Here is a 121,896-nt window from a genome sequence, read left to right as displayed (position 1 = left end):
GTACTAGTTTGTACAGGTTCCATGTTGGATGTTTGTCATATTCTTCTGGGCGTAATTTTGTACGTCCATATATTGCCTGCCTCCTATGATTCAGTACCTCACATTCGCATAAGATGTGTAGAGCTGTTTCTATCCCTTCGTTGCATTATCTGCAGCTGAGGTCTCCGTTGCACAGCTCCATTTTATTCAGGTATCCTCTAAGCGGACAATGACCGGTTAGTAAACCCTGTAATTATTCTGAGCCGATCCCTACTATATTGAAGTAGTTCTTCGGTTCTTTTCTCGGACGGTTCCCTAATGAAGGTTCTACTGTGTTTGTTGCCAGGTACTTTTGTCCAGTACTCTGTGTGCTTCTTATTGGTCCATGTCCTAATATGGTTTCGTACCAATGATTTTGGTACCCCCAGAACTGGTTCAGGACCTATATATGAAGTTGATGATCCGCGTCTAGCGCATTCATCAGCTTTATCATTACCTGTGATTCCTGAATGCCCTGGCACCCAGTATAAAGTTAATTTGTTCCTGTTTGCAAGTTAATTCAGTTCTTCATAACATTCCCAGACCAGTTTTGATGTCACCTTCGGGTTTGTCAGAGCCCCTAGTGCGCTCTTGCTGTCTGTAAAAATATTGATCCGCTCATTTCTTTGAGGTCTCAATTTAATAAGCCTTGCACACTGCAAGATAGCATACACTTCCGCCTGAAAGACGGATATGTATAGTCCTAGCGGATAGCTGTAGTTTAGATTTCTATCCGCTCGGTATATTCCAGCTCCCGTTCCATGTTTGGTCTTCGATCCATTTGTATACCAGGTGTTTTTTCCAAACATGTTTTCGGGATGACTGATGGTCTTCCACTCTTCACGGCTTATGATTTTGGTAGTGAAGTTTGTGTTAAAGGTGTACTTCGGTGTCATGTCCCACAGGGATCAGTGTTGGGCCCTATACCTTTTTTATTATATGTAAATAATATGGAATCCATCTCTACATATGCTCATTTTACACTATATGCAGATGACACATCACGGGTTATATCAGATAAAATAGATCAGAATCTACAAACCAAAGGTAACTTAATCCTGCAAAAATTAAACACCTGGTTCAAGGAAAATTCCCTACATTTGAATAATCAAAAAACACGTTTGATAAAATTTCATGCTAGACAAAAAGAAATAGCCAGATTCAACTTGCAAATTGAAGATGATGAAATTTCTCTGTGCTCTACGGTGAAGTTTTTAGGTGTACACTTGGATGAATTTCTCAGCTGGAAAACTCACTGTGGATCAGTTATATCAAAATTGAACTCCGTGAATTATCTTCTGAGAAACCTTCGTAATATTTTAGACCAGAAACAGCTGATTATGCTGTATCATGCTTAAGTTGAATCGCGTCTTCAGTATGGTATTACTTTCTGGGGAGCTTCCTCTTCATGCAAAAATATTTTTGTCGCCCAGAAAAAGATTATGAGATGTATAGCAGGAGTCTCAAGAAATACAAGCTGTAAAAGCATTTTTTTTAATTTTGAAATACTAACATTGCCATGCCTGTATTGTATATTCGAATTATGTGTTTTTATATATGATAACCGTAACTATTTCATAAGAAATAAAAATGTGCATTCTATCAATACCAGGTGCAAGATAGACTTTCATATGCCATATAGTGAAAATACACTGACTTACAATTCCCCCAATGTAATAGGGCTCAGATTATTTAATCTGCTACCACTTGAAATGAAAAACTCTAGTACTATCCACAGCTTCAAAATTACACTTAAGTCTTTCCTACTAGAAAAAACCTATTACTCCCTTCAGGAAATGATTGAATAATATAATGAAAATTTCAATGAATGTATTACTCTTATTAAATTGTCTTATTTTTAGTTTTACTTGTAAGCTCTTTTCTGACTAATCCTACACAATGTACCTTTTTGATTGTCTTACAGGATAATGAGAATTATTATTATTATAATATTATTATGTGGTCCGTGCACATATTCAATATGTGCTCCTCCACTTGTTCCGAAACTTCTATTCGGTCCGATCTTTTGTAGTTCGGTGAGTTTTCCAGTCTGAATTGGCCCATCCTGGCCTCCCCCATTATCACAAAATGTAAAGGAGGTAGATTCAGGAGTGTCTCCAATGAAGCTGTTGGGGTAGTTCACATAGCTCCTGTTATTCCCAAACATGCAAGTCTTTGCACCTTGCTTAGTTTGTTGATGGCGGTCGCCTGCTTCATCTTTGGCCACCAGACCAGAGATGCGTATGTTATCATGGGTTCAACCACCATCGTGTATAGCCAATATACCATGTCTGGCTTTAGCCCCCATGTGTTTCCATAAGTGCGTCTGGCGAGCATCAGTGCTACCTCCGCTTTCCTCTTTATCCTGTCCAAGTGTTGATTCCAGATCAGTTTGGAATCTAAGATTACTCCCCCGACACTTGTATTTCTTCACCTCGAAGTTTCAGAGATCCTCCGTTTTAGTCCTCTTGGTGAATGCCACTATGGTCGATTTGGATGGGCTTATGTTAAGCCCTTCTTCTTCTGTCCATTTTGTTATAATATTTAGGGCCTGCTGCATGCATCCCTTCACTACATTATTGTATTTACCCTGGACTAAGGCAGTCTATCCACCTACAGCTTGTCTTGTCGATCCCTCTTCACACCGACGCCTGGATGATTGATTCTAACGACGTATTATCAAATGCGCCCTCAATGTCCAAGAAAGCAGCTAAAAATACTTCCTTGTTTTTGTAAGTATATTCTACTTTTTCTGTTACCCGACATAGAGCCGTTTCTGTTGACATACCTCACCTGTATGCATATTAGTCTCGATGTAATGGTCTGATAGCCAGTGATACGTCCCTGATATGCCTGTCAAGTAGTTTTTTCAGCGTTTTCAACGCAAATGACATGAGACTAATTGGTCTCAAAGTCTTCGCCGAGTCCTGTCCGATTTTCCCAGGTTTCGGAATGAAAGTGGCCCTGATCAGTCTCCAAATTTTTGGTATGTGTCCCAGTGCTAGGCTAGGCACTGGGATGATTGATTTGCAGAAAATCAATGGTGTTTGCAAGTAAGGAGAATAGTTCCGTATATTGTGTATCGCTAGATGTTCGATGAACGCAACATATGCATTTGGTGACCTTCTGTGATCCTATTTTAAATCACATAACATCAAATTTTCGGGGTTCCAGCATCTTCTTGATAGGAGAGATCGCTACTGATAAAAAGAGGTATATCAAAGTTGCGCCTCAATCAGAAGTGAAAATCGTAGACGGGCTATAGAAAATTGACGGGGTTTGTTGAAACACTGACTTTGGTTTCTGTGAGTACAAGAATATGAGGACTACTTGATTGCAGATGTTGGTCCACTGAGTTTATATTTGAGTTGAGTCCTCTGATGTTGTAGAAATCGATTTTGTAGTTGCTAGTGAGCCTCTCAGCAACTGCAGTTACCATGCTATCTCCCTGTGGACTGATGTTAGTAGACCCTGCTGACTGTCAGAAATAGTGGTTTTCAAATAACTTCTGCATGATGATGCTTTTGAATTAGCTCCCACCTGGAGATCCGATTGGTGAGCTATTTTACCTCCGGAGTATTTTGACTCTAAGAGCGCCATCATGCATTTTTCCTTATATTCCCATCCTTGAAACCGGAAACAGCGGCACAGCAACGAAACGTTAGCGCGAAAGCAACATCACGCTGCCTAAGCCGTTGCGATAGTATCTCACCGGGCGATGCCGGATGGGACCAGCACATATAAGTTATTCCTCCTAAAAATTACCATTTGTTTGACCCGTAGTAGTTCATTTTTTGTTATATTTCTCTAGACACCTCTCAACTGTTCATACATTTCTTTCACATGATTGAAATATTTGAAAGATGGCGGCGTACTTGGATGGAAAGTACTTCTACTGTATGCAATATTGTCTCCAATATGGAGACATTCATAATTGAAAGAATAAAAGACTTATATTGATGGATATTACTGGAGTTTTTTCCCAACACCAAATCGTTATTTTTTCACCTCGACACGTGTTTCGATCACCAAGTGATCATCTTCAAGAGGAAGCGTGCATATCAGAGATCTCCCTTTGGATTTTCTCTGAACCAAGAGTGATATGCAGCTGTGTTATCTACATTGAAACTGTTGACGAATCTGTTTCTCAATTCCTGAATTAGTTCCTGTGTATTAGTGTTTATCGATTTGTTCAGCACATTGATATATGAGTTGATGATAAAGTCATGAACTGTTAGGGCTTGGTGAATTCTACAGCTTTTCTCCTCTTATAGTATTTCATGAGATTTTTTGTTGAGAGATTTCAAATGTGTATAGGGTACACCTGGAATCGGTGCAGTGGGTCTCATCGGGCATTCAAATGACCACGCCTGATGTTCCTCGGGACCACATCCTGTACATTTCGGTGGTGAGGTGGAGGTACAATGGTTATGTGGATGTAGACCTTGACATTTGGTACATTTTGGTTGGGTGTTGAAGGTTTCTGTCGAATGACAGAAGGACAGGCATTTGACAATGCTTTGCTTGCAAAAACTGGATAATATCGAAATTTGTAGTAAAATCCGTCTCTCAGGAGGGTTTCAAATGTATTGAGTGATCTACTGATGATTCTTATGAGAGATGTTGGTCTCATCCTGGTTTGTATGGAGGTTATTCTTCTGCAAAATTTGTTTTCAAGGTCGTTATTATTCAGATAGTTGCTGATATTTTCTTCATTTATTTCCTGTTGAATTCCATTTATAACAACAGAGTAGCTTTCTGTTTGTGAGGCTGAATTGGGGGCGAATCAGGGTTAGTTTCTTTGAAATTACTTATCTTCGTGAATAATATAAGTCTTTCAAGAGTATATGTAACTCTCTTCAAGTCCTTTCTGTGTTTTAATAATTTCATCAGTGATCTGAGGAAAAAAATTTCCCTCGTGTTACAGAATGCTATTCTGGAATACCTTTTATCTGCAGCTAGAAAGAAATTGTGCTGGTATTTTTTGTGGGTAATGTCTTTCATTAATAGTGTGGTTATTGTACCAACTGTTGGTTTTTTGAATTGGAATGATTTCTGTTATCTGTTGCTTTTGTGGAGGTTGAGGAATTGGAATTAGTACAGTTGAGGGAACCTAAAATGATTCGTTGACTTTACTTTTTTCTGGATTTGATTGACACAACAAATACCGGCACTTCTAACAAAATGGATCAACGATCTCGCGAAAAGTCCGTGTATGATTCACCTGTTATTCTTGATGGCAGAAAAAATGGGCCGAATAGGTAGTCACCAATCATTTCTACCCAAATGTTCAGCGAAAATTGTTGCTGAAAATTTCTTTCTTCAGTAACGTGGGGATTTTCGTCAGTTCAAAAATGTTCATTGTGAAAGTTCATGATAACATCTTGTGAAAAATTTGCTTCGCCCATAAATAAAATATTTGGTAAAAATAGCATCGTATGAATCAACCACCTGCAGAACATTAATCTTAGGTTAAAATCCTGAGACAGTAGAGCTTCGACCCGCTATATGTGACATGGGTAAAGGAGGTATTTTTTAGAACTTTCGAAACGATTTATGGGTCAACATTCAGCTGCAGTTGTAATATTTGAAGGATCTTCTCCTATCTCATCAAGTATAGCTTCTTCTAATTCAGGCGTTGTTACAGCTTCTGGCCTTCCTGCATTTTTATTAAAACTTCCAGTTTCACATAATCTTGCATGTAGCTTTCTAAATGTTTGAGCACATGGAATTACTCTGTTAAGAAATATGTCCTAAATTCTCCGTGTTCCATTTGCTAATCCATAAATGAAGCGCATGTCAGCCATTTCAGCGTTAGTAAAATCATTTATGATGGAATCACTGCTAACTGACAACTTTCATTTTCACTGATATGTCAGACAACACTATTACTTTCAGCTGGTCTCCAAAACAGGTGTTCATGATATGCAAATTGATTTCAATTTTTTTTCTCGAAAACGAAGCTAGATATGAAGAGAACACAAGCGGCGAAAAAGCTGTATTTTCAGTTGATTAATCTGAGACTCCACTGAGACTCCACTGGACCTGATAATTTCAATTTAGATATGGCTAAATAAGCGCCGCATTACTTCAAATAACTGTAGCAAATTTCAACCAAATCTGTGTAAGGATATTTATGATATTTCATGAATACGTCAACTCCCTGTATCTCAGAAATGAAGCAACTCCAGACATATTTTTATAAGAACTTTTTTTGAAACGACCTAGCGAATCACCCTCTGAAGTTTCGTATCGTAGCTAGGAAACACTCTGTATATAACAGATCTACCCCTGTGAATCCTAATTAAGATAAGTCAAACTAAAATGTTTTTTTTTCCTTATTAGTCAGTGAGCTATTCTTGAAGACTGGCAGTAAACAAATCTAAAGAAATGAACTTTAAACGGTCAAGCCAGTCTCGAATATACCTACACAGTAGGTTAAATGGACTGACGCCTATCAGAAAACAACTACTCCCCTGGCTAATACCACGAAGGGCGTTGGATTATATCCGACAGGCGTCAGTGTAGGACTCTTCACAGAAAATTTCCTGGATATGCAATTGGCAATACAACTGAAAGAGTCGACCTTCAATTTTGGAACGGGCACACTTGCAGACCGGTTTCGGGCTCATTAGCCACTCATTAGTGCAAGATAGTGACCATTATCGACCTAAAGTCAATGATATTCCATAATTGAAAATTCCCCCCATGCCCCCTCCCGGGTTGACTGCCTTGAAGTAAAAGCTTCGCCACAGTCAGTCTTTAAGTGCTATTCTTTCGCGCATACGCAGGAAATTTTCTGTGAAGATTCCTGTACCGACGCCTGTCGAATATAATCCAACACCCTTCGTGGTATTAGCCAGGGGAACAGTTGTTTTCTGATAGGCGTTAGTCCATTTAACCTACTGTGTAGGTATATTCGAGACTGGCTTGAACGTTTAAAGTTAATTTCTTTATAAAATGTAATTTTTGAAAAAATTATAAAAACAAATGAATAAGTAATAGACCCAAAGTAGCTGGACTGACATATGACTTTATTTTCCATTGTAACACACATGATGCAATATGCACAACTGAATCAGAATATGTTAAAGTGCCGAAAATCAGACGATTCAAGTATGAACAAATAAAATACAAACTACTTGGATAGTGAACAGAGAGGATATTATAGTCAATGCAATCATAAACAATATGATTTTCCCAGTACATACTGATTAGCAATAATTCAAACTGTGATTACTTTAGATTATGATTGAACAATATTAGGAAAATTGAGAAAGTGTCCCTCACAATTTTTCTGGAATATATGAGAAAATTTATTTCTCAATTTTTATCACTTTCACTTCTTCCATATCAATTTAAATATATCATTGACTACTTGTTTGGTTGTTAACGATCAGAAAGAGTTTTCAATTAATGAACAAAAGTAATTCAATCATAAATTAAGCCTCCCTTATTGAATTCAACGAAAGTATTTCTCGGAGGTGATTCATCCCACAGGTAAATGAAATTATTTCTGAAAAGGTATTTGCATTAGTGACCAATTTGGGTTAACATATATAGAAGACCAAACCAGATACTCGTTCAGTTGTGTTTCATTGTTATGAACGAAGTACTGGTCTATAAGCTGAATACTACTGAAATTTTGTCAGAAAAGTTGGTGTTTAAAACTAGACTTAAAAATGGCTTGCGTTAAAAAAGAAAAGACAGTTGATGAAAACTCCACATTTGTTTTTGATGAAGCTATTCTAGGAATGAATCCAGTTAAAGTTGAAAAACACGAAGTTGAGATGTTTAGTAACAGTGGAATATTTGATAATGATAGAACTACTGATTACTTCATGGATTGCAAAAATGATAGCAACAACATCCGTAAAAGCCAAGAAATAAAAATTGAAGAATTCAACATTGTCTATGATGAACTCAAAACTGGGATTGCGAAAGAAGAAAATGTGCCTGATGTTGTACGAGGTGACATGAGTCAAGATATAAAGAAGGATTGCGGAGATGATAGCAACAGCATTGGTGGAAGCGAAGAAGATAACAAAAAAATAAAAAATGAAGAAACTGATATTTTCTATGAAGAAATGAAAACTGAGAATGCAAGAAGTCATACTGGAGAAAAACTAAACCAGTGCCAGATATGTTCAAAGTATTTCACTCGAAAGTATACTTTGAAATTACACCTGAGAAGTCATGCTGGAGAAAAACCATACCAGTGTGAAATTTGTTTGAAATTTTTCACCCAAAGAAGTTCTCTCAAAATACACGAAAGAATTCATACTGGAGAAAAACCATTCCAGTGTAATATTTGTTCGAAGTCTTTCACTCAAAGTGGTACTTTAAGTGTTCACGAAAGAAGTCATACTGGAGAAAAACCGTATCAGTGTAAGATATGTCCAAAATTTTTTGTTGACCCTAGTAATTTGAAAAAACACGAAAGGAGTCATACTGGAGAAAGACCATTTCAGTGTAATATCTGTTCAAATCGTTTTACTCGAAGAGGTCATTTGAAAGTTCACGAAAGGAGTCACATTAAGGATTTATAATTTTAATAAGATACCTTTTCAATATCGACTGGCGCATACAATTTCTTGGGAAGAATCAATACGTGGAGATCTGAAATAAATGTTTCGACTAACGATTATCTTGAAATTTCAAATAATTTGATGCATATTTTACTGCAGTTTTATTTCTCACAAAAAATCTGGAGCCGTAATTGGAAATATACGGAGGTCCTAGTCTCTTTACAATATTTACTATAGAACCAAACGCAATTCATAGTCTGAACTTCGCCAATCAACAATATAATTTTTATTAACACACACCTAGATGAATCACTCCCAACCGTAGGTGGTATAAAAAACATCAGTGTGAATTGTAATTTTGCTGTTCATGAGGAACTTGTTGTTTTTCAGAAAATTTCAAGGAGTGCTAAGTGTGTTGGACCCGGTGGCGGATCTAGGGGGCTCGTGCCACCCCCCAGAGGATTAAAAGTACACTAGATATAATTTGGTGAAATTTTGGGACATAAGCCTAGGTCATTTCATTCATTACAAACTCAAATACACATAAAACATTAATTAGCTAGGTTAAACTCAGGTACTTTAAAGTTAGGTACTTCAGATAATAAAATTTGAATATAAATCATTGAATATGTAGCATGTAGTTAGTAAAGACACACCCGAACAAGTCATTTGTGAAATTGTTTAGTGAAAATCTTACTATGAAGTTTTTTTTGGTGTTTTTAGGTGTTTTATCATATTTGTACAGTTCTGTTTATTGTGAAAAAGTAAAATTTGTCTCTAGTCGGATCTTGTGGTTTGTAAAGGATATTTAAGATATTTACGAATAACTTTTTTTAATTTTTATTTTAACACCCTGTATCTTGAGAACGAAGGATTTACGGACCCATGTTTATATATGAATATTTAGTCTTAAAATTAAATAAAGAATAGTCTGTTAAATTTATGGTACATACTTAATAAACACCCTGTATGTTAATTCAAACTTTGTTGCAATGACCACTTTACCCAGTCTCACCTATAAAAAATATAGTGCTGTATATAATAGTTAATTTTAATTTCTGATAGGAACCTACCCAAAAACTTTCATCATCTTCGAAATCTTGCAAAATGAATTATATTTTTTTGTGTGAGTAGTAAAAGCAATATATAATATAATTCATAATTTGGGAAATACGTATGACAAATATCTATTGTAATGATGTAAACATTAATTAAAAACTGTCAGAGCTGTGAGTCACAGAACATACCATAACATTGTGTATCCTGTCCTAATATGAACCCATTTTAAAACTCCCGCTTCACTCTGTGTTATGATTGGTTCTTACAGTTTTCTATTTATGGAAAGAACCAATTGAAAATCTACACCTAACCTGATAAGAAATGTCAATAATTCAATATTTTGGTCATAATAAATTAGTATTGCATCAGATTCAGAGAGGAAATAACATAGGAACACCCAGCCCAGAAGATCAGTTTCATACCGTATAGTAAACAGTTCAGATCAACCTTCTATTATAAAAAAGATTAAGTGACAAGTGTTTACTAAAATACTTTTGGTCTCAAGTTTTTCAAAACAGTAATAATGACTGCTATCTCTGCGATATTGAAATACGTGGAATTGAATAATCAGAATTACCCTCTGGACCAAAATACCGAGATATCAGAGAGGCCCAAAAAGAGAAGGCTGGACCACTTAACATGGGAAGAAAAAATTCAGAGGAAGTGAGTTCAAAAACATTTGCAACTTGTGTTGCTGATGTGGCAAAATTTATATGTCTATGAATTTCAACTATTCAAGTGCCTAGAATCTAGGGTCTGCTGAGTTCAGTACCATTACTTTTTTAGTCAATTGATCCAAACACTTTTGGACTAAAGCTGAATTCATTCATCAGGCTTAGGCCTTAAGTCTCATTCATTTTTCCATTTGTTACTACTAAAAATACCTTTCCTGTTAGAAATATATTATGAGTAATTATGTGTATATAATACAATATCTATGCTTGTGAATGAGTATTGTCACTGAAAATCAATATTTCAAGTGCTAATTGCCTTATTACTCACAACTTGAGACTAGTGCACGAATCCACATTTAAGGATTCTTTTCTGACAAAATTTCAAAACCTGCACTGATTCAGCTTAAGTTGAAGGCGAAGTTCAACAGATTACTTTCAATTATATGAAAAATTTTAAATGTCATACTGTTAATTATTGCACTATTGCAATATTTCAAGCAATAAGAATAATAATATTCTTTTTTGCAATAAAATCAACAAATTAACATCGTCAAGTGGTATAAATATAAGTACAAACAAATAAACTGTATTAGAGTTATAATATATTTTGTTCAAGTATATTATGACTGAAATTTTGAACTTTTTTATGTCTTCTATATTTCTAATTTCTCTGGGAAGAGGCTGGTCCATAATAAATCCTCTTTTTAAAAAACAATGAATTATGAGGTGGTATACTACATTCGTTTCAATTTCTGGTATTTATGTGCATTTCAACAGTATATGTGTCACAGTTTTTTGTTTTGATGTTTTTTTTGCAAAGGTGAAAGAAATATAGTGGAGGAACTGTTAGTATTTCCATATATTCAAAATTTTGTTTGCACAATTCTCTGTAATGTAGTTTCGGCATAGTATGAATTATTTTCTTCTGGGTTTTTAAGATATTGTGAGCATTCACAGCTGATCCCTAGAAAATTATACCGTATTGAATTATCGACTGGATGTGGGCATAGTAATAAAATTTCAGACTATCTAAGGATACTTGATCCCATAAAGATCAAATAACTCTGCATAAGGAACAGAGATTAGAATAGAGTATTTTTATATGTTTACCCCAACTAAGAGAAGTCTCCATTGTAACCCCAAATAATTTTATTTCGTTTATTAGAGGAACATATTTATTATTAGTTTTACATGTATAGATTCTTGATAACTCTGAGATCTATTAAATGATATGATTCCAGTTTTTCTTGTATTCAATTTGAGTTAATTATCTGAACACCAGTTGGACATTTTGTTTGCAATGTCTTTTAAGCTCTCCGAAGAAAGAGTACCCACTTCAGTATCAGTTTGCTGATGTGTCATCAGCAAACTGAGAGACTAGTTCCGGTCTCAGCGCACCCAGTAGATCATTGACATAAAGTTTCGAGGTAAACCCGTGCGGTACACCTTGGGAAATTAAATTCAGAAGAAACCAGTTGATTTTTTTGTGAAATGCTTACAATTTGCGAGCGTCCTGACATTTGACCAAATGAGATCCTTACTCTTTCCTCTTATTCCACATTTTTCTATCTTACCAGATAAGACATTACAATTTACCAAATCGAAAGCCTTCAAAATATTAAAGTACAAGCTACTTGTGTTCCTATTTGAACCAATGTTCTTTGTAATTTCTGTTACAGCATGGCAAATAATAAATTTTGTTGACATTCCATGTCTAAATCAATATTGTTGTGGTGGAAAAATATTATTTTTAGCAATAAAAGCTACAAGTCACTTGTAGATAACCCTTTCGCAAATCTTCAATGGGATGTTGAGGTAGATACAAGTCTATAAATATTTATTTTTTGACTTTTTTTGTACATAGAAATCACCTGTGCTACTTTCAAGTTTTCCAGGAGGATACTTGATATCAGACTCTTATCTGTGATCTACCAGGGGGTCGCATATGTAATAAGCTACTATTATCCATAGGAATGGGTGAATTGTCAGTCCATCCCACAAGCAACTTTGGTTGTAGTTTATTATTTACTTTATTACTTATTTACTTTCCAAAAAGATATTCTCCAAATTTTAAGCTACACTAGTACCTTAATTTTTTTCGGAACATGTTTTGTCAGTGAAATGGTTGTTGAAAAGGTTAGAAATTTCCTTCTGATCAGAGACGACATTATTATTTTGTTTTTCAATTGTTATTCGAGTGTTATGACATTTTCCCATTACTGAAATTTTAAAAAATGTCCAAACATCTTTTTTAAATAAGATATTTTTTCAACATTTATGAATTTACCATAATCTGACAAAAACCCTCCATATTCTTTTGCTTGCATATACTTCGTTAGTTTGTTCACATTTTGTTTCTATATACAGTGTGTCAATTTGAAAACTTCCCACCCTCAATATCTCCCTTCCAGTACATAATATGAAAAAATGGTCAGACAGGTCAACTTTATTTGCAAGGGGGACACTCTGAATGAATATTTTCAACCCTCGGGGTTCAACCCCCTAGGAGGGGTGGATGTTACCCTCAGAATTTCAAATGGAAAGGGGGGTCAAGTGGCACATCATTTTGAAGGGCATTCAATTCTCTTGCCAATGATACCTTTTTCATTAGTTTTTGATGAGCAGTTTTTGAACAATAACGTTCCAAACGAACGGTGATTAGAAGTGAATAAGAATAAATGATTAAAACTCGCCCGCACTAGATGTTTGGTATTCAGGTTGGTATTCAAAACAAATGATTGTAATGGACTATTGGAAAAGGTGAGCATCGTACTAGGTAGCATCGTTCCAACCCTTGAGTAATATTCGAATTCGTGGATGTGAGAGGAATGTAGAACTACTTAGTTAACGAAATACGCATCGAGTGCAAACAAAAAATACTAAATTGCAAAAAACAAATTTCAACCATCTTGTTACGCTTTATCTGATAATATGTTCAAAATGTTGTCCATTCTGCTCTAAACAGTAATACAGTCTGTTTTCGAACTCCTCTCGAACATTTTGGAAAACTTCACCACTAATTGACCGGCATGCTGCTGTAATTCGTCCTTTGAGGTCATCCATATCAGTGGGCTGTGTTTTATAAACGACAGATTTGAGATATCCCCAAAGAAAAAATCTAATGGAGTCAAATCCGGTGATCTCGGTGGCCACTCAATTGATCCCCTTCTGCCAATCCATCTCTCCCGGAATCGCTCGTTCAACCATTGTCGGACGGGGCGAAAATAATGAGGTGGCGCACCGTCCTGTTGGAAATGTAACAAATCTTCCTGCAACAGTAAATTACCGTGTGCATCAATTTGAGTTTCGAGCTCGTGAGTTATAAGTGGATCGATAGGTGCTTGAAGCATATCTAGGTACAGATCACCATTCAAGTTTTCTTCAAAAAATAAAGGTCCGATAATGGCATTTCCAAGAATACCAGCCCAAACATTAACTTTTTGTGGGTGTTGTGTATGTCCTTCTCGAAAATTGTGAGGGTTTTCGTCACTCCAATAGCGACAATTTTGCCTATTAACATTGCCATTCAGGAAAAATGAACATTCATCACTGAAACAGATATTGAACAGAAGATTAGGTAAAGCATTGATTCGAAGAGTCATGATTTCACAGAATTCTATTCTTCTGTCATAATCATCCTCATGGAGCTCGTGGAGAATCTGCATTTTATATGGATGAAATTTGTGCATTTTCAGTGCTTTCCTTACAGTCTCGTGTGACATTCCCGTCTGTTCTGCTACTGATCGTAAGGAGCTAGTCGGCTCTGCAGCAAATGTTCCCAACACCTCAATTTGAGCATCCTCATTCAGTACTCTGGGGTTATTCCTTTTTTTATTCTTCACCGAACCAGTTTCGGAAAACTTTGTCACCAAATCAAGCACATACCGGTGTCTTATATTAAGATTTGGATTTCTTTCATTAAAAAGAGATGCCTCCCTTCGTGCGCACTTGCCCACCTCTCCATAAATAAAAATTATTTCAATTCGGTCTTGGATAGTGTAAACCATTCTTACAATTTATACACTTTCTAAGGTATCGCTGATCAGCTCAACAAATGAAACTGAAATGATAGTACTACCAAATGGCTTGAATGCGATGAACACCTTTTTTGCTCAAAAAACGATACTTTTTATAGCAGAAGTAACAAAAAAGGGATAAGAGTTTTAAATCCGATAATAAACCCAAATGAAAGTCACCGAAATCAGATAACTAATTAATGTAAATTTTTTGAGGCTTGTCTAATTTTACCCCTGATGGAAAGTTGAAAAGCTGACCCGTCATCACAAGTTTTACTTATAAGAGAGTCAATAAATTGTATTTCTTTGCATACTAACTTGATAACCAGGCATTTTAGTATAGGCCAATTCTAATTACTTCTATTAGTTTAGAACTACATTTTCGGATACTGCTGATCGGAAAATAATAAATGAGGGCACCGTCGGCAAGCGAATTGAATGCCCTTCAAAATGATGTGCCACTTGACCCCCCTTTCCATTTGAAATTCTGAGGGTAACATCCACCCCTCCTAGGGGGTTGAACCCCGAGGGTTGAAAATATTCATTCAGAGTGTCCCCCTTGCAAATAAAGTTGACCTGTCTGACCATTTTTTCATATTATGTACTGGAAGGGAGATATTGAGGGTGGGAAGTTTTCAAATTGACACACTGTATAGTTTATAGAGGTATCTGGTTGCTAGAGTATTGTTCCATTTCGGAATTTATCCAACTTTCTCATTGAGCTAGATAGTGGAAAATATGAATCAAAGTGATGTTTGGAAGGTGTTATATTTACTGTTGTCCCCCGTGCCCAGTTTTTTTTCGCCATTTTTTTTTCTGGTGTTCTCAGTATCTGAAATCCTTGATTCCACCTGTTTAATTATCTTCCTGTTTATAAACAAGTTGATTTCCGCCGTTGCCTCTTCCTTTTTCTTTGACAGAAGTTTGACGTGAAGAATAAGGTGATCGAGAAAAAGTGCGTTTGTTTGTGCTCATTTGAACTAACAATTCAAGCTGTTCTATGGTTCTAACCCCGATGAAGGTTTATCAGAATTGTTCAAGGTTAGGTCTTTGTTTACAACTACTGCATGAAGGGTCCTCTGTCATTTTTCTGCACGTTTTTTTTAAATCATTTGCTTTAAAAATTTGAATACGCATAGTGTTGTTTTTTTTCAATATATTATTTTTATTCTCCATCCTGGTCGTTAGTTTTTTTATGAAATGAATTTAAGATTGTTACTTGCCCAGTAGGTAATTGATTGTTTCCAGTTTTCGTGTCACAGTAGATTACCATAGATTCATTAACTTGTATGAGGTCTGTTGTCTCCCTTTCCAAGGTTCTCTCACTGCAACGTTTATGGTTCAATGAATAACAGTTTATGCACATGACTACAGTACGCTCGTAAGTTCCTTTAGGTTCTTCATTTACTTTCAGAGATATATCCGTTACCTGGATGAAACACTTCAATGACTTACTTGCCACTAAAATCTGCAGCAAATTATTTTTTTTTACTAGCTGTATTTGAAATTAGACTTTGGCATCAATTCCTACGTCTATCGAGATGAAACTTTACTGAAAGAAAGTCTATGGTGATTCTGCACTACTGTTACAAAGTAATACTCAAAGAAAACAACATATCACTTTTAATTTTGGAGATTATTTAAATTCTGAAAAATAGCTCTTGGCTTTCTCAACACTGAGATCCTGTAATAGTTCTTCATGGTGCTCTCTTCCACAAAACAAGACAGTTCCAAGAACGCACCCTATAAATACTTAAAGTCAAAGTATTTGAATTGATAATTTGATATTTTATATTACACGAAATACTTTATTGATAATCGAAAAGAGGAATTGAAAATGCCTTTAATTATGTGTATTTCCTTTAGACAAAAATTGTCACTTTAGTTAGTACACACTCAAAAACAATACACTTTGCATTACCTGTGACTAAATTTTGATACTCCTATTCGGATTTTGTAGAAAAAAGCCTTAGTTTAATATGGCATTTTTTTAACAAAAAAATGTGTGGAATAAAGCATTGCCTAAACTAGGCAGTTTCAACCATGTTACTTTGAGAATTGAATATTTTGCAATGTGGTGCAGTCCATTAAAACATGGGTAAAAAATTTAAATTATTTTATGCAGTAGAAGTTTTGCATATGTACTAAAAATTGCAAATTTACCGAAATTTTTACTACACTTATGGAATATTTTTTGATTAGTTGGTTACTTTTTATCTAGATTGAACTAGTAATTGATGCAAATGTCAAATTTTGAATAGCTATAGGTAAATGAAAAAATGCCATATGATATATGATGCAAACTTTCGAGTAAAAGTGTAGAAAGTGAGTTTGTCAATTTGTCATATTCCTTGACTAGGCGTGTGTAATTTAGGAGATTATTATTTGTCATTTTGGAGAGGAACTGAAAGGATTTTATTTGACATGCAGCTCTCAAAGTAATCATGAAAAATGTACTTTCTGAAAATTTGTAATATTCACATAAAAGTAAAGCATTTTCAATAGTCATGAAAGTGTAGCCTAATGTTTCAATTTTTTCAGTGTAATTTTCATTATAATTTTCATAGAAAAGTATGTGAAATTTTTCGAAAATACATAATTATAAGTATTAAAATATTAAATAAACATCAGTAACATCAATTTCAACTTGAATCTGATTTATTTAACTCACTTCAGTTGCATCGAAGTATAAATAATTAAAAAGGAGTTTCCTGATGAGTCTCACAAATTAGTGCTCATCATTCAAAGAATATATCCACATATGTGCACATTTATCCTATTTTCTCTTGTTCATCCCTAGTTCTGCATGCTAATGCCACCTTGTAACTTCCAATACTTATTCTATCATCAATATTGAAAGCAAAATATTAATTTTTATTAGATCAGAACAAGGTCAATATTACAGGTTCGAACTTCTGTTGTCCATAAAGTTCCTGATAGATTTGAAATTTGTGGAAGAAAATATGTATTAGAACCAGCTTCAAATCGAATCAAATATACTTTATTGTCCAAAGTATAAACTCGTTGATAAAGCTAATCATGTATAAATTAGTTTCACTATAATAACTATACATTATACATATACATTGGTTTAATGTATGTGTCATACTGAAATATGGTTACGATTTTTAGTGCACAGCTAAAACAATTATAGATAAATAAATGAATATGCATATATAAACGCACATAAATACCACACACATACATATTTATATACATCCTAATTGAACGAATCAACATAAGCAGTGCATGAACAGGGAATAATTTTATCTCAGAATTCCATCCATATCTTTATCAAAGTACTCTTGAACACTATAAAACACCTGGTCAATGAGAACTTGCTTTACAGATTTCCTGAACTGATAAGGTGATTGGATATCTTTAAGAATGGTCGGTAGATGGTTATATATTTTAGCTGCATTATAGATCAATGAGTTTTTAATCAAATTTGATGATGGAATAGGCAGTCTTAATTTGTCACTTTGGCGAGTGAAACCAATAACAATATCGTAAGATGATTTGTTCTTATGTACTAGGCACATGTAGTATGAATAAAGAAGAAAGTGTTAGTAATTGTTGCTCCTTGAACAAGGGTCTACAAGACTCTCAAGGCCCAACTTTGCACAGATATCGGATGGCACGCTTTTGGAGAATGAAGACTGTATTGAAGTGTTGTTAGTTGCAGGTGCCCCAGAATGATATGCCATATCTTAGATGCGATTCAACCACAGCGTGGTACACAATTTTTGCAGTTACAATACCCAATTCATTTGACACCGTTCGTAAAGCATAACATCCCGAAGCTATTTTTTTGCTCAGCAAATTAATATGGTTATTGAAATTGAGGTTGCTGTCCAGATTGATTCCAAGAAATTTATTTAGTTTTTTGTTTGATATAATATCATTACCCATCGGAATGCCTGACATGTTGCAATTGAATGATATCAGATTGGTTTTTTCTATATTGAAGAATAGCAGATTGGAGTTGCACCACTCTCTCACTTGTGCTATTTTGTTTTGAAGATCATTTTCATTAGTGGCATGCCACAGGATGGTTGTATCATCTGCAAAAATTGTGAACGTTCCCTCAGAATCAATATAAGCTAGATCATTAAAATAAAACAATAACAATACTGGCCCCAGTACCGAGCCTTGGGGTACTCCGTGTCTAACAGAGACAATATCTGACAGTGTGTCAGTTCTCACAACTTGGGTTCGTTGACTCGGATATGATTTCATCCAGTTAAGGCTTTGATTTCTGAAACCATAGTGTTGGAGTTTGCGTAGATCCAGATACAGGAACACCATCCTTTACAGCTTCACAAAAACCAAGCCACTAGTCGTGGATAGTGACTTCAAAATTTGCATTACCAGATACCATGTCAATGTGGCAAGTCCAATACCTATAAAATCAGGAAGTGTATAGCCCAACACTCAAGCGAGAAGAAACGAGCGAATGGGGAATGGCAGAGCATATATATACTAACCATATATTCATTTCCTTTCACCTCACTCCAACAACTTTTTGGACAATGGAAGTTTGAATTTGTAACGTTCACCAAAAAACATAGTCGACTATATTCAAACATATCAGACCAAGATGTTTATGTAAAATTTGTTTTCTGAAAGGGAAGGTCATTTCTTCACTTAAAACCTAGAGTATAGTAATTTTATATTGCCACACTGCAGAAATGAAGTTTTTTTTTTGTTTTCAGAAAATTAAAAAATCGAGTTGCAGCTCAAACATCTCGTGACCGAAAAAAGGCCAAAATGGACCAAATGGAAAATGCACTTCAACAGTTATTTTCTAAAAATGAAAGTCTCATCGCAGAATGTGAAAATCTGAAATTGGCCAACCAACGACTCTCTCAAGAGAATTTGGATCTTTACAATCGTCTGCAATCACCTTGCCCGATATGTGCAAACTCTCAGAATCGATCTGTTGAGTGTGAGGCCCTTAATGGTCCCACAGAGTCCCTCCTTCTACAGAAAGGAAGAGTCACACACTCAGCAGCAGTTCTGAAGGAGGTTCGCCAAATGTCACAGCCTGGTAAGAATAATTTTAATGAATAGAAATTTGAAAATACATAAAACTTGCAATAAAACTTCAAAATAATCAATGCTGAAATATTAATAATAAAACATGAAATGGAGATAACCACGTGACGAATAATTTTCCAGATCTTGATTAGTGGTTTTTTATTTCGTTAAAATTTCTGTTACACATTTTTATAGCAATAGGTGCATGATTATAATTTTTTTTTTATGGAAATAGGGATCAGCTCTTTATGTCCAGGACAGATGGCGATATTGGATGTTAAAGATTTAATACACGTCTTATACCATATGAGTGAGATGGCTAAAAAGGCTCAAAGTAGCTCCAATTTTTAAAAACAACTATAATGCATCTCATAAATTTCATAAACTACACCTCACGATTTGATCTCCACAAACTTTATTTTAAAAATATATCACATGATCGTATGCGTTTATATGTATATTTAGTATCAGCATTGCACCCGTGCGGAACCAGGGAGGGTCGCTAGTAAAGTTTAAGAAGAAGGAAATGAAAGTAAGGCCCAAACTTGATGTTCACATGGACAATTCATACTGACACATGTGTAATAAAGCAGATGATAAAAGTGTGATTCGACTTCAACTAATATTTTTTTGAAGAGATTGATTCATTTGTTACTTTTAATTTCACTGGGAAGTTGATTATAATCTAAGACCCCTCTGTGGAATAAAAAATTAATTTTACTTGCATATAATTTCATGATTCCTCCAGTATAAACAATGAATTGGTTGAAATACGTGAAAAGGTTTCTAGTTACTATTTTGATAATAAAAATCATGGAAAAATGTAACAACTTATTTTTCACGAATAGCCAATCATTACCCATAAGCAGGTGTATCTGTTCCATTTTAGCAATACATTTATGTATGCCCCTATTCTACAATTTTTGAAGTGCACATAAACAAATAGCAATTAAGCTTTCAAAGCATTAATTATCCTAAATCCAAGTCTAAGATATTTGTATTCTATCAATTCAATGGAGAATGTTCCTCCTGATGAAAATCAAGTAGTTTTCATGAAAGAGCTCTAAAACAACGCATTTTAAACTTATCATTTCAACCTTCTTCTTTAAAAAATTATTTAAATACTTAAAAAAGAGGAAAGAAATAATGCATTCAACATTTAAAGGGATACTTTTCTATTTCACCATTTGGCAACATCGGTTATAGCTAATAAAGGACAATGAATCTGTTACCTGTATGAGACAAACAAAGATGACATATTTCAGAGGCGTGCTGTTCTGTTTACTTATGTTCCGAGTTCCGAGACATTCTGTGAGATATGTGGTATTTAACTATAATTTATATTTTGCCTTAATTGTTGATTCATAAAGATAATTTTCCTTTTTTAAAGTAGAATATCTAGGTATGTATAAATTATTTAAACTTGATATAGGCGCTGTTGCCAATATGTGAATTAGAAACAAATCCCTTTAAAAATCAAAACCCAACATTTGAAACATCAATTTGAATACTTTTCGAAGTGAATTTGAAAAACTCATGAATTAAACTCAACTTTATTTTGTTCAAACTTGCATTTGCTGTAATAACCCAAATTGAGGAACATTCCCCATTGTTTCACCATATCCTTACTGTTAGTGCAAAATGTCGTATGTAAAAGTTAATTACTTTACAGGAGAGCATAAAAACTGATTATTTCCCTATGATTTATTAGAATGATTTATTATTATATTTCTATCTGCTGTTTCCATAGCAACTAATGTATAATGTTACTTTTAAAACATTAAATTGATGAATAAGATAATTACAGTAACATATGATTTGTTTTCAGATTTAAATTGGAACTTAATTTGACATACGACTTTTTGCATATCAACATAGGACTCTTTGCAATTAATGTTTGAGCCTAAATTTACCATACAACCTTTTGCATTTAGGCACATATCTTTCCGCGCTTGATTTGTAACATTATTATCAAACCAAGGACAATTTAAAACCATATTTAAACATCCAAATAAACTGATTAAAAATAATATTAGGCTTCTAAAATTCATAAACAACTTTCATTAAAAATTTTGTACAAAGAAAGTGAAAAATTATACAATTGTTTTAATAAATATTGAAAAAGATTATCATTTAAGTTTCGACGTATTTTCAGCTTACATATCAGAAACGTTAGAGTTGGAGTCGTTTCAGATTTCAACTTTCATGTTTCTGATGAGAAAGTTAGAAATGATTTGAAACTATTAAATCATAAATCTTCAAAATGATCAGATTCATTGGGTAATAATGTGAAGGCACATTGTTTCTGAGCAATTGCTGTGACGGAGATTATCATAAAAGAATGATAATATTCTTTAAGGCAAGTTTTCAGGTCTTGGAAGTCCTTAAACTTTCGTACAACACGTGTAAGTGAGTAAGTTGTCCATCAAAGTTATATTCTACATACGACTTTTTACAGTAAAAAAAATCTGCTGCACAACATACGACTTTTTTACATTTAACCATAACTTATAATAGATCAGCTGATGACATACAATATTTTTGTAGCAGTTGCAGACTGCAAAATGTCACCTTTAGCACAAATAAAATGAAAATAGATAGTTTTTACATACGACCTTTTGCACTAACAGTAACGATATATTTCAATTATTAGCAGAACTTTAATAAACTTAAAAATTCAAACAGTCTAATGAATGACCAACTGGATTTGAATAGAACACCATTATTGAACTTGTTTTCTTAGAAAAACTGAAAAAGAATTAGTATTATTATTGTGGAAGTGAGGTAATATGCTTCGGTTTAGATAATTTGTGTAGTAGAAAGAAGCAACTTGAGTTTTCAAATCACTGTTGATAAAACGTCTGTGTTAGCGAAAGATGTGATATATTTTTCAAATAAAGTTTGTGGAGATCAAATCAACAGGTCTAGTTTATGAAATTACTATAGATCTTCATCAAGTAACGGCCGAATTAATCAGAAAAAAAATTCATCCATAGATAAACAGTGCTGGTACAGTTTGAAAAAATCATTTTCAGAATAATGAAAATTTAATTTAAGATACATATGTCTTTTTTTGTTACTTGAAAACTCTCACAGCCTCACTACTAACCCCAAAAAAATAATACCGTAGCATGCCTGAGCATTAAAATTTTAAAAATAGAGGGTTCTGGGTATTGCAATTAAATATAGTTTTCAAATTTCAATATCTCATCAATGAAAATTCCGAGGGATTTAGTGTATATAACAAATGGTAACCTTTGTTGGTAATCTCTCAGTGTAATCAGAAATTTTGAATGATTGATTTACTTTTGAAAAACTGCAATAGTTTCCTCGAGGTTGAGTACTAGTCAAGAATTTGTAAACCAGTTCCTCACATTATTCATTGTTTCGTTGGAAAGATTCATAAGATCTGGAAAGGAACTAGCGTGAATAGAATTGTACTATCATCTGCTAAGTTGATTATATTTTATTTGTCAGTAAGCATAGCCAAATTACTGACGAATATTATACAAATAAGCGGTCTCAGTACACTACCCTGTGGAACACCAAGAGTACTCATTTTCTATGAGTGATTTCTTTCTCGGGGGTATGACTTGAAACCACTTTAGGGGATAACTTTGACGCCATAGTGTTCTAGTTTCATAACAAGTATATCAAAGTTTATACAGTCAAATACCTTGATAATTAAAAAGTACATATAAACCCTAATTGCACTGTTGAACAAATATTTTTTTCTTGATTAGCATTGCGGAAGATCGTACAGTGTTACCTTCTATACCAGACCTTTTTGATGAACTTGATGCAGATGTCGACCTCAACTCGTTGGAACAACTTACCCAGAGTTTATTACAAGATATCGCCAGAGACCTGCAAGCAAGTTCTCAGAAAACAGATAATCAGGTAAGTGTATGCATTGATGTATTATTTCTGAAGAAGTATTGTGGATTGGGTTTCTTGGGTGACATTATATTTTGTGCTCTCTCATATTCTCACCAATACAGTCAAATATTTTTTTAGTTTCATCATCCTCTACTTAGTTTTCATTGGGACCTTTTAAAAATAAATCTGATAATTTTGTGGACCTGCTAGAAGCAGTTCTTTGGGTTACTTATGATTTGTAGATATGATTTTTACCTATGTTATTAGACTTGTACTGTTATAACTGGTTACATCTGGAACCATAGTTGTGGATTTTTTGCAGAAAAACCCTAATAACAATCTTAAATTGTTCACTTTTGAAAAAATGGTTTGCGATTTGTTTTTTCCAGCTTCTTCAACTCCTGACTTGAAAATTCTACCCTTGCAATGTATTTTCATACTTTATAACATTTTCAAGGTTCACAAAAATAATACTAAGGCCTCAATTTTATAGACTGGATCTATCAGCTCAAAATTCACTCAACTTACATTTATACAATAAAATACCAACAGACATTACCAGTCTTATAGCCGTTTTAAGACTAGAGTGAAGCATTCACTATTCAGGCACTGTTTCTACTCCATCGACGAATATTTGAATTTAGATGTAATCAACGTGTATAATTACAACTATCGTACAATTATTGTTATTCTTGTGTGTCAGTTTAACTTGTCACTATTGTACATTTGTAGGTAATGTGGTGTTATAAACTTATTATTATTATTCAGTAAATGATCAGTAATAAATATATTCCTTCATATGCAGAGCAGCACTGATAAGTTTATTTTATGTGATAACAATTAGTTTGAGAATCAACTCCTAACCATCTACTAACCAATATAAGCACACAATCTTTCAGGGCCGGGGTCATGATTAAAAAGAATTAAATCCAGGCTGGTAAGCCATGGTCGAAAGAACCTGAAATACAAACGTTTCGTCTGCTACTGGGACAGACAATCGAAGCCTGAATGACTGTCAGTTGTTGCTGAGAAATATAACCTTCGCCCTCGCAGTACCACTGACGATGCCTGCCGCAGTAGCAGACGAAACTTTTGGTACTACAAGTTCTATTTGACCACGGCCTAAAAGCCCTGGTTTTTTCAGTAAATCTAATTTGAAATTTTCTTCAGCAACAGACTTACAATATACATGTAAAAGTAAGTTTTCTAAGAAACTTTAATCATACAGGGTGTAACTAAATAAGTGTAAAACATTTAAGGAGGTGATTCTTCATCGAAAAAAAGAAAGGATCTTTCAAATAAAGAAATTTCATTCAATTCAATTCAATTCTTTATTTATCCATTCGAGCAAATACAGCTATAGGACAAGTCAAAAAACATATAGACATACAACAAAGTACAGTGAGTAAAATGATAAAATGAAATAATGTACATGCATAACAAGGATTGCAGACAAAATACAATTAACATAGGATAGTGAAATAATACATGTTTACAGGTTGTTCTTTAAAAAAAAATTAATTCATAATAATCTTCTAGGGAGTAGGAACACAGATCAATTAGTATCTTTTTCACTTCAATAAGAAATTTCCGGTTTGAAAAGGATCTATATCTTTGTGGAAGTCGATTATAGAGTCTTAAGCCAAGTACAGTAGGTGAATTTAAGCTAATATTTAAGCGTCTGAAGGGAACGAAATATTTGCCTTTCTGTCTAGTATCATAATTGTGTAGTTCATCTACAAGCATATGGTCGTTGTAATGTATCGAAATATCATCCTGTTTACGAACAATCGCTATTAATCAATATGCCATAGCGCAACCCGGTCTGCCAGATTCCTAGGCACCTGCGCGTACCGAAAGGGCTGGAGGTTGTGGTTAAGATATCACCATCGAATACCGTCAGTTTTTGTGAATACGATTTGATGATACGTTTATTTATTTTTTCAACAATATATCCTTTGCTAAATGATAAGTTGTATCATTTGTGGAAATTCAGAAACATTACAGTCGTCACAAGCTTTGTGTATATTCTTCAAAAGTTCTAAAATGAAAATACCACTAACCGTTAAAATACTCATGTTTTTGAAAAGGTCACGACAACTATGGTTAAATGAGACTCTAGCAATACATCTAATAATACGCTTTTGAGCCAGAAAAACATTTTGTGCATATGCTGATCCACCCCAGACTGCAATACCATAGTTAATTCTTGATTGAACTTCTGCAAAATAGAATGAACGGAGATGATTCAAATTCAATGTATATCTAAGATTTCTGATTTGGTAACATTTTGAGTTCAGTGTAGACAGTAAGTTCGAAATGATAAGTCTTCGTCCAAAAAAATTCCAAGAAATTTAACACTTTCAGTACTATAAATGCATGTGTTATTAATGTTTATATTTAATGGCGGTACGTTTTTGTTTTGATGAGTATGAAAAGTTACACAATTTGTTTTGTTTGTATTAAAAAGAAGAGACATATCAGAAGACCAGACTGAAAAGTTGAGCATTGTGGTGTTAATTTTTGTTTTCAGAATTCCAGAGTTTTCTCCTGTAAAAAGTAGCGTTGAGTCATCTGCATACATTGTAGTGAATGCATCAGTATTGGCCCCAGACTGGAGCCTTGAGGTACCCCAATGACCGAGATGTTTTACCACAATGAGAGATTTTTACAATTTGTTTCCGTCCTTTCAGATACGAGCTAAACCAGTCATGAATTTCACCTCTTGTACCAAATTTATATAACTTATAAAGCAGAGTTTCGTGTTGAACAAAATCAAAAGCTCGAATTAAATCACAAAATATTCCTGTTGTATTTTCACCCTTCTCAATAGCTATTAATACTTTCTCATAGAAGGAGATAACTGCTGTTGTTGTAGAATATTGGCTACGAAAACCATGATGATTATCCATAATAACTTTTTCCTCTCTAAAAACGATACTAGTTGATTTAGAACCACATATTCAGTTACTTTTGATATTACTGATGGAATAGTGATTGGTCTATAATTAGATATGTCAGATGGATTACCTTTCTTTAAAATTGGAGCATCCCTTGTTAAGATACAGCCCCTTAAAGGGGTTACATAAAATTTGTATAACAGTTTTTTCACAAGCACTAAAAAAGTTACAATATTGAAATTAACCTGACGTTTTGTACTACCAAAAAACACTTGGCCAGAAATTTATTTGGTTTACCCCATGGTTGTAAGGGACGGAGAACGCAACCCCTAAAATTTATTTCCAATGTAACTTTTTGTATTATTTTTTGTTTACCATTTAAAAATGTATTTCCGATAGCCTGTTTCATTCTAAACAAAAAAATGTCTCTTGGGTTTTTTGCCCAAAATAAACCAGTTCGCAGCAAAAAATTATTTTACGAACAAATACAGAGATACATCGTCATAAATGCGAACTGGATTTATTGTTATTTTGTAGTTAGTACCTGCATTAAACAATTAAAGGGTAATAAACAAAACTAATTTATTAATAACAAATCACACATGTAGAAATCATAGTAAATGTTCAATATGTCTACCTTCAGACATTACGCATGCGTCTAGACGTCGGCGCATTGAGCCACGTATTCGCTCAAATATTCCTGGAGTCTCTCTAATTACCCTGCACGCATCGATGATGCGGTTTCTTGAGTCCTCTACATCGCGAACAGGAGTACGATAAACCAAATGCTGTAAATGGCCTCAAATAGAGAAATTGAGAGGATTGAGGTCCGAGGATTGAGGTCCGAGGATCGAGCGAGCCAGTTCTGTGGTCCTCCTCGACCTATCCACTGATTTGCATATGTTTCAGTTAAATGTTGACGTGCTACTTGACTAAAATGGGCGGGATCCCCATCATGCATAAAAAACATATCCCTTCTGACGCCCCAAGGAACTTCCTCCAGCAGTACTGAATGCACTTCTCTTAAAAATTGAACATATGCCTCACCATTTAATCGAGGAGGTAGAAAATGAGGCCCAATTAAATCATCCCCAATAACTCCGAGCCACACGTTCAGAGAAAAGTGTTCTTGATGGTTAGTTTCGACAATAGCGTGTGGGTTTTCATCATCCCATATGTGGTAATTATGAAAATTAATAATCTTGTCCCGAGAAAAACTTCATTTGTCTGTGAATTCTATCTTCTTCAGAAAGTCACAATTTCTTCTAATCATTTTCAGCATCCAATTGCAAAATTCAAGACGGTTCGGAAAGTCTCGCGCTAACAGTGCCTGTACTCTTTGCAGATGGTAAGGGTATAAGAGTTGTTCCTTTAAAATTCAAAATACCGTCATATGATCAATATTTAGCTGGAAAGCAATCTTTCTAGTACTGGTAGCAGGTTGTTCTTCAATCAAATTAAGTACTGCTTCCTCAAGCTGTGGTGTTCGTACTTCTCGATGGCGACCACAATCCTGCGTTCTTTTGTCGAATGGACCATATTCTCGTAATCGTTGATGAAGTCGAGCAACTATTCTATGTGAAGGATGCTGCCGTTGAGGATACATTTCAGCATATCTTCTAGAAGCTTTTAACCCATTCCCCTGCGACAGACCGTAAACGTAATGCATATCAGCCATTTCCTCATTTGTGTATGCCATTTCAATAACAAGTGAATTATTAAAGTAACAAATTAAGAACAGAACAACAACACACAATTAGTATTAATTCAATTTCGAAAATTCACAAACTGACAGCGTCATACCAATTTAATTGTCACTTTCGCTAATAGCTACCTAGAGATAGATAGATTAGTTTCGAATTTTCGCATTTATGATGATGTATCTCTGTAGTTGTTCCTAAAATAATTTTTTGCTGCGGACTGGTTTATTTTGAGCAAAAAACCCAAGAGACATTTTTTGTTTAGAATGAAACAGGCTATTGGAAATAAATTTTCAAATGGTGAACAAATAATAAGACAAAAAGTTACATTGGAAATAAATTTTAGGGGTTGCGTTTTCCACCCCTTACAACCTTGGGGTGAACCAAATAAATTACTGGCTGAGTGTCTTTTTGGTATTACAAAACGTCAGGTTAATTTCAGTATTGTAACTTTTTTAGTGCTTGTGAAAAAAGCTGTTATATAAATTTTTTATACCCCCTCTAAGGGGCTGTAAGGGGCTGTATCTCAACAAGGAATGCTCCAATGAAATTTCTTTATATTAAAGATCCTATCTTTTTTTCGATGAGGAATCACCTCCTCAAATGTTTTACACTTATTTAGTTACACCCTGTATTTCATTATTCTGGCATAACTGAATAGGCCTGTAAAATATATTTTTACACGATATATCTGTAATATATATTTTTACATGTTAATTAAAAATAGTTAGAAAGACATAATTGACATACCTATAATTATTGAAATTTGTTAAAAATTTAAACTCTCTGTAATACTCCGAGTCAGAACCCTTGGAATTTTTAGTGAAATTATATAAAATACAAAAGTGTCATCATGCTTTAGTCATCTAGTGGTCTACAAAAAACTCACTTGAATTTATTGTTTTTCCTGTAAAACACTCTCATCACCTTAAATAAAAATTTAAGTAAGAAGCTTTGCATTCACAAAGGTCAATATGTTTATTTACTTATTTTTTTTTTTTATCAAATCAATACCTACTTATTAGTTATAAGATTTTCTTGCCATCTTTTTCCCTTTCAACTGTTCAAATATTTTTTATTATTGAATTATATTCCATCTGAATTTTCTGTTACTATAATTTTACAGTACCCATAAAATCTTAACATTGATGGTTCATACATTTTTTCAGTATAGTATAGGTTGAGACTACTTCATTTCATGTATTGAAAACATGTTTTTCCTCAAAGTGAATTCAATAGGTTCATTTGACGCCAAAAGATCCAAATTTGACTCATCAAGTAACTTCATTTAAGATTTATTGAAACGGTAGCTTTTGTGTATTTTCACAATAAAAATTTTCATTTCAGAATATATAACAAGATAACAGGGTTCTCTTCAAATATTCATTGAATAGTTTCCCTTTAGTGGAAAAAATCATGCGGTAGCAGACACTCTAAAATGACAATATATAATAGTATGATATATAATGTTTGAAACATCTGCAAGTTTAGTCAATAACATGTTTTATTTCCTGTTTTTAGATACATTCATGAGTTACTTTTGCATTACTTGCAAACCTTTTGTATATTAAGGTGAAGCACTTTCATTTTTATTCTGTCATGTCATTCGAACAATTTTCGTCATGCAAGTCACAAGCCTATTCAATTATTATGAGTATTTATAACTCCATAGAAGAACACAATGCACTATGCAGTAAAAAACGCAGAGTAAAACATCTTTCAAATATGAACGATCATTGCATATTTGCAAATACAAAGCCCATGTGAGTTATAAGCTTCTACGGCATAGAAGCTTATATTTTCATGTACCGTAAAATTTTTAGTACTTACCCTGACCACCAACGGGCGATTCTAGTACGATGTCTCTATTTAATGTGATTACCAACAGAACTGGGTACCAGTCGCTGACAAACCAGTCTTTTTAATTTGATTTTGGCATACATCTCGACTTCAACATGTTCTGGCCGACTGGTTGTCAACATTTGCTAGCTACCCAATTCTCTTGATACTTACATTAAATACTATGGAGGGTAGGGGTAAGGAGAACTGTCTCATATGGGAGGAAGCTTGAAAAAGTGTCCCAACTTTCAGCAGTAAATGACAGTTCAAAAATCCTCCAGAATGGCGCTAGCATAGCTACAGGGTATGATATGAATTAAGCAGTTGTTAACTGATTGAGTCAGGAAATTCCACATATTTAATGACTAGAGTAGTTAGTGATAGTGTAATATACGAAGTTATTAGGGGTCACTGTATAATAATCTGAATTTTATCTCGGTGGTAAAAAACTTGTTGTATTTTTGATCCAAGTCATTTGAAAAGCCACTAGAAACAATTTTTCAAAACATTCATTTAATTTTGAAGGCAAAAGTACATCTTGGTCTTTTGTGCGCTCTTTTTATGAGCAAGACATAGGACAATTTCATAGATTCGCACCAAATCTTACCAAATCACATATCAATCCAAACAATTTTGAAAAAATGAAAGTGAGTCTAGCAACACAAGTTCTAAGCCGTACAGTTGCCAGTGGAATGAATGCATTCGTGGCAATGAACTTACTTCCTGCTTCTTCTTTTGATACAATACACGTAATAGAGACATTCAATAACCTTTTTGATTTGTTGAATTCGTGTTCTTTACGACATTCCTATAAATACAAAAACGTTTTAGAAGGTTTGAAATTCCAATTAGATTTTTTTGAAGAGGCTCTAACGTTTTTGAAAAATCTTGAAATTTTCAATTCAGATGACAAAAATGTTACGAATCGAGTCAGATTTAGAAAATGTTGGATTATTTCTATGAATAGTGTAATTAAAATATGAGATGAGCTTTCCAAATCAAATTATAAATATTTAAAAACGAGACGACTCAATTCATATTGTCTTGAAAATGTTTTTGGTGCTGTAAGACAACAATGCGGAAATAATATTAATCCGACCCCCATATAATTTCAAAGGGCATTCCGGAAGTTGTTTTGCCAAAATTATTTTCATTCCAATTATATGAATTGTAAGAATGATTCAGATGATTTATTAATCAGTATACAATCCACAAACGTAAATGATATATTTATATCAGATGAGAATCACTTTTCTCCAGCCTTTGCCCTTCCGGATTAAGATTATAAAAATGAAGATGTATGAACTCAGAATTCATTCATTTACGTTTGTGGATACATTTAAAAAAAATCTCTTCAAGTTCATACATGTTATGTGTGTCACACTTTCAGCACGAAGTGCAGGACTTTGGATGTAAATCGTCTGTTAAGCTTTTACTACGGAAAAAAACATGTTTGGAAATTTGCGCTCACCACCACATGAATTCATTAATTTTATATATCAGTTGGAATGTTTATTTAATAATCGATTTACAGAAATTTCTACTGGGGGAGCAGTTTCGAATGTATTATTCAACCTAATGAAGGATGTAGATTTTCTTCATCCTTGTGAAAATTTTCCAAAAATGTACATAATTGAGCTATTCATAAGAATGAAAATTTTTATAGTATCAAATATACTAATAGAGATATTAATAATACCCAAGGTAAAACTGTAAAAAAGAAACTTAAGATTCTGTCACATTTTCAAATTAAGAGGTTTTGGTAAAATATCTTGTTTCATTATTTTTTCATTCGGAACCTTACTTAATTACAACCCTCAGATTGTATTGATGTTGTTAATGAAAGTTTAAGTTAAGATTACATAAAATAACAAAAGTCACTTCTATTCATTTCATCCTTAGTGGACTTATTTATTTCAGAGGATATAAAATGATTATATAATATAAGCATTACTCTATTATCATAACTTTATTTTAATTTTCTATTTAATGAATTGGATTTACAAAATGAAGTGATTTAATTTATTTCTTGAAAGCCAATTCATCATAAATAATAATAAATTGGCCACATAGTTGAATATTCTCTATTATTACTGCGAAAGTTGTTCAATTAGCAATATAAAAATTGAATGGAGTAAGATTCCCTTCACACTATAATTTTATATTTCACAGTGAGCCCACGTACTATACTAGAACGTAAGAGTATGTATTTTTATTAGTGTATATCGCTGAGAGGTCATTTTTCTCAGTGAACCAGGTTGTTTATCACTCAAAATCTTCGGTTCGGAGTTGGGACACCGAACATCAAAGGATTCGACGTTAATGTCGCTTCTCTGTGGTAGGTATTCTCGGGTACTGCCATCGCCCTCTGGTGGTCCCCTTATTTAGCACATTTTAACGGACACTTTCACACAGAGACGGTTTTCTTTACCTCTACCCTCAATATTTAATAGTAACATCGTACTGCCATCGCCCTCTGGTGGTCCAGATAAGTACTAAAACTATTGGTACACGAAAATGATATTTCTGAGCTTCTATGGGCTTTGTATTCTTTGGTAAGGGATCAAATTTTCATTTCAACTCAATCAAAGTCAAAAACCTCAACTTTGAGAAATAATATTACTTGAGATTTTTCATCTACTGATGATGCCAACTTCAAAAGGACTGAAAAAGTTTTTTCAAGTGCGGTGGATGGGAAAAGTGATTTCATAGAAATATTTTTCTGTACCATTCATTTGACATGATGATGAGAAAGCAAAACATAAAAATGAGAAAGAATACTTTCCATGTTTTTTACCACTTTTATTTGTAACTAACGTTACTGCAGTTTCGCAATTTAAGAACGTTTTCAAACTTATACAATGAAGTTATTGTATTAGTCTGAATAAATAAGAGAAATGATACTTTGTTTCTTGACCACTTTCATTTGTAACTAACTTTACTGCAGTTTCGTCCGATAAGGACGACAATGAACTTATTGTATTAGTTTGAAAATATCCTAATAGGAAGAAACTGCAGTAACGTTAGTTACAAATAAAAGTGGTAAAAAACAGAAAGTAATACTTCTCATTTTTCATAATGATCTCCTACCATGTAGTAACAGCTACATCCATCAATTTGTAGAAAACAAAACCTTCAACTGAATAACCATACTCATATATCTCATTGCCTTGAATACCATAGAGCATACAGGGAAGCTTTTGGTACTTATTAATGTACCATCAAAGTAAAATTAATGGTAATACATTTCCCAATAACTCATTTATGTGGTAGAATATTTCAGTTCTGGCGGAGAACTGTTACTTGAAGTGGTTATAGTACATGTTACGGAACATAAAACGGGCCAGACCCCAAGTTTTGAAGGTCTTCATCGTCCGTAATGACGTCTTCAAAATGGCGGCCGTAAAAGGATGCCGGATCGTTATGAATTGACTATAATGACCAAATGTCTGAACCGAATTTTCAAGCCCTACATCTGTAACTTATTTGAAGAACCTGATACGAGTTGATGTGGTATTCGATATTCATCTACGACGAATCCGAGAAATTTCTATGAGTTTCTGCGAGTAGATAACAACAAAGCCTAGTCATTTAGTTCTTGTCGGCACAGCTTACCAGTGAAACGAAGGAAAGATGGTCGTGTGCACACTTGAAGAAAAAGTTATTTCATCGGTTGCAGAGTTTGATATATGTGAAATATATTCCTCCTGAAGAAGCAGATTTCAGCATTCTCTTCCACGTGAAACATGGTCACGAATACATCAACATAAGTACTGTGGATTCAGATGTCGTCGTGGTGGCTGTATCAGTCTTTAAACAAATAATAGCTGTAAAAAACCTTGGATTGATTTTGGTTCAGGGAAACACCAAAGAATGATTCCTACACATGTTCTGTGTTCTCAACTCTCTCCAGAGATCTGAAAGAATCTTCCCATTTTCCATTCAATTACAGGATGTGATACAGTGAATTTCATTAGTTCGGACTTCCATTGTCTAATATGATATAAAATGTTTTGAAATTCCAGAAAGAATTAATGAAACTAAAATGAATAGCTGAAAATGACAATTATATTGAGGAAAAAAACCCTGAAATGAAATTACTATAAAATACAAGCAACAATTGAGAATTGAACCTACATATAATTTCAGGGTTTTTTTGCTCAATATATTTGTTATTTTCAGCTATCCATTTCAATTTTATTGATTCTGTCAGGGATTTCAAATTATTTTATATCATATTAGACAATAGAAGTCCGAATTAGTGAAATTCACCTTGAAACATTGTCGACCACCTTCAAACAAACATGTGATACAGCCACAGCATTCCATGGAGTTGGAAATAAAAGAACTTGGAAGGTGTGGATGGCCTTCCCTAATGTTAAAGCAAATTTTGCACTATTAATGGTTGACAGAAATCCAGATGATGATCAATATGTTATGCTGACCAATATGTTATGCTAACAATGCAAATATTTGTTGTCTTTCTCTACGACATAACATCACACCTTAACGGCGTTAATGAATGTAGAAGTGTTCTTTTTATCAATAAGAACAGAGCCATTGGGAACATCCCGCCTACCGAGAATGCACTATGTCAGTATGTGAAGCGAGCTTCTCTGCAAGCTTCGATTTGGATGCATTGTTTAGAGACTTAAAGCCTCCACCACCTGAAAGCAATGGCGTTGGAAAAATCTGAAGACAGTTATTTACCAGAGTGGTCAACCATTCCTGAGGCCTCAAAAAGTTGTGAAGAACTGTACTCATGAAGGTGCTCTTCGTGCATCTGTGTAACAAAAGAACTACTTTGTACCCGTTATGCTTACGTCAGGGCCAATGTTCTCGAAATGGTGTGTAACAAAGATTTCGTTACATTCCCGTACTGCAATTTTAGAGGTGGAAGTTGGAAAAACTTATTACCTATATTTACAACTCATCTGACAAAAGTAGTTACATTTTAAACAATCGTATTATTTTGTGGAAAGGATAAACATTTGTTTAATAAAAGTGTTTTTTTGTAATGTAAATACTGTTATTTTATTCGCATAGTCATAGTTTTTTCAAGAGTCAGTAGAGTTCTTTGGAATAGTTATTTTAAATTCTTTAAATGGCCACCATTTTGAAACAGCTTGATCGAGTTTGACCATTCATGATCTGGATCGAGACTGAACTGAACCATTGCACAGGCGGTTCCCCCATCACTCAGCCGTGCGGCGGCCTACACTTTTCTAGCTCTGATACCTGAACCGAATAGCGCATGGAAGGGGTAGCCCATTGAGCTGAGTAACTGCTAACACTACCTATTCTCAAAAAAAAAGTACCTCTAAAATTTTTTAAACGGCTTAATTGAGTACGACCATTGACGAGCTGGACCCAGATATTGTCCCAAGTACCAGTGTGCCGAATGGCATTAAAATCGGTTTAGGCATTTGGTCATTATAACCAATTCATGACGGTCCAGTACCCTACGGCCGCCATCTTGATGATGTCATTACGAAGGCCGAGATCCTTAAAACTTGGGGTCAGGGCCGTTTCACATTCACGGTCTTATATATTATCACTAACCCAAATGCCATGTTCTCCGCTAGAACTGAAATATTTTACTCCATCCCCACTAATAAAACTGTTCCTGAGTTGTAAAATGTTGATGTAATGTCACAATATATAAAAAATCACTCCAGAAAAAAATGTTGATATTTTTTATTTTTCTAGAGCAAAACAGAAAGACAAGCATTATTTGATATAATTAGTCTTTGACAGGCTTTTTTACTAGTTCTTTATACCAAATAGTATAAAATTTAATACCAGAAGATTCAATTTTTCTGATAAAATATAATGTCACTAAACTGATTTCACAATACTTTTAGTACAGTATTTTTTATTCAGTTAGATGTTTAACTCTTAATATTGTTCAAAGAGAATAAGTGATATGTATAGATAAATAACATAGAAAAAAGGAATAATTTTATTATTTTTTGGGAAAGAAAGTTTTTGGCTTTCTACTACTCCATCTTGATACAAAAAAAGGGATGAGGGAATCTTCCAAAGAAAGGAAGGAAGTAATCAATTTGAAAATAAGTAACCCCATACATGGATGTGTAGATCATGCAAAGAAGTAACTTTCAGACACAAACTGGAAGAAAGCCCTCCCGAAACAGCTACTTTCATATAAACATTGAATTACACAAAAGAAAAAAATTCTTTCGAAACAAATACTTCTATATGAACACTGAATTATACAGAAGATACTTTTCTTATTTCAAACATTCGTTGTGGAATAAAAATCAGATATCATTCACATGAGTTCTACTTTGAATGAATGGTAATAAATTGCACTTACATGGAACACTGTCACCCTCACTGGTATACATCGATGTTTCGCCTTAAGACACTTGCCCTAAGGCTCTTCAGTACCAAATTGGATAACATTATAGAAAATACACACACTTCATTCATGAATTACGATTTTTAATGTCACGGAATAAGCTTGATCTGCTTATGTCATTCATGTCATCTGCTTATGACATTCATTCACCTATTTGATTTAATCCCAGCCAAGAGGAATCTTATTTGAATTGAAGTGGTTATATTTTTAGGGGTTATTAATTTTTGGAAAAGAAAGTTTTTGGCTTTCTACTACTGCATCTTGATACAACAAAAAAGGAATGAGGGAATCTTCCAAAGAAAGGAAGTAATCAATTTGAAAATAAGTAACTCTATACATGGATGTGTAGATCATGCAAAGAAGTAACTTTCAGACACAAACTGAAAGAAAGTCCTCCTGAAACAGCTACTTTCATATAAACATTGAATTACACGAAAGAAAAAAATTCTTTCGAAACAAATACTTCTATATGAACACTGAATTATACAGAAGATACTTTTCTCTACTCAGTTTGTATTTCAAACATTCGTTGTGGTAGTAGAAAGCCAAAAACTTTCTTTCCCAAAAATTAATCACTCCTAAAAATATAACCCCTTCAATTCAATTTTACTATATAATGTGAGGGTAATTTAATATTCATCAACTTAAATCACTTAACCATTTTGCAATATTTATAACACAAAATAATTTTTCACAAAACAATACTGTCTTATACAGGAGTTTATGGTGAACAAGGGGATATATGTTTTACTCTGCAACTAATAAAAGCATGTTAATCTGTTATTAGTTTTCCTTTTTTTTTCTTTTTCAAAAATACATGTCAGTGTTCTCAGGAAAAGTCATATTTTTCCAAGAAGCTTAAGAGTTTCTGGATCGACTATTTTGAAGATGAAGTATTTCTTACGAAGGTTTTTTTCTGTGAACACAAATAGCTTTTGTGGAGTTGAACTTACCAAAATTTGAAATATCAAAATCTTTATGAAACTATCTTTTCAGGAACCACAAAATACTGAACCCAGTGCATGTCAAGTGGTGGGGAAGGCACCAAAAGAATTGGAACCCAGTAGATGTGAAATTTTAAGCGAGAAGAAATCGTTGGAAAATGATATCTCGGAATATCTTCTGCTTCACCACAACTATGCTGCAAAACCCCCAAAAAGCACAAGAAAATCCAAATTAACTAGCACAAAAAATAAATTGAAACCTATTCGGCCCAAAAACATTTTGAATACAAGTAAATCATTGGTTGAAGGGCTCGCTCCAAAGTTAATAGTGAATGCCGACATACCTGTGGTAATTAGTGAAAACGAAGATGTCTTATATGGAACTCTGGATGATGACACAAACACCGTTACAATTTACGTTGATGACGATAGTATACACACTGCTGAAACTTTAGCCGAGGTTGTAGCTATGGAAAGTGAAGAAATTTCAGAAGAAAATGCACCCATCGTTTCACCACAGCTCAAGCAATGTGCTTCTCCATTTTCATGTAGCGGGTCAGATAGAGGATATGAATCTTTAGATTCTCCCTGTAGTATTCAAGATGATATTTGGGATCAAAGTATTTCCGAGTTGTTTCCCACTTTATTTTAAGTGGGACACTGTAAAATGTATATATAAGATACCAAAAATGATTCTCTACTTATAATTTATTTCAATATTCTATTTAAGTATATTTTTATTTTCAAATTTTATGTAAATATATCTTGCAAATAAAGTTGTGGTTGTAAACTGACGTGAAGTATGTTTTCAGTTGAAACTTGCTAACGGCCCTGAGTACTAATAAGTTGGGAATATTAACAACCATTCAAATAAGGCGTTTGATGACTGGACTCTGTTGATTTGTAAAACTTCTGGGTGGAATGTGTGTTCAACTAATTACATGTTCAAATACATACTTTTAAAATTTTTTACGAGATTTTGGAAAATAGTATTTCTATTCCCGTGCTTCAAACTGGGAACATCATAGTAATGAAACCATAATGTACAAATACACACAATTTTCTTTCCCAAAAATATTTTTATCTGGGAATCAGTTTCTTGTTAATGCAATAACTTATTGGGTACAACTTGAAACTAAAAAAAATAATATTTGGGTTTCTGAATTAAACGTTTTGTTCCGATTATGAACATTTATATTATCATTAGAATTACATGTAAGACAAATAAGACTCACGAATTTCATGAAATTTTGATATGCAGGGTCCTGCAACAGTGGCGCGGTGTTCCATATCTCAATTTAGGAAACAGTTAGGAATCTGAATTTCTATGATATTACCTTATTATTCGAGCTCGACAAAATAAAAGTTAGCGGTCACACAGGGTGTTCAATTTTTTCTGGGCGGATCCCAACTGTGTTTTTTCAAATGGCAACCTATATTTTTTATCGTTTTTCGGCTTCTACATTGAAAATAAAAGACACTTTATGCATATCTTCACTTCGAAAATATTGACGGTTTTCGAGATCTAGCATGACAGGTTTTTTTTCCAATATTCGTCACTAAGAATATTTGAAATTATAAAGTGGTGCCAAGTCCAATTGTATTTTTTTTTATCAAATATTCTACAGTGGTAACTCTCTCAAACGATATATCTGAAGTCGACCTGTGATATACAGGGTATGAAAAACTGCTTGCCACATATTGTAAATAAAAATTTGCAGAATCTTCATTATTTTAAATGGAACACCCTGTATATTATTGATCCATAAGGAGCGCCAACGAAACCTCTACAAATTTCATCAAGTATTCCCTATGGCTAGGTTCAATAGTTTTTCTTAAAAAAGCATTTTTTTCGAAAAATGGACGTTCTTCCTATTTCTTCGCCATAAACACAATGAAAGACTTTCTTCAAAGCGAAATCCATTTGACGACTGATAAAAATGTACGAAAGATATCTTGTTTCAATTTTGTACATTATAGCGTGTCCTATAGTATTTCTTTTTTTTTTTTCTAAAAATGACAACTCTCTATTGTATCGCCATAATATCAATGATTATTTTACTGAGAAATCCATATGTGACGGCTGTGATCGAGATATATGTTATGTTTATAACACATTTATTCTCTAAATAGAACACCGTGCAATTTCTTCATTTGATGCATAGTTTTTGTCCCAAGCCTTTCCTTAAAATATCGCCACATGCCTAAAATTACCTGTTGCTAGATAAACAAGTTTTGAATTACACCGCAAAATGTATGTTCTTGAATAATTACTATAATTTCAATAATCTCGAAGTTTGTGCCATACTTTTTTGGTCTAAAACAACCTTCAGCGAACAAAATAAAATTAAACAATTTGTTGAAACTGGATGTATCAATTATTCTAAACATGAGCGCATCAAGCCAGCTACTAATGAAGATAATGAATTGCAAGTTCTTCTTGCTGTTGAAGAAGATCCTAGTAGGAGTCAACGACAAATTGGTGAAATAGTGAATATAAGTGAGAGATCAGTCCAACGAGTTTTGAAGAAACATCGCTTTCATCCATCTCATACTACTGTAAGCCGATTTTGAGAAAAGAGTGAGATTTTGCAATTGGGCCATGGAAAAATTCGTCGAAATGAATATTTTTTCAATAACATTTTATGGTCGGATGAATCGACATTCCATAAAAATGGATTTGTGAATCGTCATATTTACCATTATTACTCGACAGATAATCCCCACTTATTGAGACAGGTGGACTATCAACATAGGTGGTCGATAAATGTCTGGGGAGGCATCATTGGAGAATATGTAAATGGTCCATACTTTTTTCAGGGACATATGAATGGAACAATGTATGTGCACCTGCTCACTATTCGGCAGAAGTTAGAGATCATCTAAATGAAGTATTTCCCAATAAATGTATAGGACGGAATCGGCCTGTACGGTGGCCCGCTAGATCACCAGATTTAACAAAACTGGATTTTTTCTTATGGGGATACATAAAAAATATGGTTTAGGTCGAGCCGCCAGCTTCTTCCGAAAATATGCGACTTAGAATAACGAATGCTTTTGGCAGCATTACACCAGCTGTCTTGCGCAGGATAGAACAGTCTTTCAAACATAGACTTCAGCTCTGCATTCAACAAAATGGAAGACATGTCGAACATATTTTATAAAAGTTTCATTATCAACCTTCATTAAACTCTTCCTTTTTTAGTTTTGTAGTTTGTCAGTTGGCAAATTTAAATATCTAGAACATAAGCCCTGAATTCATGAATGTACAGCATAACATGAAAAAAAAAAATTAGTAATATTCATAATGTTTTTTCATTTAATCTTGTTTGGTATGATATTGCACGATTTATGGGAAAAATTCTGCATCCAATGAAAAAAATAATTTCCCATTTATAAAAATGTGATAGGTACATACATTTATTTCGTAAAAAAATATTTGTTTGGACACGCTATAATGTACCAAATTGAAACAAGATATCTTTTGTACATTCTTATCAGTTGTCAAATGGACAACGAGTTTGCTCGTTGTCCATTTGACAACGTTGCTTATTTAATAAAAACTATTGAGCCTAACCATAGGAAATACTTGATGAAATTTGTAGAGGTTTCGTTGGCGCTCCTTATGGATCAACAATATACAGGGTATTACATTTAAAATAAGGAAGATTCTGCAAATTTTCATTTACAATATGTGGCAAGCGGTTTTTCATACCCCGTATATCACAGATTTCAGATATATCGTTTGAGAGAGTTACCAATGTAGAATATTTGACCAAAAAAAAAAATTCAATGTTGCAAGAACAACATTTATAACTACCGACCAATATCATTACTTCCATCACCTGGTAAGATATTTGAACACGTAATTTATAATAGGCTCATCTCATTTATAAACTCGAATAATATTCTGAACTCCCACCAATTTGGTTTCAGACAAGGAATGTCCACTGAACTGGCGATATTTAATGCGGTAAAACAAATAACAGAGAATGCTGATAGCAAAAAAACCTCGGCCGGCTTGTACTATGACCTCTCAAAGGCCTTTGATATGGTAAACCACGAAAAACTCCTAAATAAGCTGGAAAAGTATGGTATAAGGGGTGTGGGTTATGAACTCATTAGATCATACCTATCAAATAGATCCCAAGTTGTTAGCATAATGAACGCAGAGAACCGTTATATATCTAGTAGAATTATGATTAGGCAGGGTGTACCTCAGGACTCTATCCTTGGACCAATACTCTTCCTTCTATATGTGAACGACTTACCCAAAGCCTTGAATCTTGGTAGTGTAACCAGTTCGCAGATGACACATCAGTCATTATCACTGCCATGTCATGTCAAATAGTATAGTCAAATGGTCAGAGGCAAATATGCTTAAATTAAATATTACCAAAACAGGACTAGTAATTTTTAACAAATCAATAAACTGCGAGGAATCTCTATATGTAAAACTCCAAAATAGGTCTATTCCAATATCGGATCACACTAAATTCTTAGGTGTCACGATGGATGCAACCCTCAGTTGGCAAACCCATATAAATTTATTGAATAACAGTGGTGTGATACGATACTTAAGGGATCAAGTCTCTGTTTGTAGCCTGAGAACATATTACTATGCACATGTGCATTCATTGACTTCATATGGTTTTATATTTTGGGGTTCTTCAGTATACTCACAAAAAATATTTATTACTCAAAAAAGAATCCTGAGATTTATCCTAAATCTAGATCAAAGAAGCTCTTGTAAAGAGTTCTTCTGTAAACTTGATATTTTGACAGTGCCCTCGTTGTACTTCTTGGGTCTTGTCTGTTTCGTGAAAAATATCCATACTTGTTTCCCAGAAATAGTGGTCAATATTCGAATAATATGCATATTAACACCAGACAATGTAACGAACTAGCTATTCCCAGCCATAACTCAACATATTATGAGAAAGGAGCTTACTATCAGGCAATAAAAGCATATAGTTCTCTACCGAAGGAACTTAAAAACATCACAGTCTTCAAGAAGTTCAGTCATTTCTTATTCGAAACATACAATGCTACTATTCGTTTAACTGCTGGCTAATTTGAAATTTGTTACGAAAATCATTAATAAAAATAGCTATGTAAATATTGTTTATCATGAATATTTTTGAAAATCTATTTAATTTATATAATTTTCAACTGTAATTTGTCGATGATGATACATTAATATCTGTTAATTTTAAAATTGGTAATTCCAGAGTAAATGAGAATTAACTTCTCGAAAGTTTTACTTTTGCTGTGTCCACTTGTAGATCGTATTGCAATAAAATTATTATTATTATTATTACCAACAACAAATCTTCTACTTTCACGACGATTGTAATTAACTTTTTGCCATTGGTCGTCTTTTGTTCCACTTTTGGGAACACTTGCTACTGATAATTGGTCTCCTGTAGCAAGAATGATTATCTCATTCTATTTTAGTTGAGTTTGTACGTTCATAATTTCAGTTGAAAGTTGCTGCTTTTCGAGTGGCAAAACACTGCCTACAATGGTATGCTTGGACACGTTTTTTTGTGTTTCTTTCGGTGGTATTTTTTCCATATTTTGTGTATGCTCATCAACAGATCTCGAAGACTTGTTTTTAGGATCTAGTTGCAATTTAGTTACCTCATTAGGTGATTCTTGAGTTCGAAGAGCATCTCGGTTATTGGAGTGTTGAGTGTTAGAAGCTGGTGAAATTCGAGCTCTGTTTTTATAAGATTTATCATTGAAATTTCGAAAACATTTTTGATTCTGACGCAAGTTTCGAAGTTTGACGCAGATATCCTGGATTCTAAAATATTATTAAAACTGATCAGTAGATTACTTGCCACAGATTTGAAAATTTTTGATGCCTCACTTAGCTCTTCCTGGAGAGATTTATTTATATTCACTTGTTTTTTGTACAAATTAGGAACTTCCTTATAGTTTTCTTCCAGTGTAAGTTTGCTCAGAATTCTCGACTTTCTGTGAAAAGCTTGTACCACTTGTAAACATTTTTGTGACTCAGAGTACAATCACTGTATGCCATCTTCGAGCATTAAATTCCATTTTTTACATGAAATTTGATGCAAATCCTTTGATCAATTTTTTCGATAGCAGAAGATTGCGAAACACGCAAACATTTCCAACTTTTATGCCTATCACCAACAAAATCAACAGTTGAAACTGAAGTTCGAGACTAGTGTACAGCATACAAAAATTGACAACTAAATGTACGTAGCCCGCAATATTTGGAAATTAACCTTATTTTATTTTAGTTGTCAATTGAGTTACGAAGGAAATGTTTCACGGCTGAGGTTTTCAGTGTCATTGCTTTTCGAGTTTGAAAGCCGTGGATTTTTGGAATTTCTTCCTGACGTTTCGCTGGCGCGAGTGGTTAGCTTCTTCAGGGTTTAACCATCATGGCTTGCTGTCCGATGACTACCCTTTTAGGCTTCGTAAAGCGTATTTATGCCTTGACAGGTAATCCGTTGTATTTGTACCTGCATTTGTACCTGTATTCGTAACTGCACTTGAACCTGGAACATTAACAATCTTGCTGCCTATTGTCCTGTTCGTTATTCTAGAATTCCTTAAAATGGGATTCCATATTCGATTGAGGTTCACCGCTTCTTCTTTTCTGTTGAAATTCTCCGTGTGGGTGTGAATCTCTATTGCCTCTCGTACCAGTCGGCTATGGTATCCCTGGTTGGGGGCAATTAGTTCTGTGTTTTCAAACAAAATTATGTGGTCTCCTTCACTAAGTGCGTGTTCTGCCACAGCTGACTTGTCCGTTTGGCCGAGTCTGCAGAAAAGAAGAAGCGGTGAACCTCAATCGAATATGGAATCCCATTTTAAGGAATTATAGAATAACGAACAGAATGACAACAGGCAGCAAGATTGTTAATGTTCCAGGGTCAAGTGCAGGTTCGAGTACAGGTACAAGTGCAGGTACAAATTAAAGTACAAATACAACTGATTACCTGACAAAGCATAAATACCCTTTACGAAGCCTAAAAGGTAGTCATCGGACAAGCCATGACGGTTAAACCTCTGAAGAAGCTAGCCACTCGCGTCAGCGAAACGTCAGGAAGAAATTCCAAAAATCCACGGCTTTCAAACTCGAGAATCAATGACACTATAATTTTTAAAAGCATATCTCAAATTTTTGTTGAAAAAAATGTTGTGATGGCCGAAAATCCAGGTGAACCTCTCCTCTAATGTTTTTAAAAATTACGAAAATATAAGTTTTTAAAAAGGTATATTTTTTGAATGAACCAATACATATCTTGAATTAATGGCTGGAAATGTTTATTTAGGAGTAAAAAAAAAGGAAAACAGGACAGGAATTTAAAAATAAAAAATCCTGGAATTAATACAAATGTAATCTTCAACTTTTGTGATTAACTTTGCGAAAAACTACCAACTAAAAAGATTCACTTAGTTGACACTGGGAATTTCATTACTATTATAAATTGAAGCAACTCATTAAAATGCTCCATTCACTGCATCCCTTTCACAAAAGTATAAAACTATGGAGTTCATTCTGATGACATCTAGTACGTGCAGTTTATTAAAACCAACTATTTACATAAAATATTCTGCAGTTCAAAATTACATCAGAATTACTGGTTTTGAATCACCTCAATACATCATAACCAGCAGTGATTTTCACAAATCTGCTGATCCTATACAATTTCATATATCTTCTTCAAATAAACTGAAACGTTCACATAAACTGTATTTTTAAGCATCTGGTTTACAAAATTAACCTTATATTTTATATTTTACATGTTTTTTATGACTTTATGTATTTATCATAGTAAAGTGACTTACTATTATTATTATTGTTTTAACTTAGTTATAGTAATGTATCTCAAACTGCTTCAAGCATATGTATTGACGTGTCTATAAACTGTATGTTTCTGAAGATTAAATTTATTATTATTATTATTATATGACTGAGGGTAAGGATTGGCCGATACGTACACAAACACATGTAGATGTGCGGTTGGCTCCTATATCCGTGCTACAGTTTTTGGCAAACAGATGTTGCCCTTCTTTGCCTGAACTGATGAGGCCAATTATCCAAAAACAGGTGTCCATGTTTTATTGGCATAGTCTTTCACGGATGGTATCTCATGCTGAATTGTTACCCCGTGTGTACATTTGTCCATCTTTGATATAATCAAGACGGTTTATCAAGATAGTACTTGTCATATTCATGTGCTCTGCTTGGTAACTGAACTTGAAACTGAAGTCATCCTCGTCCATTTATACGCTGTAATTGTGGCATTCTGGTTGTCCTGGGCAATGCGTTAGCTATTGGTGATATACTGGCCTTGGTTTTGAATATAAGCATAAACGACGCCGAACAATCAGGACATTCCACGGCACAATTACAGTCTACGTAATTGTGGCGTGTAGAGCAGAGCACACGAATATGGCACGTTTGATCTTGCCGAAACGTCGTGATTATATCAGAAACGAAGTTCAGCATAAAGTTCTAGACAGTTGTAAGACAAAAAGTTCTCTTAATGAAGGTTGCAAAAAAAACTACACAGTTGGAATATTTTTATATGACAAGTAATCAATGCCCAAAATTTTCTGCTTAGGGATAGAAAAGTCAAAATTATTCATGCGGTCATCAAGAAAATTGATCTCGCTTTCTGTTCGAAAAGTGGCAGAATTATTGCGAAAAGTAAATTAGAATCGCGTGCGTGTAGTATTTATTGGAAGACAAAGTAAGTATTTTTCAAGAATCCATTTTCATCTTTGATTTTTGAATAGTCCCCATCATCATTTATATTTACCGTCATGAATTTTCTTTGTGAATGTTCTCAAGAGTATTTCTAGAATAGAAAAGATATATCGAATCTCATTTGAAGAAAATACTGACTGAAGATTGAACAAGGATCAACTTACAGTAGAAAACAATTCTTGAATTCAACAAGTCTATTGGATTTGAAAAACAAGAGATTATAAGTTGGTTTTTTAGTGTAAGAAATTCATTTCATATAATTTCACTAAGAGCTCCCCAGACACAAGTTGCAAAAGTCTTTGAGTGCTCGTGAGTAACCTTGAATGAGTTAACAAAATGGTTGAGGTTTTCGCGGCCGAGGTTTTCAGTGTCACTATTTTTCGGATTTGAAGACCGTCGATTGTTAGAATTTTTTCCTATCCGGGCAAGCGAATCGTCAGAAAGAAATTCTAAAAATCGACAGCCTTCCCGGAAAATAGTGACACTTGAATAAATTATTTTCCATTTTTGAGGAGTTTCAAAGAACTTATGAGTGAGGAACAACTGGAAAACTTCAACTATGTTAAAGTACTTTTTTATTGTATTTTATGGTATTTTGTTATGTATTTGTTCAATCTATGGGGTTCCAGACAAGCAATACTGCTGATCAAGGTAACATCATACTGTACTATGAGAGCTGACTGAAAATTTGATGTTTAAATGAGATGTCTTTAAACTTACTAGTGATGTGAACGTTTTCAATTCAATTTCACTTTTGCAATAAACAAAAAATCAAAAATTTTTACAAACTTAACATTGACCATTGTTCCTTAAATGTTCACAATTAGGAATAATACAAATAAATAAGATCCAAATATTTCACGGCGATTTTATACAATAATATTGTTTGTACAGCAAAGATTTGTTTATGAAAAGTTTAGCTAACATAAACAATAGAAGCAGTTTTTTATTTTAAAGACTGAAGACCACAATAACTTACTGAAAAATTATAATTACAGTTCATCTTTTCCTAACAAAGTATATCTATTTTTCGAAGGCGCCAACTTTCTGAAAGTGCTTTCTGGTGGAGTGGTAGGTTGTTCCTTATCCTTTTCTGTATCTGATTCTGGCCCGTAATGAAATTCTTTGTGTAATTTGCCAGAGTAGAGGTCCTGGATGAATTGTTTTAGTTTTCCAGGAACCTCAATGTTTTTATAATCAGGAAACATATACATGTGACGAAAGCTGTCAATGGCAATTAGAGGTAGGTCCTTTTCACTCTTGCCTAGATGGTGGAGTGGATGGGCGAACTTCTTGCCGTCGGCCGTTAGAAAGTTTATAGACTCTGAATGTCAAACAAATATCAATTAAAATTTTATATACAAATATTCTAAATATCCTTAAATATACTGTATGAATTTCTCCTCAAAACAAAAGTATGAATATGACAATTGTAGAAAATTATAAATCAATATTGTGGGTTAAATTATCGTTCTTCTGCAAGAAATTTTCATAATTTTGAACTTGAAAGTAATGCTATTCATGATAGTAATTACAAATTTTCCGAATACGTATTTCCCTACAACAGTAGTTTCTGTTTCCGTTGTGATTCGAAAAACCAAAACATTGGTGGTATCATTATAAATTTGAATGAAAATTTCGATTTTTCTGCTTATAAAACATTCGTACTTGAAGGAAACCATTGGTGCAAAACCTTGAAGGTTGATTTTAAATCATCAATGTAGTTAATTGGGTGTAGCAACTTCTGGAGTCTCCCAAGACTCCGATCTAGGGCCATTACTTTTTTATTGTTTGTGAATGATTCAGTTGACGTTTTAGATACTAGAACGTTGCTATATGCAGATGATTTGAAACTTTATTTATCAATATCGCACTTAATTGATTGTGCATCTAGGATGTATCGTTTTATAGTGCACAATTTGCGAATTGCGAAAAAGGGTGAATTCGCTTGTTTGTTTTTGACGCTTTTTCACAACCAAGTGTTGCCTATCCTTTACACTTGGCTGTACCGTACTGACGAAGGCTAAATAGCCAAAAAGACGTGTCTGCGATTTGCCCTCTTTCCTATGAGTGGTCGTCCAATAATTTCTTTTCAGTTATATATAATCGAAAAAGGTTAATGCAGTCAAGCTGCTGGAAAATAATTCCATGAAAATCAAAAGATATATAAATAAGTACCATTCTGATCATTCCCACATTGATTTTAATTTAAGAGCCACCGGTAGACAGCTGTTTCAGCCTATTGGGCTGGCGGTCCTCGATTGAAGACAAAATGTGAAAAACCAAGAAAAGTATTTAATAGAAATAACTGCGTAAACGCAAGGAAGACTCATTTGGTTCTGGAGATATACAGGAAAAACCAAAAAATCCCAAATTATTTTTTTGCCTATATCTACTTTATTCGCAGACATATTGAAAATCTGTCCACATTTTGCTATTGGCACTTGATGTGAGCTCTCAGAATATATCCATGAATCTTTTATACAGGGTGTCATCTGACTTGAGCCACCCCCATCTTTGAATTTTTAAATACGGACCTGTATTTTTTGTTCTAGTTTTTGGATTGTAGACGTTCACTTCATACTGAGAAATTAAATTAAATTTTATATTTCGGGATTTTTCGATAATATTCGATTATAATTGTGTGAATTATTCCCTTTTAAATTACAGCTAACAGTCACAAAAAAAACCCTATACCAACAGATATAGCCATGAGAATATTTTTTTTATGATTTCAACAATAAAGTGCCGCCAGATGAAAAAAAAACAAATAGCGTAAATATTTTTAATGAAAATAACGGAATTACATTCAAGTTTTCACGCAAATTAACTAAAACTAAGACCTAATATTTCAATTTAAAACTTAGTTGCCATGAAAATGATATCACAGTTTGACACTTGTGTAAGATTTAAGTGTACTATTGTTAACAATATTTACCTTACAGTTCTTCGAATTATTTTGTGTCATGGCTGCAAGATTGATATGCAAGAGAGAAAATTGAAATTGTACGCCTTTCGGGGATAACGTTAGAAATGCTAGAGAGGTTTGTAGAGTATTTAATGAGAGACATCCAGATCGTCCTCGTATTAGCTGCGGTACGGTAAATAAAATAAATAAAATATTCAATAAAACTGGTGCAGTATCAAAAATGATGTTAAAAAGTAATCCTGTACAAAGACGAAACGGGAATGACAGGAATGATCAAATCATTTTAGATTATTTCGGAAATAATCCTAATGCCAGTATAATGAATGCCACTTTAGATTTGAATATTTCACGAGAAACTATTCGGAAATGTCTCAAGGCGAAGAATATTAAACCTTTCAAGCCAAAATTTTTACACGCACTTCAAGAAGGCCCAAGGGGAATATTTAAACAATAGAAATTTCCTAAAAATTATTTTATATACCGACGAAGCCACTTTCACTACAAATGGAGTAGTGTCATCACAGAATTGTCGCTATTGGGCAGCGGATAATCCTAACTGGGTAATAAACTGTAAAAGCCAGTATTCTCAAAAAATCAACGTCTGGTGTGGGATATTGAACGAACGAATTATTGGTCCTTTCTTTTTTGAGGAAAACATTAATGCACAGAGGTTTCTAGAATTTTCAAACAGAGTTTTGGGATGCTATTCACGAGCTGCTAATCAATGAACGATCAAATTTAATTGTCCAGTTAGATGGGTGTTCAGTTCATTATGCCAGAGCTGTGAGGCAATAGCTTAACGAACATTTTCCAAACCGATGGATAGGCTGTGGTAGTCCGTTTATAGAGTGGCCACCCAGATCTCCAGACCTCACAGTTTTGGACTTTTTTCTCTGGGGACTTCTCACACAAAAGGTTTACAAAAACCGCTCAAGAGATAGAAATGAAATTTGTGCAAAAATTCGACAGGTATGTGCAGATATTAGCCCTCAAGAACTAAGGAACGTAATCAGAAACAATCGTAAGCGCTACGACACATGTATCGAAATACGTGGTGGATTAGTAGAGGGTACTAGAATATGAGTTAGAATTAATTGTTGCACTGAATCGAAACATTTCAATAATTAGTTATTAGTTACGTTTATTAAAATTTTTTGCTTCATTGTTAGTTGAATTGAGTGAATATAATTCCGTTATTTTCATTAAAAATATTTACGCTATTTGTTTTTTTTTCATCTGGCGGCACTTTATTGTTGAAATCATAAAAAAAATGATATATTGTGACTGTTAGCTGTGTGAGTTTTCGAATTTTTGAGTTGTCATAACTTTGTTAATAATGAATATTTTTTCATGAAATTTTGGTCACAGCTATTTAGAGGCACTCTGAATCCAGTGGCGTAGTGATTTTTTCAATAAAAAGTCGCTAATAAAAAATCCCGATTTTCGACTAAGATAAAATATCGTAGTATGCCCTGAAACTTTAATAAACATTTTAAATTTTTTCCCAAGGTAGACCTTTTAGTACTTGACATTTGAAAAAAAAATTATTTAAATCGATTTATAACTTCAAATTTTAGGGAGGTGTTTCCATTAAAAATGGGTCACACTGTATATATAGATTTTTGTTGTCAAACAATAAAATATAGTTTGAATTGAATTCCTATCTTTGTTATAAATATGGATTTTGTATAACTACTAGTTTTTTTCAAACATTTAACATAACTTACGTTTCTCCGATAATAATTCAGTCTGGACCAATTCATTGAATCGCTTAACACTCTCATTATCTTCAGGAGAATGAAAAAGTATAAGGAAGGGCAAACCTTCCTCGGTAAGTTCTTCAGCATTCTCAAATGTAATTTCTCTCACTAGTGGCATACACTTTTCTGAAACCCAGACATGCAACTCATCAAAATTTTTAAGAGAACCTGGATAGGTCTCGTCTAGATCATTGGAACGGTCCTTGTCTGGTCTGAAGACAATTATAGGTTCACCTGGAGGGTGCATTTGACGAGAAGCTTCTTCAAAGCCGACATGGAACTGGCAGTCATCCTTAAGATTTGTTGCGACACGGCGGAAAATGTTATATTCCGGTTGATCCCGTCGATCAAAGTAACCTGTAAAATATGAAAGATTCTAGCAAATCATAAATATTTTTTTTAATTATCAAAAAATTAGAGATCACTATGAAAATTGCAAGGTATTTGAAAAATATGCATATAAGAGTCATTAATTGACGTGTGGTGCGAAAAATATTGATGATAAATAATATAATGAACACATTTACAGAACTCATCCTTACCCCAAAGTTTGTTATGTCCTACTATTATAGTTGAGTCACAATAACAGCTTTTTGTTAAAATTTATCAATAAAACAAGGTTAGAATCAAAAGATGACGATATTTATATGATGAAATTATTCCTTATCCAACTAAATAATTTCATAATCCAGGTTATTGATGTACATGTCAATTCCTCTTTGAGTTATTCAAATTGGATCTTTCATTGATAATTTATGGGAAGTATTGAAATCCGTGGACTTGAACTATGTTTCAGTAAAAGAACTACAATTCTTAATTAACCCACACTAAGCCAGGGCGATTGGGTAGCATTTTATACACAAGATGTCCAAGATAAGGAAGGTCAGCAGAGAAAAATCGGAAACCGTGAAATATACAGAGTCGGTTGAATTAGGAAAAAGTTGCCAATAGAATAGAATAGAAATTTATTCATCATTGAAAATTTTATACATGTGGTACATACAGATATAAAACTTTATCAGACTAGTCAGAACAGAACATAAAGCAACTGTGCTTATCTATAATTGCAGTGTCTATGTCTATATATATATATATATATATATATATATATATATATATATATATATATATATATATATATCGGCAAACAGTTTTATCTTACATCTTTTAACATGTATCACAATATCATTTATGTACAGCAAGATATTACATTTAAAGTACTGGATGTCACTTGGTTATATTTAACTAGCTGCTTTCGATATGTGAGGTAATTTGTGAACCATTTTATCACTTTATAATCTAGTCCATACTTATTTAATTTCATTAAAAGTAACTCAATGTTGACCATCTCGAATGCCCTTTTGAAACCCAGAAAGACAACACCTATAATACGTTTTTTAGATAACTCAACTTTCCACGAAGAGATTAGAAATTGCAGTGCAGTTTCACATGAATGGGATCCCTAAATCCAGATTATTCTATAATCAAAATATTATGTTTTGCTATAAATTTCATCAATTTCTCTTTCACTGTGATTTCTAATATTTTCTCATAAATTGGCAAGGTATTTATGGGTCTAAATTAAGATCCTAAAACGGTGTTTGTAATTTTTTCAATAGAAACGATGGTGGCAAATTTCCAACCGTCAGGAAACGATAAATTTATCAAGTCCAAAAACCTATTTCCCAGTATTTCAAATGTTAACTTGATTATATTCAGATTAATTCCATTGTCATCTGTATTATTTTTCTTGAGGGAAAAAATTATCTTTTTTAACTCGCACATATTCAATGTTTCAAATTCCCCAAGTTATGTGGAAACCCAAGCCTTTTGTATATAGAAAATCTGGTGAAAAAGTTTCAAATGCCATTGAGAGAAAAAAAACTAATTACAAAATTATTAGCATCAACTTCAGAGTATATGTTATTAAGATAATCATAGGTAAGGGTTTCTTTGGAACGATCTTTCCTAATCCATGTTGAATATTACATAGTATATTATATGACTCTAAGTAATTCACTATTCTAGTAGCCACCACTTTTTCATACAATTTCGAAAGAGAACAAAGCAATAGAATTTGTATTTCCTTTTTTAAAAAGAGAAATGACTAAAGCTTTCTTGAACTCTTATGGAAAGTAACCTAGCATGACTGATTCATTAGATAAATTAGGGAAATTACAATAAGGTCAAATATTTGTTTAACAACTGGTATTGACAGGTCATCTGATCCACTCGAATTTTTATTCTTCATTAATCTCAATGTAGCTTGAATTTCAGCTTCAGTAATCGGTCTGTTCTTAAATTAGTGTACAGTGTTAATATTTGTATTGGTTGTACAAGGCAATGTTAGATAGCAGTTTTAGCAGAATTTGCAAAATGATTGGCAACTAGGTCTGCTACAGCAGGAGGGTGTCCAACCACAACTGAGTCATGATGGAAAGTGATAACATTATCAGCATAACACTTTCTTTTTCTTTCCAACTCGTTGTTTACTGTCTCCCATGTTTCTTCAATTTTGTTACTGGCATTGCCAATTTTAGTGGAAGAGTAAACAATGTTTTTTTTTCAATATAATCACTGCCTTATATTTGATCCCTTTTTTTACAATGATACATACACCATCCCGAATATGATTTTGCCTACAATAAATTGTCATTTCAAAATTATTAAAACATGAATCTTTATAATAGTTTTCAGTTACCTAGTGCTATGACAAACAAACGATTTCAATATTATTATTAAGAACAAATAATTCAACTAAATAGTGGAGCACTATTTTCGCTGCTTAAATTTCCTTTGGAGCCTCTCGACTCAGACGAGGGTATAAAAATTTTTAGATGCGTCTAGTATAGATTCTTCATTTTGAATTTCGGAACTTGGATAAGTTCAACATTCATTTGACCCTATTTCATTTTCAATTAGCAAGTTCCCATTCATGTGTGTATGTTCCATATTTTCACTACATATATTTTCTCCATCAGTTTTAGTTATCTGTTTGCTAACGCTTTGCCTACAAAATACAGGGTGTTTATTAATCATGCGGCAAAAATTTAAGAGACTATTTCTTGGACTATTTCAAGGATATTTTGTCCTTTGATGATTTTTAATACGTCGCTTTGTTTCGAAGATACAGAGCAAAAACATTTTTTCGACAACAACACTTTATTACCAAAAATTACATGTAATGTTTCTTAATCTACAAGAACTGTTGAATATGACTACCCCCGCTCGGATGCAACAAACCAATCTTCTCCCTGCCCGGAGTCTTTCAAAAACACCAGGATCGTTTCTGATTGCGTTACCCCCAGCAAATTGAATTTCTGCAGCCGTTTGTAGTAATCGGAATGTTGTTGATAGGTACCAAAGGAATTGTTAGATTTTTTATTACTTTATAGGTCCAGTGTGGTACGCTATACTTTCATTTCGGCTACTTTAATAATTTTTAAATTACCAAAATTGTTTTTGTCGATTTTTTTTTTCGTCCCATACCTTCGAAACAAAGCACCCTATCAAAAATCATCATAGGACAAAGTATTCTTAGAATAGTCTGTATAAACCAGATTTTTTTCAGAATATTCCCACTTCTGTTGATATTTGAAATTTTAATGTGATTATTGCATTTAAATACATTTACAGACATTGAATTTTAGTAGTGAATTTCCTTACACAAAGTTAAATTGTTTCTGTATATTCTACTATTTCTGTCCTCATCAAAACAATGAGGCTCTGTCATGATTATAATGTTTGTATGTGTTATTTCACTTAATATTTTCATTTTGCTTGTGTGGATACTTTTGGGCCATAACACTCGCCCTCGTCATTTTTCATCAAAGTTTGCATTAGCTTTTATAAAAGATTGGATCTTGTAATTTTCATACATATGATTTATTTATTTATTTATACGGAATAAACCCCATTACATTGTAAAAATTTCACAGAAAAAAAGAACAATATAAAAATGTAAAATATAAACTAATACGCTACGGAATATTTCTGCAGCACACAACTATATAACATTATAAAATACTTTGGGATATAGAATTGAAATTAAACTTGTTACTACCTTATGTAAACAATTACCAACTTAAATTATTCAATGATTGCTTAAAACGACAACAAGAGACACCAAAAATATTGATGTTTTTGTCATCTACTAACTTTAGGGTTCTTTCCAAGGGTGTATGTTTGCCATAATTTGTATGATGGAAGGGTATATGAAATAAATGGCTGTGTCTAAGATTCCTGTTTGGAACATGAATGTTGACAGATTCAAGTAATTAAGGACAAGTTATAAGTGCATAGAGCAGCTTGAATGCATAACATAGATCTGCATGAATTCTTCTGGTTTGCAATAGTTTAAGCCCCATTTCTTGTAATATACTCGAATAGTCATGGTACTGTATTTGAAGACCCAACTTGAAAGAACAAAATCTCGGAAATTTATTTTGCACTCTTTCTGGGGACACACAGTGCACATTTTGAAATGGAGACCAAATGATACATGCATATTCTAACTTAGACACCACTAGAGCTAAATATATCCTTTTTAATGCTTCAATGGAAAATCCTGAACAATGACGTAAAATAAGACCCAGTGTTTTGGATGATTTCACACTCACTTGGTTTATATGGTTTACAAATTTGAGTTGTTCGTCAAAAATGACCCCCAAATCTTTTATAGAGTAAGTGTATTCTGAGTGCTGATCATTTATGTTGTATGATGTATCGAATTTCCTACCAACTCTTGAGAAAGTAATAAAATGGCATTTATTTACATTAAGAAATAAGTTATTTGTAACACACCATCCATAAACTTTATCTAGATCATCTTGAAGGAGAATTTGGTCATTGTATGATTTTATCGGTCTGAAAAGCTTCAGGTCATCCGCAAACATTAAAAATTCACTGTTCTCTAAACAGCATCCTATGTCATTCACAAAAATATTGAATAACAGGGATGAACAATGTGATCCTTGTGACACTCCAGATATTACTAATATATCACTCGATTTAGAAGGTTCAAGGCTATATTTTTCCCATGATAGTTTAATATAAATAGTAATTTTTTAACATTCTCAATTTTGTTGATTTCTTATGTATTATATTCAATTTATTTGCTAATTGTTTGAACTCTAATACGATCTGCCTTTTTATTGTAGTCAGATGAAAAAAAGTATGGGTTACTTTATCAGAACTTATTTTTGTGTTTTAATCCTTTGAGGTACGTCTATTTCTCATTTGCTTGTTGGTTTGGGTACTAGAATCTGATAATGGAACCTTTTTATTTATTTGTTTTTGCAATTCTTGGATTTTATTTTCCATTTTTAATACAATTTTTAATAAAATTCCCCAAAACATCAAAGATGAACCTCTACCTATTTCAGATTCAAGTCACTGAAAAAAGTACTAATTGAGGGTGCATTCTATACTTTGGAAGAATTTTTCAGTACATAAATCACTGATAGTATACTCTCTCATACTCTGTGTGTAATTGCATATTTTATCTTGATATTTAAATTGTAATGTACCTCCTCTGTCTGTACTTGTACTTATCATTTTACCATTTAACTTTTTACTCTGTAATTTTGCTTTTTGTCTCTATAATCCAAATTTTTGACATGTCTTATACCACTTGTGGTCTTCAGATTAATAGTAAATTTGATTTCATTTGATTTGATTTCTTTGATAGTTTATTTTGTTTTTCTTGCAAGTTATTCATCTCTGTTTCTATATCCTCTGCTTCTTGCAGATAATCATTTTTTTCTTTTATCAACTTTTCAATGTATTTGTTTTTCATCTCACAATCATCCACTAGTTCTAGTGGATGATTCTATTCTATTCTTTTCTATTCTATTCTATTCTATTCAATATATTTTTTCAGGAATTTCAAATCAATTTATATTATATTAGACAATGGAAGTCCGAACTGATGAAATACACCACGAAACAATGTCAACCACCTTCAAACAAATGACTACCTTAAAATTAATTTGAAAAATATTTAAATAATTCACTTGAAAATTGGTTTGGAAGCTCGAGTGCGATTTTTTGTTAGTATACATTTTTCAGATGAAGTATAAATGTTCAGCTAGTAATATTTCAACATTGGTGACTTTTGCACACCTTCTTAAAAATTTCAACGGGAAAAACAACAAATTTTCAAATTTCATGAATCATTTCAACATTTGTTTAAAGGTGGTTGACAATGCTTTGTTGTGCATTTCATTAGTTCGGACTTCAATTGTCTAATATGATATAAATTGATTTGAAATCCCTGAAAGAATCTATAAAAAATTAAAAAGATTAGCTGAAAAATAACAATTATATTAAGCAAAAAAACTGAAATTACAATGAAATAAAATACAGGAAAGAATAAAAAAATTAAAATATTGAACTATTAACACGACATGAAAATTAAAAATCATTAACAAGAAATGAAAATTAAAATTAAAAGATTTCAAGCCAAGTTAATTCACGACGTTTCGATTGTTGGTATCCACAATCGTCTTCAGGTGATAACTGGACTTATTTGTCCGAGATCTGACTATAGGTCATTCCGCTCAAGCGGAACACGACCAACTCCCGCCAAATGGTCAGCTCCCGCTAAAACCGATGAAGCGGAGAGAGGGAAGAGGGGATAGGTGAAAGCACTCGATTTCAAATCAATTCATATCATATTAGATGGAAGTTCGAACTAATTAAATGAAATTATTTCAACAATTTAAAAAAACTACTTATTATTCAATGGTATTCAAAGACAGAATGTGCTGATATTTATTTTTGCATTTGGTGTAACGTTATCATAAAATATTCTGTGATAAAAGTATTTATAGTAAACAATGAAATATAATCACTAACACTCAATGCACACTGTGACTATATTTGTAAAAAAAATATCAAAAAAGCTATTTTTTTTCTCCAGGATTTCATCGGAAGTTTCCATGTTTTCAAAAATAACAATATACAGAACTATTATACAGCCCCATTTTGATTATTGTTCCGCTCTGCTTCATCTTTTAGATAAAAACAATATACAGAAGTTACAGAAACTGCAAAATCGAGGTTTAAGAATCATCTTGAAATGTAATAGATACACTCCCATTCAATGCATGCTGAGTGCCCTCAAGTGGTACGATGTGGCAGATAGGCTGTACTACTCAAGTATGATATTTATTTATAAAATAGTAAATATATAAATATATATATATATATATATATATATATATATATATATATATATATATATATATATAATATATATATATATATATATATATAAAGATAAATTGATTAGTACTTTTTGATCATTCCCATATTTATTTCAATTTAAGAGCCACCGGTCTACAGCTGTTTCAGCCTATTGGGCATCGTCAGTACCGGGCAGGCGGTCCTCGATTGAAGACAAAATGAGAAAAACCAAGAAAGTACTTGATAAAAATAGCTGCGTAAACGCAAGCGAAACATAAGTGGAACCACCTATTGGTGTGACACCCAAGTCAACTTGCCAAGTTGCGTTTACGCAGCAATTTTTATCAAGTACTTTCTTGGTTTTTCTCATTTTGTCTCCAATCGAGGACCGCCTGCCCGGTACTGAAGATGCCCAATAGGCTGAAACAGCTGTATACCGGTGGCTCTTAAATTGAAATCAATATGGGAATGATCAAAAAGTACTAATCAATTTATCTTTTGATTTTCATGGAATTATTTTCCAGCAGCTTGACTGCATTATCCTTTCTCGATTTCATATCATTTCTAGAAACATGTGGATTCGTTTTCCGATGACATTTCAGGCTAGCTTTCCAAATTACTGCCACCGCAGTTGTCGGTTGATTGGTCAAACCACCAACACTGACATAAAAACTTGGCAAGTTGACTTGGGTGTCACACCAATAGGTGGTTCCACTTATGTTTCGCTTGCATTTACGCAGCTATTTTTATCAAGTACTTTATTGGTTTTTCTCATTTTGTCTCCAATCGAGGATCGCCTGCCCGGTACTGACGATGCCCAATAGGCTGAAACAGCTGTATACCGGTGGCTCTTAAATTGAAATCAATATGGGAATGATCAAAAAGTACTAATCAATTCATCTTTTGATTTTCATGGAATTATTTTCCAGCAGCTTGACTGCATTATCCTTTCTCGATTTTATATATATATATATATATATATATATAAATAAATCAATTTATTACCAAAATATTTTGATTCCTTCATTACAATAATCAAATTCATGACTACAACACAAGAACCACTAATCAATTCCACATTTCCAGGACAAGAACAAAGCAATCTATTAAATAATTGTTTTTCAGAGGATTGAATGATTTCAACCAATTACCATACCATATTGAAGATTCTGTTACTTTATATTCATTCAAGGCTCAATTGAAAATATATATTACATCATGTACTCCAGGAATTTTCTGAATTTTTCAATTTTTATGTTTCACATTATCGAACTGTTTTATTGGTTTCAGCATTGTGATATGTTAAATATTTCATTACCTACCCACTCGAATAATTGTTTTTATGCCCTTGTATAATTGTAATATGGAACTAACTATTCTGAATACTCCTGTTTTGTTTGTTATATTCTCAGGAACACATTTCTATTTTTAGCTTTTTAGCCTTAGCTTCTTGTATTATTTACACAGGGTGTAAGTAACTAAATAAGTGTAAAACATTTAAGGAGGTGATTCCTCATCGAAAAAAATATAGGACCTTTCATATAAAGAAATTTCATTGGAGCATCCCTTGTTAAGATAGAGCCCCTTAAAGGGGGTATATAAAATTTGTATAACAATTTTTTTCACAAGCACTAAAAAAGTTACAATATTGGAATTAACCTGAAGTTTTGTACTACCAAAAAGACACTTAGCCAGTAATTTATTAGGTTCACCCCATGGTTGTAAGGGGTGGAAAACGCAACCCCTAAAATTTATTTCCAATGTAACTTTTTGTCTTATTATTTGTTTACCATTTAAAAATTTATTTCCGATAGCCTGTTTCATTCTAAACAAAAAATGTCTCTTGGGTTTTTTGCCCAAAATAAACCAGTTCCCAGCAAAAAATTATTTTACGAACAACTACAGAGATACATCGTGATAAATGCGAAAATACGAAACTAATCTATCTAGTAGGTCGCTATTAGCGATAGTGACAATTAAATTGGTATGACGCTGTCAGTTTGTGAATTTTAGAAATTGAATTAATACTAATTGTGTGTTGTTCTTAATTTATTACTTTAATAATTCACTTGTTATTAAAATGGCATACACAAATGAGAAAATGGCAGATATGCATTACGTTTACGGTCTGTGGCAGGGGAATGGGTTAGAAGCTTCTAGAAGATATGCTGAAATGTATCCTCAACGGCAGCATCCTTCACATAGAATATTTGCTCGACTTCATCAACGATTACGAGACTATGGTTCATTCGGCAAAAGAACGCAGGATTGTGGTTGCCATCGAGAAGTACGAACACCACAGTTCTTAATTTGATTGAAGAACAACCTACTACCAGTACTAGAAAGATTGCTTTCCAGCTAAATGTTGATCATATAACGGTATTTCGAATTTTAAAGGAACAACTCTTATACCCGTACCATCTGCAACGAGTATAGGCACTGTTACCGCGAGACTTTCCGAACCATCTTGAATTTTGCAATTGGCTGCTGGAAATGATTAGAAGAATTGTGACTTTCTGAAGACGATAGAATTCACAGACGAATCTAGTTTTTCTCGGGACAAGATTATTAATTTTCATAATTACCACATATGGGCTGATGAAAACCCTCACGCTATTGTCGAAACTAACCATCAAGAACAGTTTTCTCTTAACGTGTGGCTCGGAGTTATTGGGGATGATTTAATTGGGCCTCATTTTCTACCTCCTCGATTTTCAATTTTTAAGAGAAGTGCATCTAGTACTGCTGGAGGAAGTTCCTTTGGGCTCAGAAGGGATATGTTTTTTATCCAAGATGACCGTTAACGTAAAAGCCACATTGAAGAAATGCAAGACACTGATCACACCGATTTTAAACAGGAGGCTACAACTTTCAAATCCCACAGTACCAAAGATACATTGTTTACCAAAAATACACAAACCTGGAAAATCGATGCGACCAATAGTCTCAGCAATTAATTCGCCTTCGTATAATATCGCTAAATGGTTGACAAAAGAATTTGAAAATCTCCCGATCGGCCCAACCGATGCGAATATTAAAAACTCACAAGAATTCATTGAGAAAATAAAAGATATTAAATTAGGAGAAGGCGAATTATTGGTATCGTTCGATGTGAGTTCCTTATTTCCAAGCGTCCCAATATCACAAGCTCTAGAGTGTTTGAGGGATCTTCTGAAATCGAACTTAGCAAATGAAGCTTTTGAAGAATACATTCAATTCCCCAAGCTTTGCATGGATCAAAATTGTTTTCAATATAATGGCTCATATTATGAACAGCGTGAAGGATTGGCTATGGGTAACCCATTGTCTCCATTTATAGCGAACCTATTCATGGGTAGGTTTGAGACGGAAGCTGGGCAAGAACTCAGTTACTTCCCTAGGGTCTGGATCAGGTATGTTGATGACATATTCGCTGTAGTGGATACAAGGATAACCAGAATTGAGAATGTCCTTTCAGCACTAAACAACAGGTGTAAGAGTATAAAATTCACATATGAAGTAGAAAAAGAACAAAAGTTGCGTTTTTAGATGTATTGGTCATAAGGAACGAACAGAGCGAAATATAATTTGGCATTTACAAGAAAGACACGGGCACTTTCAGATACATTCCCAATGACTCGAATCATTGTCCACAACACAAAATGGCGGCACTGCAATTTCTGGTACACAGGTTAATAACTTTTCCTTTAAAGAAAGATAAGTATGACAATGAAAAGAGAGTGATTCGGTATGTAGCTGAAGCAAACGGTTTTAACCCAGATATAATTGACAAGATAATTGGAAAATGCAAGTTTAGGGAAGCACTTCGTAAATCTTCGACTTTTCAAAAAGAGGAGAGTAATAACAAGTTTACAGTAATCCCATATGAACCCCAATACATGAGAGGGCTTCAACAGATATTCGATAAAGTAAATATGCAAGTTGCGTATAAAACTTCTCATAAATTGCATCAGCTTCTTGGTAATCCAGAAGATAGACTAGAAAATACAGAAAGGACGGGGATATACGAAATCAGTTGTCAAGATTGCAACAGCAAATACATCGGCCAGAGCTGACGAGCGATTAAAACCCGCTTCAAGGAACATTGTGCACACATGAAATACGGAAGGATAGAAAAATCCATCGTCGCCCAACATGCTCTAGACAAGGACCACAGAATTGGTGAAAACAATCTGAAACTGATTAAGCACGTGCATGACACCAGGCTACTCGATGCATGTGAGAGTCTAGAAATAGCAAAATGTAAAAACAGCATGAATGGCGATAAGGGACCCATCCCGTTTAGCCCGCTTTTTAATCTTCTGTTAGGAAAAGAATAATTACCAAGAACTTGCAGGTACTTAATTACCGAGAAATTCCATATTGGACTTCAGGTATACAACATCAGGTAACAAATTTTAGTATATAAGGATTAACCAGACTTGACTAGGTATCAATTTTCTTCTCCTGAGGATGCTAACTTTGTTGGCGAAACGCGCGTCGAGTGCAAAAATATCAGTTTGGTGTTAGGGCAATTGATCTCGAAAAAAGTTATTCAACCAAGTTGAAAAAAAATAAAAATTATTATTATACTGACTGCATGTAGATACCTCTTCAAAAGGCCTGAAAAACTAGGACGTTTTTTTTCACTAAGCCAGCCAGTCGAAAGTAACATATTATTTCAGAATATATAAACCTCTCCCATTTAATATTCGTTTTTTTTTTCGAAAGTATCACAACTTTCACCATATCAACAAAATGAGATTCCTAAAATGACAAATAATAATTCAGAAAATTGAATGTCGATATTATACCAGAATAACTGACTTCAAATTCTAGGTCAACTTTCTATCAATAAAACAAACTTCTCAATTAAGAACATTCATAATCTCTTTGATTTTTTAATGTTATCCCTGAGTTTATAGGCTTTTCAGTTAGATAAGTTTATGTTTCGGCGATCTATTCTTTAAAATATTTGGAAAAGTTATTGACACGAACATTAAAATTTTGATATGAGTATTTATAATAAGATTATCGAAAATAATTATTTTTGGGTTTAAGACAAATGTTTTTTTTTAACCTTGTACCAAGTCAAAAACCTGAAATTTTCTTTAAAAAAAAAGGAGTACTTTATATAAGTAGCTCTGGGAGATATTAAGTAGTGAATGCTGTTGACAAAAAAAAATAATAAAAAAAACATAACCTATGTTCAACATTCAGTTATTCTTATCAGCTGTTTATAATTTGAGCAATGCTATCATCGCTAAAAAATTCTTCCCAATATTATTAAAAAGAGTTGAGACTGCTGTAAACTCACCGATTATGATCCTTTTATTTGACTCCAGCTCTCCAAGTTCTCGTAACTCTTTGAACTCTTTGATAGGATCTTCTAATTGTTTTTTAATAAAACTACTAAATGCCTCAACATTTCTTGCTCCTCTATACTCTCTCTTTCCAAGTTGACCATTCCGGACGATCTTCAAGGTAGGATATTTAGAGATATGAAATCTTGTGGACACCGAACTTTCCTTATCACAGTCTACTTTCCCCATTACCACTTTCCCCGCTTCGGGGAATTCTTTGGCGATGGCATCTGCAGCCTCATCAAAAATTGGCATGAGGAGATTACTGAATCTACACCAGTCAGCATAAAAATTTATGAACACTAATTCATTGGAAGCTTAAACAGAAATGATTTTCAAGAAAATGTCCAAGTAAGTATGTTTATTTCCTTACCTAGTGTCATGTCTATGTTTTGCTGGGTAAGTTGAACAGCACCGCTATCAGTGGGGTTGTAAAATAAACAGGCTAGCTGAAAAAACGAAAGAAAAATGGAACCCTATTAGAATGTGTGAAAATGTATGTCGGTGAAGTAGGGTAGTTATTGCCTATGAAAATTGAAAAAACCAGACACTGAGTAGTGAAGCTGGTAGTTCCATAGTTCACTTTTCGAACAAGAAACTTACAAGTCCAAATAAAAATATTGGTTTCTTGGATTCGAAAATTTGAATTCTAAAAACATAAAAACAAGAGTAGTGTATGAACACATCGGAATTGTCAAACACCGAAACTAGGTAATGAAAATTCAAAGTGAATATAAGAATATTCTGAATAGGTATTGAAACTATCACTCATAATGTAACAGTAAAATTTTATTCAAAATAAGGAATGCACTAACTACATTAGTTCTGTTGATGATTTACACACAAAACTTGTCGAAAATGTGTATAACTATAATTCTTTGTGAATGGTTTACCATTCAAGAAATTGAAATGTGTTACTATAATTATTAGAATAGAATCACGTTTGACAATGATGAATTACTGTTGTTGATTTTGGTGAAGATGAATTTTGTTTTAGTAGGTACTATTTTCATTTGATATTCATCAGGGAAACATATTTATAAAATTTTTTGAAAATTAGTACTAGAAACGAAATTTGGAAACCAGATGAGATGTTGTGTTGGTCTCCATGAGGGTCAGCATGTAGTATGAGTTGTAGAGGAATAATTATGAATTATTCTTTGTCACAATGATAATAATAATAATAATAATAATTCATTGGTTGATTATGCTGGCGCGCCCTCCCGAATGTATCGGGGCTTCGGGGGATAGGGCCTGACCAGCGCACACTACGGTGGAAAAAAAAAATAATAATACTTTATTTCCGTGTACACAATATACCTACATTATATAGGAATAGTCAATAAAAGAAATAAAAATAAAGATAAAAACAGAGTATAAGAAACATACAAGTTGAAACAACACCTTAAAACTAAAATAATACCCTACTTATCTAATCTAAAAAAATTCATTCAATGAATAAAAACATTGTTCAATTAGAAAACTCTTTAAATTTCTCTTAAACATCACATAATTATGTTCTTCCCTAAAATGATCGGGCAGTTTGTCGAATATTTTTATTCCAATGTATTCTGGTGCAAATGAAGTTATTCTTAGTCTTGCATATGGCACATGAAATCTATTTTTGTTCTAGTGTCATAGTGATGAACATTTTCATTCATTTTGAAATGTGTTTTGTTTTTGAATATGTAGCTGCATATTTCAAATATATAAACAGATGTGAGTGTTATGATGTGATCATTTTTGAAAATTTGTCTGCAAGATTCTCTCCTTGAGACATTCGCAATACACCGTATAATGCGTTTTTGAGCAATTAATACGTTATGAGTCATGGATGACCCACCCCAGAAGCAGACACCATACCTCAGTCTTGAATCAACTTGAGCATAATAAATGCTCATTAGTTGAGTGGTAGTTAAAACTGTCCGCAGATTCATAAATAGAAATTTCATTGAATTAAGCTTAGAAATTAGATGGTGGCAATGAGCATTCCAGTTCGAGTTTTCATCAAGAAGAATACCCAGGAATTTAACACTTTTATTCGATTTTGAGTATGTCACATTATCAGCACTGAAACTGAAGTCTTCCATCCTATTTTGTCTATTATGAAAACGAATAATATTTGTTTTATCAGAATTAAAAAATAAATCATGATAATTGTAAAATTCTGATATATATTCAACTGCAGAAGCACATTTGTCTTTCAATATTCCATCATCTGATGCCGAGATGATCATAGAAATGTCGTCGGCATAAGCTGTATAATGAACTTCAGAAACAACAGAGTCTATATTGTTTACATATAGAATAAAAAGGATTGGGCCCAGAATGGACCCTTGAGGTACTCCCATATCTACACTGAAAGGCTCAGAATTTATTCTCTGGATTTCATTTTTGACCGTACACTGGAGAGACACATATTGTCTCCTACCTTCAAGGAATGAGGATATCCAGTTGAGAGATGCACCTCTTAGTCCGTATCTTTCCAATTTCAGTAAAAGTTTTTGATGATTGACGCAGTCGAATGCCCGACTCAAATCACAGAATATCGCTGCCGGGCATTCACCTGCCTCAATATATCTAATTACCTCATTATATAATGAAAAAATGGCAGTATTAGTTGATTTTTCTGCACGAAAGCCATGCTGCGTGTTTGTTAATATTTTGTGTAGATTCAAAAATGAAGTAAGTCGATCCAAAAATGCATATTCGAATATCTTTGATAGTCCATATGGTACTGTTACTGGACGATAATTTTCCATTAAGTTCGGGTTGTTTTTCTTGAAAATGGGAGTTACTTTTCCGATTTTCATTTCTTGCGGAAAGACACCTTTTACAAATGACAGATTAATCAGATATGTCAATGGTTTTATTATCGTTGGAAGAATTCTTTTCCAAATGTACATGGGAATATCATCTGCTCCAGAGGATTACTTATTTTTTAATTTATTCCCTAATAAGGATAATAGTTCAGTTTCAGTAAATGGTTTCAAGAACATTGTGAACATATTAAAATAGTTTTCCTTGAAATTTGTATGTGGAGCTTTATTAACTGATATTTGATTGACCAAACTGAGGGGGGCCTCTATAAAAAATTTGTTGAGTTCAGATGCTACAGTATGTTGATCTTCTACCATAGAAATATTCTTTCTTTTGCAGTTTTTATTTGTGAGATTAGACACAACATTCCATGAGGCACGCATTGTGTTTGGAGAATTGAATATAACACCATGATAATATTTTTTCTTCTTTTCTTTCATTAAACTGTAATGTGTTCTTTTAGCTTTCCTATAAATAAGTGCAAAAGAGGGAAAAGCAGCCTTCAAGGCAAAAAGATTTTTCATAGCTTGACTTGAATGTTTTACTTCGGTATCAACCCATTTTTTCTCAACAACTTTATAATAAAAACGTTTTTCAGGAAAATGTATGGAGAAGTTATGTTTTATAATCTCAAAAAAAGAATTGAAGGCTTCATTAATCTCTGAAATGTTATAAATGTACTCCCAATTTTCAGAAAACAATGAGTTCTCAAAGTTATTAATATTATATTCACTGAAACTTCTTTTGAATTCAGTTTTTGGGGAAAAGGAGGTATGTTCATTGAATTCATCTAACTCTAAGAATACTGTTCTATGATCAGAAATTTCATTATCGAAGACACCGCATGAGCCATTATTGCGAAAATTTAAGAAAATTTGGTTAAGTATAGTAGAAGAGGTATCTGCCACTCGAGTAGGCCATCCTACAACTGGAATTAGATTGTATGATGATAAGAGAGTACATAATAATTTAAAATTAATATTATGATACAAGTCAAAATTAAAATCCCCACAAAGGATGTTATTAATGTTAGGTTTGTATAAAAAATCAAGAACTTCTGTTATTTTATCAAGAAACATATTGACAGATCCACATGGGGGTCTGTAACAATTTAAAACAATGGTTTTACATTTGGTCGTTTTAAAAGATGCAGCGCATATTTCAAAGTGCTGCTCAATGCAAAATTTGGATAAATCTATGAAATTCATCTGTAAATCATTATGGGCCCATATACTATCCCCTCCACATTTCAAAGTTGATCTACAATAGGATCTTACTACCCGGTAACCCTCAATATGCAACGAGTGCAGATGGTCTGATTCAATTCCGATTTCAACCAAGCACAAAAAATACAAACTTTTGAAGTTACAGATTATATCACTATATAATGAATTGATTTTGTCATTATTCAATGTATTTACGTTGAGTAAAATAAAATTTGGATTAAAATTTATGTCATTGCTGCATTCACCTGGCGTTTCCATAAAAAACGGCTAATACATGCACCAAATGGCCAAACTTCAGGATTCATAGATGTTTTGAAGTTGTTCTCATGGATTGTGACTTTGAAGGATGAATAAAAAGTTGGGAATCTTGATTTCAGTTCCTCGCATTTCACTTCTGGAAAATGTTTCACTAATAACCTTGTTAAGTCCTCAGATGATGTTTGTGGATCCAATCTACAAACATGAAGACTGACATACTTAGGGACTCCTTTGACAGTTTCTTGATTTCTCCCTATTATACAGGCTCGCTTACGTCTTTTCTTCACTACTTCAACCAGCCAACCAAACATCATTTTCGTTAACAATCTTTGAGCTAGAATTACTACATTCTCCTTGCTCTATCATGTTGACATCACATATCTTCTTTTCACCAGATTTTTCCAGGTGAGTTTTATTCTGTGGAGCTTTACTTCCTTGTGTATTATTTGTATTATTATTATACCTATTAGTCTGCTCAGGTAAAATAATTTTTTGTGGGATCGCCTTATCTTTGAGTGTTTGTGGATTGTTTATATTTGGTTTTTGCAGGATTGAGTTCTGTTAGTGCCTTGACTTTTTCATTCAACGGATGTTTATTTTCTAACAAAATTGCATATTTTTCGTCTTTCTCAAAAATTATGGATTGTAATAAAACAATTTATCTTTTGAAATGTTTGATAATTTCTTCATTGATAACTCTAAAATATTCTGACTCTGATGACTTACTGGATTTTAATACAGAGGGAGTACCACCCATTTGATTATTTACATCACCTTGACAGAATATAATCCGTGTTTCATCGATTATCTCATAGTTTTTCACACGTTCTAGGCAACTTCTATGATAAACATTTCCACACGTAATACACACGGCAATTTTTACTTTTTGTTTCACACAGCATTTAAATGATTTTTCGGAGAGCTCGTCACCCAACTTGTCACCGGCAGCCATATTGTTGTACAGCCCACAAAACAGCAGGAAATGTTTCGTAACTTTCTGACCTGGATAACCTTACCCTCAATAAGTTATTTAGTGGCTTAGGGTGGATTTATACAAGAGTCTTAAGTCATATGTCGCAAATTCATGCTTTTCATTTGTTTCTTGCTGAAAACTTGCAACTCATGCATATCGGTCAAGTACACTACAGAATTATTATAAAATCCCAAATGGTACATCAAGAAAGTTTCAATTGTTGAAACCAGTCACGCATTAGAGTTCAGTAATAAATCCAACAAGTAAGATCCTTAATATAAACTATTGTAATTGCTTAAAAATAAATAAAGCTATTTATTTTTGATTAGTCCAGAACACCACAAACAATTAATAAAATACCAAATGGAACATAAAAAGAAAAAATAAATATTAAAAAGACCAGAATAAGCATAAAGACATTCAACACTAATGATCAATTGAATTATAACACAAAACGTAACTATGTCAAGTACATTACAGAATTGTAACACAAAGTCCCAAATGTTACATCAATGTGCAAACAAACCCTAGAGTCAAGTTATTACTTCATAATAAATAAAGGTATGCATTTTTATTTGTCAAGTAGTACATTAAGTTCAAATTCAAATAAAAAAAGACATGTACAAACACTAGAATAAGTTATGATCATTAAAAGAAATAATAAAGGACTATTCAGAAGTTTAATGAACAATCTCTGAATGAAGTCGTCTGATTGCCATTTTTTTTAATTTTAAATATGACAAATGAAAAAGATCAAGTTCTGAAAAGTATGTATTGAAATTTTTTTGAAGCCTATAACTTATTGCCATTGAGCCATAGTTAGTCTTGTGGAATCACAACCCAAATTAAAAAATGTGATTGCTTCTTAAGGATCTTGAGTTAACAGAAAGGCAAAGGTCATCTAAAATAGATGAACAATTGTAGTGGAAGTTTATTATTTTATGAAGGAATAGAACCATTGCAAGTTTACGTCTGTCCTCAAGTGATAATAAATCTAATACAGAAAGCCTCATTTGCGAGGTAAATCCAAAGTAGGGTAGGCCAAATTTCCAAATTATATATTTAGAGAAGCGATTTTGCACTTTTTCAAGTCTCTCTTTATGGCAAGCATAAAGAGGACACCAAATAACATTATTATATTCCAAAATACTCCGAACCAGTGAAAAGTATAATGACTTTACATGCTTATGATTTCTTAAGACATGCGACTCACTGGATGCATGAATCTACCCTTACAACTTTCCAAACAAGATTTTTTCATTAATCACTTTTCAGATCATACTCACTACTTACGAAAACAATTATTTATAGTTTTGTTACTAATTGTTCATCATATAATTTGTTTGAGAAATAAATATATATATACATCTATATACAAAAAATTCAAAATTTGCCAATTATGAAGGAATTCAGTTAGGTAGATTTTGTTTAACCTCTTCTGGGTAGCCAGGCAAGTTATTACAAAAATCAAGTCCAATCTGAAGTAGCACAATATTGAAACATAAAATAGTCAAGATGATAAATACAAGTATGAAATCAAGCAGTGTGTATTCAAAAAATTTGTGATCAGTGATTCGTGGCACACTGAAATACTTATAGAAATATTCTTACCATAATAAAAAATATAAAAGTGGCTTTAAAACCCGCAATATCCAATACTGTATACAACGAGAGCTTCATTTTGAGCATTTTCTTTTTTACTAAAAATTAGTTCTTAATAACTTTCAACTTCCATGGAACTCATTATAATTAGCAATAACCCAAAGTAACCAAACAATATTTTGACGTACCGATTTACCGATACCGAGTGCCGAATGACCGAATGACATTTTACACAGTGATGTCAATTTCGTTCACTAGAGAAAAAGTCTAGGGACAAACATCTGCATCAAGCAAGTGAGCTGATAAAACGAATTGACGGGTTTTTCTGTGATGACCAATGACACGTAACAGTCGTTGCTGAGACTTCGAGAGATATAACCTCAGTCCTCTCAGACAATGTACATACTACTCATGATTTTTACCGTAGTAGCAAATGAAAAAAAATTTTTATCGAAAAGTGAAAACCTGAAAACACCTTGAAATTGAAAGACTTGAACACTTTAAAAACACATTGAAATATTACCAAAAAGCACTATTATAATATAATACTGCCTGTTTTATACACAAATAACAAATATTATTAAAACGATTTACCGGAATATTTTTTAGTCCCGGGTCGTCACGGTATCCCGTCCGAATAATTAAATAAAAAACAAACGCATTCATACACTATAGGAGACCAACTGGAGGCAAGCCTCCTCTGACGCTATAATTTCTGCAACTGAAATTACAAATCGGGACGTATGTCGCTGGTTGGATCGGTCTCGTGGAGCCTGTGTTTTTTGAAGCGGTCGGAGGCTTGGCTCCCTTGCAACGTATGGCATTTAATATTTTGGGGTGATAGTTTTTTCGTTATTCGTTCATGGGCGGTGCGTTTGAGTTTTGTTGATGTAGGATACAATGTGGTACGTACTACGTAGTGAGTGATAGTGTTTTTTCGGGCATATTATGTATTTATATTAAAAATTAATGGTAAAGTAATGATACCCAAGCATTTTTAGAAAAAAATAATCATAATTATTTGTCAATATCTTTCAATTTATTGCGATGAATAACCTCAAATTTTATGTGGAGGCTAAGCCTCCCTTGCCTCCTCTGACGAGCCGCCGCTGGATTATGTATCTTATTTTCGGCGGTAAGGCTATATATCTCTTTCCAGCCTGCTAACGAAGCGAAGCAACAAGAATTGGCTTGCTTGAATGCAGAGTTTCATGGTGAGAGAGAGTTTCAGAAGAGGCTGAAATATGTCAATTTAACACCGCCGTATGACACCTCTCTTTATGGTGACGCCTTATATATGGAATCTACAAATAACTCATTTTGAAATTATCAAAATGAATGAGGCTTTTCAGGACGTTTTGTAGCAAAGCCATGCTTCAATATTGCGTACCCAGGGTCAACACCAACAGCAAATTCGTATATCGTATGAGATGGTGTGCCGTTGTAGAATGCTTCAATGTAATGTTGCTATATATGTGTATGGTGCATACTTTCATGATATCCACAGGTAGATCGTATTCGTAATGTACGTTCAGTTTGAGAAGAGTAGATGAAAATCCCAGTATGTGAGCCAAAAAATTTGCAGGTTGGAAATCAATCAAGTGTATCAGACAGAATATTTCATTTTTCAGCGTATTATCATTCTATTTGAAATAGAAAAAATCCTCAGGGTTTTCCTTGAATGTTTTAGGTGAGATATTGGTTCTTCAATATCCCCAATTTCGTAAGATCCATTGTCGTAACATTTCACACCTTCTTCAATGTTGGGTATACAGTTGTACGAATGGAAACTGAGCAAAGCTAAAGTATATTCAGAATCAGAATCTAATCGAATGAGTGAATTGAAATCTATGGAGAGCGTCGAAGAACGACTTGTTAGCGTCAATATCATAGACATGACTGATATGATGTCAATATGATATCTCCTTAAATAATGATTGAAACAACAACGACATTTTGAATGAAAATCATTTATTTCTACAATAATAACATTCTATTTGTGAACTAACAGGACCATATAATATTACTTTTTGTAGCAATGACGCAGCTGATGTGGCGGCACCTCATGACGGTAATGAATGAAACATGGTAAACGAATCTCCAAAGCGAATCGATGTTGGTAGTCCTTTAGTAATCTATGCTGAACATCCAATAATTCCCAAAGTTCAGCATTCTCAATCAAATATTTAATCGATAATGTTTTCGATTCAGAATCGGTTAAATCCCGGAAAAATTTATCTCCAAACATGTCTTCAGGCATTAGTAAGTAGAAACTGTAGGCACAGATGTCCGCAATTACTCTGGTCAAAATTTTAAAACTGATCATTGTTATATGTAATCGTTATACCCTTTTCAAAATACCGTACCAATTCCTTTCGAGATTTGAGATTACCGAATATATCAAAATATTGTACAGCATTACCGTTTTTAATGTAAGCTACCCAATGAGTGCCTACATTCAATTGAGAATCCAAGTTCAATACAGAACATTCTCGCAGCTAAACACTATAAGTTGGCAACGTGTCACGGATAAAGACTCCACAAAAATGCAAAATTTTCAGTTGACGGACACATTTTTGAGTTTCCGAATTATATATTGCTCTATGGGATAGCTTCAGTAAGAGTTTATGTTGCTTTTTCAAGTAGAGACCTCGTCCTTTGCGTTGATGTTGTTCCTTTAGGAACAGACCAAATCCTCGAAGTGTTTTGCGTAGGTACAAAACGGAACCCAAATGTTCCATAGCTTCATTGTGACGTTGATCTTCGAGATTCTTTTTAGCATCTATTATGATTTTTGCGATAGCGCCTGCTCCATCTGCCAACGAACCCAAAGCTGAAAGGGCAGCGAATATGGGTATGAGTGATTGAATTTCTCCAGATTTTACTTCGAATGGGATTATCCTAAGTATCCGGATGTTTTTACGTCCTCCAGCTTGATTCGATGTCATTTTAGCGGCTTGCGTAGCCGAAGCAGTAGATTTTTTAAAGTAGAAAGTGGCTTCCAATTTTTAGTAATCTTTTAAAGCATATTACGTCAAAAGGACAATCCTATGCCAAGCTTACGTTTCGCTTTCAATGTTGTAGTTACAAGCTATGCTGCAGTTTTTTCACCAAATCTAGCGTCTTACGATTTAATGCATCCCCAAGCTCTATTTTCGAACAGTTGATCCGTTTTATGACGGTCCTCTAAGGAGTCGCTTTACAATATTCCTCCAAAGGATATAAACCGGTGTCTCCATATATAGAGGTTAGTCTCGCAGATGTTTGCAGTTCATCCAGCAGCAGGACAATGCTGAATCAGTAATAGGCATTGAAAAATCACGCACACTCTCACGATGTTTTCCACATGAAAAATTAAATTTTGTAGATTTCATACAAACTTCACAGTTTTCCAACTGAAAAAAAAACAAGAGATTCAAAATGACGTTATTCATGCAGATCCAAAATACAGCTGCCGGCTAGACATGGCCGGTGAGAAGCCCCTCCCTCAAGATGTGCAGTAAATGTGTAGAAATCTTATTACGGTTTGGGTAACTTCAAAAACTACATTGGTCCGATCTGGGTTTTGATAAACAAGGTCTTTTCTGGTCGTGCGTATGTGTTGGTGTTTCGAAATTGTACCTTTTTCTCTATTGTGCAATAAGATTTGAAATAAAATCTTATTTACTTGACTTACAAGAATATGGAAGGGCACTGAAGTGAGAACTCGAATAGGAACTAGTGGCGCCCATTTAAATCAACTCAGGAAAATCAAATAAAATTATACTCGTGGACTCACCCCAACCGACATTTGAGAATGGGTACGAATTCACGCACCTCAGCTATTGGATAGAAGAATAAGGGTACCTAATATTATTTGAGTAGTGCGTAACAATCTGTTATCAGTCTGTTAGATTATTCGAGGCGTGAACATTCAAATTCAGGTTCGTATTCAGTTAGTGATGAAGTTTCAAAGTAAATTGCAAATTTTCAACTCGTGAAGTTGTTTTTGATATATTCAAATATCTGGAGAAAGAAAAGACGTCGGGGGTACTCAACATTCAATTAGATAATATGTACGAAAGAGTGCTTGCTGCAACAGGTGTTTCAGAAAGAATTATTCGAAGAATTGTTACAGAACAAAGGGAAATAGAACTTGGTGCAATTCTTCTTTTGAATCGCCAACTAAAACGAAAAATAGGAAAAACATAAAACAGATTTAGACAACGCAGATAAAAGTTTGTTACGTATGATTATCATAAATAGTTATACCACTGACAAAATTGTGCCTACAATGCCGAATATTTTAAGGAAATTTAAAGAAAATGGATACACAGAAGGAGATTTTCTTCGTAAAGTAGTAAAATCGATGGTATTCCGCTGGAGGAAAACAAATAGAAAAATATTATTGGAGAGACATGGTATTCATCAATTAAGAATAGCTTTTTTACGTGTCATCAAATCGTACAGACAATAAAACAAAATGATTGTATATATATGGATGAAACATACATTCCTGCTTCACATACAATTCCAATGTAAGACTAGCTAGGCCCATTTCAAAAGAACAACGAATAATTGTTGTTCATGCTGGTAGCGAAAAGAGCTTCATTCCCACTGCTCAACTGATTTTTGAATCAAATTCAAATACCGTAGACTACCATCACGACATGAATTTTACCAATTATAAAAAATGGTTGGTTGAAAATTTATATCCTCACCTATCTCCAAATTCAATCGTGGTTATTAACAATGCGCTTCATCACAATGTTCAGGAAAATAAAGCACCGACTTCTAACAGCAGAAAACAATATATGATAGAATGATTGAGATATAAAAATATTTATTTTGACACAAATATATTAAACCCTGATTAAATTCCATAAGCATAAATTCAAAACGTTTGAGATAGATGAAATTTTAACTCAACATGGCCATAGTATCTTACGATTACCTCTCTACCACCCAGATTTGAATCCCATCGAAATAGTATGTGTATCTCTGAAGCAATACGTTGGACAAAAAAAAATCTTTTCATGTTAGGAATTTCCAACATTTATGTGCAACTTTTTTTGACACATTTAGTGCTGAAGAGTGGAAGAAACGCTGTGATCACGCAAAAAAATGGGAATAAACATTCCCGACCCGACCGACCGATGATCGACGTCGATCACTGATCGACGTGTGTGCTTGGTCCCGTTCCCGCATGTGGTTCACTATTGGAATTTGGACAACCGGTATAAAATCGGCCGTCCAAAATCGGTGTGTGTGCAATTAAACTTACGGTGTAGGTCACTGGGAGAGATGAATGTTTCGGGTTTCTATTTCAAAATATATGTATATCTCTTTGGAACAGCCTTCATACAATAAAAGAATATATCACAGAGTCGGTCTCTTCCATAAAATTATGTTTACAAATAAACTTTCATACTCATTATTCCAAGAAGAGGCTTGTTTGCTATACCAAAATTCCAAACGGAAATGTACAAATGGTACTTCAGCTATCAAATCGTTTGCCTTTATTTTTCTACATAGTGCTATGAAAACAAAATCTATTTATGCCAGTATTCGAAATTAGGAATTGGGTACTTTATGTCGTTATTGTCATTGAAATAGATCAATACTTACGTTCAATCAGAAACTAAATATGATCATATATAGAGGAACCTTTGACATTCATTTTTAACAAATGTATGGAAAATGATTTTTAGCCAACAGCTTTAAAAAAAAAACATAAGGAGATCAATATTACTTGAGTTTCTTTCCCAACACCAAATCGTTATTTTTAACACCTCGACACGTGTTTCGATCACCAAGTGATCATCTTCAAGAGGAAGATTAATCCAGATGAGACAAACATTATCAACTACCGACCCTTAGCACTCACTACACATCTGAACAAAGTATTCGAAAAGATAAAAAAGGCTAACATCGTATATCTCAAAATATAATATAATATCTGACCGTCAATTTGACCGTCTGACCGTCAATTTGGGTTGAGAATAAACAATGCCTAAGCGTTTTCATTGACTTGTGGAAAGCATTTGACACAGTTGAACTACAACCTTTTACTGAAAACACTAGAAGATATTGGTATAAGAGATGATGCTCTAAACTTGTTCAAGAGCTATCACGCCAATAGACTTCAGTGTGTGAAAATTGATGAAATTTTGATTAATACACAAGAAACTGTTATAGGAGTCCCACAAGGCCAATTTCATTCAACATATATGGTAATGGACTATATTCTATCATTACTAGCGGTAAGTAGATGATTCAGGCCATTTTTCACAAGGCAAATAACTGGGAGCAACTGGAACATGTAGTTAAATCGTATCTGGTTTTGATTGAAAATTGGCTCGAACATCGATTATTGACAGTGAATCTGGAAAAAAGTCACTATAAACCTTTCAGTTGCAATAATTCCAGCAAACCTTATTTTTTACAACTGAAAATTGATCAATATGTAACACTTCCCGAAGCTAAAGCGAAATACTCAGGAGTAATAATAGATTCACATCTTGAATGGGATGCTCATATTCAGTATATTTGTAATAAATTGCGTGGCATACTTTTTAAATTTAAATTTTTGGTAAAAATATTAACGAACTCTAACCTTAAAATTTTGTACCACTTGTAGCGAGTCACTAGAGCTACGGAATTGCTTGTTGGAGAGTAACCTACCATACGCACCTTCGCCCTTTTGAGGTGCTCCTGAAATTAATATTGTCCAAACCGCCTTATTATTCAACTGAAATTCTGTTCAACGAAGCAAACGTTTTTGATATTCGCCAGCTTGTTTATTATAATATTATCATCCACTACCAGATATTTCGCTCTACCGACTCACTTGCACAACAGCCAGAGAAAAAATGATCATGTTTTTTCCCAGACACAAAAATCAATTTTCCAACACTCTTATACTTACCTGGCTCCGAAACTATATAACACTATTCCTGAGGAGATTGGTACTTTTCGAATTATTCAGTTGTTAAAAAAAATTAGGACTATTAATTTTTTCTTAACCTAGGATAGTAGTTTCCGATTTTGTTGACAGAAAAAAATACTTCAATTCAATGTAAATGATTAGGTACTATCATTTCATTTAGGAAACCACACACTACATCGTTTTATTTATATTATATATTTTATTTATTCATTGTGTTCCAATAATGTTTTAACTATCATCAATACTATAGGTTTAACTTTATAACTATATATTATATCTGTGTTTTAATGAATTCTTGAAATTGTATTGTTTCTGTTATACGAAGTACCTAAGTGCTTTTTCACTTATCGTCATTTTTCTTCATTCAACAATTATTATTATGTTGTGTAAAACCTTTTAAATGAATTATTATTGCTATTACAGGGAATGACAAGAAATTATTTATTTCTTGAATTGGGCGATTCTTGATGTAGACAACAATAACAAGTTGAACAAAAGCAGCCCCTGGATCCAAGCCTGGATTTTTTATTCCTACATGAATTCAAATTATTCATTCATTTGTATGTTTCTGAATTTTCTGGTTTTCAATTATGGTGATGGCTTCAATTGAACTTACGCAAAAATTTTGTTTTCAAAAGGAGAGAAAACATGCAGGCCCTTCATTAAAAACTGCGAAACTGAAATCAGATTTGAATTTTTCATGTCGAGGAAACTTCAATTGTCAATATAAGACAGAATATCGATGTCATTTGAAAAATGGCTTAGTAATAGCAAATGTAAACCTGAGAAATCCATAAAATGAATTGAAAATACCAGAGAAACAGTTCTTTGAAATATCAGACATGAATACAAATTACCCTCCATAATGAATATATTGTACCCTGCACACATTCCAATACGTCATTTTCGAATTTTAGTGGTGGTCACTAGCGACAGTACATCGAGACTTTGTACGACGTAAAAAATGCCCTGCCTCAAAAAAGTACCATATCGTGTATCAACGTGCTCTATGTGGAATCTTTGGTTGTAACAATTGTATCAGTGGTGCTCTTCAAGTTTGATTTAGTATTGGGCTTTTAACCTAATTCAGTCATTCATTTCTCAATTCTGGTTATCGGGAAAATCAAGTAATTGAACTATTTATAGAATGTCTCAATTATATTACTGAATATTGTTTTCTTTCAATAGTAATTCAATTCACAGAAACTTGATTACTCTTAGTGTCGTCGAACATCTTGGAAACTTTCTCACACATTTGCTTGTCTCCATCTGTGGTTACCATTATACACAACAAAGCTTTTCTGAGATTATCATCCAAACCGTTTTTGATCGCTGCATCACTATTTTTGAATCTGAAACTGAAAAAAGGGTGAGGAAATCAATATTGAAACGAAATTTTTATTCTTCGGAAGTAATTCAATTATTAACTGTTCTGTAATGTATATATTATTTTTTTGGATGATGCAACTAATTTTCTTCTTTTTGGGCATCGTCAGTACCGGGCAGGCGGTCCTCGATTGAAGACAAAATGAAAAAAATCAAGAAAGTACTTGATAAAAATAGCTGCGTGAACGCAAGCGAAACATAAGTGGAACCACCTATTGGTGTGACACCCAAGTCAACTTGCCAAGTTTTTATGTCAGTGTTGGTGGTTTGACCAATTAACCGACAATATATATATATATATATATATATATATATATATATATATATATATATATTTATTATGTCTTTCTTTATATTTATATTATATACAGTGTGACCCATTTAAAATGGAACCACCCCTGTAGAATGTGCATTTTTCAATCAATCTCAATTTTTTTTTATTGAAATATTAAGCATGGAAAACTGTATCTTGACACTAACTTTCACAATTTTAGTTTCATTTCCAAGGCACTCTATGGTTTTTTTTGTTTGTCAAAAACGGCAAAAGTTTATTAGGCAATTTTTGTTTTCAAATTTGACTACACCACTGGATTCGTAGTCGTTATAAATCAAAACTGTCAAATTTTCATTAAAAAATATTTGTTAACAACGAAGTTACAACAACTTCAATTTTGGAAACAAAGTATTTGTTTGTAATTTTTATTCAGATTATAGACATATTTGAGATCTGACAACACTGTCATCACCAAGTAGAACACCAGTGAATTTGTACAGTGAAAATCCGAAGTCAACAGCTCAATGCGTTCTACAGTTATAACTCCTGAAAATATGGTAATGTGAGAGATTTGTGGTGCAAGCGTTTTGTAATAAAAATCTGACTACGCCACTGGATTTGTGGATAATATTCCCTTAAAATCATTCATTTGAGTGTAGGTTACGAGAAGTGAAAATTAAAATAAAAATTGAATAATTGAATAACAGAAAATTAAAAGTTCATTTTCAAGTTACGCAGTAGTAGACCAAGTTCAGAATCTCATGTCATGGGATCTCCCAATTGCGCTTTTACCAAATCTTGATAGAATCTTGAAGTATTAATGGTCATACTTGTAAGCTTTTTGGAAGTTTCCCAATAATAAATAATAGTACTTTTGTAACAGCGCACCTGGAAAATCACATTTTATGAGATTCTGAACTTATTCTACCTTCTTCTATAGCTGATGAAAACAAAATGTATACAAACAAGTTTCAAAGTATTTATTCAACAATTAATTGCCATTAAGAAAAAACTGATACTAAAATAAACATTGATTTAAAACTAAACATTCAAATTTTTGTGGCTTCTACCAAACCTCCATTAAGTTCAATACATTTATCGTATCTCTTCCGAATATTGTTTACACTATTTCTTATTTGTTGAACTGTAATTTCGGCACAAGCTTGTCGTATCCTTTGCATGAGTTCAGCTCGATTCGTTGGTCTTGTTCTGTATACTTTTTGTGTCAGAATACCCCACAGAAAAAAGTCTAATATTGTTAGATCAGGCGATCTAGGTGGCCATTCAATTAAGTCACTACCTCGTCCTATCCAATGATTTGGAAACTGGTTATTTAGCCACTCTTTAACAATCCTCGAATTGTGCACGGAACAGCCGTCGAGCTGAAAATATAAATTTACTTGTTCCGCAAGAGGCATTTCATCTATTTCGTCCGATAATTGGTTATTTATAAATTCCAAAAAATTTTGCCCGTTTATGTTTCCATCAAAAAAATATGGACCTATTATTCTATTTTGTACTATACCACACCAAACGTTAACTTTTTCGGAATATTGACTTTTACAATTTATGATCCAGTGCGGATTTTCCGTAGCCCAATACCGAGCATTTTGCGATGAAACTACCCCATTGGTGCTGAAAGAAGCTTCATCACTAAACATTATGCAGTTTAAAAAATTTCTTGTATTCAGGTACTCGCCTTGTGCCCACAAACAAAATTCCATACGTTTCACTTCATCACCTGCCTTTAAAGAGTGAAGAAATTTAGGTTTAAATGCTCTCATTTTGTTTTGTTTAAGACATCGTCGAATAGTCTCTCTCGGTAAGTTTAAATCCAAACTGGCGACTCGTAAACTGCTGTTTGGGTGGTTTCTAAAATAATCTAAAACAGCACCTTCGTTTAAATTTCTTCTTCGGTGATTATTTTTTAAATTATGTTTGCTGACTGCACCGGTTTCTTTAAATGTTTTGTTAATTTTACTGACGGTGCTTCTGTCAATGGGAAGTCGATTTGGATGTCTGTGATTAAATATCCTAGCTGCTTCTCTTTCACTATGATAATTGTCCCCAGAAATTCTCACAATTTCAATTCTTTCTTCTAATGATAATTGCAAAGCCATTATTAAATGCACGTAACTAACAACTATTATTTTATTTATGATTTACTGTCAAAATCACAGCCTACTGTTGATTTATTATAAAACCTTTGCATAATGAGTTCAGCTTCCTCAAATTATTGATATCTCCTCTAAAAGATTGTTTTAGCTGAGTTATGAAGAATTTACAGGGAACAATTTTTGTCCTGCTCTCTGTTTTATTATTGAATAAATGATTTCCATGCTTTAAATCAATTTGATTTTAGCGGCTATGCGGAAGAATGTACTAAGTACTGCATAACTTGAAAATGAATTTTTAATTTTCTGTTATTCTAGAATACACTTCTCGTAACCTACACTCAAATGAATGATTTTAAGGGAATATTATCCACAAATCCAGTGGCGTAGTCAGATTTTTATTACAAAACGCTTGCACCACAAATCTCTCACATTACCATATTTTCAGGAGTTATAACTGTAGAACGCATTGAGCTGTTGACTTCGGATTTTCACTGTACAAATTCACTGGTGTTCTACTTGGTGATGACAGTGTTGTCAGATCTCAAATATGTCTATAATCTGAATAAAAATTACAAACAAATACTTTGTTTCCAAAATTGAAGTTGTTGTAACTTCGTTGTTAACAAATATTTTTTAATGAAAATTTGACAGTTTTGATTTATAACGACTACGAATCCAGTGGTGTAGTCAAATTTGAAAACAAAAATTGCCTAATAAACTTTTGCCGTTTTTGACAAACAAAAAAAACCATAGAGTGCCTTGGAAATGAAACTAAAATTGTGAAAGTTAGTGTCAAGATACAGTTTTTCATGCTTAATATTTCAATAAAAAAAATTGAGATTGATTGAAAAATGCACATTCTACAGGGGTGGTTCCATTTTAAATGGGTCACACTGTATATGTAGTTGCCAACCTCCAGGAGAGTGCTGAGATTCTTATGGAAACTCACTTCCCAGGTTCTGTCTTTCCTGGAACGACGAACTGGACGGATGTACCAACAACACCCTTACAATACGACTGGCTATCTGCTAGTGCAGTAATTGATGAGGACAAAATAAAATGGGCTATGTCGGGCTTTTCCCCCTTCAAGTCATCAGGACCTAACGGTATAAAACCAGCCCTACTTCAGTGGGGACTGGACACTCTTATGCCGCACCTGGTTGGAATATTCAGAGCCTCTAGCTCTGAGGTATATTCTCAGTAAGTGGAGGGAAGTAAGAGTAGTATTTATACCCAAAACAGGTAGGATGGATTACACCCTACCAAAAGCATTCCGACCAATTAGTCTCACATCGTATTTCTTAAAAACCATGGAGAGGTTTTGTGAGCGGTACATAAGAGATGAAGTAATAGTTGCATGCATATACTCCGGGAAGGTCTACTGATTCTGCCCTTCACCATGTGGTTGGCAGAATCGAGAGATCATTGGACAATAAAGAATCCACCCTGGGTATATTCATAGATATCGAGGGAGCGTTTGATAAAACAACCTTTCCAACAATTACCCAGCAACTACACTCCAGGAATGTACCCCTGGTAGTAGGAGAATGGATACTCAAGATGCTGTCTAGTAAGCAATAAGTATTAATGTAGAAGACATCACAGTGAAAGGACTGGTCATGAGGGGATGTCCACAGGGAGGCGTCTTATCACCCCTTCTCTGGAACATAGTTCTGGACACCCTGATTAATCACCTTAACAAAAAGGGATTCTACACAATTGCATACGCAGATGACATAGTTATCTTGCAGACCGGCAAATTTGTGAACACACTGTGCGATAGAGCGCAGGATGGGCTCAAATTGATAGGAACATGGTGTAAGGAACACTCACAGTCGATCAATCCCAAGAAGACTTAGATGGTATTTTTCACCAGGAAAAGAAGTTTAACGGGCTTAAAACCTCCCGAAATCTTCAAAAGCAAACTAAACTTCTCTGAAGAGGTAAAATACCTTGGTACTATCCTCGACAGGAAGCTAACATGGAACTCTCATCTACAGAGTAGAGCAAAAAGAGCATACGTTGCTTATGAGCAATGTCGGAGGACAGTGGGATGCGCAAAGGGTCTTTCACCCCGTGTGGTCACCTGGATCTACACTGCAATAATAAGACCTATGTTAACGTATGAAGCCATTGCATGGGAACCAAAAGTTCTACAAGCAACGGTCATACAAAAATTATACCAAATACAGCGAATGGCTTGTTTAAACATCACAGGAGCCATGAGAACAACACCAACCGCAGCAATGGAATTAATCACGGGCCTGACCCCTCTTGATCTGTACGTTAAGGAGGTTGCCTTGATGGCGATGGTACGATTGCGCACGGCTGGTGTAAACCTCGAAGTAGGAATGGGTCAATTGAGGCTGGGCCTGTGGCGGGAAGCGCTTACTGCGCAACTTCTGGTGCAGGCAACAAGCGATGCAATTGAACCCAGGTTTGTGTTAAATAAACCCTACAAAATACAAATAAAGCAGAACATAGTCAGATGATATAAATGCAATACGGATTTACACAGACGGCTCAAAAACCAAAGAAGGTTCAGGGTGTGGAGTGTATTCCAGATCACTAAGCCTAAGAATTATGTGGGGAATGGGAAGAAATACCAGCGTGGTCCAAACAGAACTAGCTGGTATCTCAATAGCCACAAATGAATTAACCAAGAAAAGAATTTCTGGAAAAAACATAACAATCTGCAGTGACAGCAGACAAGCCCTATTAGCCAATCAACGTATAACCTCAGGGCTAGTACTAAAGTGTCACCAAGATTCAGCCAAAGCCTCGGTAGATAATAACATTATCCTGAGGTGGGTTAAAGGGCACGACAGGAGTAAAGGTAATCGCATTGCCGACTTTTTAGCCAAGCAAGCGGCTGGACTAAGAATTTTGGGACCCAGTGGCACCTATGGCCTGATGACTTCGACAATTGCGGAACTAGTCAAGTGTTACACCCATGCTTAATCCTTAAAGAGATGGGACGAAACCAAAGAATGTAATCTTGCCAGGATCACCTTGGGTGATCGCCGAAGAAATATTTGGCAATGACCAGGAAAAATCTACGCCTAACAGTAGGATTTCTAACTGGTCACTGTCAAATAAGGAAACACCTCCATAATATGTAGTACACCTAAAACTCTAAGGATGAAAAATTTTCAGGATACAATTCTCAGGGATAAAAAGTATTCTTTATCTAGCAGTCATGATGTGCAGATCAAGAAATCATACCAAACGAAAGAACCCTCCACAGAGGAACTATCTTCTACAACTGAACACCATGCAAGTATAAAATATACGTTTTGTCAATCTTGCAATAAGTAATTCAAAACTACAAAAGGTTTGAGAATCTACTTTTCAAAAATTCATAAATCTGAATCAACATTTTTCCCTTCCATCCAAACCTGTGCAATGAGTCCGGATGTTGAATCCAAATCTGGTGCAAGTTCTATTAAAGCTATCAATGATAGACTTTCTATATACAAACTCCATTCTCACATATTGAAGAGGATTCCCAAAGGAGCAAGAATGTGTGCCGCAATAGCTTTGCTCAAAGCTATTGATGAATGCATCCAGAGCAATTCGTTAGATAACTGGAAATATTTGCTTTGTTTTGCATACATATGCTTTTGTCTTCCACCACATAAAGAAAATCGTAAGTCTCTCACTTTACTCATGAAGAAGAACATTTCCAATACCTGTCCAGAAAGTTCCAATCACAAATTCGAAAGTCGATCAAAAAGAAAACAAATTTCCCAAAATCTGTGGTAAATAAAGTTTCGGACGGCGATCTCGCTTCGGCAATTAGTATTTTGACTTCATCGGACAGTTTTGCAGATTTTGATGATACTGAACTTCAAGCTACACATCCCGTTGACGTCTGTCAAGAATCTATACCTGACACAAACTGTACTCCTTTCCAAGTTGATGAAAAATAAGTCTTGAAAGCAATCAGATCATTTCGCACTGTTTCAACAGAATCTAAACGATACGGAACTTCTGCACTATGCAAGGAAGGGTTGCAAACTCAATTATTTAGAATCCTTGGAAATTTACAAGCATAAACATTGCGGGTGCAACCTGTTGAATGATCAAATCGATTTAATTTACTCTCCGGTTTTTAAATTGACACTTCCGCATTGTAAACTGTAAATTCAGGTAGGTACTCAATCAAGTACCTGAATGATATATATTGGCGAATAATGAATCATTGTTAGTTTATTGTATTAGTTTGAGAATGTCTATATATGACGAAACTGCAGTAACGTTAGTTACAACTAAAAGTGGTAAAAAACATAGAAATTTTCATTTCTCTTTTCATCGTGATCTCCTACCACGTAGTATCGGCTTCCATCAATTTATACATTTCAATTTTTCTTAAATATTCTACTTGTTATCTCACTTTGAAATTGTATTATTCTTATAATTTACTTTCAAGCCTCTGTATTGTATCAAGTACTATATAACTGTTCTACTTATATCTGAATTGGGCTTGCCCGTGTACATAAATAAATAAATATGATTAATCGGTTGATGTTTCTTGTATACACTGACCATTTCGTCCCGTGTCTTTAAAGTCAATGATTACCTTTGTTGTTGAATAGACATTTCCAAATATGATCTACTTACTTGTAATATTGGTCAATGAGTTCATGTTTTTTCGTCATATTTTGGACCAAACGATCAATTTCTACCGCATCTAAACTCTCAACGCCCCATGCATCCTTGAAGGAGTATATTTTATACCACTCCGGTTCCTTGTCTGGATACTGATTAGCTAAGGTAACATTGAAAGTCCATTCATCGATATCCACTACATCCTGTAAAAAAAATATCTACATAAAACGGTTACATAGGATGAAAGAATCACATCAATGGAAAAGTCCTTCGACGTTGTTTATGCCAGATTGACCTAATTGAACTTGAACTATGAAACAATACAGAGGAATCAGTGAAAAAATTTTGAAAATTGTACTGAGAAATAGATTATTGAATTTTATCGTTGAACGACTGGCAGCTGATGTCATTCGATGAAGTCTCGTCCGCCGGACGGAATTATCCATGTGAGCCCAACTTACACTGCTCAAGAATTTCTAATTTGTAGAAAAATTTTGTTCATAGTTTTTTTTATAAATGGTCTATATTGAAAAATAAAAAATCTTATTTTACTTTCACAAATTCATTTATACACCGTTTCGCTGCCGGAAATCTACGGTGTAGCAACGTCACGTACCATGCAGGTTGCGTATCAGCACCGGCAAAATATTCTCGACTCGAATACTGTCATGGCTCGTGCATGATTTGCTACGTGCCGGACGGAACGGTCTAGTGGGCGGTGGTTCATATAAATCGTATGAAAAAATACTTTTTAGCATGTGCCGGTACGTTTACGGCCATGGTTTGGTACGGTATAGGAGGCAGATACCTTTATTTGCGAATTTTTCAGTTAATACCATGCCATCTGTATCAACTGTAGGGAATGAATCATTCAAGACCCTTATTGAGGGTGCACATCAATTAAGTGTTTTACCGAAAATTATGTGCCGGCACAAAAATTGCAAAACATTACACCGAATATGTGAAACAATTGATGAAGTTTGATTTTGTATGTACCACGGCTGATATATGGTCGTCATCATCTGAGAGAGATATACCGGGTGTCCCAGAGCTTTTAGGCCAGCAGATATCTCAGTCACCTGCAGAAAAAAATTGAAAAAAAATATGTATATCATAGAAGACCACCAGTACTTTCATGTAGCAGAGCAAAATCCACCCCCTCGCGAGCAACCCCTGCGAAACCACCCCTAACTTTTGTTTTTCAAATGGCAACCCCATGTTGTTTGTCGTTCAACTGACAGCTCTTGTTATTTCTCAACCAACGATATATCATAATTGTTCGAGAAAATTGAATACGTTAGTGGGTACTATTAACTGGACTGATCGAATTGTTCTGCATTGTAGACACCAGAAAAAGTGGACGCTACGCAGAAAAAGAGGCGATAAAATGTTAGAACTGTTTGTGCTTCCTTTCATTCCTGTGATATCTGGATGACACATTGCCACCAGTCGTGATATTGTTGTTGTATATCAAAATGCCTTTTACCTTCACGTTGATATGCTTTTAATTTTTGGTGAATGCCGAAAGAATAAACATGCTGCGGAGAGGCTGTATGGGCAGCGCTTTCCTGATCGTCGACAACCAGGTCGTAATACGTTTTCGTATGTAGAAAATACCATGTGAACGGGATCATTTCCAGGAAAAACAGATCAAGTACATCCTACTCCCGTGCGAACTGAGGAAAATTGCATAAATGTGTTGGCCTACGCCGAAGCACATCCTCATATTTCGGTTCGTGCATTGGCGGTAGAGATTGGGATCAGTAAGTCATCTGTGCAAAGAATTTTCAAACAGTACAAGTATCATCCCTTCAAAATTCATTTACACCAAGGACTCAGACCTACCGATTTCGAAAGACGAACGGCATTCATTGCTCACATTCAAGTTTTAGTCTATGACAATCCAAACATCCTCAATCAAATCTTGTGGAGTGACGAATCCCGCTTCCATAATAATGGTACTGTTAATCGACATAACATGCACTATTGGTCACAGGACAACCCTCACTGGATTAGAGAAACCAATTTCCAAACAATGTGGGGTGTGAACGTGTGGTGTGGTTTACATAATGGACGACTCATCGGGCCCCATTTTTTCCAAGACACTTTGACGGGCCACCGATATTTACATTTCTTGGAAAATTGTTTACCTGCCCTCCTGGAAGATATTCCACTTGAAAAACGACAACAAATGTGGTGGCAACAAGATGGTGCTCCTGCACATAACCATAATGTAGTTACTACATTCCTCAATGATACTTTTCGAGACCGTTGGATTGGAAATAGTGGACCTGTGCGATGGCCTGCACGTTCTCCAGATCTCACGCCACAGGACTTTTTCCTGTGGGGATATCTAAAACGAGTTGCCTTCGAAACACAACCAATGAATATTGACGATTCAACCCAAAAAATTTTAGAGGCTTGTCATACCGTTACTCCGGAAATGATTAGGGCTTCCTGTACTCGCGCGCTGATTCGGCGACTTGAAGCATGTGTGGCAAGTGCTGGCCAACATTTTGAACATTTTCTGTAGTATCATGTATCAAAATACAGATGACCTTAAACATTAATATTTCATTTGTGTTTTTATTTTCTATGATTCTGCATGTCATTCTACCTACCATGATACATCATTGACCGAGAAATGAAAAAGACTGTAAGTTGAACCAAAACAAACATGGGCGTGCCATTTGAAAAACAAAAGTTAGGGGTGGTTTCTTGGGGGTTGTTTACCAGGGGGTGGATTTTGCTATGCTGCATGAAAGTGCTTGTGTTCTCCTATGATACATATTTTTGTTTTAATTTTTGTTCTACAGGTAACTGAGATATCTGCTGGCCTAAAAGCTCTGGGACACCCGGTATAGATAGAGATAGAGATATATTTGATCGAAAAGTCGTCACTGTGGCTTGAAGGAGAACCGCTTACTGAGTATTAATGCTGTATGAATAAGTTTTTCTATATAATTTTTGCATGACAGACATTTCGAAACTAGATGAATTATATCAAAACATGTAATTAGGTTCTACTCATGCACACCACATTCTCACAGATAGAAAAAATATACAGTATAATCTCACTAATCCTGCACTATTAAAAACCGGAGGATGCCGGATCATTGGAATATTGTAGAATTACTGGATTGTAGTGAAAAAGTCATAGGTAATGAATGAAATAAAGCATTTCATCATAAAATAATCCTTAATTGAGGTCTGCTTTTGTGCAACTTGCAGTCCTTGCTTGAAAACCTTTTCTCGCATGTTGCGAAGAATTATAATATATTTGGCAGATATGCCGTTTTCTTCAGCCCATGTTATGCAGGTATTGAAACAAATCAAAACATTATCTGGATTAACTCTTACAGTTGTAGTAGTAGTTGGTGGCTCCAATATTTCTATAAAGCTTTTTTCTTCTTGTACTGCTTCATGTACAATTTCTTCATCTGTCATAAGTTGCTCTGTTTCTTCGATTCCTTCAAACCAATAATTTAAATTTTCTCCACTTGTCTCCAATAATTTTCCTGATAGATTTTGTTACCAATCGGCAATAGCCAGATTATCTTCAGGATACCATTCATCTGTTCCTTCTGTTTCTGATACATCATTCATTGTAGGCCATAACTTTTTCTATGAAGATTGGATTAGAAGAAACAGACTTCCAAGAATGAGCGAGAGAGAATACAGCATCCTTCAAATTCAATTCTTTAAGGTTCTGCGTTATATCACCATCCTGAGATATTATATGGATCGCCAATTTATTTTTATACAAAGACTTCACTTTTTGGATAGCATTTTGATCCATCGGCTGAAGTAAAGGTGTTCAGTTTGGTGGTAGGAAGATGGTTTGGATATTCCCATCACTTGATTTAAGTTCTTGCTCATGTGGGTGGCCTGGAGCATTGTCATGTACGAGTGAAGCTTTTATGAGCAAGTTGAATCTTCTCATAAACTTCTTGACTTCTGGGACAAAGTCTTTATGAAAACATTCGCTAAATACCTCTCTCGTGACACAACTTCTGATTTGGTTCTTGTAGCAGACTGGCAGACAGATGTTTTTGAAAGCTCTGTGATTTTTTACTTTACCAAACACTGACAAATCCAATTTGTGCGTTCCAGTAGCATTTGAACACAGCATGAATGTGCTCACTTTACGACCTGGTGCACTTATAGATTTGGTCAGGAAAAAGACCCAGTTCTACTACTTTGTTTTTGAAATGCTGGATAAATGGCTCTACAGCAGATTCATCGCTTGGTAATTTCTCACCCGATATGGTTAATAAACGGATACCAAATCGCTTTTTAAATTTATTCAGTCATCCATCGCTGGCACAAAAATCATCTTTGTGGGTAATTTCTTTACAAAATTCGATTGCTTTGGCTCTCAGAATTTCTCCAGATATAGGAGTATGTTTAGAACGCCGTTGTATGAACCACATGTAGAGAGCGTTTTCCATCTTTGGACAATCGCCAACTTTTAGTGTTTTACGCTTTCCTGGTCCAGAATCCATTGTCTTGACGTGGTCTACTATCTTTTGCCTTTTTTCTTAAGATCGTATATAGTAGTACGCCCAACACCATATTCTTTTGCCAATTTGCACATGTTTTCTCCACTATCTAACTTCTTTAAAATCTCCAGTTTATTATTCAAAACTAGTGTCGTGTGTTGATCGTTTATTTGACATTTTCAACTATAAACTATTCTCACTTGAAAATACAAATACGTAGGTAAGCACTCACATGTGATAAGATTTGAGATTAGACTGCTAGTCGACGACGCGAGCGACCGAAGCGCACATGTGTAGAGGGGCGAGGGAGGCGTGTGGCGGAGGGTGCCGGATTATTGGACATGTCGATCTATCGAAGTGCCGGATTAATGAGATTATACTGTATAAGACATTTTTACTACGTACACGAGTATGTACCAGTGACAGGCGTCTGTGAAAAAAATATTTGCAATATGTTAATTTTTCCATTCGTTAAATTTAGGAAATCATTATACTGACAGTTTCTTCATCTCCTGAAGACGCCAGCATGGTTTATGAAACGCCCGTCAAGAAGTGTATTGCATTTCTGACTATATATCGACTAATATCAAAATATAATTCTTTCATAAGTCGTGATTTTTGAATATTTTGCTCTAGGCTAATCATTATAAAAAATATGACAAAAAATAACCTTATCAGTACTTACAAAATTTTTGTCATCAATGGTATAGATTTTATAACTTGGATTCGCTTCATAATAAGTCACCAGTGATGCACCATTCCACGCCATATTGATAGCTTGATTTGGATCAGATCTATTATAGAACACGTAAAAATCGTCTCTGTGCTCATGACCGTTGAACTGCCCAGTTATGGTATTGGCAAATCTAGAAAATTAAAAAACATAGAAGATATCGCGTATTTTCTGAAGCATTTTGGTAAACAATGATGATTTTGAATGTTTTCAACTTTCAAATTGATTTGTGTGTCAATTCTGAATATTCCACATACTATTCAAATTATTGGTGAATTTTATGACAAAAACTGTCTTTACCGATCAACAATTTTTCTGTATTCACGACCCCAAATCCTGTAAAAATGTGGATCTCCAGTAGGTAAGTGATATAATATATGTACTCGCTCATCATTTTTTTCAGCTGCCAGCAGTACTTCTGTGAGCCATTGCAATTGACCATATTGATCTACAGGATCATCAATTATCCACCTAAAAAAACAACGGCAGATAAATATTGCAATGGTTGTGTACGATAAATGACTAGCTAATCCGAAGAACTTCATATCGTCCTGAAAGTAATAGATGTTTGTTTGAAGGTGATTGACAATGTTTCGTGATGAATTTCACTAGTTCGGACTATAAAATGATTTGAAATCCCTGAAACAAGTAAAAAGGAATAATTAAAAAAAAAGAATAGCTGAAGATAACAATTATATTAAGCAAACAATAAACCTGAAATGAATTGATAGTGAAATAACCTACAAGTAAAAATATAATAATTGAATAAATAAAAATTAAAGGAATGAAAAAAGAAAATAATAAAAAAGTGTAGAGATTCCAAGTCACGTTAGTTCACGACGTTTCGATTGTTGGTATCTACAATCGTCTTCGGGTGATGACTGGACTGATTCCTCCGAGAGATGACTATTTATAGGTCGTTGAAATACTTTCACTTTCTCTGCTTTCCATTTTCCGCTTCACTGATTCCGTGAGAGATGACCGTTTTGGCGAGAGTTGGTCATTTTTCGTTTGATGATGGGTTTCCATATGTTTCGTATTTCTACGCTGGCCTGGCTGAATACGTTGTTGGACAACATGTATGCGGCTTCCTTAAATTTTCTCCTAAACCAATGTTCCTCTCTGTGCAAGATCTCAGCTTGGGACCACTCGATGTTGTGTTGATGGGTCCAAACATGGTCTGCTATTCCTGATTTGCTGGTTTCTCCTCGCTGTGTGTGCTTCTTGTGCTCGGCAATGCGAACATTCAATGGTCTCTTAGTTTCCCCAATATAGGATTTTCCGCACTCACAGGGTATCCGGTAAATGCAATTCTTGGAATCGCAGTCCGCGTTTGGGGGCCTGGTTTTCGTGAGGCTGCTACGGATAGTGTTACCGGATCTGAAACAGGTTCTGATGTTGTACTTGGAACCAATTCTTCTTATCCTCTGACGTAGGGAAGTGCAAGCACTGGTTGTGACGGCTTCTCTTCCTTGCGAGGCTCCTGCTGTCTTTTAGCCAAAGTCTTCTCTACCATCACTTTGGAGTATCCATTCCGCTGAAGATCATTTTTGATGATGTCTAGTTCCTTCTCGAGACCTTCCTTTGTATTACAGAGCCCAAAAGCACGGTCTAATAGAGTCTTGATGATTCCTCTTTTTGTCGATTGATGGTGGTTGGATTCGTGGTTCAGATACTGTCCCGTATGAGTGGGTTTTCGGTATACAGATGTTTCCCACTTAGTGTCGGTCCTCTTCACCAAAACGTCTAAGAATGGCAATTCGTTGTGGATTTCCTTCTCCATTGTGAAAGTGATGGAAGATCTCACGCTGTTGATGTGTTTCAGGAAGGCGTCTAGTTCAGTATTCCCATGGTTCCATATTATGAAGGTGTCGTCAACATATCTCAACCAGACTCGAGGTTTCTTGTGGGCTTCTTCAATGGCCAGAGTTTCAAACCACTCCATATATATGTTGGCTATGACTGGTGAAAGTGGCGATCCCATTGGCAGTCCCTCATCTTGTGTAAAGAATTCGTCCTTCAGTTGGAAATAACAGTTTCGTACACAACATCCTAGTAATTCCATAATTACTTCTATAGGTAGATTCGTTCTCTCTTTCAGGTTCCCGTCTTCGGATAGCTTTCTCTGTATGATTTGGAGTGCTTCTTCGACCGGAACGTTGGTGTAAAGGCTTTCCACGTCGAAACTAATTAGTTGATCTTCCTGTGTAACCCTAGTAGTTCGACAAAATGCCTTGAATTCTTCACAAAAGACGATGTTTTTCCTTGTAATGGTTGTATTAAGGGAAGCAAAAATCTAGACAAGTTTTGAGTAGCCGAATCTCTGGAGCTGATGATCGGTCTAAGCGGAACGTCCTTCTTGTGGATTTTGGGTAGACCATACAAGTGAGGGGGCTTACTGTGGTGCGGTGTTAGCCATGATCTTTCCTTGTCCGAAAAATAGACTTGGGGTTTTTTCAAAATCTGGTACAATTTCCTTTCGATTGATGCAGTGGGGTCCCGTACGATCTTTGTGTATCGTCCCTTCTGCAGAACCTCTTCGATCTTCTGTTCGTAGAGAACGGTATCCATTACCACAGTAGCGTTTCCTTTATCTGCAGGTAGGATCTTGATGGTGTTGTCTCTACGTAGGCCGTTCAGAGCTCTACGTTCTTCCTTGCTGATGTTAGATGTTGGAACTGGTTCTCGATCCAACTGTTCTCTAATTTTCTATCTGAACTCTTCTGCCTCGGTCTGGTCAATAAGGGAACTGGTGCCATTACGCCAACATCTGTGCCCACTTTGGAGATAATTACTGCAGTGAATTCCTTTTTACTTGTTTCATGGATTTCAAATCATTTTATATAGTAGACAATGGAAGTCCGAACTAGTGAAATTCAGTAATAGATGTGTTGAGCTTTCAGCTGAGTGGTTTAAAATTGTTTGTGTACTCTGGTATTTCAGGCGAAGGCAAATCCAACAAATCAAAAATTATTAAAATCGGTACAACTGTCGTTGCGTAATAAGTGGTGTAAACAGCATGATTTTGCGACTTCGTTTTAAATTTCATAGAGTTAACATCTATGTCAGTATAAAATTCTGCAATCAATTTGACTTTGATACCTTGAGCTATAACTAATTGTTCAACAAGCGAGTGCCCATAATATTGATCTTACATCCAACTGGATGTATGTTGACTCGTTATGTCATATACTTGCCCAATTCAAATTGAAAAGGATATATTTTAGGAAAGAATAATTTTTGGAAAAAAAAAAGGTTGTGGCTTTCTACTTTTCCATCTTCATACAAAAAATGTGGGAATCTTTCAAAGAAAGGAAGGAAGCAATCAATTTGGAGAAATTTACTCCAAAGATGTATAGATCATGCAAAGAAGTAACTTTCAGACAAACTGGAAGAAAAGCCTTCTCGAAACAGCTACTTCCATATAACATTGAATTACAGGGAAACATCCTTTTTTGGGGACAAAACACAAGCACTACAGGAAAGTCCTTAAGGCGCTCTCAGAGCGGTGCCTGTGCGAAAGTAGCGATTGACACTGGATTTCGAAACAGAACGCTGAATTATACAAAAAAAAGTTCGCTATTTAGTTTGTATTCCAAACATTCGTTTTGGAAGTGAATCAAATATAATTCACTGTATTGCTACACAGTTTGTGTCTGCAAATTAGTTCCTACTTACTGTATGATCTATACATCTTTGTAAAGAGTTAATTTTGAAATTGATTGCTTCCTTTCTTTCTTCGGAAGATTCTCACTTTTTTGTATAAAGATGAAGAAGTAGAAAGTATGTATGACTGATGATTTGTTTATTTTGTGGAAATTCATGATCACTATAATGAAACGAATAAACGTATCTGAAAACCAGCCTATATAGAGAGTTTTTAGGTAAGCAAGAAGGCGAGGTAGTGAAATGAACAAGGGTGCCAACTATAAAATTCAACACTGAAGATTATAGGGGTTGTCAAACTTATAAATTCAATAGTGGATACCTACATAAATCGGGTTGCCCGTTCAGGGGTATATATTTCGGGTTTTTAATCGATTTATTGATTTCCGTGACTTCCAACAAATTCATTGTCTTTCTTTTATTACGTACTAGTACTATGTTGCTGTATCGCTGCTGTTCCAATGTTTTGACAGAATCAGAATCAACGAACTTAAGCGTGCGCAGCGTTATAGAACAGTGCTTTCAAAAAATTGTTCTACAGCGCCATCTAGTGGCGAGTTACAGAAAAATTGATAGCCTAAAAACCTTCTCTATGAAAAATTACTTATACACGTCAAGTTTCATCACGATCGGTTGAGCAATGTAGAAGTTTATCACTTACCAACCGACCAACGAACATCCATTTTTATATATATGATGTGTAGGATTTTGAGGTTATCTTTACTTATCTTGTGTTTTTATTCTTGAAGATGTCTATAAATTGTAGATTTTTTTGTTCAAACAGACATGTTCACGAGGCCTTACGTCAAAATTTCTACTGGTTTGGCCTGTATATACTGCAGAGCATTCGCCACACTCTATTCTATGTATACCTGATTTTTTCATTCTATCTCATTTGGGTTTTGCATTGAACAGAGTTCTGCCTAAATTATTATTACTGACGGAAGTTGTTGTTATTTTGTATTTAGAGAAGTAATTTTGAATAATTTCTGAAAGTTTACCTGAGTAAGTGATGCTACTATATTTACATGTATTGTGTTCTCTGCTGTTTGGGTATAATTTACTTATAAATAGGTCAAATTGACCAATGATTGGAATCGACCCATTTTGGTTTGGATAAAAATTGGTCAGAAGTTTTCATTTATCGTATAAAGAAGTTTTGCTAAAGTGAAAGAATTGAATTTTTTTTTCGAAAGTTATACAGGGTGTTAATTAAGTATGTACCATAAATTTAACAGACGATTCTTCAGGTAATTTTAAGACGAAATGTTCATATAAACATGGGTCCGCAAATCCTTCGTTCTCAAGATACAGGGTGTTAAAATAAAAATAAAAAAAAAGTTATTCGTAAATATCTTGAATATCCGTTACCTAATTTTATTGTAATTTGGCAAATTTATAACATTAAGGAGCTAATTTAGCCCGAACGTGATTCAATTTATTAGGTCCAGTGGCGTCTCGAGCGGGATTTAAACGAATATTTTTTACTTCAAAATGTACGCCACTGACTTTTGTGCAATTTTTATTATTTATTTGGATTAGGCAATTAGATATACAACTTTTTTGTCTCTTGAATTTTTGTCGTATCTTACTTAGTTTTTGAGAAAAAAAAGTCGACCTAAGCATATCCCTGGACCTCACATGGAATAATACGGGGAATTGAATGTTTCTTTTGAAAATTATCATTTTTACCATTTTTTATTATTAATTATGTAACAATAACAAAAAATATTAAATAACATTAACATCTAGACTAACGAATTGCACTAAATTAAGAGTTGGAAATGGCCTCCTTCGGCTTCAATACAAGTGTCTAGCTGCCGCATCATTGAATTTCGCACTCTTCTGAAAATACGATAAATAATTATCAAGGGTTACCTTGGAAAACGATTGCAGCATTTAATAAACAACTTGACAGTTGTCAACTTTATGAGCTTTTAATTTATAATTGTTATAGAAAGTGTGTTTAGTAGTTATTTTTCGAACCATTTTTGTAAAACATGGTTCAGTTTACTAACAGTGAAATGGCAGATATGCATTTCTGTTATGCAAAGACTCACTGAAACTCGAATGCTGCAAGACGCATTCACCATGAAAGATTTTCTCAGCGTGTAGTGCCTGATAGAAGAACTTTTGTACGTCTTCATGCACGACTTTCTGAAACAGGCAGCTTCAAAAGATCGACGGTTGTCATTGGGAAGGCCTGCAACGGTACGAACAGTTCAAATTGAAGAAGCTGTTTTAAATGAGATTGAAGTAAATCCTCATACCAGTACTCTGAAAATAGCTGAAGAACTGAATATTACCCATGTCACAGTGTGGCAGATTTTAATAGCCCAGCAGCTATATCCCTATCACATGCAACGTGTGCAAGCTCTATTGCCCAGAGATGTGCCTGTTAGACTAGCTTTTTCTAATTGGTTACGCGGTAAAATAAGAATAAATCCAGGTTTCCTAAGTCGAATATTGTTTACAGATAAAGCTTGTTTTTCTCGCAATTCAATTATTAACTTCTACAACAATCACATTTGAGCCGAAAACAATCCACACGCCTTGATAGAAAATAATTTTCAAGAACAGTTTTCTTTTAATATTTGGGTTGGAATTGTCGGTGACCATCTCATTGGACCTCACTTCCTTCCACCTAGACTTAATGGAGAAGAGTACTGAAGGTTTTTAGAATTTGTTTTACCTGGACTTTTACAAGAAATTCCAGTCATGGAAAGATTCCGTATGTGGTACATACACGATGGTGCTCCACCACACTTTCCTGTAGTGGCACGGCAATTTTTGGATGAAAATTGCCATAATCGCTGGATTGCGAGAGCAGGCCCATACTCATGGCTACCTCGCTCGCCCGAAATGAATCCCTTAGATTATTTTCTCTGGGACACCTTGAAGGGTTGGTATACAAAACTGCTATTCAAAGTGAAGAGGATTTACGGAATGAAATCAATATTTCATGTGACATAATAAAAAATACGCCAGGTATTTTCAGAAGAATGCGAAATTCAATGATGCGGCGGCTAGACGCTTGTATTGAAGCCGAAGAAGGCCATTTCCTACACTTAATTTAGTGCAATTCGTTAGTCTGGATGTTAATGTTATTTGATATTTATTGTTATTGTTACATAATTAGTAATGAAGAATTGTAAAAATAATAATTTCCAAAAGTAACATTTAATTCCCCATATTATTCATTGTGAGGTCCAGGGATATGTAATTAGGTCGACTTATTTTTCTTAAAAACTAAGCAAGATACGAAAAAAATTCAGGAGACAAAAAAAATGTATTCCTAATTGCTTAATCTAAAGAAATAATAAAAATTTCACAAAAGTCAGTGGCGTACATTTTTAAGTCAAAAATATTCGTTCAAATCCCGCTCGAGAAGCCACTGGACTTAATAAATTGAATCACGTTCGGGTTAAATTAGCTCCTTAATGTTATAAATACCATTGCCAAATTACAACAAAATTAGGTAAAGGATATTTAAGATATTTACCAATAACTTTTTTTGAATTTTTATTTTAACACCCTGTAGAACTCGAATCTCAACATATATATATATATATATATATATATATATATATATATATATATATATATATATATATATATATATATATATATATATATATATGTATAGTTGTTCAGTTGTTCATTCATTGAGTTTGGATAACGGTAACAAACATATGAATGAACATATAATTAAATCCGCCACAATAATTGAAAAACTTTTCTCTGAAATTACTCACCAGTTAGCAATATATCCAACACAATTATTCAGAACAATCACTCTAAATCCTTTTCTTGGTGACACAGTGTAGTATCCTCCTTTGAGAATTGTCTCCTTTACCTCATCAATGGGTACCCATTTCGACATCTTTTGAAACATAATATCAAAAAGCCACTGATCTGAATATGGTGCGTTATTCACTCCAGTAGAAAACCTACAAAACGATACATGTGATGCACTGTTTGGAACCTTTGGTGTGCTTATGAATAATACTGAAGTTTTTTCCAACACTAAACCGTTATTTTAACACCTCGACACGTGTTTCGATCACCAAGTAATCATCTTCAAGAGGAAGATCAAATTTGAAGATGATCATTTGGCGATCGAAACCCGTGCCGGGGTGTAAAATAATGGTTTGGTGTTGGAAAAACACTCCAGCGTTATTCTACAAATGATGATTGGAAATAGAATAATATCATCATCTATCTTGCTGTTTTGGTCATGTTGGCGAGAATATAAATAGAAAAGGGATATATTGATATCCAAGGTTAGAATTGAATGATTCCTTCGGCTCATATCATTATTTGATCCATTCCAGGTGTAAATTAACTTTTAATTTCTTCAATAATTTTACAGGCACAGTATTCACTTATCCTTGCATACTTATCAGATATTGTAATAGGGAACAATAATGTGAATTTCATTAGTTCGGACTTCCATTGTCTAATATTATATAAAATGATTTGAAATTCCTGAAAGAACCAATGAAAAAGAAGAATTAAAAAAAATAGCTGAAAATAACAATTATATTGAGCAAGAAAACCCTGAAATGAAATTAGATTCCATACTTCAGGACATTTCGATTGTTAGCATCGTCTTCGGGTGATGACTAGACTGATTCCTTCAAAGGATGACTATTTATGGGTAATTCGAGTACTTTCTCTTATCTCCGCTTTCCTCTTTCCGGTTCACTGGTTAAGCAGGAGATGACCGTTTGGCGAAAGTTGGCCATTTTTTGCTTGATTATGGGTTTCCATATGTTGCATTTCTCTGCGGTAGCTTGGAAGAATACATTGTTGGACAACATGTATGCGGCTTCTTTAAATTTCCTCCTGAACCAGTGTTCCTCCCTGCCTATGATTTGAGCTTGGAACCACTCGTTGTTATGTTAATGGGTCCAAACATGCTCTGCTGATTTACTTCAGGACATTTCGATTGTAAGCATCGTCTTCGCGTGATGACTAGACTAATTCTTTCAAGAGATGACTATTTATGGGTCGTTCGAGTACTTTCACTTATCTTCGCTTTCCTCTTTCCGCTTCACTGGTTTAGCAAGAGATGACTGTTTGGCGGAAGTTGGAAATTTTTTGCTTGATTATGGGTTTCCATGTGTTGCATTTATCTGCGCTAGCTTGGCGGAATACATTGTTGGACAACATGTATGCGGCTTCTTTGAATTTCCTCCTGAACCAGTGTTCCTCCTTGCGTATGATTTGAGCTTGGAACCACTTGTTGTTATGTTGATGGGTCCTGATTTGCTGGTACATAACTGATTGTGAAGGTTTTATCTTCCTAGCGATGCTCCTGATGTCTTTTAGCCAAAGGATGTTCCATCATCGATTTAGAGTAGCTATTCCGTTGAAAATCTTTTTTAATGATGTCAAGTTCCTTCTCGAGACCTTACTAGGGTAGCTAGGAATTATACAAAATCACTTTTCTCTACTAAATGGAAAGTAAAAATTCCACTTACATGGAATACTGTCATTCTCACTAGTAGACATCGATGTTTCGCCGTGAGATACTTGCCTTAGGTCTCTTCAGAACTAATCTGAATAAAATTAGAAGAAAAAACACACATCATTTATAAATTATGATTTTTATGTCACGGAATAAGTTTGACATTCATTTACTTATTTGGTTAAATTCCAGCCAGGGGATGAAATGAGGAAAATTCTCAGTATAATATAGTGAAAGCAGTTGAACTAATCGAATGGGTTAAGGCTTTCGCGACCGAAATTTTCAGTGTTTCTATCTCCATTCGTGTTTGAAGACCGTTGTCGTTTGGAACTGCATCCTAACGTTTCGCCAGCACGAGGTTTATTCACCAATGGCTGGCTTTGAAGAAGCCAGCCATTCGTGCTGGCGAAACGTTAGTATGCAGTTCCAAACTGCGACGGCTTTCAAATCCGAATGGAGATGGTAACATTGACAATACTCTCTGTTATTAAGGTAACACGTTATTGATTCTTATTTAACACAAAAAATCTCAAATCTGATCAAAAACAGATATACGCTTTTTGTCAGAAACTTTGATGAATAAAATAAAGAACATAACTCTACCAGACAACGTATAATCATCATCCTTCTATGAAAATTGGGTGAACCCAGTTCCAAAACAAGGAATTATTGAACTTCTGTCTGAAATTATTTTCAATTCCTCTTCAAAAAGTTTAATTATGAGAAACCGTTGAACCCCTTACTTGCGGAAATTGTCATGAATAACCTAGAAGAGTCGATTTTTGAACATCCTTTGATCAAGTGTTTCTTGTATTCTTGACGTTTGGTATATTCCACAGGTATTATTAAGAGACAATTAGATATTTTTCGTTGATATATTGAGAAAATTCTTGAGAATCTTAAATTCACTATTGAAGTAGAAGCCAACAATTCAAACTCAATCAATTTCCTGGACTCGACAATTAGTATAATGAACAACAAACAAACATGATTTTTCAATTCATCACAAACCTTCCCATATGGATATTACTATTCATTGTGATTCTACCCATTCATATCAACACAAAATAGTATCTTATAATAGCTTGATTCATAGATTAGTCAAGAACTCAAAATCATTAGGTTAATTTCAGTTAACATCGGATTCAAAGCTGAATTAATACACAAAATAATTTCCAAAAAAGTATACGCGAAAGCAATTCGGGACGATTTTTCTATTGATGAGTTAGATAATCAAAATCAAATTTATAGAGCTTCAACATATTTTGTACAAACAACAGAAAAAGTTGCTTCATTTTTGAATAAACAAAATACAATACATACAACAGGTAATACGTTGGGAATATATATATATATATATATATATATATATATATATATATATATATATATATATATATATATATATATATATATATATATACATGCTCCGGGTTGCCTCCGGGTTGCTCCTGAATTGGTTTTTCTAAATGGGGTTGCAAAGAGATCATGGTTTCGCAAGTCTCTGCAAAAGTATTCAATGAAATTTTTGTTATCAACGTAGGACAATCGACACGTTTATTGAATAATTCGTACAGCATTAATATAACTGAAATTTTTCGTAAAGACAACAACGTGTATTCAATGAAATTTTTGTTATCATCGTAGGACAATCGACACGCTTATTGAATAATTTGTATTGCATTAATATATCTGACATTTTTCGAAGAGACAACAACGAATACTTTTCGAAAATTGGACGGAAATTTACATTGATTATAGAAATGTCAGTTTTACGGGCCAATTGTTTAACGAATTTATTTTGAACACTTTCAATTCTCTGTTGGTAAATCGAATATTGTGGACTCAAAACGACAGATGCAAAATTCAAACGACTATATACATAAGAGTAATATAGATTAAGAAGAGTTTTTGCATTTCTGAAATGTCTTGTATTTCTTATAATGAAACCCAATAAATGAGATATCACACATAAATTAAGGGTCTTCTCAATGTGGGATTTAAAAATAATTTTAGAATCCATCACTCCCAAATCACGTACTTCGTTAACTGTTTTGATTGTGTGATTTCCTATTTGATATTGAAAATCAATGGGATTTCTGTTTCTGGTGAAAGTCATTTTGTGACATTTATCGAGATTTCTGCAAATTCTTCAAGATCATTTTGCAATCTCTCACAGTGCTGGATTTCTTTGATGGTTCGATGAATCTTGAGGTCATCGGTATATAACAAAAAGTTGGAATGTTGAAATACTTTAACAATATTGTTAATATAAATTATAAAAAGTAATGGGCCCAAGTGACTCCCCTGTGGTACACCTGATGTAACCACAAAAGGTTCTGACTGGTAACTGTTAACACCCACAACTTCATGCCGTCCTATAGTGTATCACGATTTTCACACCAGAAGATGCTGATCTATCCCGATCTCCGCGAGATCAAGTTGTGACTTATTTTATCGAAATCTTTGCTGAAATCCGTATAGATTAGTATCAATAATCTACAGGGGAAAACCATGTTGTACTATTATTTTATTTTGTGCATGATCACATGAGAAAAAAATAGGGAATACAGGCTTCCAATAAGGAGTTTCACCCTAGAGAAAAAAAAATTTCCACAACTGAAGAACAAATGGAGAAACATCTATGCTTCGTGGCCAAGATGCTATATGAAAAAAAATCCATTTCAGCGATTCTTGGTAAACATGGTACATTTTTTGGTCTTCAACTAGGTTATCATTAATTCAGGGCCAAGTTGAGTTTTGTCATTTCTCACCTACATTTGACAGATCGCACTCATATTTAAACTTTTAGTAGGTAACCAATTCCCAGATTCTGATTAATCAAAAATTGTGAAGTTATAATTTATTCGACAATAATACTTACAGGTTTGCTGGGTGAGGTTCATGATTACCTAGAATCGGAAAAACTGGTACTTTGTAATATTCAGAGAAAGCATCAAAGATCTGAGCGATAACTCGAGAATTTTCCGACACACTAGTTTCCCAAGTTCTGTGGCTCATAATATCTCCGGTGAAATATACATAATCATATTTCTGAAAAAAATACACAGTGAAATGTATTCTAGTATTTTTGTCAGATGTCTATGTACATGAATTTGTGATAATGAAACTCACATGTTTTTTCGTTTGTTCCAATCCATTTACCACTGTTCTCCAAGGGATATCTGACATTTTGTAATCTGCCCAGTAACCACAAGAATTGGTTTCGTTCGTGCCATCGGGTTGGTCAAATTGACAGCAAACTGGTTCTCCACAGTCATTGGTTTTGTTTGTAGTGTAAAGTGGATCATAATGTATGTCTGTTATATGGAGTATATTGAAAGTCTTTGATCCACTCAACTGAAAAAAAAACAATATAACATTTCATTAATATGGATAATGATAATGATGCCGGTCAGAGACAGCTCAACTTTCAGGAAAAAAGTAATAATAAGGACCCCTCACTTCATGGTTGTAGAGAGTGGATCAGAATCCCCTTTTGAGGCAGAATATTACCTAATAAGTTTATTCATGGCCACTTATTCATTTACACTTTTTGAACAAATACATCATTATGAATAATCTGCGGTATGAACCCTAAGAAGAGAATTATAAAATATTCACACTATGAATTCGAATCAAGATGCCTTTCACTGAATGAAAGCACCATAAATTGAAATGGTACATCAAATTGTTCTACAATAACAGTGATATGATATGTATATAACAAACCAAACACAAAAGTTCACAATTGCAGTAAACAAATAGTTAAATGAAGAAATTTCAGACAAAAAATCTGAAGCCTGTATGCTGTTTTCTTCCATTGTGCATGTTTCTGGACACAGCACACAGTTGTTTATATGTTGAGTGGTTTGTTGTTCTCCTTATCTGCATAGAGTCTTAGGATTTGTTGCAACCTGGCCAAATTTTCATTCGTCCTGCGTACCCCACTCCTTAGTCTGTTTAGACATCTTCAGGTTTTCTACTCAGGTCTCCACCAGGAGAATGGTTCTCTGAGGGCTTCTCGAGAGGCGAGTCGTAGATCCTTTTCTGGCATAGGTTGAGATTTGTTGTTTGGGGAAGAATTCAGTGGGACCATAATTTGTAGAAAGGGCTTTTTGACTTTAAGCGACTCTGAGGGGTTGGTAGACGTAAAGTGTCTGTCTTGAGTCTTTTGATATTTGTTGCAACTTTGCGTCTCATACTGGGTGGAACTATACCGGCTAAATTATGTTCAGCATGCGCGCATTTCTGACAGACGAGGCAGGCGTACTCGATAGCTGAGTAGCATGTGCAGGTGCCGAAGTTCTTATTACTGTAGGATGGTTCCCCTGATTACTTTCAGTAAGTTTCCGCACGATGTTATGGTGGGCATGAACCTTTTGTTTGGTGTCCATGTAGTGTTTTTATATGTTTATATGTTTTTATATGTTTCAATTAGATCACTTACTTTCAGGTGAGCACTGATGATGACGAAAGTCATTGCAAAAATTTTATAATTATACACTTTCATACAAAAACCTCTTCGATTCATTCATTGAATAAGTGTATTCAGCTTCCCAAATCTATTTAATTAAAGGAATATTTTAGTAATTTACCTATGAAATGTCACACTAAAGAGACGCTTCATTTTTGTTTGCACTATTATTGAAACACACTAAAACAGAATACGAAAGAAGTGAACTCTACAAATACTGAATCACAACTAATACAGTTCGATTTATCTTACGATAAGTTTACCATACTTCAGTCGTCACTAGGCGACTTGAGTGGTTATTCCTTTGGTTTCTATTTCAATGAGTGAATACATACCTTGAGCTTCCTGATAGTATTTCCAGGTGGAATATTTACTTCCCAATCGTAGCTATCAGACAACGGACAGTCATTATGTTGTGATATAATTCCACATACATCTGCGCTATTCAGTTTTGGATTATTATCTATGAGATATCTGAAGGTTTCCTGAAAAACAAAGTTTCCAAATTATATAGTGATATAGTTGACGAAAATGTACCTTTTCGAAAGTGAAATAGATTTATTTTTCACAAAACTTTTTGAGGTTGTGATTGAAGTTTCAAATTATAAAAATGATGAATGTGCATTAAACTTGAATATAAGCCACAGAAAAAAAATCCATGGAGAGATGACAATCAGCTTCTAATGAATTCTACGTTCCTTTAACTCAACAATTTTAGCGAAAAATGGTGGAGAATGTTTTGTTGAAGAACACAATATGACACTAGATTTCATCACCTAGTTACTACTGACGATGTTGAATTCCAACAAGTATTCTGGAGTAGTGATGGTCAACTCGGTTTTATTATCAGAGTATTTTACTTCGACTCTGTAACCCGACGTACTATCTGGTTCATTATCTTTCGTTTTATGGAGAATTATTTACACACTTCAAGAGAATGAAACAGACAAAAATTAAACTAGTTGAGTTAATAAAAGACATCACCGTTGGTGGAATTAAATCGGATACCACTCACAGGATTTCTACACCATATACTGAATGGAAAGTAAAAATTTCACTTACATGGAACACTGGTGAACATCGATGTTTCGCCTTGAGATACTTGCGTATCTCAGTACCAATCTGAATAACATTCTAAGAAAAAACACACATTCATTCATAAATTACGATTTTCATGTCAGTGAATAAATGTGATCTACTTATGTTACCATGACATCGTAATGATATTTATTCACTTCTTTGATTAAATCTCAGCCAAAAGAAATCTTATTTGAATTGAAAGGATTATATTATTAGGAGTGACAAATTTCTCGAAAAGAAAGTTATTTTGCTTTCTACTACTTCATCTTGATACAAACAAATGTGATAATCTTCCAAAATAAGGAACGAAGCAATCAATTTTAAAAGAAGTAACAGACACAAACTGGAAAAAAACCCTCCTGATTGTGATTGAAAGTTTCTTCTGTGCATGATCTACACATCTATGGATGAAGAAAATTGATTGCTTTCTTTCTTTCTTTGAAATATCCCCACATTTTTGAATCAAGATGGAGTAGTAGAAAGCCATAAACTGTCTTTCCCAAAAGTTAGTCACTCCTGAAAGTATAACCTTTTCAATATAATTTTCAACTGATTATCAAATTAGAGAAGGTCAATCTTACTTGAGATCCTTTACTAATAAGCGTATGAATGTCTATTTACTGTCATCGTGATATAAGTAGATTTATTTGTCTCAATAATGTTACGAATGAAATGAGGGCTTCATCTTCTATTGTCATCCAGAATAATGCTGATGAGATAATAAAACAAGTGTCTCATTCCAAAATTTCGAATTCCGCCATTGAGGATGATATTGTTCCATATGAGTGGAATTGTATATGTTAGTCTTCCATTTTTATATTGAAAAATGGATAAAAAACATTTATTTTCATATAATTGAATGTTCATGTGAAAGTACTTGTTTTGGGAGTGAGTTTTCTTTCAGTTTCTGTCTGAAAGAACTTCTTTGCATAATCTACATATCTTTGTAAAGATGTGTAGATAATTTGCTTTCTTTCCTCTTTTGGAAGTTCATCACAATTTTTCAATATGAAGACGGAAAAATAATCCTGATTCCAATAAACTGATAAATGAAGCCGTTACTACGTACCAGGAGATCATCATGGACTTTGGAAATATTAAAATAGTATACAGATATGTCGTTGACAGGAATATTGAAGTGATGAAAAAATATTTTCTACTCACATTGCGCAGTTCCACAAAACCTTTACAGACCCGTTCGTTTTCCATTTGAAGGAGTAAACACAAATAATTCAATCCTTGACTGAATAGCTCATCTGATTGAATGTCTCTTCTCAACTTCATTATGAGGTCCACGAGGAGTTCACAAAGTGTACACACTTCAGTTTTCTCGAATGTACCGGTAGAAGAATGAAAATAATTAGGACTGTTATAATTCCGGACTGCTTCTTCAAAGTTTGCTGGTCGTTTTCCTGTACGTATATATTCCTCGAATGAAGTTTTGACATTCTGGTATCGGTCTGGAAGGTCAATAACAATAGTTGTGAATTTATTAATAATATCTTTATATCTATATCTAGTGAGACCAATTATGTCTGAAATATATGGGATTTTTTAATCAACAGCATTATTCGAAATTTGACTTTGGAATTGATATTTTCTTTTCTGCATCGATAAGTTTGTTGAGGGTTAATATGGGCATCAATATGTCTTGGCACAATCATATCGCTGAAATTGCAAATGCTGCTTCTCGAAAGCTTGAAACACTGTTCCGAAAACTATACACACCACATCAACTTTTGATGCTTTTTTAAGCTCAGATCAGACCTTTTTTGGGGTATTGTTCTCATGTATGGAGCTCTGTCTCCAAACATACCTGAAGTTGCTGAATTTCATCAAGAAAAGAGACATCCGCCTGATTGTAGACGCGAACATCACAAGCAACCTTGATAGTCTGGAATATCGAAGAAATGTTGGAGATTTGTCTCTCTTCTTTACAGGGTGTTTCAAATTCAATCCTCACCATTAGGATTTCGGAAACTAAGAGAAATAAGAAATTGGTTAAATTGGAGCAAATTTGCGCATTCACCTGATTAACAATATGCTGAAACTTCGGAAATAGGTTTTTAATTTTTTTCTGGCTTTATTTTTCGAAGGATTTCGAATTCTATACTGCCACTTTTTTGCTGCCACATAATGGTGTTTTCAGATTTGCTATCCAACGTTTCGTCTTCCGGCCACCATCATCAACTTTATTTTTTCTTACAGGCGCTACATTGAATTTTTTCTGTTTTGGAAAGAACCAGATTTTACCTTTTCAATGATGTATCTATCATAAGTTATCATCCATTTTCGAGAATGTCGTTCACTTCAGAAATGGTGAGAAATTCAAAATTGAACTTGCTTTCGATATTATTGAAGCGATTATTATCATAGTAGTGAAGTAGGTCACCGTCGGGCTCTTTATCAATAAAGACAGAGCAGAAGTAATCGTTAATTCCGTCCCTAGGTGACTAGGGATAGTAACTGGTGCTTCATTCAAAACGTGACGGTTGAGTTCTTTCCAAAGATGTTTGAAATTATTTTTACTGAGGACTCGATCATGGAATGCCTTTTTCTCGCGGCGAATTGCGGCTAAAGTAAAATTCCTGAGCTCTTTATAACGCTCCCAATCAGATAAGTAGGTAGTTCTTTTGTAGTAAGCCAACGCATCATCACGTTCTTCCATCATAACTGTTAGGTTATGTGTTAGGAATCACACGTTAAAAGGTAAGACCTCGTTAATCCTTAGCTCGCACAAGTTTCGACTTCTGAGGCTGGTTAACGGAAAAACAGATTTTAAACAGATTTTTTTTTAAACTCTTATAGGATATGTGAGCCATGGTGATTTAGGTTTGCTTACTCGTATTGTTCTGATTGGAGCATGGTTATCAAATAAAGCGAGCAGAACGTTATTGAAAAAATAAATGTTTTCATCGAGATCATTAATATGGTAAATATCATTGAGTGGTAAGTTATTCAAGTCCTCAAGGAATCTGTTGAGGATGAAATTCTTAAAATCTCTGAAGGTAATAAGTTTGGGGTCACGCTGAAGTTTTTCAATTTTCATTTTACAAAATACAAGGTTGTGGTCTGATATATTACTGGCATCAAGTAATCCGAAGGTGCTAATGAGACTGGGGTTAGATAGGAGAATGGGGTCTAACAATGAGAGCGATGTATCACATACCCTAGTGGGCTCGTTGATTATTTGCTTAAAGTCATAGGCATCAAAACATTTGCTGAGGATATTTTCGGGTTTGAGTACTTAGGTCAATGTTCAATGGTCAATTATCGCCTAGACAGATAATTTCGTCTACAGTGAGTATAATTTGCGAAAGGGACTCATCAACATCACTTATGAATTGATTAACGTTTCCAGTAGGTGGTCTGTATATATTACATATGGCTATTATACGATTGTTTACTTTGATCTGTATCCAAAGTTATTTAATATTCTCATCAAAAGTGAAAGGGAAATTATATCTAGAACATGAAATATTCTTATTGACATAAAGTGAAACACCTCCACCGCGAGATCTTGTTCTGTCAGACTTGAAAGGAGTATAGTCTGACATAGATAGTGTGTCATCCCTTAGGTCGTTAGAGCGCCATTTTTCAGTTATCGCCACAATGTCATAAAACTAAAAAAAATTAATTCTTATCATAATAATCTTTGACTTTGATGTTTCTAAATTTGATTTTCAATTCATTACACTCAATAACATTTTGTTATTGTGAAGTCATTGAATTTTTGACGAAAAATGGCTTTCAAGAATGAAGAAAAAAGAGATATAATACAATTTTATTATGATAGAAACAGTGTTAGGACATCGGAAATGTATTTTAACTTGTATCCCGAAAGACAACAACCACATCGAACTATGTTCAAGTGTATTGGATCAAAATCTAACCGAGTTTGGTCCATTTGAAAAGCTAATGAAAAATACGGAGGCAGAATCAACAATCAAAATTTGATAAATGAGGTGCCTACGAGGTAAATTAGACATTGTGTCGTTTTCAATGAAAATAAAACTTTGAACAAATAATAATAATCAACTAAAATGTAAAGGCAAAAGTAAATCACAGTAAATACTCAAAATGCTGACCTTGTTCATGATAACACAACTATGCCCTTCTTCGAATATTATTGACTGCACGATTAACTTTCCTCCTCTTCAATCTTCCGCACTCTCCAACAATGGTGTGTTGAAGGTCCTCAATATTTTGATATTTCCTCTGACCATGAACTCCATTTTTCAGTGTGTCCCATAAGAATGTATCCATAACACTTGAGTCTGGAAGCCTTGCTGGGCACCTCACCGGCCCATTGTTCCTTATCCATTTATCATCAATCCTTTCAATCCGGTTATTGGATACTCGTCTGATAGTGTGCGGTTGAGCACCATCATGTTGAAACCAGATGTTGCTATAGTAAGCCAAAGGTGAATCATCCAAATAGTCCTCGAAAACCGATATTAAAAACTGATGATAGGTTTCTCCATTCAGAGTTCCGTCAAATAAATGAGGACCTAAAATTTTATTTTGTGTAAATTTCTGCCCACATGTTAATACTGAATCGCATTTGAGGTCGAACTTTTCGGAACTGCCTGGGGTTGTTTATGCTCCAAATGTGTTCGTTGTTTCGGTTGAATATCCTACAATTCGTAAGTAAAAGTGCTTTCATCTCTCCAAATTACATTTTCCAGGAAAACAGGAAAATCAGGTCTTCTTATTAGCCAATTTCAAAATTCTAATCGCTTTTCGGGATCACCTAGATGCAATTTTTGAGATATGTGTATTTTGTAACATTTCAAACCGCATTTTCAAGATGTCTTCAAGCACTTGTATGACATATTCATTTCGGAGGAAATATGACTTGTAGATTATATGCAAATTATTGATTTTTATTGAAAAGGACAAATGTCTAACTTACCTCATAAATACCTCATTTATCGAATTTACCTGGTCCGTTCTGTCTCCGTATTTTTTCTTCGGCTTTGCAAATGAACCAAACTCGATGAGATTTTGAACCAATAACTTGAACATAATTCGATGCGGTTGTTGTCTTCCGGGATCAAGTTTTAAAAAAAAATCTGTTTAAAAATCTGTTTTTCCGTTAATCAGCTGTCGCCCCCATACGAACGACAACTGAAATTGAGAAACTTGTGCGAGCTAATGACTAACGAGGTATTACATTTCAACGTGTGATTCCTAACACGGTTTAAATACATTTCCGATATCCTAACACTGTTTCTATCGTATTTGTAAAAAATTTGTATCACTTTTTTCTCCATTCATGAAAGCCATTTTTCGTCAAAAATTCAATAACTCGTACAATAACAAAATGTCATTGAGTGTAATTGAAAGTCAAATTTAGAAACATCAAAGTCAATGCCTGATATGATAATAATTTTTTTAATATCTCCAATGTTTCGAAAAAAAAAAATAATTCATGATTAGCCTTCTGATTAGTAAATTAGTATATTAGTAAATTCTGGTTCTATTCAAAACAGAAAGAATACATTGAAGTGCCCATAAGAAGAAATAAAGAAATGATAATGGTTGCCGGAAGATGAAACGTCGGATAGAAAATATGAAAACATCATTATGTAGCAGAAAAAGTGGTAATATGAAAGTGCAATTCATTTTCGAATCCTTCGAAAAATAAAGCCAGAAAAAATAAAAACCATTTCCCGAAGTTTATATTTTTTCCGGATATCTCTGGATATAATCGGAATTTCAGAACTTAATCAACGGCATATTGTTAGTCAGGTGAATGCCCAACTTTGCCCATCTTCGTATCCCTCATAATTTCCGAGATCCCAATGGTTAGAATCCAATTTGAAACACCCTATAGATAGTTTCACAGGCTAACCACCCTGTGTGTAGCGATGATTTGTCTACCGATGACAACCTTGGCAATGACAACGGACGCTTTGAGTGGACATGTTGTGAAACACATCCGGAGCATGCCGCGTTTTTTTCGCCCAAAATCTTAGGAAATGAGTATCCTATCTTCGGTGGCAGGGCTATATAGCTCCTTCCCGGCCTGCTAACAAAGTGGTAGAAGTGACAGTTCTACCACCCGTTATCACGGCTGGAGAAGAGACTCGCATCATACTAGCAATGGAATCAATCAGAACACGCAGAACGCTCCACAGAATTAGGCCCCTAAAGCCACAAGAACTGGTTTGTTTGGTTGCGAAGGTTCATAGTGTTCTAACAGAAGAAGCTGATATCTGGCAAATCAACACTGCCGTGTATAGCGTCGTCCAATCGCTTTGCGAATCGGAAGGACGAAATCCCGGCCTTGGGATTCGGAAGATTGAACGACGTGTACACAAGATAGAGGCTAAGATCACGGCGGCGAGACAACACGCGTCTCGTATCCAATGTGTGATGGATTACAGGGCGGCAAACAGGCCCTTCACGCCCGCAGTACGCGAATAGCCGTCAACTACGAAGTATCCATCACACTTTAAGTTAAGGCGTGTTGCTGACCACCAAACAGCATCGCCTTGATAGGATACGAATGCTAGTGGCTGCTAAGGGCCGGTTTATCAATCGCCAGCTAACCTCATTTGACTAATGGTTTTGTCTTAGCTCCTAGTCAAACTGTTTTTCGTTATCATGTTACCATCAACTGGTAGCTAAAGTCTCAGTGACCGTAACAGTCGCTAGAAAGTGATAGTTTTTCATTTAAGCTGACAGTTATGTCGCAGAATATCAGTTCCGATATTCTGTGGTTATGTGGTCGCGCATGCGAAATTAGGTTATTTATGTTTTTTGTGATAATTTGAGAAATACTCATTGCAAGTAAAGGGTTAATTACTATAATTGTTTGATTGAAGAAGTTTTCCATTTGTTGAATGACGAAGATGAGGATATATTGGAGTTCAAAGAAGACCTTACATTGCTAATGAACGTAATGATGCTTTCAAAGAATTAGATGAGGTAGAGACTTACAGGTCCTGATGTAGAGGAATTAAAATCAAATTCAACTCTTTTCCAGGCCTCTTCTTTCTTCTTCCATGTGATAGCATCAGTTTTTTTTTGTTCTCAATGATAAATTTATAGGAATTGGCAATTTTTATTAGGAGTGATCTGTCTGTTTCGGTAAAATTGGATGTTCTTTTATTGCTCATTTTCGTTTTTCATATGCCCTCTCAACTCATATAGGTTATTATGTATAACTCATGAAATTTTTGTTAGCAGTTGTCATTTTTGAAAATCAATCCTCCAATAAAAACAAGCCCCTGAAATAGTCACTTATGCCAACCTTAGTTAACTAACAGTTATTAAACATTAGCATCAGTCAGGGTATGATAAACGATTTGAATAGTAACTGCAACATTGACTATCAGCTAAGCTTAGCTTCGAGGTAGCTAACAGGAGCATTTAACTACATATTGATAAACCGGCCCTAAGGAGACGAATATACACCGCAGTTTACCGAGTGTTCGAACGGATATATGAACAGAGAGGGTCGAAGAGAGGAGTCGCTGGATGTGAAGAGAACCTGCTCATCGATAGATGTGTAACGCAGGAGTCGATACAATTATAAGCGTAACCTTTCTATGACCTGGATCATTTACCGTAAGGCATACGCTCATGAGCTCATCTTGCATTTGCTCAGATGCAGATGAACAACTGATACCAATCTGGCGAACTCGCTTCACCATAACATCTGGTCAAGCCAGAGTCCAAACAGGGTGGGTCACTTTCTTGATTGTTCTGAGAAATAACCCTATTTTCGATTTTTTTGTTAAGGTACCTAAAAAAAATGTTTTAAGTTATTTTTCAGCTCCATCGAAGCAGAGATTGATGACTAAGTCGAATTTAGAATGAAAGTATTGATTTAAAAATGTCCATTGTCCATACTAATTATACTGTATACAAAAAATTATTCAAAAATGACAATAAAAAGTAGACACGGAATAAAAAAAATGAACTTTTTTCTCGAGCCTGGCACCAACCTCAAAAATTTGTAGGTTCCTGTTTTGTTTCGAATCTACTTTTGTTTTGTTGGTTAATTTCGTGTGTCGTTTTCGGTGAGTTCAAGACACTGAAGCGAACAGAGATGGAAAAATATTATTTCATAACTTTGAGTTCATTTATTTTTGAAGTCGATTAAATTTTTCCTTAATGTTTTTCGATTTCGAATTCAATTTCAAGTGAGCTAGTACCAGATGACCAGACAAGCTGTTCATTGATTTTTAATTTGCGGATTTGTAACACGAGGCCAGCTATTTTTCCTACTTGCACTATAATTCAACCAATATTTGAGAAGACTTTTTTACATACATCCATATCTCTCAGTGATATAAAGTTATCAAAATTGAAATCGGATATAATTATGAATTTTCTACATCAAAATATTAACTTTGTTGCAGCTCCTGGATTTCAGTCAGGTCGTTTTGAAAGAAGGATTTTCATTCCAAAATAGATCTTTGTGATAATGAAACTTTTGTTATTCTTCAATTTTGAACTAAAAAACGAATGGTTATTTCCGATTCGTGGTCAGAGTTCCCAAATGACTACATTAATGAAATTGAAATTTCAACGGAGTATAAAAATGTTACCAAGAAATGTGTCTTCATCAGTTTTATAACTGGAAGGGAGCCTGTGACAATCGTTTCGAGGGTAGATTCGATAAAAAGGAAAATACGTAAATTGAATTTAAAAAAAAAGGTCAACTCCGTTCCATAATACGGAATTCTTAGAATTGACATAGACCTTTCGCCCAATTCTCAGAACATCTTATATAGTTCGTTCTGAAGTTGATAATGCTTCTGTCATCTGATGTTCATATATAAACAATCTCTTGAATCTGTTCAGAACAAATTCTTACGTACCACTGCCTTCAAATTGGGTCGTATACTTTTTCTTTTACCAGAACCAATCTTTAATCATGTTCAATAGAAAATCAACTTGCACAAAATGAAGTAATATTTTTGTTCAGACTCATCTCTGGTGAAAACGGGTGTCCAGAGCTTCGAGTAATATTTGTTCCAAAATTAAGCAAAGAGACATTAGGAATGATAATACTATTTCTCTGATTTGCACCACACAAATTTCATCAGTTCGGACTTTCCTTGTCTAATATGGAAGTCCGAACTAATGAAATACAGCATGAATCATTATCGACCACCTTTGAACAAACCATACAAATTTATTCATATAACTGTCTACTATCTAGACTTCCGAGAGTGGCGAACAAATCTAATTTAAATTTTTTTGGTATTTTTATAAAAACACTTTAAAAAATCACTATCAACCAGCATTCTTGCTGGACGATATTATTAATACAATCATAAAACCATTGGCCCACTTGGTTAACATGTCTTTTAAATATAGCGCCTTTCCGAATGTTCTACAAACAGGAAAAATGGTTGCTCTTAGAGATTTCTCTTTATTAGAAAGAACAGTACCTTACAGCTTTCCAAAAATATTCGAATATGCTTTCCTTAATAGGTTATTACCATTCTCAAATAGATATCAGGTGCTTAGTGAAAAACAACATGGTTTCCGTTCAGGAATGTCATATAAAATCATAGATATGATTGGCGGAGGCGACTGTCCTGCTGCAATATTTTGTGATTTGAGTAGGGATTCGATTGTGTCATGACATGCTCCTATCAATATTGGAAACATATAGTTTGCGAGGTTCAGCATATGAATGGATTCATCATTTTTAAAGAATCGAAAACAAATAGTCACCTTTATACGTGGTGGAATTACTGAAATTATTGAATCTGAGACTGGGAGTTTGACTATAGGCGTTCCACAAGGCTCACTATTGGGGCCCATACTTTTTAATTTGTACGTGAATCATCTGGATCACATTATTGAAACAGAACATTATACTGCATATGCAGATGATTTCTCATTAATCGTTTCCGATTCAGATACAAAAATCATAGAAAAAATAAAGTGATGATACCATAAATGAAGTAGCAAGATTCTTCAATGGATGTGATTTTTTTTTCAAAGTTGATAAAACACAAATTATAAGGATTCATAATCGTCAAAAAAATTTAGCTAATCTGCAGATTCTCATAGAAAACACAGTTCTGACTAATTCTCACGAAGCGGCAAACATTTTGGAAATTCATCTAGATGAATTCTCGAACTGGAAACCTCAATATTAACAATTAATCACGAAATTGAGTTCAATGAAATATATGTTTGCCAACCATCGTACTGTTTTGGATACACATCAGCTCCTAAATTCGTACTATGCCCGAATTGAATCCCAGCTAAAATATGGTATTTGTTTCTGGGGCAATTCAACTAATGCACGCGATATTTTCACTATTCAAAAACAAAGTGTGAGATTTGATTTCGAAATTCCGAAAATGGGTTCATGCCAAAATATTTATAAAAGTTTCAATATACTGACAGTCCCTTGTTTATACATATATGACATATGTTTATACGTTTTCCAGAACACACATGAATTTCTGCCCAAAATGGATATACACGCAGGGCCCCCGCTAACATATGTGCAAAGTGTGCAATGCACACGGGCGCCATCCTTTAGGGGCGCCAAAATCTAGGGTCAAAAATTGCAATAATTTTCAAAAAAAAAACAAAAATTAATTTTAAAATAAAAGTTGAGAAATTGAATAGTATTAGGTATAAATACACACGAAATTTTATTAGTATATCATCCAGTTACTGCCGATTCCTATGTTGCGAGAACATGTTCAGGCGGTGATTTTTCCTGTTTAGACATGAGCAATTCCCGGAGCGCTATAAAAGAGATGATGCATCGCCAGAGGCGTTTTTAAACCGGTTAGTTCAGTGGACCGTGCAACAAGTGCATAAAAATAAGTAATCCTAATAATTATTACATTTAAAGTTATTTTTATTTTGTCAAGTGTTGTGTTGTATAATATTTTGTTAACTGCTTTTTTTCTAAAAAATAACATGCTGAATACCTGCTGACTCCAATTTCAACGGTTTGATTTTTTATAAATTGGTAAGTGGTCCCTACTTTAATTTATACCTACTATCAACATTAACCCTTTATAGGATACTGGTTATAATTATTTTTTGTTCACCCAAATATCTTTTTATTAATTGAAATGTCATGTACAGGGTTTTTGACTATATTTACGTGCTTCCTAGAGCCTTCATTATGTCAGATGGAAAAAAATGTTTTGAGCAGAAGTTGTAGATTTTTTTCCTATATTATCTTTTGAAGTTATAAGATGAAAACAAAATCGCATCAAAAATGAAAAAAATATAGGCAGCATCCACATTAAGAAAACACCCTGTATATTATGCGCTAAAATAAAAGCCCTTTTTTCTCTGATTTGAAAAATGTATATGTTGATATCATTTGGGCATTTGGCTGAGCTGTTTTTAAATTTTTAAGTTATATTAGCTTAAATAAATTGCAGAGAAAGCCATGGAAACAATTAGAAAAAATATAATTTATTTTCAATAGTCCAAATAGCAAACAAATATAAGCATAAAACAATTTTTTTCTATCTGACATAATAAAGGCTCTAGGAGCACATAAATATAGTCAAAAAGTCAAAGACCCTGTACGAGTTTAAAAAAAATATTGGTTTTTTATTAATGACTCGCTTAGTTTTTATGCTATCGATCTTTTTAAAAAACCATTTTGTAGGTTTTTTTAAGGGCTATAAGATCAAATTAGTTTAATACTTTTTCTGCCTTTATTTTTGAAAGGGTTTAAGTGAATGGGCTCGAACAAATTGCTTTTTACTTAAGTACGTTAAATTTGTTTTCATTACCTGATGATACTGACCTCTTAAGTATTTTACAATATATATTTGGAAACAATTCAATCTCCACCCTTCCAAACTTAAACATTTCACTAAGAATTCTTCTGACATTGCCTGTATCTGTAGCGTCTGGCGAGCGATCTTTTTCAAAGTTAAAAATCATTGAAAATTATTCAAGATCGACAACGCTTCAAGAAAGATTATCTGGGCTAGCGATATTAGCGGAAAATATCGCTGCTACAATAGCTATTTTGTATTTTTCTGTCGTACCTAGCTATCATTTTTGATTTTATTACGAAGTTACCTAGGTATTTTTTATCAGAAGTATCTGCATATTGCATATTTTTTAAAATATCTAGACATTATGTAGACATAAGGCAATATTTCTGTTATTTGTTCGTAAAAAAGATGTGATTTTTAGTTTCGGGTTATTTTTTAGTATTTATAAACAACGTGTCTGTATCGTATTAGTAAAGTACATGCTTTAAAATGAGTGTGAACAAGAATTTATTTCAATTCATTTTGTTATGATTTTATTCTGTTTGTTTCATTTTGATATTTTAGTCTACAAATGAATATGACTTCTAAAGTTCAGTTTTTTGCTTTATTGCAAGCACCTACCTACCTTCAAAAAATAAATAAAAAAACATGATCCAAAATGCCTTAAGGGGCGCCAAAATCCTTTTTTGCACACAGGCGCCAGTAGCCCTCACGGGGGCCCTGTATACACGAACATAAAACGAGACAAAAAAGTAATATGAGAATAAAAAGACAAGGCTGAATATTTCCTCATGTGCTCCTAATGTATTAGGCCTAAAAATGTTTAACATTCTTCCAAAGGAAATAAGGTCTTGTGACTCCGTACTACTCTTCAGAAGAAGACTTAAATTGTTTTTAACAATTCATTTTATAATATAAATGGATTTTTATTATGTGATAACGCATGAAACACATATATTTGTATTTTAATGAACATTTCATTGTATGTTTACAATTTCCTAAATTTGTATTCAAACAAACTCACTATTCCTCTACATGAAGGAGTGAACCCGTTGTCAACAGCCTTAAACAAAAAAATATTTACCTTTTCGATTTTCTACTATTTCACATGAAGCGACAGTGTACCATAACATCCAACAAAAAAATGTTATTCTTGACCTCATTTTCACTACGAGTTGATACTATTTCGCATGGACCCTTTAAATAGTTTGGTGATATTATTCGATATGAGGAGATTATCTCTACACTTGTACTTTGGTATAGATCTCCTGACACTCTCATCTAATGGCTCGTAACAATTAAATAGTAATCATAGATTTTGCGAAAGTGTTTCATACTTTAGGAAAATCAAACTTTACTACATGAGAGTACCGTAACCATTTGTGAATAGGGAAAAACAAAAAAACGGCATATGGAATAATGTGAAAAAATGTATTTCATTAGCCCCGACTTTCATTGTCTAATATAATATAATATATATATATATATATATATATATATATATATATATATATATATATATATATATATATATATATATATATATATTGATTTGAAATCCCTGAAAAAATCTATAAAAAATGAAAAGATTAGCTTGAAAATAACAATTGATTTGAGCAAAAAACCTGAAATTACTATGAAATAAAGTACAAGCAACAATCAAAAATTATTAACAAGAAATGGAAATTTAAAATTAAAAGATTCCAAGCCAATTTACTTCACGACGTTTTGATTGTAAGTATCTACAACCGTCTTCGGGTGATGACTTGATTGTGGATACTAACAATCGAAACGTCGTAAGGTAACTTGGCTTGGAATCTTCTAATTTTGGATTTTTAGTTTTTGTTAATAATTTTTCATTTCCAGCTTATGGTAATAGTTCAATTTTTTATTGTTGCTTTTATTTCATTTAATTGTAATTTAATGTTTTTTTTGGTCCAATAGAATTGCTATTTTTCAGCTAATCTTTTATATTTTATAGATTCTTTCAGGGATTTCAAATCAATTTATATCATATCAGACAATTGAAGTCCGAACTAATGAAATGCACCACGAAACATTGTCAGCCACATTCAAACAAACGTGAAAAAATGTATCTTTTGATTATAACTCAAAATTATACTGGTTATATGTTTTATGCTGATTACAAAATTTTGAATAGTTTTTAAGAACGACTTTAACATGTTGTGAAATTGTTGTTGTTGTTGTATTTATTCGTCTTTCAGATCATTATGATATTAGACATGTCAATAATAAAAATAACAATAAATAACCATAAATATAAATAAATAAACATATACCTATCAAATAAAACAGGCACTATACAAAACACTACAAGCGACATACTGATGCAAATTTTAAAATCATAGAGCTTCATAAATATAGATACAGGGTAAAGGTAATATTTTATATTTTGAAAACAAAGCTCTACAGCTAGATCTCGTTGTAATATCAAATATGATTCTCATGATTCTTTTTTGTAGAATGAATTCACGTCTTGCGTCAGTGGAAGTACCCACATTAGTATATTTTGAGCCATGTGAGAATAGGCCAAAGAATAATAGACCATTTTGATACCATCTAAGTCAAGCAACTCTTTGAGCTGGCTTATTGCAAATATTGCCTGGTTCAATTTTTTACAAACATGATCAATGTGAGGCTCCCAAGACAAGGCTTTATCTGAGTACATACCTAGGAGTTTGGCTGTATCAGATAGTTGGACGTTTTTAAGATTAAATGTCTTTCTCAACGAGAAACCCAAGTGAATTATTTTATTTGCATACAGTTTCAATTGGTTTCTGTCACACCAAGAAACCATAGCGTCCATGACTGAGTTTATATTGAATTCCAACTCATCTATTGTGCTACCAGACACTGATATGGTAGTGTCATCTGCGAACATTACGGTGTAACCATGTTTGATATATTTCGGGAGATCATTTATATGTATATTGAAAATAGCAGCGGTCCTAACATTGAACCTTGTGGTACACCAAGCATAATATCTTGAATATGTGATGCATAGTCACAACCATTTTTCTGTCAGATAAGAATGACAATCCATTCAAGTAAGAATCCTCTGATACCAATGTTGTACAATTTACTGATCATAATTTCATTTCTTACTAAATCAAATGCTTTCGCTAGATCAAATAAGATTGAGACTGCATACTTTCCCTTATCAATGTTATTTTAAATGAACTCAAATTTACTAGCAATAGCTGTTTCAACCGATCTAGCTTTTCTGAACCCATGTTGTTGATCAGATAAGATTTTGTATTCTTCAAGGAATAGGACAATTCTATTTGCAACTATTTTTTCTAGTAGTTTTGATGGCACACTTAATAATGAAATTTGCCGATAGTTGTCAATATCAACTTGGGAACCTTTTTTAATTATTGGTATAACCTTTGCAGTTTTCCAGACTTCAGGAAAAACTCCCTCAAATATTTATTCATTTATGAGCTTCACTAGAATGCCCGATACTCTTCAGAGCTTTCACTGTTATATCATCAAATCCACTCGATGATTTTTTTTTTAAATTATTCATCGTCCTTAGTATCTCAGGTTCCAACACTTCCTCGAAAAAAATAGAGTTTTCATTGAAATCAGCGACGGTATGTGGTAGTGACATATTCTGACCTATGTAGCTTGACCGATTTTCAGAGGCTACCTTCGCAAAGTTGGTAGCAAACTCATTTACAACTTGCGAATTATCGGTTAACAAGACACCATTTATTTCAAAGAGGATATCCTTCTTTTTTATGTTTTTATTTCTTCCTGTATAATCATTTATTATGTTCCACGTGGCTCTTTGTCGGTTTTCAGATATTTCTATTTTGTTGCCGTAATATTCAGATTTTGACTTCCGCAGTTTTTTTGTATATTCCCTCTTTTCTTTTTTGTATATCTTCTCACTCACATTTCCTTTCATCACTTTTTTAAACAGCTCTCTCAACTCTTTACTTTGATTTTTTAGTTCATTTGTCACCCATCTTTTTTTCTTACTTTAGGTATGCTGCTATTGTGTATATTATTTATATTCACTCTGGGACAAGCCACATCGAGACACCATAAAAATTCATTCATGAAAGCATCAAATGCATCATTTGTTCTAAGCCCTTCTAAATAATTCCAGTTGATATTGCTCAGTCGTGATCTGAGTTCATCGGTAAATTTTCTTTTCGAGGTGGTAGTAGTGGTTTGCAATTCATTTGATGATAAGTTAGGTAGACTGAAAGAAAGAATGTGGGCAAGATGTTTTGCTAGTGAAGTATCATGAAGATATACAGTTACTTCATCTTCTGGAATGTTAGTAATAAGATAGTCAATTGCTGGAGCACTTACATAACCATGTTTATTTTTATGATGTTCGTAGGAAGGTCTGTGGTATTTCTAAGGCCATAGGATTCTAGGCAATAATTTAACATTTTTGTTTTATTATTTGTGGTATCCAGGCTATTTATATTTAGATCTCCACAAACAATCAAATATTTGAATTGTTTCTGAATATAATCGCAAGTCTGTTATGGTGGTCTATAAATACAACACACTGCTGTTTTAATATTTAAATTAGCAATTGAAGTAATAGCATTTATTTCTACATGTGACTGTACCGAGAAGTCTTCGACAAATTTCAAGGACCTACATTTTAGTTGATTCCGTGTCAAAATTAGAGTTCCTCCATAAGGAACTTATTGAGCAAAATATATCAGGGAATGATAATGTCTCTATATCTGAGTGTTGAATCCAGTGTTCGGAAATGCAGAGTATATCTAAGTTTAGATCATCAATAAGAAATTCTATCTCAGACATTTTATTTTTAATACTCTGGGCATTTACGTGCGCTACCATGAGGGTAGTAAATCCTGCTTTCACAGGTTTGTTTATGGACTCAGCTTTGGAGCATCCTATGACAAACGGGGATATACTGATAAAAAATTATTGTTCTCACCTACATTTTGTTCTGTTTAAAACACCGTGTCATTAATCTGTGCCAGTGTATCACCCAGTATGTCATCATTTTCTTGGTGCTTGTTTTCTGCCAAAGCCAGTTCTTCCGCTAGGGTCTGG

At 34.0% G+C, this 121,896-nt stretch overlaps 3 protein-coding genes and 1 long non-coding RNA gene across 5 annotated transcripts; 1 reads left to right on the top strand and 3 right to left on the bottom strand.

Annotated features, from left to right (window-relative positions):
• Positions 1 to 1,039: 1,039 nt before the first annotated feature.
• LOC141480335 (uncharacterized) lies at positions 1,040 to 9,800 on the bottom strand. The gene is made up of 3 exons (XR_012464274.1): positions 9,620 to 9,800; positions 9,500 to 9,561; positions 1,040 to 1,495 (listed from the first exon to the last, which is right to left on the bottom strand). It is a non-coding gene; the product is annotated as an uncharacterized lncRNA (long non-coding RNA).
• Positions 9,801 to 9,973: 173 nt separating this feature from the next.
• Positions 9,974 to 37,251, top strand: Xbp1 (X box binding protein 1). Of its 2 annotated transcripts, none has more exons than XM_023165004.2 (4): positions 9,974 to 10,268; positions 19,011 to 19,345; positions 23,079 to 23,235; positions 37,032 to 37,251. In XM_023165004.2, exons 1-4 carry the CDS (start codon positions 10,129 to 10,131, stop codon positions 37,114 to 37,116), a joined length of 717 nt encoding a protein of 238 aa, XP_023020772.2. In that variant the 5' UTR covers positions 9,974 to 10,128; the 3' UTR covers positions 37,117 to 37,251. The 2 variants fall into 2 exon arrangements, with proteins under 2 accessions (XP_023020772.2, XP_023020774.1); XM_023165006.2 differs by lacking the exon at positions 9,974 to 10,268 and adding an exon at positions 15,507 to 15,676.
• Positions 37,252 to 44,345: 7,094 nt separating this feature from the next.
• On the bottom strand, positions 44,346 to 70,055 carry ERp44 (Endoplasmic reticulum protein 44). Its single transcript, XM_074170244.1, has 5 exons — positions 69,845 to 70,055; positions 63,330 to 63,405; positions 62,911 to 63,273; positions 50,394 to 50,783; positions 44,346 to 47,061 (listed from the first exon to the last, which is right to left on the bottom strand). Exons 1-5 carry the CDS (start codon positions 69,920 to 69,922, stop codon positions 46,730 to 46,732), a joined length of 1,239 nt encoding a protein of 412 aa, XP_074026345.1. The 5' UTR covers positions 69,923 to 70,055; the 3' UTR covers positions 44,346 to 46,729.
• A 7,847-nt stretch (positions 70,056 to 77,902) lies between these two features.
• LOC111509293 (sphingomyelin phosphodiesterase 1-like) lies at positions 77,903 to 118,064 on the bottom strand. Its single transcript, XM_074170243.1, has 10 exons — positions 117,908 to 118,064; positions 106,247 to 106,542; positions 104,338 to 104,487; positions 102,661 to 102,885; positions 102,410 to 102,579; positions 97,808 to 98,002; positions 90,687 to 90,857; positions 90,339 to 90,519; positions 85,164 to 85,354; positions 77,903 to 78,121 (listed from the first exon to the last, which is right to left on the bottom strand). The coding sequence occupies exons 1-10, from the start codon at positions 117,984 to 117,986 to the stop codon at positions 77,956 to 77,958; spliced, it is 1,824 nt and encodes a 607-aa protein (XP_074026344.1). The 5' UTR covers positions 117,987 to 118,064; the 3' UTR covers positions 77,903 to 77,955.
• Positions 118,065 to 121,896: the final 3,832 nt, after the last annotated feature.

Source organism: Leptinotarsa decemlineata, unplaced genomic scaffold (genome assembly GCF_025532065.1).
Source record: "Leptinotarsa decemlineata unplaced genomic scaffold, Ldec_3_MD MMD2_P_RNA_scaffold_7, whole genome shotgun sequence".
Lineage (NCBI taxonomy): Eukaryota > Metazoa > Arthropoda > Insecta > Coleoptera > Chrysomelidae > Leptinotarsa > Leptinotarsa decemlineata.
The sequence above is the reverse complement of the archived record's forward strand: the minus strand, read 5'-3'. Positions and strand labels throughout refer to the sequence as shown.

Coding starts and splice junctions, on each gene's coding strand:
- Xbp1 (XM_023165004.2), top strand. CDS start 10,129: ATGACTGCTATCTCTGCGATATTGAAATACGTGGAATTGAATAATCAG. Junction 10,269..19,010: donor GAAGAAAAAATTCAGAGGAA/GTGAGTTCAAAA, acceptor TTTTGTTTTCAG/AAAATTAAAAAATCGAGTTG. Junction 19,346..23,078: donor TCGCCAAATGTCACAGCCTG/GTAAGAATAATT, acceptor TTTCTTGATTAG/CATTGCGGAAGATCGTACAG.
- ERp44 (XM_074170244.1), bottom strand. CDS start 69,922: ATGCTCAAAATGAAGCTCTCGTTGTATACAGTATTGGATATTGCGGGT. Junction 63,406..69,844: donor CTTTTATATTTTTTATTATG/GTAAGAATATTT, acceptor TCGTTTTTTCAG/CTAGCCTGTTTATTTTACAA. Junction 47,062..50,393: donor TGAATTATTATCGGAGAAAC/GTAAGTTATGTT, acceptor TTTGACATTCAG/AGTCTATAAACTTTCTAACG.
- LOC111509293 (XM_074170243.1), bottom strand. CDS start 117,986: ATGAGGTCAAGAATAACATTTTTTTGTTGGATGTTATGGTACACTGTC. Junction 102,886..104,337: donor ATACTATCAGGAAGCTCAAG/GTATGTATTCAC, acceptor TTTTTTTTTCAG/TTGAGTGGATCAAAGACTTT. Junction 90,520..90,686: donor TACAGAAAAATTGTTGATCG/GTAAAGACAGTT, acceptor TTAATTTTCTAG/ATTTGCCAATACCATAACTG.